The sequence below is a fragment of the Abramis brama genome (genome assembly GCF_963993115.1).
Source record: "Abramis brama genome assembly, chromosome: 1".
Lineage (NCBI taxonomy): Eukaryota > Metazoa > Chordata > Actinopteri > Cypriniformes > Leuciscidae > Abramis > Abramis brama.
This window is the reverse complement of record NC_139963.1, coordinates 59,627,073-59,767,194: the sequence shown is the minus strand read 5'-3', so window position 1 is coordinate 59,767,194 and position 140,122 is coordinate 59,627,073. Positions and strand designations below refer to the sequence as shown.

General features: G+C 38.8%; 4 protein-coding genes across 4 annotated transcripts; 2 read left to right on the top strand and 2 right to left on the bottom strand.

Moving 5' to 3' along the window:
- Nucleotides 1-39,494: 39,494 nt before the first annotated feature.
- LOC311077763 (uncharacterized protein) lies at nt 39,495-104,750 on the bottom strand. The gene is made up of 7 exons (XM_084106375.1): nt 104,636-104,750; nt 87,621-87,950; nt 87,164-87,523; nt 86,584-86,673; nt 86,117-86,179; nt 85,619-85,681; nt 39,495-39,707 (listed from the first exon to the last, which is right to left on the bottom strand). The coding sequence occupies exons 1-7, from the start codon at nt 104,694-104,696 to the stop codon at nt 39,601-39,603; spliced, it is 1,074 nt and encodes a 357-aa protein (XP_083962501.1). The 5' UTR covers nt 104,697-104,750; the 3' UTR covers nt 39,495-39,600.
- On the top strand, nt 76,646-79,921 carry LOC311077749 (uncharacterized protein). Its single transcript, XM_084106374.1, has 4 exons — nt 76,646-76,855; nt 78,062-78,256; nt 78,413-78,489; nt 78,585-79,921. The coding sequence occupies exons 1-4, from the start codon at nt 76,826-76,828 to the stop codon at nt 79,576-79,578; spliced, it is 1,296 nt and encodes a 431-aa protein (XP_083962500.1). The 5' UTR covers nt 76,646-76,825; the 3' UTR covers nt 79,579-79,921.
- Nucleotides 79,955-82,203, bottom strand: LOC311077741 (uncharacterized protein; the record flags this gene model as incomplete). Its single annotated transcript, XM_084106363.1, has 3 exons — nt 81,519-82,203; nt 81,297-81,432; nt 79,955-80,707 (listed from the first exon to the last, which is right to left on the bottom strand). The coding sequence occupies exons 1-3, from the start codon at nt 82,112-82,114 to the stop codon at nt 79,955-79,957; spliced, it is 1,485 nt and encodes a 494-aa protein (XP_083962489.1). The 5' UTR covers nt 82,115-82,203.
- Nucleotides 104,751-123,454: 18,704 nt separating the features above from the next.
- Nucleotides 123,455-124,692, top strand: LOC311081841 (E3 SUMO-protein ligase ZBED1-like; the record flags this gene model as incomplete). The annotated part of the gene is made up of 2 exons (XM_084112545.1): nt 123,455-123,754; nt 124,155-124,692. 2 exons carry the CDS (start codon nt 123,455-123,457, stop codon nt 124,569-124,571), a joined length of 717 nt encoding a protein of 238 aa, XP_083968671.1. The 3' UTR covers nt 124,572-124,692.
- Nucleotides 124,693-140,122: the final 15,430 nt, after the last annotated feature.

The following is a 140,122-nucleotide window of genomic DNA, read 5'->3' as shown; positions in this document are numbered from 1 at the left end:
CATGTTTCTGCTGAGTGGGAGAACTCAGTTAGTTTAACCACACGTTTTTAGAGAAACACATGTGGTTAATGAAGAAAGAAAGAAGAGGAACTGACATCTTAACCCACACAGAACTGGTCATCTCTGAACCCAGTTTGGACTGAACCTTATCCATTAATTAAGTTATTTTTGTTTTACCAGTACAAGTATTTGTCTGGTACCTTTTATTGGATGCTGAATAAGACAAAACGAGAAAATTAACTTCCATATATTGCAAATCCTTTATGTATTCCTTAACATGTTTTTAATGCCCTTCCAGTCTCGATCCGTCGAGACCACCCTTCTAGAGCTTCTTCTCGTCATGTCTGTCGAGCCTTTTAGCCTATGGCCATGAAAAGAAAAAGTGTCATGTAAAAGGTGTTAAAAGCTAAACTTTTTTTTAAAATAGTATTCCATTGTTGCGGGCCAAACATTGAATGGAAAGGATGTATTACTTCATTTATTAAAGTACAATAACATAGTTGCAAGGTTGTGAATGCATTTTTGTATTGTATAAGTATTTTTTGATGCATTCACCCCCAAACACGCCCCCACACCTTAACCACACCTCCCCAAACCACGCCCCGCCCATCAACCACACCTGTAACGGTCACCAGCTGGAGTGCCCTTGAGAGCCACCAGAGGGCACTCCACATAAGACTATTATCACTCACAAACTACATTTCCCATAACTCACTGCCTGGACTCATCATCACTTATCTCTGATCACATTCACCTGTACCTCATTCACTGATTGCATTCACCTGTGTCTCATCATCCTGTTAGTCTCAGTCTATTTATACCATGTTCATTCATTCACTCACCGCGAAGTCTTGTTTGTGTCACACTGCATTTCTGAACGTTTATCCTGTGTTTTGTTTATGATCTTGGACTGTTTCCTCATTTGTATGAGTGTTATCTGCCTGGCCTGACTTGGACTGTTCTTGGATTTTTGATTATTGCTGCCTGCCCCGAATTCTGCCTGTTATCTGGATTTCCTTTGCTGTTTGATCTACATTGCTCTGTCTGCCCTGTTTGACCCTGCCTGTACGACCTTCCTTATTAAAAGCTGCATTTGGATCGATCTTCGTGTCTCGGAGAAGTTCATGACAGAAGACTTCGCCGCACCCAGATCCAGCAGCAATGACCACCATGAATCCAGCGGCACAGATTATGTGTCTCCGTCAGGGAGACTGGCCCATAGAGGAGTACGGTAGAGACTTTATTGAGCTGGCACCTTTGGCATTTTTCGATGAAGTATGCCTAATGATATTTTTCCGTGGAGGACTATCCGAGCCGATCAGCTCCCTAATGCCACTTCATCACCCTGGCTGGAATCTTCAAAAGTATATAATCCAGGCTCTTTTGCTGGCTGAGTCACTTCACGTCACGTCCGCCCGTCAAGAGTCTCGTCCCGCCGAGACTGAATCTGTTCCTGAGCCTGAATCTGTTCCTCTTTCTACGCCTGTGTCTTCGGACAAGATGGCCGACTCCACGCCTGTGTCTTCGGACAAGATGGCCGACTCCACGCCTGTGTCTTCGGACAAGATGGCCGAAACCACGCCTGTGTCTTCGGACAAGATGGCCACCGCCGAGCCAGTGTCTCAGGACAAGATGGTCTCCGCCGAGCCAGTGTCTTCGGACAAGATGGCCATCGCATCCTCTGAGCCTGTTCCTGTTCCTGAGCCTGTGTCTGTTCCTGTTCCTGACCCTGACCCTGACCCTGAGCTTGAACCTGTTCATGTTCCTGTTCCTGAGCCTGTGTCTGTTCCTGTTCCTGACCCTGAGCTTGTTCCTGAGCCCGTTCCTGTTCCTGAGCCCGTTCCTGTTCCTGAGCCCGTTCCTGCTCCTGAAACCATTCCTGTTCCTGAGCCCGTTCCTGTTCCTGAACCGTCGTCTCCTCCCTGGCCACCTGAAGGGTCGTCTCCGCCCTGGCCGCCTGCACAGCCTGCTCCGCCCTGGCCGCCTGCACAGCCTGCTCCGCCCTGGCCTTCCGCCCTGCCGGAGTCTTCAGGTCCTCTTCTGCTGCACGGGCCTGGCCCTCCATCCCGCCCCCGGGTCCGCCTCCGCTCCACCTCCCTCCTGGACAGTTTTAGGAGCGTCTGCAATCCGCTCCTTAAAGGGGGGGCTATGTAACGGTCACCAGCTGGAGTGCCCTTGAGAGCCACCAGAGGGCACTCCACATAAGACTATTATCACTCACAAACTACATTTCCCATAACTCACTGCCCGGACTCATCACTGATCACATTCACCTGTACCTCATTCACTGATTGCATTCACCTGTGTCTCATCATCCTGTTAGTCTCAGTCTATTTATACCATGTTCATTCATTCACTCACCGCAAAGTCTTGTGTCACACTGCATTTCTGAGCGTTTATCCTGTGTTTCGTTTATCTGGTTTTTGATCTTGGACTGTTTCCTCATTTGTATGAGTGTTATCTGCCTGGCCTGACTTGGACTGTTCTTGGATTTTTTGATTATTGCTGCCTGCCCTGAATTCTGCCTGTTATCTGGATTTCCTTTGCTGTTTGATCTACATTGCTCTGTCTACCCTGTTTGACCCTGCCTGTACGACCTTCCTTATTAAAAGCTGCATTTGGATCGATCTTCGTGTCTCGGAGCAGTTCATGACAACACCCCCGTCCTCTTTTCTGTAAACTAAAATATGGTCACCCTACAATAAAATGTACCAGACAAATACTTGTATTTATCCACTAAATACGTTATTTTTGTTTGACCAGGTTCAGTCCAAACTGGGTTCAGAGATGACCAGTTCTGTGTGGGTTAAGATGTCAGTTCCTCTTTCTTTCTTCATTAACCACACGTGTTTCTCTAATAACATATGTGGTTAAACTAACAGAGTTCTCACACTCAGCAGAAACATGTTTCCAAACCTCAACAGTGAGTTCACTGCTCTGAAAATACGTAGTCACACTAGTTCCACATTGCTAAATTAAAACTAGACCAAAGGTTATTAAAACAGTTCTGGAAGCGCTAGAACTCAAAGCCAGAACACAAAGAGGACAAAAGACAACAATCTGTTACAGTTTGTTAACATGTAAAAGACATTGAAAGTATTAACAATGAATGAACCCATTAGGATTGAGTTATATTAGACCAGGGGTGCCCAATCCTGCTCCTGGCGATCGACTGTCCTGCACAGTTCATCTCCAACCCTAATCAAACACACCTGAAGCAACCAATTAAGGTCTTCAGAGCATGTCAGGATCACTTGAAAATTAAAGGCAGGTGTGTTTGATTAGGGTTGGAGATGAACTGTGCAGGACAGTCGATCTCCAGGAGCAGGGTTGGGCACCCCTGTATTAGACTGATATTCCTCTGCTCATGTGGGTTTTGTATAATTATTTGCCTGATTTGTTCTTGTTCACAGAGGCATAAAGTTGACTGCAGTTCTCCTGAGCTCCAGGTTTTGCTCCTCTGATGGAAGCATAAGTCACTTTATCATCACAGCGAACCTGAATGAACATCACAGTTGTTTCAACCCACAATTATTACAGCATGTTGTTTGAGCTCAATTCATGAAGAACTGCATATTATCACACAAATCAAGAAGAACTGCATATAAGAAGAAAATACAAACTATCATGTTGAGAGAAGCTGGACAGCATTGAGGAAGTGTTCGCTCACCTTGTTCTTTTTGCCTGGTTTTTTACTGAACGCAACGACTTCAGTATAAGTCACATCATCTGTCTGCTCCTAAACATCAATGGAAATATGGAAAAATCAAGCTATTAAATGCTATTAAATGCCAAAACACAAAAAGTTTTACATTTTTGGTTGAAAATGGTGTCGCATGAACAGCCCCTCAATTACAACAAACTGCCAAAACATGAGGGAAAGAAAAAGTAGGCAGTGACTTCTTGTCTCGCTGTCCTATCAGACAATGACTTTGCAGGCTTTTACTTCTGAGGCAGTGTTACGGTTTAATGATCTACAGAAAAATAGAGCAAGCTTTGGTGAAATCTAAGTGAATATTTAATGACACCAATAGTAATTTCTCACTAGAAATGGCATCATAAGTGAAAAACATTGATAAAAAAATGTACATTTACTAAGGCTGTAACGATATGCGATATGAAATCGAAATTGCGATACGCAGGTCCACGAACCTGTATCGCGATGTGAGAAGGCAGAATCGCGACACACCCCTTCCAGCTCCCAGAGTTATCCTTCCTGTCCAGATCCAATGCTACCACATCTTTAAATTACTATTAGTATTATTTGAAGTTAACATTATAAAATTCGTAGAACCTACACCACAAAACTAGTTGAGGATAAATTCTTTAATTTTATCTGTAAGCGTCCTCCAATTACGTGTGCTACCTTAAGCTTTCCAATCATGTGACGCGTCACGCGAGCTAGTTGAAGAACGTGAGGAAACATGGCAAACAATCCAGAGATCGCGGACCCTCCTAATACTTTTAAGTCAGCAGTATGGCAACATTTCGGCTACCCGGTGGAGAACAAGGATGGTAACCGTGTAGTTGACAAGACCCACACAATTTGCCGTAAGTGTTTCAAGAAGCTTCCCCAACCGGCCGGCAACACAACCAACATGCAGATGCATATCTTAAGGCACCATCCCGACATCAGTTTAGCTCGTGCACAGAAAACAACCCAACAGCAGCAGCCTACACTGCCTAGTTTATTCCAAGCAAAGTTTCCAGCCAATTCAGATCGAGCACAAAAAATTACTGATGCAATTGGAATTTTTATGTCACTGGATATGCGCCCCTTTTCGCTTGTTGAAAACGAGGGATTCAAGTATTTACTTAGTGTGCTCGAGCCCCGTTATGCATTACCAAGCCGGGCGCATTTCTCTCAAAATGTGCTACCAAAACTTCTGGAGAAAACAAAGGCTAAGATGGAGGAAGGGTTGAGTACTGCTGAATCCATCGCAATCACCACCGATGGATGGACGTCCCGTGCCACAGACAGCTATATGACCATAACCGCACACTATATTACGGCTGATTGGAAAATAGCAAACCCTGTCCTCCAAACACGCGCTGTGTATGAGAGCCATACAAGCGACCATTTATCAGAAATACTTAAAGAGGCTGTGATAGATTGGAAAATCAGCAGAACAAACATCCCCGTTCCCGTGACAACGATGCTTTGCTCACACTGTTAATCTGGCTGCGCAGAGAGGGATGGGCGTTCACCACAAGTCCCGACTCCTCGGCAGAGTGAGGAAAGTGGTCACATTTTTCCACCGCAGCACAACAGCTGCAGCTGTGTTGAAGGAGAAACAGGTGATGCTACAGCTGCCCTTACACAAGCTGGTCCAGGATGTGGCTACTAGGTGGAACTCGAGACACGACATGCTCGAACGCTACCTTGAGCAGCAGGCTGCTGTTTTCTCTGCATTAACAGACAAGAGTGTCAAGAAGAACATTAAAGACTCTGTCTGATGATGATGTGAAACTAGCTGAGGACGTGGTCCAGGTTCTTAAACCTTTGAAAACCGTGACTACCCTCATGAGCACTGAGCAGATGCCAACTATTTCAATGATCGTGCCATTGAAACACAGAATCCTGGCCTCCATGAAGCACAGTGTCTCTGACTCAACAGTAGTGAAAGACATCAAAGCTGCTATTGCACATGACTTCGAGGACAGATACCCTGATTCGGATAGGGCACTAATTCAGTTTCTTCATATGAGCACTGCACTTGACCCCCGTTTCAAATCTCTACCTTTCCTTGATGAGACCACCCATGACACAATCTTCAAGAGTCTGACTGAGAGAATTCTGGAAGATTGTTCACAGACTGTTCAGGTATTTGATTGATTAAATATTAATATATTAAATAAAGTGCTGTGTAAATCAGTTAGGGCTATTTAATTAAAGTCAGCATTTAAAGTCAGTATTTAAATATAGTCAGATAAAAATACTTAACTTTATTAAACTAACTTTATTCATGTAATTGTCCTGGATTTCATATCCTCCATTGTATCTAACATTATGTTGCAAATGCAATTGTGTAATGGATTTTGTCTGTTAGGCCCAGACTTCAATGGAAGAACAATCAGAGATAGCCTCAAGCTGCAGTAACTGTCCTCCTCCAGCCAAAAAAGCACCAATGATGGCTGAACTGTTCAGAGACTTCTTTTCAATGGAACAGGCATCGTCATCATCCAAGCCTTTGTCTGCAGTGGTGGATGAGGAGGTGCAGCATTACAGAGCAGTGCAGAGCCTCTCATTGGAGTCAAATCCACTTATGTGGTGGAAGGACAACCAGAACCAGTTCCCCGATTTAGCCAAGTTGGCTAAAATGTACCTTGGAATCCCAGCCACATCTGTCCCCAGTGAGAGAGTGTTTTCCACTGCAGGGGACATTGTCACAGCACAGAGAGCAAGCCTCTCACCAGATAATGTGGACATGATGGTGTTTCTGAAGAAGAATTTTCAACTCCCTTAAATCAAATCCACAACGAGTTTGGTTTTCTTAAGAGAAAGAAGTTGTTTATTTGTTTAATGTTTACTTACTTGATTTGTGGTTTACAGCACAGACTTACAGTAAGCCTCAGTTACCTCAGTGTGAAAAAACAGTAACCATTTAATTTTCTTTGTAAATGTAAGATTGATTGAAGAAGAATTTTCAACATGCTCGAATCATCTCCACTATGGACTTTAGTTCTGTTTGTTTTTCAACAGTATTTTATTACAAAGAAAACAGAAGTGTTATAGCTTTGGCTATATAATTTATTTTACTTAGGTATATTGTTAATAATTTGCATAGTTAATATTGTTATTTGGTGTTCAGTTTATACAGGTTTTTCAAATGTTATTTAATAAAAATATATTTTTTTTCCTCAAAATATCTTTTGAACTGTTTTGTTCAAACTCAGGAGGAATCTCAGGAGACAGAAGTGAAACTAACATTGCAGGACAAGGCAGGACAAGGAGGCAGGACAAGAGGAACACATGGCCAACACAAAGACACATGTGCTCAAACACAGCACAAACAAAGAGAGATTAAACTAAGACAAGACTGACAGAACTGTCTGCTGAGAACCCTGACATTTTATAATCTGAGTAATAAGAGTGTCATATTTCAGGATCAGTCCTTATGAATATTAATAACTCTTATACCATGGTCTGGGTGAATACTCGATTCTGATTGGCTGCAGGGTGTCCATTAAAAAGTGATAATGTACACCTAGGAAAGGCGTCCCGTCAATTTGCCTGATGACAGTTCTAAATGATTGCGCTGGCTCAAACTCACTGATCAACTGCTGCGGTCGGGTCGCTGTGGCCACGTTGCTTGGCAACGCCTGTATACGGGAGATATTAAATAGTGCGCTCGACTTAATAAATAAAAACCCTCACGATTTTTACTCTAAAACACATTAAAGTATTATTAATTGATTAAATATTTCTTTCTTTCGTAAGTGACCATGGTATAAGCGGGTTAATGCCCTTCGAGGTGTCCACTGTCAGGTATTAATGGACTTCGGCGGAGGCCTCCGCTGCGCGTCGGACGGTTCACGCCTCGCCGTCGTCCATTAATACCTGATAATGGACACCTTGTCGGGCATTAACCCTTACATGGATCAACCTGCAATACTTACCACAGAGTTACCAGTCCCTCTTCTGTTGCCTGAAACATAATGTCACGGGAAAGTTTATGATCAAACACACACACAGTCTCTAATGCAGATGACAATCAGTTTTTAAAAGAGTCTAGAAGAATCTAGTGCTGTAGAATAGAAACATTATTTTTGTTAACTCATTGATTTCTCTTCACTTTTAGAGAAATAAATTTGTCTAAATTACATTTGTTTTATCAGATGTTTTTGTCTGTTGTTACAAAATATGAAAAACTCACCCGCTCTTTTTTTACGAATCACCCAGAGAATAAGAGCCAGAACGAGAAGAGCGAATGAAGCGGCAACAACCACAATCACAACAACAATCACAGCCACAATCCCTGAGAGAGAGAGAGAGAGAGAGAGAGAGAGTATAGATGCATGTTCAGCAGGACTATATTACTGTGTTTAACCAAATACATAAAAACGGCACATTTAATACCATAATTATCTTTATTTATCATGTAAATTGATGCTTGTGATGATGATTTTATAGAAATTGATATGTATTAAAAGCCATCTGTACACTAACAGACTGTACCTCATATGTTCACTAAATGAATGTGACATGATTGTTTAGGATTGTCTGGATGAGAATGATGTGTCTGACATTTAATGACAGTTACTTTTTACATTACGGTCTTAGTTTTCATGTTTATGATTGTTGGTGATGTACAAGAGAATGGAATTAGAAAGTGATGAAGATTACAAATTAAACATGGCTTGAGTCAAAATTTGTGATCAGCTGCTCGAACAACGAGTCGGTCAAATGAGGATGATGTTCATACACACCTGGATTCAGAGAGTTTGCTGTGTTTTCTGGATTCAGTGCTGTTGCTGTAGTTGATGTTACAACTGTTAACAACAAAATGGAAATACAAATATATAATATTTGAATGCATGAACACAATATCAAGGCATTTATTTAACAAACTGCTGTAGTCCAGAGCTACAGTATCAGTGCTGAAAGCTGCTCACACTAACATGGGATGAGTTATGTTCAAAATATCAGAGAGCTACAGTCCCAGACAGCAACATAGTGTCAGCCCAGATCCGGCCCACATCTGGTACACATGAATTCCACATGGCCTAGATGACACTATGTTGCTGTCTGGGGTATCAGTGCTGAAGGCTGCTCACACTAACATGGGATGAGATCAAAATATCACAGATCGTTGTTTCCCCGCACTAATATATATATGTTGATCCACCTCCTCCTCAGACTCGATGCTCACACGGGTTGCCAGTTTGAGAACATGCAACAGAACGAGCGCAATTGACAATGAACTTACACACTGTAAGTTGATTTATCCATGTTTTAATAAGCTCTTGTTCATAGAGATGTTTAGATGGATACTGAGGCTTTTTAGGCTGTGTGGAATCTGCAATCTCTGAACCAGTTTATTTGATGACTGCGATACGCTGTGTTTTCCTGCTATCTGGCATCCCGGGGTGTGGGAATACTATTGGCTGAACTGGCAGTGGGCGGAGTCACACAGTATTACGGTATTAGTTTTCATGTTTATAATTGTTGCTGATGTACAAGAGAATGGAATTGAGTCAAAATCTGTGATCAGCTGCTCGAACAACGAGTCGGTCAAATGAGGATGATGTTCACACACACCTGGATTCAGAGAGTTTGCTGTGGTATCTGGAGTAATTGTTGTTACTGTAGTTGATGTTACAACAGTTAAAAACAAAATGGAAATAGAAATATATAATATTTTAATGCATGAACACAATATCAAGGCATTTATTTAACAAACTGCTGTAGTCCAGAGCTATCAGTATCAGTGCTGAAAGCTGCTCACACTAACATGGGATGAGTTATGTTCAAAATATCAGAGATCATAGTTTCCCCGCCTCCTCAGACTCGATGCTTACGGGCGGGTCGCCAGTTTGAGGACATGCAACAAAACGAGCGCAATTGACAATGAAAGCCGAGGAGACTTGGAGACTGTAAGTTGATGAGTTGATTTACTGTATCCGTGTTTTAATAAGCTCTTGTTCATAGAGATGTTTAGATGGATACCGAGGCTTTTTAGGTTGTGATCTGCGATCTCTGACCCAGTTTGTTTGATGGCTGCGATACGCTGTGTTTTCCAGCTATCTGGCATCCCGGGGTGTGGGAATAATATTGGCTGAACTGGCAGTGGGCGGAGTCACACAGACCAAAACAAAAACAGACTGACTATAAATAATAAGTAAATAACTGGCAGTAGAAGTGTTTTTCAGAGAAACGAGTAGAGTGAAAAAAGTTACAGCACCTTTAATACTGACGTCCTCTGAGGTAATTTTCACTACAATATTCCCCCCACCCCCTTGTTGAGGCTGCAACTTGATTGGTCCCTATCCCTAAACTCCGCCCCCTCCGCCAGCAAGTAGTCCAGAGAGTTGTTTATATCCGCACACTAACAGACTGTACCTCATATGTTCACTAACATATGTATTACTAACGATATTAGTTTTCATGTTTATGGATTGTTGGTGATGTACAAGAGAATTTAATTAGAAAGTGATGTAAATTACAAATTAAACATGGCTTGAGTCAAACTTTGTGATCAGCTGCTCGAACAACTCCAGAGAAGGTTCATGATTCTAGAAAACTCCATGAGTCGGTCAAATGAGGATGATGAACATACACACCTGGATTCGGAGAGTTTGCTGTGGTATCTGGAGAAAGTGTTATTGCTGTAGTTGATGTAACAACTGTTAAAAACAAAAATGGAAACAGAAATATGTCTTATTTTAACGCATGAACACAATGTCAAATGTCAATTTTTTTTTACAAACTGCTGCCCAGCCAACACAGCCATGTGGGGCCCAAATGGGTTTGACCTGGGCTATCTAACTGGGACCCAGCCAGTTTTGTCCTCGGTTTCCATGTAGGCCCCACATGGGTTTGCCCAGATGAAATGAACACTGCTTAGTGTGCACAGTACAGGCTGTTAAATGTAACACTGAATCAGTGTTGGAGGTAATGAGATAATTAAGTGATTGAATAATGATAGTGCATTAATGATGAACACCTGCTGTTAACAAGCAGAATCACTGAAGGAAAGAGAAACACAAGAACTACTTCCAGCCACTGCCTTGGATGAAATCAACTGAAGATAAAATACATTAAATCTCTCAAGATCTCATTAAACAACTCCACAAACAGCATTACCAGCTTCACTTATTACTAAGCAGACTGACTTTATTTATGTCAGACGTCTTCAGAAATTCTTATTGAGAATTAACAGAGGTTTAGATGTTGATTACTTATTTGAAAGTAATAGTTTGATTTGATGTTACCATTGTGGCGATCAGTGAGTGCTTTAGTCAGGATCTTGACTTTTTAACATTAGTTTTTCTCTGGCAGCTGTGTCTGTTTGTTATGGCAAGAACAGCAAGAGAAAATGTAATCAGATGTTGTATGCTGATTGATGATAAGAATATAATCATCATGTAGTGGCTTAGCTCATTGATTATGTGTGAGGTTCATACGGGTAGTATGATATTCATTTTGTTTTATTGTTGTGATTCTACAGCAAGAGAATAATAGAATTTAATCAGAACGTCAAATGATTTTTAACACCACTTACATATTTTAGACTCCTCCTAATCTTGCTCACACACAGACATCAAGAATCAGCATATGAATCTCAACAATGGTGACATGCTTCATGGTGCAATGCATTCTGGGAGCTATGGATAAGTTTCGTATGATGCACCCAGAATGCATTGCACCATGAAGCATGTCACCATTGTTGAGATTCATATGCTGATTCTTGATGTCTGTTTGCGAATACAACTTTCAGTAGTCCAACATGTGTAAATGGGGTTTTAAAAATAATTTGATGTTCTGAATAAACTGTGCTGGATCTCTTGCTGTAGAATCACAACAATAAAACAAAATGAATGACATACTACCCGTACAAACCTTACACAAAATATCAGTGAGTTAAGCCACTACATGACGATGACTATATTCTTATCATCAATCGGCTTACAGCATCTGATTACATTTTCTCTTGCTGTTCTCACCATAACAAACAGACACAGCTGCCAGAGAAAAACTAATGTTAAAAAGTCAAGAGCCTGACTAAAGCACACACTGATCGCCACAATGGTAACATCAAATCAAACTATTACTTTCAAATAAGTAATCAACATCTAAACCTCTGTTAATTCTCAATAAGAATTTCTGAAGACGTCTGACATAAATAAAGTCAGTCTGCTTAGTAATAAGTGAAGCTGGTAATGCTGTTTGTGGAGTTGTTTAATGAGATCTTGAGAGATTTAATGTATTTTATCTTCAGTTGATTTCATCCAAGGCAGTGGCTGGAAGTAGTTCTTGTGTTTTTCTTTCCTTCAGTGATTATGCTTGTTAACAGCAGGTGTTCATCATTAATGCACAATCATTATTCAATCACTTAATTATCTCATTACCTCCAACACTGATTCAGTGTTACATTAAACAGCCTGTACTGTGCACACTGAGCAGTGTTCATTTCATCTGGGCAAACCCATGTGGGGCCTACATGGAAACCGAGGACAAAACGGGCTGGGTCCCAGTTAGATAGCCCAGGTCAAACCCATTTGGGCCCCACATGGCTGTGTTGGCTGGGTGTATGTTTAATAAATCCTCACTATGGGCCCATTCACACACCCGCGCAATACAGCGCCAGGCACGACGCAAGTGTGTTTTGCTAGTTTCAGCCTGACACATTTTTATATTTTCACGTCCTGCGACACGTTGTTTAAATAGCAAATGCATTTGTGCCCATCGGTGCACCCATGGGCTGCTGGTCTATATGAACGAGCATGAGGTGTGTGTTCAGGCGCATTATCGGTGTGTTGCTATTTTGAGGAACTGAAATAGACTGAGCCATTGACCAACTGAAACCTGGTCTAAAGTCAATGGTGCAATTTTTGTTATTTAAAGAGGGTCCACAACACGCGTAAATTTATTACACACACTCTGCTTATTAAACGCACAGGGACGTGCAGCAGTCAATGCCAAAAATGTAAAAAAAAAAAGGATTACAATGTAAAAGATTATTATTGTGTACATAAAGATATGGTGAATCCGGCTTGTCCCGTAGATTGTCCCTTTAACCACATGTGGTGGGACGTACCAAGTTTCATTTTTAATTAATTTATTGCTTGTAGGTAATGTAGTGTCCAATTATATTCCGTGAGTGAGCGTATAAAAGGGATTCGAATGCACCGTTTGTGTGTGTGTGGTCACCGCCTGTGCGTCATTGCCGGGGACCGCCCATTCCAGTTTGTTTAATCCCTTCCTCTTGAGGTATGTGTCTGGCTAACTAGTTAGCACACAGATTTGTGACTTTATTGCGCTACTAGGTGAACTATCCCTTTCAGTTTAGTTTTGCATATCATATTTCTCCATTCCCATCTAGCAAACCGTCAGGAATGCTCAGAAAGCTTTCAAGTCACTTCAAAAGTACGTTCTTAATTCAAACTACTGGTGGTGGTGTTTTATGACATGAAAGTGTTTACGCTTGTAAAAATCAATCACTTTAATTCCCAATTCTACCCCATTCTGTACCTAAACAACTCTTCTAACTCCATGAGTTAAGGGTCATCACATACAGTATTAATGCACATCAGACTTACGTGACTCTCTCTAAACCTCAAAACCTCTCTTTTGTTTGTTTCGTCTACCCTGATTTCTCCTGTGACGAAGTTTTGGTGGCCAATTCTTAACCTCAGCGTGGTTTGATGCATGATTCTCTGGTTTATTAATTAAATGTTTTTCTTCTGTAACTTTAAGTTTCAGTTGTTACCATTTTGTTAATTTTGTTTCTCATTATAGGAGCCGAGGCTTCAGGGCCGGCCGCTCATAGGCCCTCGTGTGTGGTGGTGGGATTCTGTCACAGAGTGCTGTGTGTTCATGCTTGACCTTATTGGGGTGTGTGTGTGTGTGTGTGTGTGTGTGTGGTGTGTGTGTGTGTTCAGATACTGATTCTAGAAAACTCCATGAGTCAGTCAAATGAAGATGATGTTCATACACACCTGGATTCAGAGAGATTGCTGTGGTATGTGGAGTAAGTGTTGTTGCTGTAGTTGATGTTACAACTATTAAAAACAAGATGAAAATATAAATATTTTTCATATTTTGCATGAACATAATATCATGGCATTTCTTTTACAAACTACTATAGTCTAGAGAAGCTCATCAGAGTGATGCTCAGTTCTGGTGCTGGGATGACACACTAACATGGGATGAGTTGTGTTTAATAAATCCTCACTATGATTTAATTAATTTATCATAGGAGTGGCGTGAGTTACACTAGCTGTATATTATGATTATTTTGCATCAGACAACAGACTGTACAAGACCGGTCATATGTATCAAAACTCACTGACAAATCTGACTAAAGAGCTTTTTTTTGTAGATAATATGTGTGATGATAAAGCAGTCTGTGAGAGCCAGTGCAAACCACTGAAGCGAGAGACTGATGATGTGTGACAGTGATCATGTGATCATGAACCTTGTGTAGAAGCTGCTGCTGTAGTTCGGCTTGATGTCTTCTCAGAGTTTGAGCTTCTGACTGGAGTCAGTGTTGTTGAAGCGACTGGAGCTGCAGAAGATGAATGTTCAGACGCATCAGGACATTAACATCATATTTTCATATTGATCATGACATGCAGTTTGTGTTCAATCATCACAGCTTACAGTGGCAGTAGTTGAGAAGAGAGATGTTACTGTATCATTTATTCCTGGTTTATATGAGAGTGAAACACAGTGAGCTGCTTCCCATAAACCTTCAGCTTTCCTGAATCAATGACATTATTAAGCCTTAGAATTCCTAAAACTGCATACAAATCCTTATAATTCCCAATATTGACCTCCTACATGGGTCATACATGAAATATTGCATTAATCAGAAGAGTCTATTTTAGCCTTGTATGACCCATAGGAGGTCAATATTGGGAATTATAAGGATGTTTATGCAGTTTATGACTTTGACCACTAATATTTTACAATTGCCAAACGTATGAAGCCATCAGAAAGAGTAGAGCCAGTGTGTGAAAGTTTTCACAAATCTGTCTGAAAAGAGTGTTTTCTCACCTGAATACTTGACAGTGTATCTGACTGAGGTCTTGAGTTGATTTCTGTGAGTAAGCTGACATCTCCACTCTCTGTTGTCATCTTCATTCAGGAGTGTTGTAGTCAGAGTGATGATACAGCGATATTGATCTGATGATGATAATATCTGATATCTGGAGTCTGTCTTCAGATCAACACCAGCCTGATTCACCCACAACAGCTCAACTCCCTCAGAACTGACCCATTGATCACAGGAGTATCCAGTATATGAATACAACTGACAGGAGAGAGTCACAGAGCGGCCTGGACTGATCTCAGTCTGTGAGGATGAAGATGAAGATGATGATGATGATGATGAAGACACTGAAACTGAACACAAGACACAAATCACAGATTCTTCAATCATCATCTGAGTTTAAAGGGAGAATCTGCCCTTTTTAAATTGACCACATAATCATAAACTTACCATGAAGAACATGCAGAAAAACACGTGCATCAGATCCTTGTTGTCTGCTGTTCACAAATTGTTGGCAGATGTATAATCCATAATCTTCTTCTGTGACGTTCTTGATGTTCAGAGAGCAGTCAGACTCCAGACTCAGTCTCTCATGTCTCTCTGTGTCTTTCCTCTTTATCCCTCCAGTAATAAGTTCAACTGTCCCTGAATGTCTGCTGTAGATCCATGTAGTTGATTTGCAGTCAGAAAGAGCTTTATTACAGGACAGACAAGCATTTTCCCCAGAACTGATGAACTCATGATCCTCCACTCCACTGATACCTGAAACACAGTATATCTCAGTGATCATTATGATATTAATAAATGAAACATAAAACCATACCAGCATAAAAAGCAGAAGAATCAAATCATACAGTCTTTTATAATAATAGCAATAAGAAATAATGTAATATCATCATATCTTGAACTCTTGATTTCAGCTTTGTCATAAACATTACTGGACGGCACAGGATTAGTTGATCCTCCTCTTCAACCGTAGAAAATACACTAATAACTGACCTTAAAAGCTCTTTATCTGTTCTGTGTTTCTCTCTTTCCTTCAAACTCACCCTACTGTGACTTATGCACAGCTAAATACAAAATAACAATTCAAAACCCACAAAGAATATTTATGGAACAGTTCCCAAAGGAAGGAGCAAAACTCAGGGAAGGTTTGCTGGGATCAGTAGTTCACTCTCCATCCAGACACAGTCGTGATGATACTGTACTTCTGTTCTCTGACCACACAACATCACTTCACTGAGCTGAACACTCGTTGTGTGTTTGATAGTAAGTTTATGATCAATCATGAGCTGAGTTTGGGAAGTAGTTAACAGTGAATTTGATCATGATTAGGGCCCTCTCAAGTAAAGTCATGACAAAATAATGCATTAACAAATCATTTAATAAAATATGATTAAACATGCACAAGGAGAATATATATTTGTATTCCTTTACACCAACAGTACAACAAAACAAACAAAACAAAAGCTAAAAGTTATTTGTAGTTCTTTTATTATTTATTGACATCATTAAACATAGACAGAAGTTTCCACTTTGAATGCTTTAGTCTGGCTGTTTTTTCTCCAGCATCTAAAGTGAGAAAGAGAACAATAACCAAAATGTAAATGTAAAAAAACAATGGTTGTCCAAAATGTGAAGTATTTGGAGTTTTCTTGAGTTTTCCCTCTACATATTTGTGCAAGATTTCAGTCATAGATAAATTGTAAATGTTAGCTTGATTAGACATTACCTGTCTAGCGACGTATGTTTATGCTGAAATATAATATTGGTTTGTGTTTTAAAATCAGCTATCACATGTCATTTTGTAGCGAACTGTCTCGTGTGATTAAAGTTTTGAGCTTCAGAACTTCCGATAACAGTGAGTTTTTAGGGAGCGAATGTTTCAGTGTTTCACTGTAAGGATTTTGTGATAAAGACGGCCTTTAACCACTGACTACTGAGCTAGAGACCTGAGTGATATGCACCCAGAGTTATGCACCTTGATTAGCTTGTTCAGGTGTGCTGGACTAGGTTGGAGTAAACCTCTGCATGAAAGTGGACCTTGAGAGACAATGTTGAGATCTCCTGCAATATGTTCTGAACTTACAACACTGGTGTCCAGACCAAAGTCCTGCAGAGTTTCTGGTGGTCCTGGATCAGCTGCTCAGGTCTGCTTAATTGGGTTTGGAGCTAAACTCTGTGATCAGGACTAGATGGCAAACAATACTGTAAAGGGGAGAAGACAAACAATATTATTATGTTATAAATAATTTGTTCTGTGTTCATCTGTTTACCTGTACAAAGTATGCATCATGAATAAGCGGTATATTGAATTTGGTCTTTTAATAACACTGTTTTACTACATTAATACTAACTACAAACCTGATAAAATGACTGGGCGATGGAGGAAAGCCTTATTTTGCCCTCCAGGTGGGCGTAATGGTGTGACGTCACGTGATAACTATGAATTAACCATACAGTGAGTACTTTTAGGTTAAATAAATGAGCTTATTTCCATTCATCCATTGACCAATTGTCAGCAAAACCTTTACAAAACTACAAAATCTCTCATCTACACATAAGATGTGATTTAAAGCCCAAAATTACAGCTCAAGTCTATAGTTTACCTAAATTAACGTTACCTCTAACGTTAGTTAGCCTAAAGTGGGTCGCACACCGGACGCGCAGCTCAGCGCCGCGCCATGTCTAGGACAACTCTCACCTGAAAATCCGTTAGCATCAGCAATTTTCTGATTTCTGTAAATAAATATAAAACTAAATGTATATTGCAGCACGGGGTGAAGTCCGTATATACATTAACTACGATTTGAGACACATAAATGTAAATTTAATATAAAATTAAAGCTGCAAGCAGCATTTATCGGGGTTCAAGCAGTTAAGGCCTTTAAGGCCTTTAAGCACACAAGCATCAAAAGACATTAAGTTTTATTTACCAAGCATTTAACAACTGCCATCATAGATGAAAAAGTCAATTTACAGCCAATACAGGCAGTTTACCATAGGAAATATATGGTTTTAAAGCGTTTTTACAGTTATAGCACCTTTTTGCCTGAGTCTTCTTATAGTCTTGCCTGATCTCCACCACTTTTATTAGTAGTACTCAAAGTGTGCCCATATATATGTGTCAGATTTGTTGTAAATATGTCATTTTGATAAGGAGTTTAGACAATTATATTCAGTGGCGTAACGAGCCAACACCGGGCACTTAAGTAGGATTATCAAGGCGGGCCCCTTGATGACGCAATTGATGACATTGATGACGCAATGTCCGCGAGTAGGCTACCATGAACAGGGCAGGATAATGATCATACACAGCATATAAGAGATGAGATGACTAACAAAATCAGGAGGAGCCTACGCTCACCAAAAACAAAAACAAAAAAACAAAAAAAAAAACACTGGTGACAGCGCACCATAACACATTGTTAGGCCTAGGTCCAAATACATAAAAAAGATGCTCTCTTACATTATAGCGGGATTTTCCGGGCTTTCCTATGTGCAACTGCAAAGTTGTCGATTAGATCAGGATTGTGCGCACGGGCATTCTCAATTGACCCTTCGCAGGGAGTTTGATTGACAGGCGATCTGACTAATCATAATCCGCCATTTTGTCCAACAAAGCAGTCAGGAGAGTTAGTAGATTAACATTGGAGGATTTAAATTTGAAAAACAAAGTGTACTGACGTCTTAGCACTTTAAAACAACATTCCTTTTATGTTCATTCATGTTTATTTTAATGCTATAAATTAACTAGAAGGAAGAGATGATCGGTTCACGAGCAGCTTTAACTGAGCCTTGAGTCTACAGCGATCTGTCAGACACATTAAAGAGTCACAAAACGGTATTTATTGTTTAAATGTCTCTAAAAAATGAGACTTTGTTTCATATCAAAAGTACTTGTCTGTCAGCGCGCAGTCTCCTCTCTGATCCGCAATGTATTTTTCACTGCGTGAGAACTTGGTGTGGTGTGAGAGTGGCGTCGCTTGTCAGACATAGCAACAGTAACTAAAGTGGGCGGGTCTTTGCGAACGGTCATTGACAGTATGGACGGGGATTCGCCAGTCCCAATTCAAAACAAATTTCATCACAATCCATCATTGTTCGTTTGAAACATGTGAGAGCATCAAAATGATCCATGGGTGAAATTGATTGGATTTAATTTATTTTTTTGTCACTTCCTATCATAATTTTAACATTTTGGCGTTATTGTTTAGCTATTTACCTATGTTTTCAAATTTCCTTTGTTTTTTTTTTGTTGTCTCGTTCGGACTAACGGCTTTGAAGATAACCACAATTTTTTAAAGCTCTAAATGACACTTACAAAAACCATAAGTCGAAACCTGGCATGTTTGGTATTGTTGGACTCGGCAAGGATTCAGGAGTCTTAGGAGGTCACTCCTGTGAAAAAAACACTGGCTTGAAACTTCTAAGGCTCCTTCAAGGCATTGTGCCAATGACGTATACTGAGTTTTTTGAGATACACCAATGTTCTCATAGACTATCATGGCACCCTGGACAAAGACACTGCGTGCCAATTTTCAGTAGACTAACGGTTGGGTGCGCTTATAGCCTAGCTATTTTCATGATTTTTTTCACTGTTATAGCGCCACCAAGTGGCCATTGTCACGATTTTTTTCACGTGACCTCAGAATGAGGTCATGAACATGTGTCCCAAGTTTTGCGAAAATATCTCTTTCCGTTCATAAGTTATAACCGTTGTATAGTGCCACCTAGTGGCCAATTGTTGCGATTTTTTTCAAGTGAGCTCAGATTGAGCTCAGGAAGATGTATCCCAAGTTTAGCAAAAAAATCTCTTTCCGTTCACAATTTATAACCGTTTTAGTAAAAGTGGCCCTGGTGCCATCAAATATTTTGGTTCCCCTTATCAACCGTTAATTGAAATTTTGAAATTTTTGGATGATTATTGAGTGTCAGACTATTCTTGCAGTGGTTTGGTTCCGATCGGGCCAAAAATCTAGGAGAAGTTCGCAAAAATAGGTTTTTCAAAAAAATGCAATTTACTCGAAATTGGCACCTGTAGGGCGAGCAAATCGGAGATAGCCATTTTGTCCGCCTTGAGCCAAGGATTCCAACGATATAAGACACTTGATCCTGGGACAAACGGTCTAAGAGTTATGACCAATTTTGAACTTTTGGTTGCTGTAGCGCCACCTATGGGCCATTCGGGGTCATACTCTGATAGGTTGTTCCCAAATTGAGGCCTACCATCTGGCCAGGTTTCAAGTCTCTAGGCCTTACGGTTTGGCCTGCACGATGCGTTTTACAAATCCTTACAATTACAATAGGGTTTCAGCATTTCATGCTTGAACCCCTAACTATGTAAATGGCGCTTTGTGGCGCGGCAGGATTTTGAACACTGTCCTGAGCCGTTGCTGGCCGGTGTGTGTACTCTCATAGAGAATAATGTGTTCGAATTTAAAAGACGTGGCGCTGCGCCACAGTTAAGATGCTAACGGACTTTTGCGAAGACACTAAACCATTTCTATAAAGTAAATATTCAACGGAAGCGAGTCATTTACGTCAAATAAAGTCTCAGAATCATTTGTATGTACTATTTGTGTAATGTTATGGACTAAACTTACCTTAAAGTAGTTAAAACAACAGTGAGAGACGGAGTTTCGCTGATTGTCAGTTGAGCTGCTGCCTCGTTTCCATGGTAACGCCCTCCGCTCCAGTTCAAATGCGGCTTGAATGTTCAGCGCACGCGCCCATTAAAACACGTAGAAGTCACACAGCCAGGGGCGGATTAAGGTGGTCAGGGGCCCCTAGGCTGCTCTTTGTGTGAGGCCCCCCCTAAAAAATTATTTAGTAGTGCCATGCATGGTCCACACGCAACTACGGTGAACTGGCATACACACATTGGCCCTCATTTATCATTCTTGCGTAGAAACGGGCGTATATGTTGGCGTAAGAGAGAGCCAACACTACAATGTTTCCTTTACATTCCTTCAAGTTGTGGCCAATTCACATCTAGGCCAATTAGGGTCTTTTTTTTTCGCGGCGCGGTTATGGGTTTGTTTTTCTTCAAAAAAAAAAAACTTTTAATATATTTTAATTTGTCAAGAATTGTAAAAAATCGTCAATAAGCTCATAATTTGTGCTAAAATAGTCTAAATGTTTAGTTTTAAGAACAATTTTAAAAAGCTGGTTATGTCCATTTTGATGTTTCTGTGCAAGTTCAGCAGACAGTGAGGTTCGGGTTTGTTCCGATCAGAGCTCGTGAGCGGAGAGCGCATTTCTGAATATTCCGCTCCGCTCGTTCATTCCGCAGGGTCACACGCTCAACACAGAAGAATGTCCTGCTGCCTGGCTCGAAAATATGTGGAATAAGGGCTGCTTCCGACTAAATTTTTTTCTAGTCGACTAGTAGTTGTTCATTTAAGCCATTCGTGGACAAATCGCCCCTTTATATTAATTTAATTACTTAGGCTATACGGTATGATACCCTGAGAGCGTTTACATATAGCCGCATTCAAGCGCACGAACGCACGCACGCATAAAGCTTGCCACAAAGAACCGGTAAAAGTAATGATTATGAATGTGTCTAAAAAGCAAGGACACATTTAATTATTTATTGATATACTGGTGATTTCTGTGTCGCTGCAAAGATGACAATGCTGACTCGCCATGAACGCCAGAGAGAAATGCACATTTCAGATGACATATTCAGAGAGTAGCCTATTTCTTTTGGTTTTGAATATTTTCGTTTGCAAGTAGACATTTCAAGCTTTCTATAATAGATAGCCTATATTTCTCAAATCTGTGAGGCACAAGCTGAGTTTCGGCGCCCTCCAGTTCACGTGCAATGCAAGTGATCGTGTTGGCGCCTTATTACATTGTCTGCTATATATTTTCTTCTTATTTAGTAAATACAGGCAATTGGTTGATAAAACATTGATCAAAATTAAGATACAATTTATACAAAACGAAAATCTTTTAAAAAGAGACTTTCTACAAAACAAGACTCAATGAAGTGGTCAAAATCATGTTTTACCCACTCCATGTCTCCAGACATTGCGCATCTCATGATGTATAATATCTTTCTCATGCTGCATGCTCACTTTCATAATCAACATTGATTAAATTAAAAAAACATAATGACGTCAAATATGTTCTAACCAGCCCTCGGCCCTGTTGCAACAGTCGTTGTTTAGGTAGGCTACCTTAAACGCGCACGTACAGTCTCGGAGTCATCGCTGCAACCAGGAGATGAAGAGAGCTGAGATCCACATCACCTATCACATCTTCGTCTCTGCCACCCCAGGATACTAGCGCGGCTAGCGCAGCTAGCGGGACCAGCACCGTTGCTAGGAGGGCGCCAGCGCCTCTGCCTCTCAGCGTCTCTGCCTCGCGAGTGGATGATAGCTCTGAAGACGCCTAGCAATGGTATACCTTTAGTGGTAGTATACCTTTAGTTAAGTTATGCCTATGAGTCTTCGTAGCGCGCTAAGAGACAGCGTTATCGGGAAACGCAGCCCAGGTATGATGATGCGTAATGGAGATTCCAAAGCGCTCTTCTTTGGTCAGAACCATGGAGAGCGATCGCGGATAGGTCCGTCCTATGCACCGAAACTTTTTACAATGCAACAAAATATTTAAAGAGCATCAAGCTATTAAAATCTATATTATGTATACGCACATTTAATATAACAGTATAGGCCTATTAGTCAGTAATTTTTATTAGGTTAAACAGTGATTCGATAAGGTTTTTAATTTAAGGCCCACACACAATTGGTCTGGCCCATCCAAAACTGGAATCCTGGCGCCGTGCCTTTGCGCTTAAGTAAATTAAAAAAAATTAAAAAAATTGTCTGGCCAATCCGAGGCCCCTGCACACGTGGGGCCCCTAGGCTGCAGCCTAGGCAAGCCTGTGCATTAATCCGCGCCAGCACACAGCATTTACATAAATTTAGAATTGATGGAGTGAATTATTTGATAATCAGCTAAAATATCCTGAAACTTGATACATTATTAAGTGGATAGGCCTGTGGCCATCGCAAACTGTAAATTGAATGAGAATATGAAAGCATTGAAAATGTAAAACAATTTTTGAAGTCATTTATATATAGGCTACATTATAATATAATATAGGCCTACCTTTAGAAATGGTAAACGTGGTGTAGAAACAAAATATCAAAAACTACATGATATAATTATGAACATAATTTTCTCATATACACAAATTTACAGTAACACGAGGAACAATTGATAAGCTTTATGTTCTTAACTAAGTATTTTTTAAATGTATTTCAAATATACAAAATGTATTTCAATATATTTAACAGTGCTTCACATATACAGTATGTGAATATATTAATATGCAGTTATTAATAGGCGGTTTAAGACCTGCGTGAAGTTGGCCCCCCACCCAACGCAAAACGTCGTCAAAATATGCTCAATCGTTTGTGCTGGTTTGTGCTGTAAAAAGTTTTGTTTGTGCTGCTTCAGTTTTTTAGATATTAAAATAATATTTTTATGACATTCTGAGGTCACTCAGCCCCCCACATGCTCCAAATTCACCCAAAATAGTCTTGTTTGTTTGTGCTGGTTTGTGCCGGTAAAATTTTTGTTTGTGCTGCGTCAGGCTTTAAAATATTATAAAATATTATAGACATTAAATTATTGTTGATGATGCCACGTCCGTGACCGCTCTGTCACGATTAGCCACGCACTCCCTGGGTGATTACGGACTCCATTTCCCATCATGCATCTCCCTGGACTGATTACACCATACACCCGCACTGCACTGATTACACACACCTGCACCTCATGTTCAAACACTCATTTAAGCCACACTCACACAACACTATGGGCGGGAATCTTGTTTTACTGCTGTGAACATTTCCTAGTGTTTTTCCACGTTTACCTGCCTGTTGTAATCTTGTCTGTTCCTGATCTCCTGCCTGGTTCCTGTATCCTGTTTGTTTATTGACCACGATTTTGCCTGATCCTCTTTGCTGTGTTTGCTGGTGTATGACCCTTGCCTGGTGACTACTGTTTAATAAAGACAAGCTGCACTTGGATCTGAATGACTCCTATGCTTCGTAACACTTATATACATATAGGGAAGTTAGCGAGTGAAGGGCATGACAATTTTGGACTGGAACGCAGCCTAGGAAAAGATGTTGATGTCATTTTCACGCAGCTGACACGCAACAGAAATGCCACGCAGCCAGTGTGTCGCCGGCCTAACACGCCGAGAGCACCTTTACTGCGCCACTAATAAGTGTCTCACCAGAAACAAACCCTACATACTGTAGTTCCTGGAAGAAAAGTAGTTATGACTAAATATTTATGAATAATTAAAATCAGAAAATGGTTTAGATCAAATTCAATTTATTAGTGCTAGTTATTAGTCTATTTTCCACGTTAAATTAGAGTATAGATCTATTAAATTAATGGCAAAATAATCTTACACCATTCTAATTATTTGTCATGAATAGGTGCTCTCGGCATGTTAGTTGTGTTGTTTTACGGTAATGCTGGCATTTTAATCTAATATATATTGACTGCTTTGGTAAACCGAATTGATAATTATAGTCATGTTTGCATGAGTTTTAAATTGGGAATTTTCCAAGTTATGTACAGTAATTAACTGTATTGTTTTTTTTTAAATTGTATATGCTTCAATTAACTTGTGTATGTGGCATATTTGATTGTAAATGTGCCTCGTGTGTGTCTTTACAGGGATGTTTGGGCTTTATTTTGAGTCTATATGTTTAATGATGTAAATAATTAATAAAAGAACTACAAATAACCTTTCTTTTTTTTTTTTTTGTACTGGTGGTGTAAAGGAATACAAATATTCTCCTAGTGCATGTTTAATCATATTTTATTAAATTATTTGTTAATGCATTATTTTGTCATGACTTTACTTGCCCAGTCAACACTTTAATCTAACACTGATCTCACCATGTGGGCACAACGTCATCAATGTGAGTCACAGTGAGCTAAAAGTGTAACTCTAAAAGTGTAACTCACAGTGCACTCTCTGTGGCCACAATATGAGCTCATCCCAGATAGAAATGTTGTTGTTCTATCAATATTGTTATGTTCTTGTAATGGTTTCTGTAGATCATTCTATTTTTGTTACCAGAATGTTCTCCTAAAGGAAGGATAACACTCTCTAAAACATTTTAAACATGTTTAGTCCTAACACTGATAGAACATTATCCCCTAACAATCTTATAAAGTTTTAGTGGGAAGTTTCCCAGCAGACACAGGACTGGACCTCTTAAAAGAGGTTTAGATGTCGAAGTTTGTTTGAAAGTAATAGTTTGGTTTGGTCGCCGTTATGGTGATCGGTGTTTGCTTTAGTTGGGCTCTTTGGCCTTGACTATTTGATGTTAGTTTTTCTCTGGCTTGCTATAAGTGTTTATTATAGCAAGAGAAAATGTGATCAAGTATGCTGGCTACTTGTTGATCATAATGTGACGGTCTGATTTCACCCAGGGACTAAATCTTAAAGGCTGTCTTAAAGCCTCCTGTCCACTATCTAGCTGGGATCATTTAGATGCAGCCTTGGCATTTCACCAGGCGAGGTCGCTGTTACTGTGGTTCAGTGTTTCACCAAAGCTTCATTTGCCCATCACTACCACCAGAGATTTAATCAGAAAATATGGAGTATTTATTATAAAAACAAAAACTGTGCACAATAAGATTTAAACGCCTTTAACAAGACATACACAAACCTCGAGAATCAACGTGTGAATCTCAATAACGGTGACGTCCTTCATGCAGCAATGCATTCTGGGTGCATCATACAAAACTAATCAGTGGCTCCCAGAATGCATTGCAGCATGAAGCATGTCACCGTTATTGAGATTCACGCGCTGATTCTTGAGGTTTGAGTGTGTCTAAGTGAATCAGTAGATCAAAAATATTTAGTGTTTTTTATACACTTTTTTTTATTACAAAAATGTTGGATGTCATCCTATAATAAACATTACTATAATCAATTATACGAAATTAATAACACATTTGAAAGTCTAGAAGAGATCAGCTGATCAGAACACAACATCATGATTAGATTAGATTAGATTAGATTTCTTTATTTGTCATTGTACATACAACAAAATGTGTAGACTCTCCAACGTATACAGGTAAGAGTAGTTGAATACATATTGCAATCAAGGCCGTATTGCTCATAAATAAATAAAGTGCGCGTAGTGCTTCACATAAGTTATCTTGTGTGTCAAGAATGTGTTGTTGTGATGGTTTGGGATGTTTTTTCAGTTCATGGTTCATTATTGTGATAGCTTTGGGATAGAAGCTGTTCATGAGTCTCGTTGTGCGTGATTTGATAGACCTGTAGCGTTTTCCGGATGGCAGTAGTTCAAATAAGTGATAAACTGCCCAACTAAAGCAAACACTGACTATTAAACCAAACTATTATTATTAATAAATCATCAACATCTAAAGCTGTTAATCTCAATAAGGACTTTTGTACACATATGACAGAAGTAAATCTGGTTTGTAATAAGTGAAGCTGGTAATGGAGCTGTTTGTGGAGTTGTTTAATGAAGTTTCCAAAATTTGACGTCTGAGCGATGTTGGGAATCAATGTCCAATAACATTTCTATCTGGGATGAGCTCATATTGTGATCATATTCTAACACAACAAGTATGCAGCCCAGTTCAGTTGTTGTGTGACTTTTCCAGAAGTCAGAGAACAGAGGTGCAGTCAGGGTACTTCTTATTCCTTCTTAAAGAGGCAGTTTGTTAATGAAAGCATTAATTATCATACATGTACGAACATGTATACTTAAGGCTGACGTTATTCATGCGTGAATCCATAATGACTCCATCGTAGTTCAGGATAACTCTTCAGTGGTTTGTGATTAGTTCATGCTTTCAATTATCATTAGTTCATGTTGAATTAAGTATTAATCCAGGTATTAGTACATGATTATTCATATACCCTTATTGTAAAGTGTTACCATTTTTTCCTCACTTAAAGCAAACAACACACTCTCCAGAATAATTAGTCTTTATCAGTCTTTATTAGTCTTTATCAGAGAGCTGTTCAAATCACTGACACACTCTTAATATGAAGATTACAGTATAATCTGTGTGTATCAATACACATCTCTGAGATCACAACGTGAATGTGTGCAAGAATAAACTGAGCATGTTCAAATGAACTCTTTCCAGACTAATTCCACTAAATGTTTTTAGAGAAAATACAGATTTCTTTACCTGTGAGAAGTGAAGAGAGAATGATCAGTCCCAGCAGACACAGATCACACTTATCAGCCATTTTCTGTTTCTGTCAGTCTTTCTCTTCATTATATATAGTTACAGCTCTTCCTTTAAACATCATCAGCTCCTCCTCTGGTTGGTTACTTCCTCAGAGTAATTTTTATGTGTCTATTTTTTTTTTTTCATTTACACTTTTTTTTCCCATCACATCACGTACACATTGTGTTGCTATATGTGTGTGCACCATGAAGCTTTTATTAGGCTTCTAAGTTTGTGCTTGTGAAACCACAAATTCACAACCTCCAGAAGTGTTGATGCGTCAAGATCACACTTCATCTATATATACACAGCAAAAACTCCCGTGTTAAATTAACTCTCCTGGGAATTTATCTTAGACCACACTCAAAAGTGTTAAAATAAGGGTATATTAAAAAGTCAAGGGCCCAACTAAAGCAAACACTGATCACCATAACGGTGTGATTTTCTCCTTAAGTGATTCTGCATGTTAACATCAGGTGTCTTCAATAATTGTCAATCATCACTCAATTAATCACTGAATAATTAATTATAACTTAATTATATCTTAATTATAACTTTAACACTGCTTCACTGTTATTTTAACTCTCTTAGGAGCTGTTTACACAACACCGTTTTCAATGTTAGACTTTTACGTTCATTTACACGACAATGGTGTTTTGGGGCCTGATAACGCAAATGTTTGAAAACGGGTTTCAAAGTGCAACTTTTTGAAAACGGTCTCCTCGTAAATAATCAAAATGTGAATCTCTGAAGTCGATGAGGTCATGCACATGCCAGGGCTCGCAAAATTTCAAAATCGCTGGGAGCCCTTCGGGCAGGCACTCTTCAGATTTTGGTAGCCCGAAATTAATTTTACTAGCCCATATAAAAAGACTACAATTTTTAATGTAGAATATTGGTTAGGAGTCAAAACAATGAATCAAAAACTTTTTCAAAACACAAATATCAACAAATATGCATCTGGTTCTAACTGAACTGAAATGTGTGTGACCAGTGTGAACATGAATCAGTCTGTGTCTGTGGCTCAGCCCCCAATGAGGGTATGATAAAAAATAAGTAACTCTTTAGTTTAGGGTCTACTCACTATTAACTTGTTTCATTAATATGCAGATGGCAGGGTTTTTTCATCACTGAGGTCCCGAATGTGAGATATGCTAGTCAGGGGGGTTCAGGGGCACCCCGAGAAATGCTACATATGTGCATTTTAAGATGTTTTGAAGGCCAAAAAAAAAAGGATAACAATAGCTTTAAAACCATGTAAGTGGGCAGCTGATTATTTTGATCTCCTCATCAGCATCACACTCCTATTCTCTTTGTTTTTCTCTTGCTCTGTCTCTTCCCCTCCTAAAGCTGAGCTTTGACTGATATAGGCTTTTCATTTTTGTCTGTCAGTGAAGTAAACAAAGGGTCAACTGATTGATTTATGAATCATTTTCTCAGATGCATTAATTTACTGAAAGCTACCAGGAAAGCTAGGTAGCCTAACTAAGTTTATTAAATTCATTCACAGTATGTACACATTCATTATTGATCTTATTCCTAATACAGGGCCGTAGACAGGGCTTTATAATCAAAGAGGTCCTACATTTAAGGTTATTAGGGGGTTCAAATTTTTTATTTCTCTGATATGTGCATTTCAAGACGTTTGAAGGCCAAAAAAGGATAAGAAATAGCTTTAAAACCATGTTAGCAGGCAGTAGATTGTTTCAATACCTGCTCTTACTTCTTATCCATCACTCTTTCTTTTTCTCTCAGTCTCCTCATCTTGCCCTGCCTCTTCCCCACCTAAAGCTGAACTTTTTTAATTTACTGAAGGCTACAAATTGTATATTAATTCTCAAAATGTACACATTCATTATTAATCTTGTGCCTAACATGAAAACGGCTTTGTTAATGCTCTGTTAATGTCCCCTCACAATGACAGTAAACTAATTATTAGTCACGTTACATAGGCCTATTTTCAGTTCAAAATGGCGAAATTCGACAAAAGTATATTTGTTTGCCTGATTATTTTTGTCATTCGTTTCACATTTATGACCTAAAAAAGCTGTCAAATATGAAATGTTTAGTTTAGCTACTTACATCTTATCTCGCACTTGACCGTAAACTGAAGCGTCGAGTCGCTCTGATCAAATTCGCGCTCAGCAGCTTCTTGTGAACATAAAGCCCGCCTACTCTGATTTGATTGGTCATCTAAAATTTTCTGACATTGACGAGCACCACAGACCAATGAGTGACAGACCAATGAGACTCAGGTGAACACACACACACACACCCTGTCCTCTGTTTCTGACGTTCGCTCTGCTCGGCGCCGCTGCGGATTGAAGATGAAGAACGCGCTGAATCTGATTATAACAAGACTGAAGCGAACACTATTTCAGATAGCCCGTCGGGCAGGCCGGTTATGCATTTTGGTAGCCCGACTGGAAAACACAATAGCCCCGGGACGTCGGGCAGGCGATTTTGCGAGCCCTGCATGCGTGTTCAGTCTATAGTGTTTCATCGCCATCTGATGGCCTGGCAGCAGAATAGAGGGTTTTTAGTCGTTTTTCGCGGATCCGTGTAAATGGGGATTGTTTTGACAACGGTGTCGTGTCGGAGTCCTATAATTCCAAGGATTTCTTAAAGTTTTCTGATAAAAAAAGAAATCTTTCATAAAGAGTGTTTAATTGTGTTAGAGAGACTTAGAGAGTACTTTATACAGTACAGACTGATTCAGAGCAGCTTCACTGGGATAAACAGAAAAATAATGATGTAAACAGATTCTCCTGACTCCTGTAAAGACAATAGAGTCATTATTCATATTAATTCAGTTCAGTGGTGATTTGCTTCAATGACTGTGTAAGGTTCATCAATTATGAAATGATTCGGCAACTCTTCCCCTCATTCTTCAGCACCGAAACAGGGCTGAATAAACGGGACTAAGTGAGCTCACGGCGGTCTATTTCCCGCACGTCTCACTATCTCTGTAGCAGGAAAACTCCAAAAACAGTGAGAGCGAGCACAACGCTGACAACACTCAGCTGAGCACAGAGCTAGGTGTGATGTTCTCCGCTGTGATTATCAGTTGAGTCAAGCACAGTGCTTAAGGGTCTGAAACTGAAAAAGATGTCTCTCCCCTGTGGCTATCAGGGACAATTATTGAGCATATCACTCTCTAAAGAGCATCTTTAGGCAGTGGTTGTTTTACAGCCCCGCGCCAATGTGCGTGTCACTTGCCAGGGCACTCATGGCAAAGTGCAAGTCTCGCCTCGCTACACTCGCGTTCTGCAGCTCAGCAGCGACCCAGGCCCCGAAGCAAAGCCGTAAGCAGTGCCTCCGCCCAGCCAAACACTACTTCTATGAACACCAGTCCCCGACCCAGTGTGGCGAGCTGCCGTCTGAACTAATTCAGCCCTTAGCCACCCGGGCCGAGGCTTGGAAAGATATCCCCAGTGTGTCAAAATGGGTTCTGGACATGATGACATGAGGTTACTCGCTCCAATTCGCTCACAGACCACCCCGCTTCGCGGGTAAAGTCAATGCTTTAGTGAAGAGCAACATGGCTCACGTCCTCCGCACTGAAGTACTGAGCTTACTGGCGAAAATTCTGTCAGGTTTCTATGGACGTTACCTCCTCATTCCCAAGAAGGATGGCGGCATCAGGCCCATCACAGACCTCAGACATCTGAACTACACACTCACGAAATGGCTGTTCAAGATGCTAACTTTGAATCGAATCCTCATGCTAGTATGCCCAGGGGCTTGTTTTTTCTCAGTGGATCTGAAAGATGCATACTTTCATATCCAGATTGCTCCCCTTAACCATTCTTGAGGTTTGCATTCGAAGGGGTTGCATACCAGTATACAGTCCTACCATTGGACTGTCTCTGGCACCACACATGTTTAAGAAGTGCATGGGTGCAGTGTTTTTCTCCTGAGACAGAAAGGAATGCACATCCTCAACTACCTCGATGACTGGCTCATTCTGGCCCAGTGAGAGGCGGAATTAAACTCTCTCAGATCTGTGCTCAGCCATTTGGGATGCCTAGGACTCAGAATCAACGTAACCAAGAGCTCACTGCTTCCCAATCAGAGAACCTCTTCCTGGGTGCAGTAATAGACTCAGCCAAATGAAGGTTTGGCTGACACGCGAGCACGCTCAGACCATTCAACTGCTTTTGACTTGGTTCAGAGTAGGGGCCCGTTGCCCTCTCAGAACCTTCAAAGGATGCTAGGCCTCATGGCCTCGACATCGACAGTCCTTCTGCTGGGTCTGCTGCATTGCGCCCCCTGCAGTTCTGGCTGAAACCCCAACATTCTATAGTATTCCTGCTAGAAAAGTTGTTTGTCCATGATAAACCTGTGATATTACTTGCATACTAGTCATAATCTGAAGATATAGTACACATGCAAGACAAGGCTTTAGTGGTGACATGTTGATATACAAGGTACATTGCTACAGTCAGTCATGTTATGTGACATCAAATACACTTGCTGTATTACATTTTAACATTTATTCACAACACATACCATACCATGACTGTTCACAAACATCTCTATACCCTACAACAGACTCGCAACAAACTCTCAAATGACCGAAAACCTAGCGGTCTTGATGTACAAATTTGTTACATGTTACTAATTTAAACTAATAAAAGTATTGTCTACATAATGTAAGCTGAGATGGGAGAAGTGAAATCAGCAATTGATTTCTTTTTGTGTGTGATAAAAGTCATGAATTTAGAGAGCATGCTAAAATACCATGTGACAACTTTACAAAACAACAATCTCAAAACTACCATACCAGGGTATTTCCTGGGTCAGAAATGGTCTTCGGTGGAGGCATAGGCGTAATTTGCGGGTGGGACGGGTGGGATATGTCCCCACCACTTTTTGCCAGGGTCCATTTTGTCCCCACCACTTTTTAAAATTTGTATGTAACAATACAAATACAACCCCAAATCAGAAAAAGTTGGGACACTGTACAAATTGTGAATAAAAACAGAATGCAATGATGTGGAAGTTTCAAATTTCAATATTTTATTCAGAATACAACATAGATGACATATCAAATGTTTAAACTGAGAAAATGTATCATTTTAAGGGGAAAAATAAGTTGATTTTAAATTTCATGGCATCAACACATCTCAAAAAAGTTGGGACAAGGCCATGTTTACCACTGTGTGGCATCCCCTCTTCTTTTTATAACAGTCTGCAAACGTCTGGGGACTGAGGAGACAAGTTGCTCAAGTTTAGGAATAGGAATGTTGTCCCATTCTTGTCTAATACAGGCTTCTAGTTGCTCAACTGTCTTAGGTCTTCTTTGCCGCATCTTCCTCTTTATGATGCGCCAAATGTTTCTATGGGTGAAAGATCTGGACTGCAGGCTGGACATTTCAGTACCCGGATCCTTCTTCTACGCAGCCATGATATTGTAATTCATGCAACCCCATACCATCAGAGATGCAGGCTTCTGAACTGAGCGCTGATAACAACTTGGGTTGTCCTTGTCCTCTTTAGTCCGGATGACATGGTGTCCCAGTTTTCCAAAAAGAACTTCAAATTTTGATTCATCTGACCACAGAACAGTTTTCCACCAGAGAAAATGAAAATGCAGAGAAAATGCCTGCGCTTCTGGATCCTGTTTAGATATGGCTTCTTTTTTGACCCATAGAGTTTTAGCCGGCAACGGCGAATGGCACGGTGGATTGTGTTCACCGACAATGTTTTCTGGAAGTATTCCTGAGCCCATGTTGTGATTTCCATTACAGTAGCATTCCTGTATGTGATGCAGTGCCGTCTAAGGGCCCGTAGATCACGGGCATCCAGTATGGTTTTCCGGCATATTATGCACTGTAGATGATGATAACTTCAAACTCTTTGCAATTTTTCTCTGAGAAACTCCTTTCTGATATTGCTCCACTATTTTTCGGCACAGCATTGGGGGTATTGGTGATCCTCTGCCCATCTTGACTTCTGAGAGACACTGCCACTCTGAGAGGCTCTTTTTATACCCAATCATGTTGCCAATTGACCTAATAAGTTGCAAATTGGTCCTCCAGCTGTTCCTTATATGTACATTTAACTTTTCTGGCCTCTTATTGCTACCTGTCCCAACTTTTTTGGAATGTGTAGCTCTCATGAAATCCAAAATGAGCCAATATTTGGCATGACATTTCAAAATGTCTCACTTTCAACATTTGATATGTTATCTATATTCTATTGTGAATAAAATATAAGTTTATGAGATTTGTAAATTATTCCATTCCTTTTTTACTCACAATTTGTTAGGGCTGGGCGATTTAAATCGCGATATTCTTATGCGCATCTCATCAGTAAAGCCGGTTCCTTGATTAGTAGTAAATCACCATCACCTGCTTTCAGATGAAGCGGCATTTAGGGCTGATGAGATAATTAAGTGATTAATTTAGTGATGATTGAGCATTATTGAAGACACCTGATGTTAACAAGCAGAATCACTGAAGGACAAAATCGCAAATTGTAAGTTACCCTTAAGGTGATGGGTGTTTGCTTTAGTTGGGCTCTAGACCATTATATGTTTACTTTAATATTTACTGTTGTTTGTCTGCTGTTATTGATTTATAACAGTTAAATGAACAAAGTAAAATGTTATCTTATAGGGTTGGTTATGTTTTGACATAATCATGCTGTGATCTGAAAAATTAAACTTATTGAGATAGTTTGGTTTAACTTGTTAGCAGTTTAGTGATTCTTCAGCCTATGATTATCAGTACTTTACATATAATTCAAAATATTTAATCAACATTGTTCTGATCAAAAGACATTCAAATAAAATCATTTAAAACACAGACATCAATAATCAGCCTGTGAATCTCAACAATGGTGACAATAATAAAGCATGTTGCAGTGGCTGCCACCAATCACAACTCATTAATGGCTCCCATCATGCATTGCGGTATGAATAAATTATGATCTGAATTGTCTATGTAATTTACTTTTCCTAATTGAATATTCTGCTCGTCACCATTGTTGAGATGCATAGACTGAATCTTGACATCTGTGTGTGCCTAAAAGGACATTTTTTTTATTTTTTTTTAAACAACTTTTAAGAAATTCTTTATATTTTATCAAACATTCTGGGCATTTATGCAGATTCACAGTTATGCTGTAACCAACAACATAAATCGAAGTCAGAAAGAAGGATTTTAATGAGTTCAGTGATCAAGTTCAAATGATGATTGTCATAATATAACCAACACCATCAGATCACTTTTTTCTTTGTTCAACTGGTGATTATAATTCAGATACTTCAGACAAACAAAATCTAAAGTTAATAATATATGGGTCAAGAGTCCAACTAAAGCAACCATTGATCGTCATAATGGTGGCTTACAATTTGAGATTTTCTCCTTCAGTGATTCTGCTTGTTAACATCAGGTGTCTTCAATAATGTTCAATCATCACTAAATTAATCACTTAATTATCTCATTAACTTAAATACTCTTGAGTGTGGACTCATACACTCCCAGGAGTGTTAATTTAACACTGGAGTTTTTGCTGTGTACAAAGAGCCGTAGTTAACTGACAAGCTGAGCCATATCGCATTAAATATCGCTGGCGATACGTCCGCGATATTGATGTGATTTGGCTCAGCTTGTCAGTTAACTACGGCTCTTTGTAGTAAATGCCGCTCCATCTGAAAGCAGGTGATGGCGATTTACTACTAATCAAGGAACCGGCTTTACTGACGAGATGCGCATAACAATATCGCGATTTAAATCGCCCAGCCCTACAATTTGTACAGTGTCCCAACTTTTTCTGATTTGGGGTTGTAAATAAAACATCTCCAGTTAACTAGCAGAGAATTAATTTAGTTTGTCTGTTGAATAAGAGGCGATCTAGCGCTAAAATGTGTTGTTTTTTAAATCAAGTGATCAAAGTGCTTGTTGCCGCTGATATCAGTGGTGCGGATACAGTGTGTTCTCGTGTGGCTCTCGCACAGTCTTCACACGGACCCGCGCTTCAATCCATTGCTTAACGCTGTTGCGGAGACTCTCTATTCGTTCCGGTAAAATCACAAAACAAAATACACACAAACGCTTCCGTGCTTAATATACAACCACTGATGAACATATTCGGTTTTTGATGAAAAAAAAAAAAAACTATACGAATGCGGATTAGAACCCGTAACCTCTGACACGCTTGGCAAAAGTTCTACCACTGGACCATTAAAGTACACATTTAAAATAGTCGGATCTATGTATTTATTCAGGTGAAAATTCTCTGCACTGACAACATATATTAGATCAACAGACTGCAGACTACAGCGGATAGTCTGCTGAGCGAATCACTGGTACACCCTTCTGTGAGGTGCCCACACTTGAAAAAGACCAGACTTGGGATTTCACTCAGAATAATATTTATTTTGATCAGTTGATGTAGAATAGGATCAGAATCAGATGTAACAGGTGAAAAACCTTTAAATAAATAAAAGAAAAAAGAAAACATTTTAATAAACAGGTATTTTCCCAACACAGGAAAGGTCAAATGAATTTTACAGGCAACACAGCTTGGTCTTTTACTCTGCATTTTACAAGCAACACTATACCAATCTAAGCATTTGGTCTTATCAGTTATCAGTATCTCTTTAAACCATGCAGTAATAATTACTTTCAAACTTCACCTGTAACATTAACACATTTACCGCATTAAATACCAAACAGACAAAACAGACAAAGGATTCAAACGAGAGTCTGTGAAACAAGAGTCCACGTGAGCTTACCGATAGCCCGTCATAATCAAAAAGTCCCAGTTCCTCACAGTGAATGAGTTTGTGCCTCTGCCGACCTCTTTGTCCGTCGCACTCCAGTCAAATGACTAATGCGCGTATTTGAAACACTGAACTAATTTCTAATTTCCCCAATTCAGTTCACCTGGTTGAGCCTGCACCAGAGCCCATGCACAGTCAAAGATTATTTATACATATTATATTTTGTATAATTAAATCACTATCTTGTGTCACCTTACATGTGACTCAGTCAAACAAAACACCAATAAACATGTGTTGCATCACTTTTGTAGGTCTTTCTCCTTATACTCAAGTAGTATTTTCCTCAGATAACTCAATACTTTTCCCGTAAATCATACATCACAATGTAGTCTATTACAGTCTCTGTTGTCTGTGCAAATGTTTCCCACTAAATACTGTATAACTGAATAGTTGAGCGAACCATTAGTTACACAATATAACCATTTAACTGAATTACTATATACAGTACAGCGGATATACTTAATCAAAAGATCATTAAAACATATTATAAAAAACAAATATCAACAGTAGCCTATAATATAGTATGCAAAGATTATATATGTATAATATTCAACAATTACATATGTACGTATCTATATATACATATACTTCAATCTTGATACCCATGGCGATTGCTCAAAACATCGCTCTTTATGCTATAAACACAATTATAAAGCTATAAACATCACATTACTTTGAGTATTCAGTGTGTTGGAGCCTCTAACCTTGCAGATTTTATTATATTAATACCAGGCCTGACGCGGCACGTCCACGAATGAAACGTCATTTTCATAAACACAACACCGTCTCTATTAAACATCTTAACTCTACTCAGGAAATGTATATCACCCTCCTAAAACAGTGTACACACGCTATCAACATATCGTTTCATGCTTTATGTCCATGGTGATTGATTTCACCCACATGATTGGCTAATCAATGAGACAGACACAGTTGTGCTGTTATCAATAACGAGTCGCTCTTGTAATGGCAGCTTCTTCTCCGCGACTCATAGTTACACACATAGTCTCCGATCAGCACATTGTCTCCCCCTACTGTCCACTGAGGGTGTTACGCATCATAAGTCCAGCATAATAACAGTAATAGGCTCTATGCACGAACGCTGTTGACGTATTTCCGGTAGGATATCAGCCGGCGTCTTCACTTCCGCATAGCGCGTTCTATAGCGAAGTGTATAGCGGCAAAACTTTAATAAAATTCATTTTCTCAGAAACGGAGACAACGATTTTAGAAACGGATTCGCTAGTCGGATTTCGCGCGATATGAGAGAATACTCACCCTCAAAGTTGTTGATGTAGCTCGAAATTTATAATTTAAAGAACTTCTCTTTCTTACTCATATGTGTGACAGTTAACTGCCTCACAATATTGTTAACATAATTCACGTTAACCGCTGGAAGTTCTTGTAAACAGCGAGTGTAATTTGCCATTATCTCCACCTAATGCAAAAACGGCTTCTGACGCAGCACCGGATGTAACTGGGCGGGCTGAGACAAAACGCGGAAGCGATCGTGCATAGAGCCTATTGAAACAATATCATAAACACAATAAAATAAATAAAATACATGAAGAAAATAATATAATTATTCCTGTATATGTGCACTGCATTAAAGCTATTTTTTTTATATATTATTTTTATTATACAGTTTATTTTATTAAAAAACACTTTTGGATGTCATACTGTAGAAACATTACTATAATCAATTATATGAAATTAATAACACGCATGACAGTCTAGAAGAGATCAGCTGATCAGAGCACAACATGAGGATTATATAATTATCGTCATCATCAAATAGATGACATCATCTGATCACATTTTCTCTTACTGTTTTTGCCATAACACACAGTTCCAGCAGCCAGAGACAAACTAACATTAAAACATCAAGAGTCAAACTGCCCAACTAAAGCAAACACTGATCACCGTAATGACGACACCAAACCAAACTATTATTATTAATAAATCATCATCATCTAAACCTCTGTTCATCTCAATAAGAACTTTTCCACACATATGACAGAAATAAAGTAAATTTGGTTAGTAGTAAGTGAAGCTAGTAATGATGTTTGAGGAGTTGTTTAATGAAGTTGGAGCCTGACATCTAATGTTTAGGTCGGCTACACACTGGCTGCACAGCGTGGCGTTTCTGTTGTGTGAGCGTGGCGTTTTCTATGTCTTTGCACACCAGAAACGTGTCTGACGTGGCGCTGCTGCTGCTAGGTGACGATACAGCAAAGACAACGTCGCCAGTTTTGACGGCAAAATAGGCTACAGAATATTTCATTCTGTATTGACAGGTGCAATATTTGAAAATCGATAATTTTTATTTTATTTTTTTAAATTACATTTATATCTGCATTTATGTCAAAACCTAGAGACTTTTAAACATCAAAATATCATTTATTAATATGTATTCATATCAAAATGACATATAAACATATTTTCCTATTCTATTTTGCCTGGAAACGCTTCCAACACACTTGCGTGTCGCATGAAAAATAGGCGTTGGTTCATATTTCTAGTTTGCACGCTTTTTTTTCTGCACCTGAGACGTGTGTGTCACGCAGGCAGTGTGTAGCCGGCACATCAACCCAATTTTCATTTTCAACCAAAATTTGACATCTTAACGATGAAGTTCATGTCCAGTAACATTTCTAGCTGGGGTGACCTCACATTGTGGCCATAATATGAGCACACAGTGAGTGCGCTGTGAGGTTACACTTGTGTCTCAGGTGTGATCATATGGAGAGATCACTGTGAGATCAACGTGTTGACTGGGATGTTAATGGGAAAAAAAATCTGTCCAAAAAACAAACAAAAACACATTTTAATCTAAACTCAGTGACACATTTCTTCAGGGTGATCAGAGTTTTTTCTTTGTTTTCTGAGAAGAAGAAAATAAAACGATAAACAATCATCTGTAAGTTTTTGCTATTTTAAATATTGTTACAGATTTGCTCAAAACTCACCAGTATTTTATTGTAATATTGCAGGCATCTCTATTTCCTCTGGGTGCTTCGAGTCCTTCCTCCCTGCAAAATAAAAGCATTGACTGACCTCTCGTATGTGTTTTTATCATGATTGCAGATTGTTCCAGATCAGATGAGTGTGAATCATCAGATTGTGTGCGGCTCCAAACTCACCAGCTCTTCTTGCACAGATGATCTGAAGAAGAATCACAGTAGGAGCAGCAAACACTGCGATCTCAACAATAATCACAATCACTGCAGGAAACATGAGAGGAAGAAGAGAAACTGTACATGACTGAAGTCAAGGGTATTCAACTATCAACAGTTATTGATGAAGCTTTTACAGACTGACTGATAGTTTAATGTTATAAAGCTGTCAGTATAAATGAACGTGTCGTACCTCTGTATAATGATACAGCAGTCACACTGACTTCAGTTTCTCCTGGATCTGTGGATCACGTCTGTTAGTTCAGTTCAACACATAATGCCACATATACACAAAATCATCATCATCACATAATACTAGAGTTTCATATCACAGAAATGATGAATATGTGCACGAGTCTGTCATCATTATATTCTTACTTCAATCTCAAGGTGTCAGGAGGAGAATGACTATCGCCATTGACCAAAAATAAATCTATTTGATGCTTTATTCATTCATAGATATTCATGTTATAACTTATAAGTGAGTTTCTAGCACACTTGCATTTCTAAGTTTGCAGAAACATGGAAATGTTGAATATCTATTTATTGACGGCATCTAAAACATACAACGTTTCCTGTATGAAAACATTCAGATGCACAAATATTGAGGAATCCTTCGAGGTTGGTGTGTGTGACAGTGATCATGTGATCATGAACTGTGTGTAGAAGCTGCTGCTGTAGTTCGTTCACACACACCTTGATTCAGAGAGATTGGTGTGGTGTCTGGAGTCAGTATTGCTCTAGTTGATGTTACAACTTTTAAAAACAAGATGGAAATAGAAATATGATTACATAATGTCAAGGCATTTCTTTTACAAACTGCTGTAGTCTAGAGCAGCTTCGTATCAATGTGACGCTCCTGGGACGACATACTAACATGGGATGAGTTGTGTTCAATTAAATTCTCACTATGATTTTATTAATTTATCATAAGAGTGGAGTGAGTTACACTAGCTGTATATTATGATTATTTTGCATCAGACAACATACTGTACAAGACCGATCATATGTATCAAAACTCACTGACAAATCTGACTAAAGAGCTTTTTTTGATGATAATATGTGTGATGATAAAGCAGTCTGTGAGAGCCAGTGCAAACCACTGAAGCGAGAGACTGATGATGTGTGACAGTGATCATGTGATCATGAACCTTGTGTAGAAGCTGCTGCTGTAGTTCGGCTTGATGTCTTCTCAGAGTTTGAGCTTCTGACTGGAGTCAGTGTTGGTGAAGCGACTGGAGCTGCAGAAGATGAATGTTCAGACGCATCAGGACATTAACATCATATTTTCATATTGATCATGACATGCAGTTTGTGTTCAATCATCACAGCTTACAGTGGCAGTAGTTGAGGAGAGAGATGTTACTGTAGGATTATCCTTGAACAGTCCATTTCATTAAATGAACCCAACACCGCATTCCACAGTTCGGAACGATTCCCCATCGAACCATTAGTAAGTCATAAAACACAGTCATGGTGCCGAGATGGCTAAAGGAGATGTCACCCCCCTTTCCCTTTATGTATGCTTTATATTACTCAAGTTAATTTTGTGTGTTAAAGGGGGGGTGAAATGCTCATTTTCACTCAATCTCCTGTTAATCTTGAGTACCTATAGAGTAGTATTGCATCCTTCATATCTCCAAAAAGTCTTTAGTTTTATTATATTTATAAAAGAAAGATAGGCTGTACCGAGTCTTTCTGGAAAAAAACGAGCGGCTGGAGGCGGGCCGTGTGGGCGAAGCTAAAGCTGTGCTTACCCGCCGAGCTAACAACACACAGAGACATTTGAAGCAGTTTTACTCACCGCCCGGTTCCAACCATGACCGCGAACCTTTATCATTGCGACTGCTCGATCCTTAAGCATTAGACGATCTGCAAATCCGTCGATCTGGGCTTTGTTTATAAAACAATCATCGTCAAAATGCAGGGAACATCTTACACAACTCCGTTGATGCTCTGAAAAACAAACTCCATCCACTGGTCCCTTAGCGCTGGGTTCTTTGGGAATCTGTGCAGGGTTGTCTTGCCCTGGCAACCAAAAACACACTTCTTTGGTGACATTGACTTCCAAAAGCCGAGCAGAGCGCTTTGATGAGGTACTGCTTTCGCTATCTTGCTCTGGTCTACGAGTGCGCGCGCGCCCACGGTTCTTCCGGCAGAAGTGCCCTTAGGACCCGTATAAGGAAATTCCGCCCCAGCTGACGTCACACAGACCCATACTCGAAAAAAACTTTCCGAAACTTGTGACAAACCGGAAGGACAATTTTTGGCACAGAAATACTCCTTCAAACGTACAATTTAATTTTTGAAACTTTGTCCATGTTTAGCATGGGAATCCAACTCTTTAACAGTGTAAAAAACTCAGTATGCATGAAAAAGCATTTCACCCCCCCCCCCCCCCCCCCTTTAAACACTTATCACAGCTAAATCCTTATTTACTTCCACCTCAACTATGGGAAATATATGTATTTTGGTATCTACTTGATGGATAAATGATTTCTAGACTTTTGATATAAAGTAGATGTGTGTAGGATGCACCATATTTAAACTATTAAGTTTGCTTATTAAAGCGTTTAACTAAACTCTCAGGAGTTTGGGCACATGCAATCACGTGGACATTATGCTAATTACATGCAAGAACCGGAAAACGGGGCGTAGATCCCGCCCAAGACAATATCTGATTGGCTGTCGCACTCGGAAGGACGGGTCGGATGGACACGCTTATAACCCAATGACAAGCAGCTATGCGTTGCTTTTTGCCTTGCCTTTGCAGTGACTTTTGCTCTTGTATGTTTGTGCTGACCTTTCCATCGTCCAGCGTGTATGCTTGCATACTCTTCAAACCACCAAGAGCTCACACAAAACTCATCAACTCTTCCGTAAGATCCTTCGTTGAACTTCGTCAAAGAAAACTCTCTCAGAGTTGCTCCAGCAGCTCTTCCCGACTCAGAGGAAACTCCGTTGCATAGCAACCCGCAATCCAGGAAATCCCGCGAACGAAGCGCCACCCGGCAAAGCCAACCAACCACTCACCATCGAGCGCTGTCCCTCAGAACGCATCATCGACCGACTGCCAGCCAATCAGCGCCAGAGATTCCCTCTCCAGCAACTTCGCAACAGAACGCGCACACAGGAGCAACCAAACGCAAGTACACAATATCTCCTAATTCTGGCTGAACTGGTGCAAATCTTATTAAGAAAACGAACTAAGATTAACGTGCTAGTAGATTTATTCTCTCAGGTTGCGGTCAAGAAATAGTGTCTAACGCTAGACATTTGGACCCTCCGTTAAAGTCCACATGAAATCAAAATTGACCATATTTACTTTGTTTGCCTAAATTGATCGGTTTGTGGTGAACAATTCATCCATGCAAATCAATCCACACAAAAAAATTTTTTGGCTTCGTAATCTTTAATCAAAATCTGAAAATGCCCCTCCCCTCTGCATTGGAGGACCTTCCCTGATGACGTAGGTTTGAGGACTTGGGTTGGGAAACGCTAAACCACTCCCCTCAAACCGTTAGTCTGTTATGAGCGAGAGATGGAGAGGAGGAGCGCTAGAGTAAAACCCTGCCCTCTGTTCAATATTCCTTTTCACTGGGAAATACGTCACAACACTGGAGAAAAGTCGTTTGCAACTTCCGGTTCACGCGGACTTTAATAACATCACTTTTCTCTGTCACTGTTTGAATGAATGTTTGTGTGTTTTCGTTAGTTTAGTTTGTGTGTATTAGAGTAGTTCAATAAAGTCTTGGTTGATTTTACATACAAGCGTCTTGTGCTGTGTGCTTACAAGTTACTGCCTTAAACTGTAGATTTTGTTACCTTGCTCATAATCAGTTATCATAATTTTATGATATTATTACCGTAGGCCACGGGATAATATTCTGTCCAGAATTGATAAAATACCCTAATCTCAATTTATCGGTGGACGAATAGTTGATAAAGTGTTAAATATTAATTCTGAATAATTTGCATATTAATTCGGTTCTTATTCACTGTAATTCAATTCCCTTTGAGTTATATTGATCTTAATTCCCTTATTAATCTTACATACTGTATCATTTATTCCTGGTTTATATGAGAGTGAAACACAGTGAGCTGCTTCCCACAAACCTTCAGCTTTCCTGAATCAATGACATTATTAAGCCTTAGAATTCCTAAAACTGCATAAAAATACTTATAATTCCCAATATTGACCTCCCTCATGGGTTATACATGAAATATTGCATAAATCAGAAGAGTCTATTTTAGCCTAGTATGACCAATAGGAGGTCAATATTGGGGATTATAAGGATTTTTGTGCAGTTTATGACTTTGACCACTAATATTTTACAATTGCCAAACATATGAAGCCGTCAGGAAGAGTAGAGTCAGTGTGTGAAAGTTTTGACAAATCTGTCTGAAAAGAGTGTTTTCTCACCTGAATACTTGACAGTGTATCTGACTGAGGTCTTGAGTTGATTTCTGTGAGTAAGCCAACATCTCCACTCTCTGTTGTCATCTTCATTCAGGAGTGTTGTAGTCAGAGTGATGATACAGCGATATTGATCTGATGATGATGATATCTGATATCTGGAGTCTGTCTTCAGATCAACACCAGCCTGATTCACCCACAGCAGCTCAAATCCCTCAGAACGAACCCAATCATCACAGGGAGATCCAGTATATGAATACAACTGACAGGAGAGAGTCACAGAGCGGCCTGGACTGATCTCAGTCTGTGAGGATGAAGATGATGATGATGATGATGATGATGATGGAGACACTGAAACTGAACACAAGACACAAATCACAGACTCTTCAATCATCATCTGAGTTTAAAGGGAGAACCTTTTAAAATTGACCACATAATCATAAACTTACCATGAAGAACATGCAGAAAAACATGTACATCAGATTCTTGTTTCTGTCCGTTCACATATTGTTGGCAGCTGTAAGATCCATAATCTTCTTCTGTGACGTTCTTGATGTTCAGAGAGCAGTCAGACTCCAGACTCAGTCTCTCATGTCTCTCTGTGTCTTTCTTCTTTATCCCTAAAGTAATCAGTTCAACTACTGCTGAATATCTGAATCTGTTAGAGTAGATCCATGTAGTTGATTTGCAGCCAGAAAGAGCATTATTACAGGACAGACGCACATTTTCAACACATGAGCATCATCCACTCCACTGACACCTGAAACACAGTATATCTCAGTGATCATTATGATATTAATAAATGAAAATAATAAACCATACCAGCATAACAAAGCAGAAGAATCAAATCATACAGTCTTTTTCCGGTGTTTGATAGTTAATGCATTAATTAACATTTATGGATAAACCAAATCAAACGCCTCTTTACGAAAGAATTGTCATGATTCCTGTCTTGTGTTCCACTTGTTTTGTGTGTTCTTTTGTCATTTCCTGTCTTGTGCTAAGTCTTGTAGTCCTATGTAGTTTTCCTTGTTTATTAGTCTTCCCAGGTGTTTCTAATTAGCCACACCCCCTTGTTATCTTGTTTAGCTTGTTTGTCCCTGTGTATTTATAGCCCTTGTGTTTCACTTGTTACTTTGTCAGTTGTTGTACGTGTAATGGTTGCCTCTGTGATTCCCCTGGTTTTGATCTTTGAGTTCTGTGTTCCCTGTTTCTTGTTACTTTATTAAATCACCCTGCATTTAGATCCTCGTCTAGACGCCTGCCTTTTGCAGCAACGTTACAAGAATAAGAAATACCCTGACTTTGAAACAAATGTAAATAATGTAATATGATCATAGCTTGAACTTTTGATTTGAGCTTTGGGTAACACTTTAGAATAATGGTCCGTAGTTAACAAGTAGCTATGCAGGAAGTAATAGGTAGTACTGCATTAACACCGAACTTAATACTATTAACTAATATGGAAGCAATATTAACTAAGCAGTAAGTAATATCTAAATTAGTACAAAGGTAGTTCCTTGGTAGGTATTTGATTATTACTAAAGAAATGTATCCTCACTGAGAACTACTTGTGAACTAAGAAAGAATAACCAATTAATTACTAATCACAAAAGTAGCATGTCTAAAAAGTGAACAATTGTGGGGTTTTTTTTTTACTCTTAACATGGTCATAACATTTCAGAAGCTTTTCAGAAGCTCATAACATTTTGTGCCTCAAATGGGTTCTTAGTGGAAACCAGTTTATGAATATTATATTCCCCCAAATACATTAGCTACTGGTTGAGATTGTGACTACTACTCTTGCCAAAGGATGGACGCATGTTATCTGTTTATTTCAAACTTAAACATAGAATAATACTAATAATGATAATTTGTTTAAAATTTTAAACAATTAGGAAGTGATGCTGACACTCATGACTGGATTAGTTCACTATTATGAGCTCTATTGAGTGTCAGTTCAATATGTCTCAGACTCCAAAGACCTACCTTTATGTTACAGTAGCCGCCAGAGGAGGACTTCTCTTTAGGATATGAATATAAACATTGATGTTCTCGTCAAAAACAATTTGCATCCTTAATGAAGAAATTGGCTGCATTTATGTTGCGATAATCGCAAAACCACATCTTCCAGATTACAATGTTTGTTAGAATATTACTAGTGCCTGTACAGTATGTGTTAAATATAAAATTAAATAACTTGTATTACTTGTGAAAAACATGCTAACTCCTCACTAATTACTCAAGCGTTACCTTGTTATCCCGCAGGAACTACTAGTGATGTGGCCCATTATTTTAAAGTGAAAAACATGCTAACTCCTCACTAATTACTCAAGCGTTACCTTCCCAGTCAACATGTTGATCTCACAGTGATCTCTCCATATGATCATAATGTGAGTTCACAGTGAGCTAAAAGTGTAACCGCACTGTGCACTCACTGTGTGCTCATATTATGGACACAATGTGAGTCACCCCAGCTAGAAATGTAATTGGACATGGACTCCAACATCACTCAGATGTTTAATTAAGTGATTAATTTAGTGATGATTGAGCATTATTGAAGACACCTGATGTTAACAAGCAGAATCACTGAAGAAGAAAATCACAAATTGTAAGTTACCATTAAGGTGATGGGTGTTTGCTTTAGTTGGGCTCTAGACCATTATATGTTTACTTTAATATTTACTGTTGTTTGTCTGCTGTTATTGATTTATAACAGTCAAATGAACAAAGTAAAATGTTATCTTATAGTGTTGGTTATGTTTAGACATAATCATGCTGTGATCTGAAAAAGGAAAGACAGTTTGGTTTAACTTGTTAGCAGCAGTTTACTGATTCTTCAGTCTATGATTATTAGTATTTTACTTATATTTCAAAATATGTAATAAACATTGTTCTGATCAAAAGATATTCAGATAAATTCATTTAAAACACAGACATAAATAATCAGCCTGTGAATCTCAACAATGGTGACAATAATAAAGCATGTTGCAGTGGCTGCCACCAATCACAACTCATTAATGGCTCCCATCATGCATTGCGGTATGAATAAATTATGATCTGAATTGTCAATTTACTTTTCCTAATTGAATATTCTGCTCCTCACCATTGTTGAGATGCATAGACTGAATCTTGACATCTGTGTGTGCCTAAAAGAAAGATTTTTTTTTTAACAACTTTTAAGAAATCCTTTATATTATATCAAAAATTCTGGGCATTTATGCAGATTCACAGTTATGCTGTAACCAACAACATAAATCAAAGTCAGAAAAAAGGATTTTAATGAGTTCAGTGATCAAGATCATAACATAACCAGCACCATCAGTCACTTGTTTGTTCAACTGGTGATTATAATTCAGAAACAACAGACAAACAAAATCTAAAGTTAATAATATATGGGTCAAGAGTCCAACTAAAGCAACCATTGATCGTCATAACGGTAACTTACAATTTGTGATTTTCTCCTTCAGTGATTCTGCTTGCTAACATCAGGTGTCTTCAATAATGTTCAATCATCACTCAATTAATCACTTAATTATCTCATTAACTTAAAAACTCTTGATTGTGGACTCATACACTCTCAGGAGTGTTAATTTAACACTGGAGTTTTTGCTGTGTACAAAGAGCCGTAGTTACCTGACAAGCTGAGCCATATCGCATTAAATATCGCTGGCGATACGTCCGCAATATTAATGCGATATGGCTCAGCTTGTCAGTTAACTACGGTTCTTTGTAGTAAATGCCGCTCCATCTGAAAGCAGGTGAAGGCGATTTACTACTAATCAAGGAACCGGCTTTATTGATGAGATGCGCATAACAATATCGTGATTTAAATCGCCCAGCCCTAGTCAAGACCAAAGAGCCCAACTACAGCAAACACTGACCTCTACAATGGTGACCAAACCAAACTCTTCAAACAAACTTCAACATGTAAACATCTTAAACATAGTTTCTAAACATCGAAACTTCCCGCTATAACTGTCTAAGAATGTTAGGGGGGATAATGTTCTATCAATGTCATCACTAAACATGTTTGAAATGTTTATAGAGAGTGTTATCCTACCTTTTAGGAGAACATTCTGGTTACAAAAATAAAATTAGCTACAGAAAATATTACAAGAACATAACATAATGCTCTCAAAACATTCATAGAACAATAACATTTCTAGCTGGGATGAGCTCATATTGTGGTCATAGTTTGAGCACACAGTGAGAGCGCTGTGAGGTTACACTTTTAGAACACTGTGAACTCAGATTGCTGACGTTGTGACCACATGGTGACATCACTGTGAGATCATAGTGTTGACTGGGTTGGTATCCCGCAGGAACTACTACCCACATAGCAACATTGTGTCGGCCCAGATCCGGCCCACATCTGGCACACGTGGAAAGATGATCTGGCCCACATGCAGCATGGAATTACGGCACTTGAGTGGGCCGCTCCTGTTTGCCAAATCTGGGCCACAAGCAGGCCATAGCAATGCCACATCTCAGCCAAGAGCAAATAAATAAACCAGAACTGGATCTTATCTGAGCCACAAAGTCTGTGTATATTAAATATGAAGTCATCTCAGCCTTAATAAGCCTGTTAACGAGCAGAATCACTGAAAGAAAGAAGAGAACAGAAAAAGAGACGAGCAGAAACACAAGAACTACAACTGACTCCAGCCACAGTCTAAGATGAAATCAACTGAAGAGAAAAGAAGACATTAAATCTGTGAAGATCTCAGCAGAGGAGGATTAAACAACTCCACAAACAGCATTACCAGCTTCACTTATTACTAACCAGACTGACTTTATTTCTGGCAGACTTCTACACAAGTTTTATTGACAATTAACAGAGTTTAACTCTGTGTTTCATTTGAAGTCACCATAACAGTGGTTAGTGCTTCCATTAGTTGGGCTCTTAACTCTTATTAAATCTTTTGTCTTCTTTGGCTGCTGTGACAGTGTGTTTGTAAAACACATTTATAGCAGCAAAGAAAGCTAAAGTGAAATGAAATCAGTTGATGATGGTTACCTGTTGATGGTTTTATAATCATCATGAAATAGCCTGAATCACTGAGGTAATCTGAATCTAACAATTGTGTTGTACCATTAATATATTCTCATCACAAACCCTGGTCCAGCAATATTATAACAGTCAGTTAGAAGATTTTAACAAACATGAGAATGAAAAGTAAGTCCATGGTGACACACAGAGATATCAAAAATCAGCACATGAATCTCAACAAGGGTGACAATATATTTTTTTTTAGATAAACAGAATTCAGAACATCACTGAAAAGCTACTAAATGTCACAACAAAAACAACAGCAAAAAAAAATAAAAGCACATATTTAGAATTAAACAAAATAATAGGACAATTCAGCTGCATAATTTATTCATGTTGCAATGCATGCTGGGAGTTTTGTACAATGATGGTACCCAGCATGCATTGCAGCAAGGTACTTTTGATTGTCACCATTGTTGAGATTCATACGTTGATTATTGATGTCTGTGTTTGTCATCGAACAGTAATGATTCGTGCTCATGTTTGTTAAAGTATTCTAACTGATTGTTATAATATTGCTGGACATCACGCTGCAGTAACACAGGGTTTGTGGTGGGAAGATATTAATGGAATAACACAATTGTTAGACTCCAAAGACATCAGTGAAACAGGTTTTTTTAATGATGATTATAAATCCATCAACAGGTAACCATCATCACCTGATCTCATTTCACTTTAGCTTTCTTTGCTGCTGCAAATGTGTTTAACAAACACACTGTCACAACAGCCAAAGAAGACAAAAATATATAATAAGAGTTAAGAGCCCAACTAATGGAAACACTATTCACTATTATGGTGACTTCAAATGAAACACATTAGAGTTAAACCTCTGTTAATTCTCAATAAAACTTCTGTTGGCGTCTGACAGAAATAAAGTCAGTCTGGTTAGTAATAAGTGAAGCTGGTAATGCTGTTTGTGGAGTTGTTTAATCCTCCTCTGCTGAGATCTTCACAGATTTAATGTCTTCTTTTCTCTTCAGTTGATTTCATCTAAGACTGTGGCTGAAGTCAGTTGTAGTTCTTGTGTTTCTGCTCGTCTCTTTTTCTGTTCTCTTCTTTCCTTCAGTGATTCTGCTTGTTAACAGGCTTATTAAGGCTGAGATGACTCCATATTTAATATACACAGATTTTGTGGCTCAGATAAGGTCCAGTTGTGGTTTATTTCTTTGCTCTTGGCTGAGATGTGGCATTGCTATGGCCTGCTTGTGGCCCAGATCTGGCAAACAGGAGCGGCCCACTCAAGTGCCGTAATTCCATGCTGCATGTGGGCCAGATCATCTTTCCATGTGTGCCAGATGTGGGCCGGATCTGGGCCGACACAATGTTGCTATGTGGGTAGTGCAGCCTGGTCTCATTGTAATACGTAGGTATTAATACGTAATTTTCTCAAAGATAGAAAACACTTTTTTGTACGTTTCGATGCTGAAACGTATAACGTTAATATGGACGTATCTGCAACGTTTAAACGTAACATTATTACGATTTTACAGCTAAAAAATGTAAACTATTTACTAATATTTCATATCATAACGATATCTGTATAATTTCCCTTTTACCATTTTATAGATTATAAATGTAAGATCTCTTAACCCTACTCCCACACCTAAACATACCCATTTTATTGACAAAATTAAAAGTATAAAACTTAATGGACAGATATGTGTAGGGAAATGGCAGTTTTATTAACAATATAGCATTAAAACATAGTAAAACTAATCCTACCCCTACCCCTAACAATTTCTGTAAACTAAGTTACGTAGGCTAGAATTATAAAGAAAAACAACAGACAGGTATAATCACAATCATTTATTTATTGAGAAAATATCAAAACCGGTACCAAAAGTTGTTCACATGACGATGTGTCGCAGTCCTCTCTGGCAGTATTGTATGAGGTAACGTTACAGAGCAGAATATAAATTATTAATCCATGAAAATGTTAATCCGGTTTCGGTTCGCTGTTCGCTCTGTGAAGGCGCGCGCGCTTCTCCAATTCAAATATAGTACACCAATTTAAACACGGCATGTCGTAATCTGTGACGAAGCATGCGAGAGCCAATAAGCGTCTGATATCACTGCCGTAAAACAAGTCCTAACGTTTCGGGAGAAGCGGAAATGGAGATGAAGATCACTGGATAAAGGGCTGAATTTGGATCTGTTTCTTGCAAACAACGTATGGATTCTAAAGATTTGGATTACATCAAGCTAATAAAATTGATACACTGTAAAAAATTTACTGTAGAATTTACAGCAACTTACTGGCAATTTTGGTTGCCAGTAAGCCTGTAAATTTTACAAGAGTACTGTAAATCATAAACTACAATTATACTGTAAAATTATACAGCACACCTGTAAAAGCAGCAAAACAAGAGCAGCTGTGAATTTACAGTTCTTTAATGTAATCTTTACAGTATGTTACTGTTATTAATAATGCACTGAATTAAAACCTGAGATAACTCACTTCATTTGAGGAAATTGATTGGTCAATTGCCATTAAATATTTACTAGAAACATCAATTTAACTAAATCCTACTAGTGATCATCATCACACATGAATGAGTTGAAGAACATAAAAACGTTATCAATGCATCAGCAACTACACAGTCACTACCTTTAAGCAAATAAAGCAACATGCAGCATAACATCAGTGTTTCTCTGCTCATCCTGGACTGAAGCTCAGGCTCTACTCTTCAGCACAATGGTGACACACAAAACTCAACAGAAACCCTTTAAATCCTAACAGATCAATAAAACACTAACATATCTCCACTATAGCATTATGTGCAAAAACACATAAAATCACACAAAGCAAATCACATAATTGTACTTTTTTGTTTAGTAAATTTGACAGTGAGATTTTACTGTGAACAACTGACTTAAGCCACAGCTTTAGATGAAATCACCTGAAGAGAAAAGAAGACATTCAATCTGTGAAGATCTCAGCAGAGGAGGATTAAACAACTCCACAAACAGCATTACCAGCTTCACTTATTACGAACCAGACTGACTTTATTCCTGTCATAATCAGAAGGTCTTTTTGAGAATTAACAGAGGTTTAGATGTTGATGTTTTTTTTATTGTTACCATGATGGTGATCAGTGTTGGCTTTAGCTGGGCTCTTGCCCTTGACATTTGAACATTAGTTTTTCTCTGGCTGCTTTAACTGTGTGTTTATGAGGCACAACAGTTATAGCTAAAGAGCTGTGAGAAAAGTGCTATGGTGTTAATGGCTCTGTATTGATGATGTCATCAATAGAGCTTACAAGACTATACCTCATTTCATTCACACTTTAATCTATTCTTGAGCAATCATGTGGGTCATTTCATATTATTAAGCATACACATATGATATTCCATGGCATTGCTAAAATTTGAACATTTTAAAAACTATATGATGCATAGAAAGTTTTAAAATGCCATGTTATTTTCTCACACACAGACATCAACAATCGGCGTATGAATCTCAACAATGGTGACATTCAAATGAACAGCTTCATGTTGCAATGTATGCTGGGTACCACCATAGTACATAATTCCCAGAATGCATTGCTGCATGCATAAATTATGTAGCTGAATTGTATTATTTTCTTTCATTTTTACCATGTGCTTTTATTTTTGTTGTTGTTTTTGATGTGACTTTTTAGTAGCTTGATTTGTGATGTTCAGAGTTTATCTGTTTATCTGAAGATTTTGTTTGTCACCATTGTTGAGGTTCATATGCTGATTCTTGATATATGTGTGTTCCTGTAAATTGAGAAGTTTTGTGATTCAAAAATATGTAAAACACAAATTATCTGATCTCATGACATGTTGTAGTATCATATGACTCTTACAATCAATTTTTCATAATTAGAGAATAGACTCTGGTCAACATCAGCATATCATCCACTAGACATTGATACCCCATCATCAACACACAACCATCAACACCACAGTATATTTTTCCTTGGTTTTTATTGTCACAACCAGGTTGTCTTATGAAGACATGGTTATAGCAGCGAAAGAAAAACGAATGTTAAAGAAATAAAGAGTCAAGAGCCCAACTAAAGAAAGCACTAATCACGATCATGGTAACTTCAAATGAAATATTGTCAATACATCATCAACATCTAAACCTCAGTTATTTCTCATTAAGTCTGATTATGATTATCACTCTTCAGGTGATTTCATCTAAAGCTGTGGCTTAAGTCGGTTGTTTACAGTAAAATCTCACTGTCAAATTTACTAAACAAAAAGTTAAATTCTGTGATTTGCTTTGTGTGATTTTATGTTTTTGCACATAATGCTATAGTGGAGATATGTTAGTGTTTTAATGATCTGTTAGGATTTAAAGGGTTTCTGTTGAGTTTTGTGTGTCACCATTGTGCTGAAGAGTAGAGCCTGAACTTCAGTCCAGGATGAGCAGAGAAACACAGATGTTATGCTGCATGTTGCTTTATTTAAAGGCAGTGATTGTGTAGTTGCTAAAGCATTAATGACGTTTTAATGTTCTTCAACTCATTCATGTGTGATGATGATCACTAGTAGGATTTAGTTAAATTGATGTTTCTAGTAAATATTTAATGGCAATTGACCAATCAATTTCCTCAAATGAAGTGAGTTATCTCAGGTTTTAATTCAGTACATTATTAATAACAGTAACATACTGTAAAGATTACATTAAAGAACTGTAAATTCACAGCTGCTCTTGTTTCAATGCTTTTACAGGTGTGCTGTATAATTTTACAGTATAATTGTAGTTTATGATTTGCAGTACTCTTGTAAAATTTACAGGCTTACTGGCAACCAAAATTGCCAGTAAGTTGCTGTAAATTCTACAGTAAATTTTTTACAGTGTACCTTTATGTTACAGTAGCTGCCAGAGGAGGACTTCTCTTTAGGATATGAATATAAACATTGATGTTCTCTTGTCAAAAACAATTTGCATCCTTAATGAAGAAATTGGCTGCATTTATGTTGCGATAATCGCAAAACCACATCTTCCAGATTACAATGTTTGTTAGAATATTACTAGTGCCTGTACAGTATGTGTTAAATATAAAATTAAATAACTTGTATTACTTGTGAAAAACATGCTAACTCCTCACTAATTACTCAAGCGTTACCTTGTTATCCCGCAGGAACTACTAGTGATGTGGCCCATTATTTTAAAGTGAAAAACATGCCAACTCCTCACTAATTACTCAAAATTAATGTTTTGACTCTATTGCATTCAATTGTCTTATCAATTAAATTTTCAGTCACATTTATTAATACAGTTTAACGTTACTCATAAATAATAACATTTCGCTCTGTTCATGCCTTCTGCTGCAAATTCGTTTCGGATGATTAGCCTATATGGTGTTAAACAAGAATACACTTTAAAACCTTAAAAATACCTTCTTTAATCGTTTAACCATTTTGTGTTTTAGTTACTGTGAGACACAAAAGGTATTTTCTCCTATAGACCCATAATACACTAAAACACAACATAAATTCACAAAATATACACTGTTAGACCTTACCGGGTTTTTTTACAGTAAAATACTGGCAACACTGTTGCCAGTAAAATACTGTTAATTGTACAGTTCTTTACTGTAATCTAGTTTGTTTCTGTAAAAATGCACTAAATTATAGTTAACTAATTACACTTGCAGAAACCGACTGCCTTAAATTGACCAACTGTCATTTAAATGTAGTAACTAAAATTTATAATGCATTAATAATGTGAGCAAAGTATTACTGTGAACTTCTTTCATTTGAGACCACTAAAAAACTATTGTACATAAAAAGATTTTCACTGGACCAACAACTACACAGTCACCGTCTGTTAAATAAAGCAACATGCAGCGTATCATCAATGTTTGTAGATCTTCTCCTGGACTGAAGCACAGGCTCTACTCTTCTGCACAATGGTGACCCAAAAAAATAATTTTACAGTAAACTACTGGCAACAGTGTTGCCAGTATAAACCTGTTTCATAACTTACAGTTCCCTATCGTCCGGTCACTACGACGTACGTCGTGGTGAACGACGAATAGGAATCTCGCTAGAGAGGCCAATCTACTTCGAGTGAAACTAAAACAAGCCAATACACATTGGCGTGCAATCATTTGCATCAGCTGCGCAGCCTCGCAGCGCGGGTATTTAACGAGCGGCTGATGCGATTGCACTTCAGCTTTTTGCTTCGGAGCCAAGCACTTCGATGCGTCTTACAGAGAGTGATTTACTAATCAACGAGCCTTTCTGGATCTCTCCTTCCCGGTGCGGGCGTTACAGCACGGCAGCGCGAGCAGTCTTTTTCTCTCTTCTCTCTTCTCTTTCTGTCTTTTTTTTGTTTTGTGGTATTGAGCAAAAAGAAAAAGCTGTTATAACAGCTGGTAAGGTGCGCCAGCAGAGCGCTCAAAAGCTGTTTTTACAGCTGGTAAGACCTGCCAGCGAGAGAGAGAGAGACAGCGCACAGACAGGTGCACATTCCTGTCTGTGTTCGCAGTGACTGTTCCCCTGCGTGTTTCAGCACCAGTGAGAGCAGTCCCTAAAAGAGCTTACACAGATAGAGAGCGTCTTTTTCAAAAAGAGAAAAAAATGACTTTCTATCTGTGTGTTTCTGGATGCGGTCGTTACCTGGGCTCACAGGATGGTCACAAACGCTGCCTCGTGTGTCTGGGCATTAAACACGCTGAGGCAGCGTTTGTGGATGAGTCATGTACCCATTGTGGGAAGATGACCATCGCGGAGCTGCGGTCGAGACTCACGTTCCTGCAAAGGGGCGGAGTCCCCGTGCCGCTGCCTCGATCCAATCCTACTCAGAGGGTTGCTTCGGGCAGTGACATGGGTGACCTGAGGATCACGGTGAGCGCGTCTCCTTCGGGGAACCAACCCCCTAGGAGCCCTCACCCCTCTCATGCTCCGCAGCCAGTTGAGCCCCCATTGGAGAAAGCTGGACCATCCTCGCGGTGTGTACCGGTTGTCTCCTTTGGGGCTCCCTGTGAGGATCAGATGTCGATCGCGGCATCGGAGGGTGGGTCAGACGTCTCTGCGGATGACGACTCAGCGCCGTTACCTCCTTCGGGTGTGTCAACGATGCCTGAGACGGACCCGGAGATGATGGCCATGCTTTCCCGGGCCGCCAACGGGGTCGGGCTCGTGTGGAATCCTCCACCGTGTCCCGAACCCTCGAGGTTGGACGATTGGTATCTCGGGGTGGCGCGTGCTGGTTCTCAGCAACCCACCCCAGTGCCTTTCTTCCCGGAAGTGCATGAGGAGCTTACGGGGACGTGGACGGCACCTTTCACTGCCAGAAACCGTTCCGGTGGCTCCTCCTCCCTCACCACCCTTGATGGCGGGGCAGCTAAGGGATACACGCGCATCCCGCCAGTGGAACGGGCCGTTGCTATGCAACTGTGCCCTAACTCCACTTGGCGTGGAGAACCGTGTCTCCCTTCACGGGCCTGTAAGTACTCGTCGGATCTAACCGGCAAGGCTTACAAGGCCTGTGGGGAAGCTGCCTCTGCCATGCACGCCATGGCGTTGCTGCAGGTTCATCAGGCCAAGGCACTGAAGAACCTGCACGAGGGTGGTCATGATCCCCAAGTTCTTCAGGAACTTCGTATCGCGACGGACCTCGCGCTTCGTGCGACGAAGGTGACCGCGCGGTCGGTGGGTCGTGCGATGTCCACCATGGTGGTCCAGGAACGCCATCTCTGGCTGTGTCTGGCGGACATGCGGGAGACCGACAAGCTCCGGTTCCTTAACGCCCCCGTGTCCCAGACCGGCCTCTTCGGCGACGCGGTCGAGAACTTCGCCCAGCAGTTCTCGGCTGTACAAAAGCAGACTGAGGCCATCCGTCACATCCTGCCGCGGCGGCCAGCTGCTGCTCCCACCCTTCCGTCTGCGGCTCCTCAGTCTGCTCGTCGCCGAGGGCGGCCTCCTGCGTCTGCCCCTGCTCCCGCGCCGCCGCAGCAGCCTCCATCTAAACGGCGCCGTGGAGCCAGTCGCAGGCGGGCCGCCCCGCCCGTCCAGGACCCCGCTAAGAAGGGCGGCAAAGCCAGGAGCAAGCGGCCCTAGGACGGGCGACCCAGAGATGGCAGGGACTGCTCTCCAGGAGACGATGACCGCATCGCTCCATCCCCCGGAAGAGGGCCGGGTGGAAAATCCTTGTTTTCCTTTTGTTTTTGTTCCGCCGCTGGCCTCAAAACCAGCGGTACCCAAATTTTCAATAAAAGAGCAGTTTCTTACATCTCTGGGTCCGAAGAGGGCCCGGAGAGCAGTGGGGGGAGAGAATCCTCACCACTCTCATCCGCCTCTTCTATCGCCAGCAGGCAGCAGTGTGCAGTTCGAGAACGCAACCAAGCCGCCTCCTGCACCTCCGGCCTCGTGGAATCAGGTAAGTGTTGCACAGCACACTCAGACTCCGCTACGGGCTGCCTCCCAGAGAGAGCCTCCCGAGCCGAGCCCCTGTGTTCCACCTCGCTGCCCCACTCCGGGTACGCCTACGGTCCCTTTGGTCCCGCTTGTACGGTCTCTGCGAGCCTGGCTAGCGCTCCCCAGTACGTCTCGCTGGCTCATTCGGACCATCAGGCTCGGCTATGCGATTCAGTTCGCCCGGCGTCCCCCCAAGTTTCGGGCCATCCACTCCACTACAGTGAGAGCAGCCGATGCCCATGTCTTGCGCGCGGAGATCGCAGTCCTACTGGCGAAGGATGCGATAGAGCCGGTCCCTCCAGCCGATATGAGGTCAGGGCACTACAGTCCCTACTTCATTGTACCCAAGAAAGGAGGTGGGTTACGACCGATCTTGGACCTGCGAGTTTTGAATCGGAGCCTTCACAAGCTACCGTTCAAAATGCTTACGCAGAAATGCATTTTCGAATGCATCCGTCCCCAAGATTGGTTTGCAGCGATCGACCTGAAGGACGCGTACTTTCATGTCTCGATTCTTCCTCGACACAGGCCGTTTCTGCGCTTTGCATTCGAGGGTCGAGCATATCAGTACAAGGTCCTGCCCTTCGGGCTGGCCCTGTCTCCCCGTGTCTTCACGAAAGTCACGGAGGGGGCCCTTGTTCCCATGAGAGAACAGGGCGTTCGCATTCTCAACTATCTCGACGACTGGCTCATACTGGCACACTCTCGAGATCAGTTATGCGAACACAGGGACCTCGTGCTCAGGCACCTCAGCCAGCTGGGCCTTCAGGTCAACTGGGAGAAGAGCAAACTCGCCCCCGTGCAGAGGATCTCTTATCTCGGTATGGAGTTGGATTCGGTCGCACAGACAGCGCGTCTCACAGAGCAACGCGCTCAGTCGGTGCTGAACTGCTTGAACTCGTTCAAAGGCAGGACGGCGGTCCCACTGAAATGTTTTCAGAGGCTCCTGGGGCATATGGCAGCGGCAGCAGCGGTAACTCCGCTCGGGCTGCTCCATATGAGACCGCTTCAGCACTGGCTTCACGGCCGAGTCCCGAGATGGGCGTGGCATCACGGCACTCACCGGGTGGCAATCACACCGGCGTGCCGCCAGACCTTCAGCCCGTGGTCAGACCCCTCGTTCCTTCGGGCAGGAGTCCCCTTGGAACAGGTGTCCAGGCATGCTGTGGTATTCACAGATGCCTCTGCCACCGGCTGGGGTGCCACGTACAACGGGCATGCAGTGTCAGGGGTGTGGACGGGCCCCCAACTGCACTGGCACATCAACTGCCTCGAGTTGCTAGCAGTTCGTCTCGCTCTGAGCCGCCTAAAAAGGCCGCTACAGGGCAGAGACGTGCTGGTCCGTACGGACAACACTGCAACCGTTGCGTACATCAACCGTCAAGGTGGTCTACGCTCCCGTCGCATGTCGCAACTCGCCCGCCATCTCCTCCTTTGGAGTCAGAAGCGTCTGAGGTCGCTTCGAGCCATGTATGTCCCCGGTGTGCTCAACCGTGTGGCCGACGAGCTATCACGAGCTGTGCTCCCGGGAGAATGGCGACTCCACCACCAGGCGGTTCAGCTGATCTGGAGAGAGTTCGGGGAGGCTCAGGTAGACCTGTTTGCCTCCTCAGAGACCTCCCACTGCCAGCTGTTTTACTCCCTGACCGAGGGAACACTCGGCACGGACGCACTGGCTCACAGCTGGCCCCGGGGCCTCTGCAAATATGCATTTCCCCCAGTGAGCCTACTTGCACAGACCCTGTGCAAAGTCAGGGAGGACGAGGAGCAGGTCCTTCTGGTGGCTCCCTATTGGCCCACCCGGACTTGGTTCCCAGAACTCATGCTCCTCGTGACAGTCCCTCCCTGGCCAATTCCTCTGAGGAAGGATCTTCTGACTCAGAGACGGGGCACCCTATGGCACCCGCGTCCAGACCTCTGGAAACTCCATGTCTGGTCCCTGGACGGGACGCGGAGGTTCTAGGTGACTTACCCCCAGAGGTACTTAACACCATCACTTCTGCGCGAGCGCCGTCTACGAGACGTGCGTACGCCTTGAAGTGGAACCTGTTCGTCGAGTGGTGTTCCTCCCGCAGAGAGGACCCCCGAAGATGTTCGATAGGGTCAGTGCTTTCCTTCTTGCAGCAAGGGTTGGAGCGAAGGCTGTCTCCCTCCACCCTTAAAGTACATGCTGCTGCTATTTCAGCATATCATGACCACATAGATGGCAAAACAGTTGGGAAGCACGACCTGGTCGTCAGGTTCCTTAGGGGGGCGAGACGATTAAATCCCCCTCGTCCCCCCTCCATACCCTCTTGGGACCTTTCCCTGGTGCTCCGAGCACTTCAGGATGCTCCCTTTGAGCCTTTGCAGTCAGCGGACTTAAAGCTTCTCTCCTTGAAGACTTTGCTGCTGATTGCACTGGCCTCGATCAAGAGGGTAGGGGACCTGCAAGCATTTTCGGTCGACGAATCGTGCCTAGAGTTCGGACCGGGTGACAACCATGTTGTATTGAGACCCCGGCCTGGCTATGTGCCCACGGTTCCTACCACTCCCTTTAGAGATCAGGTAGTGAACCTGCAAGCGCTGCCCCTGGAGGAGGCAGACCCAGCCCTGGCTTTGCTCTGTCCCGTTCGCGCTCTGCGTATGTACGTGGACAGAACTCAAAGCGTCAGGACCTCAGACCAGCTCTTTGTCTGTTACGGAGGCCAGCAGAAGGGAAAGGCTGTCTCCAAGCAGAGGATGGCCCACTGGATAGTGGATGCCATCGCCTTGGCTTACGAAGCTCAAGGCGTGCCCTGCCCGCTCAGGTTGCATGCACACTCCACGAGAGGCGTTGCATCCTCTTGGGCGCTGGCACGTGGCTCCTCGCTAACAGATATCTGTAGAGCTGCGGGCTGGGCGACACCTAACACGTTCGCTAGATACTATAGCCTACGTGTAGAGCCCGTGTCCTCCCGTGTTCTCACCCTAAACGGGTAGAAGCACTGAGAGTACCGGCTCTGTCGGCTTGCTGCACCCTACTGTGCATCCTTATTGCTCCAGAGTCGAACCTGTTGAGTCCTCCAACACCCTCGGCACGGACATGGCGGAGCGTCCAGTGCCAGGCCTTTATCCGCTGAATCCTTGAGATCCGGGTCTAGGCTAGGGCTGGGCGATTTAAATCGCGATATTGTTATGCGCATCTCGTCAGTAAAGCCGGTTCCTTGATTAGTAGTAAATCGCCATCACCTGCTTTCAGATGGAGCGGCATTTAGGGCTGAGGAGATAATTAAGTGATTAATTTAGTGATGATTGAGCATTATTGAAGACACCTGATGTTAACAAGCAGAATCACTGAAGAAGAAAATCACAAATTGTAAGTTACCATTGTGGTGATGGGTGTTTGCTTTAGTTGGGCTCTAGACCATTATATGTTTACTTTAATATTTACTGTTGTTCGTCTGCTGTTAATGTTTTATAACAATTAACTGAACAAAGTAAAATGTTATCTTATAGTGTTGGTTATATTTTTACATAATCATGCTGTGATCTGAAAAGAGAAACATATTAAGATAGTTTGGTTTAACTTGTTAGCTGCAGTTTAGTGATTCTTTAACCTATGATTATCAGTACTTTACTTATAATTCAAAATATTTAATAAACATTGTTCTGATCAAAAAGACATTCAGACATACTTATTCAAAACAGAGATATCAATAATCAGCCTGTGCATCTCAACAATGGTGACAATAATAAAGCATGTTGCAGTGGCTGCCACCAATCACAACTCATTAATGGCTCCCATCATGCATTGCGGTATGAATAAATTATGATCTGAATTGTCTATGTAATTTACTTTTCCTCATTGAATATTCTGCTCCTCACCATTGTTGAGATGCATAGACTGAATCTTGACATCTGTGTGTGCCTTAAAGAAAGATTTTTTTTAAACAACTTTTAAGAAATCCTTTATATTATATCAAAAAATTCTGGCCATTTATTCAGATTCACAGTTATGCTGTTACCAACAACATAAATCGAAGTCAGAAAGAAGGATTTTAATGAGTTCAGTGATCAAGTTCAAATGATGATTGTCATAATATAACCAACACCATCAGATCACTTTTTATTCTTTGTTCAACTGGCAGTTTTAACTCAGATACAACCACCAAACAAAATCTAAAGCAAACTACATATAAAAGGGTCAGAGCCCAACTAATGCAACTACCCATCACAATAATGGTAACTTACAATTTGCGATTTTCTCCTTCAGCGATTCTACTTGTTAACATCAGGTGTCTTCAATAATGTTCAATCATCACTAAATTAATCACTTAGTTATCTCATTAACTTAAACACTCTTGAGTGTGGACTCATACACTCCCAGGAGTGTTAATTTAACACCGCTAATTTACTGGAGGTTTTGCTGTGTACAAAGAGCCGTAGTTAACTGACAAGCTGAGCCATATCGCATTAAATATCGCTGGCGATACGTCCGCGATATTGATGTGATTTGGCTCAGCTTGTCAGTTAACTACGGCTCTTTGTAGTAAATGCCGCTCCATCTGAAAGCAGGTGATGGTGATTTACTACTAATCAAGGAACCGGCTTTACTGACGAGATGCGCATAACAATATCGCGATTTAAATCGCCCAGCCCTAGTCTAGGCTGGGTCCCATATGTGTGACCCTACGGGGATCCCATATGTGTATATTCTCCACGGCTGCTCCTAAACGGAAGCCCGTGTCTTTCCCTTGGGCTGAGTCACCCATTATTCATATGCAGTACAACCCTCGGGTTAGTCCATATGTCTATTCCCACATAACTCTTCTTAAGAATGTGGCTCCCGCAGCGTTCCCCTCCCTCAGATCGGGCACGCTTTCCCAGTGTTATCCAATAATCTCACTGTATGGGTATCATGGAACAACAGTGACGGATACTCTCGGTGTAAGCCCTCTCCTATCGTCCTTCCAGGCAAGAAGGTGTAGAGGCTTACACAGGGCGCTGGAAGGGGTGCAGCAGCTGTGGCGCTTTGGTAGGGATTCCTATTCGTCGTTCACCACGACGTACGTCGTAGTGACCGGACGATAGGGAACGTCTCGGTTACATATGGTAACCCTCGTTCCCTGAGGGAGGGAACGGAGACGTACGTCCCGTCGCCACATCTGCTGCTACCCGCAGGGGCGTCCAGCTTTTCAGGCTTGGCTCCTCAGCAAAAAACTGAAGTGCAATCGCATCAGCCGCTCGTTAAATACCCGCGCTGCGAGGCTGCGCAGCTGATGCAAATGATTGCACGCCAATGTGTATTGGCTTGTTTTAGTTTCACTCGAAGTAGATTGGCCTCTCTAGCGAGATTCCTATTCGTCGTTCACCACGACGTACGTCTCCGTTCCCTCCCTCAGGGAACGAGGGTTACCATATGTAACCGAGACGTTTATTACTGTTAAAATACATTTTGTGGGTGTGTCTTTTTTATCTTACACAGTTAACCCTTTCAACCCCTCAGGGAAATCCACACTACGAGTAAAAAGTAGCGATGCAGTGAGATAATTAAGGGAATATGTAAGTGATTGTAAGCAGAATCACTGAAGAAAAGAGAAACACAAGAACAGAAAATAGAGGAACACAATAACTACGACTGACTTCCAGCCATTACACATTATTACACTTTTTATTAACCAGTATGACTTTATTTCTGTCATACAGAAATTGTTATTGAGATGTTTAATTGAAAATGTTTGGTTTGAAGTTACCGTTATAGAGATCAGTGCTTGCTTTAGTTGGGATGCTGATGCTAAAACATTAGTCTTTTTTTTGCTGCTTGAGCTGTGTTTTTGCAAGTCACACTTACGCACACACAGTTTATGAATGACTGCAGTTATAATGATTATGATGACAAAATCATCATGTTGCCTGTTCATTCACTAAGGAATTCATTCTCACTTATTCAGAGTTTAATCCTCAATCAAAAGTGTTACATTAGCACCACTGTGAAAACGCAGCAATAAGATACAATGACTCTTTTTTTTAACACATGATGCATAGCCAGAGAAACAGAGCTACACTGTGTTTTAGAAACACTGAGATATCACAATTTAGCACATGAATCTCAACAATGGTGGCAATATTTCTTTATTATTATTATTCATGCAGCAGTGCATGCTGGGAGTTTTATATTATCCTGGAACCCAGCATGCATTGCGACATGAAACTTTTCACCATTGTTGAGATTCATACGCTGATTGTTGATATCTGTGTGGGTCTCAGTCAAGCAGGAGTAAAATAAAATTGAATGCACTATATGATTACAATATTCTTCAGAAGACCTGATTACAGAAATATTGATTTCATTTTGTAGATTCACAGATATATGCTAAATATGAGATAACTATAATTTCAATGACTATATACAGGAAAAATCTGAAAATCAGGCATGTCCAGGATGATTGTGACATCATCACAAAAAAAAATAAAAACACCTGATCATCTTCCTCTTGACTTTTTCGTGCCATAACAAAAGTGTTTTATAAACTCACTGTTACAGCAACCAAAGAGAGAGATGAATGGTAAGAAGTCCAGGGACAAGAGACCAACTAAAGCAAATACTGATCTCCATCATGGTGACAACAAATTTTATTAATAACTAAATCTCTGTTAATTCTCAACAAGAACTTTTGTACATGTATGAAAGAAATAATTGTAAACTGGTTTGTAAACTGGTTTCACACTCAGTGTGGCTGGAAGTCAGTTGTAGTTTTTGTGTTTCTCTTTTTTCTGTTCTTGTTTCTCTGTCCTTCAGTGATTCTGCTTATCGGGTGTTCATCAGTGTCTCAATTCACTCACTTCTTTTCATTCAAGTGGACTATATTAGTGAACTAATGTAGAGAATAGTGAATGAGGGTATAGGGTGTGATTGGGAAAACAGCCTCTGAGTGTCGACTTTGAGCACTGTTAATTCACAGTATATTCCTGTAGGCTACTTTTATTTTCTACGGTATATTACTGTTTTAATGGAAAATGGTATAATATTGTCAGAATTTTACAGCAAGGGTTAACAGTGTAGGAAAGTTTTCTTTACGTTAATAATAGAACGTTCCCTATAGGTTAGGGAAACGTTCCGGGAACGTTGCCGAAAGGTTCTCGGAACGTTCCCGGAAGGTTATAAAAAATAAATAAAAAATCTTTAATATTTATATAATTTCTATATTATAATTTATACTATAAGTATAACATAAATTATAAATCTAAATTAGGTTGTAAAGTGAGTTGAAAATACGTCTTTTTCAGGCCTAATTTCAACCGTGAGTTCATGATTATATTTAATATTCATAATAAAACAATTCATAAAAGATTTGCAGACCATTTATTGACACACCAAATACATCTTTCACATAAAAAACACTTTCCTGATCACATCTTAAGCCTGTATTTGATCAAGCATACCCTAAAAACAGTTATATTGTGAAATATTACTACAATAAAAATAACTTTTCATAAATATACATGTAATTATATAGTAATGTGTAATTTATTCATGTGATGCAAGCTGAATTTTCAGCATCATTACTCCAGTCTTCAGTGTCACATGATCCTTCAGAAATCATTATAATATGATGATTTGATTCTCAAAAAAAGTGTATTATCAGTTGTATGGCTTCATATTTTTGTGGAAACTACGATACAGTTTTCAGTATTCTTTGAATAGAACTTTCAAAAGAGCATTTATTTGAAACATATTTTTTTTAAACAATTTTAAAGTTTTTACTGTGACTTATCAAATTTTTATTTTCTGTATGAACATTTTTTCAAAACAATAAATCTTAAAAATATTGAAAATGTTTATAAAACAGAACAATAACCAATTATAACCACATTAGAAAACAGTAAAGGGATAGTTCACACAAAAATGTAAATTCTGTCATTACTTCCCCTCATGTCGCTCCAAACCCATAAGACTTTTGTGGAGAACACAAATGAAGATATTTTTAACAGATGCCTTGTGTGCGCAAACAATTACGTCTTTATTCACAAATGATGTATCTCCGACGCATGTTGCGCCATGAGATGGCCGGCTGATGAACCCTGATGAATCGTGGTGTCCGTGAACACGTGTCAGAGACGTATATTTTGTGAATAAAGATGCAATGGGTTTTTTTTGCACACACAGCATTCACTTCGTTTCATAAAGTTGAGGTTAAACCACTGGAGTCATATTGATTATTGTTATAATGTCTTTCCTACATTGAAAGTTGTAGTTGCATAAACTGTGAAATGGAGGGACAGAAAGCTCTCAGATTTCATTAAAAAGATCTACATTTGTGTTTCAAAGATGAACGAAAGTCTTACAGGTTTGCAACGACATGAAGGTGAGTGATGAAAATGTTTGGTAATGTTTGACGCATTAGGTAAATCAGTTCCTCAGGGGCACGAGTAGATCTCTTCCTGATCTCTGATCTGCTCCTTCCACCGTCCCAATCCTGGATTATTGAGCCACGACACAAGTTTCCACTTTGAATGCTTTAGCCTGGCTGTGTTTTCTCCAGCATCTAAAGTGAGAAAGAAAACAATAACCAAAATGTAAATGTAAAAAAACAATGGTTGTCCAAAATGTGAAGTATTTGGAGTTTTCCCTCTACATATTTGTGCAAGATTTCAGTCATAGATAAATTGTAAATGTTAGCTTGATTAGACATTACCTGTCTAGCGACGTACACTGTAAAAAAGAATACATTGATTTTATTGATATCTAATTAATAAAAATGAGGCAACAGATTACAAGCAATATTATTAATTAAATTTAACAAATTAGAATTGAGTAATAATTAATCAAATGAATTCCTTGAAAGGTAACCATTTAAAATGAGTAAAATTTACAAAATATCTTTTATTGCCAACATTGAAGACACCTGGTGTTAACAAGCAGAATCACTGAAGGAGAAAACCATAATTAAAGTCACCATTGTGGAGATCAGTGTGTGTTTTAGTTGGGCTCTTGACCTTAAATGATTTTTTTTTTTAAATGATTGACTTTAAGTTTCATTTGGCTGCTGTACATGAGTTATAACAGCCAGATGAACAAAGAGAAAAGGTGATGTAATGGCGTTGGTTGTGTTTTAACATAATCATTATTTCACAATCATTTGACCTGAATCACTGAACTCATAGAGTGCAATTTATGAGTTAGGTTTACTTTATTAATTATAGCAGCACTGTCCTTGTACGGCATAATATTTTTTAAATTTTACAATGTAAGGCAAATAATTTCTAAAAAGTTTCTCTTACATAAAAGGGAGACACACAGACATCAATAATCAGCCTGTGAATCTCAACAATGGTGACATTTATAAAGCATGTTGCAGTGCATTCTGGGTTCCACCAATCAAAACTCATTCATGGCTCCCATCATGCATTGCTGCATGAATAAATAATGAGCTTATGTTCAGAGGTGATCTGTTTGTCACCATTGCTGAGATTCATACGTAAAATCTTGATGTGTGTTTGTGCCTAAAAAAATATATATATATATATATATATATTTTATTTTATTTTTTTTAATTATTGATTTGATCATTTGGATTTCATTGAAAAGGCTAAAAATATTATAAAACTGTAATTAATAAAGTTAACTTAACTCATAAATTGGACTCTATATGAGTTCAGTGATTCAGGTCTAATGATTGTGAAATAATGATTATGTTAAATCACAACCAACACCATCAGATCACCTTTTCTCTTTGTTCATCTGGCTGTTATAACTCATGTACAGCAGCCGAACAAAACTTAAAGTTAATAATTTAAGGGTCAAGCGCCCAACTAAAACACACACTGATCTCCACAATGGTGACTTTAATTATGGTTTTCTCCTTCAGTGATTCTGCTTGTTAACACCAGGTGTCTTCAATGTTGGCAATAAAAGATATTTTGTACATTTTACTTATTTTAAATGGTTAACTTTTAAGGAATTCATTTGATTAATTATTACTCAATTCTAATTTGTTAAATTTAATTAATAATATTGCTTGTAATCTGTTGCCTCATTTTTATTAATTAGATACTAATAAAATCAATGTATTCTTTTTTACAGTGTATGTTTATGCTGAAATATAATATTGGTTTGTGTTTTAAAATCAGCTATCACATGTCATTTTGTATCGAACTGTCTCGTGTGATTAAAGTTTTGAGCTTCAGAACTTCCGATAACATAGTGAGTTTTTAGGGAGCGAATGTTTCACCCACATAGCAACATTGTGTCGGCCCAGATCCGGCCCACATCTGGCACACGTGGAAAGATGATCTGGCCCACATGCAGCATGGATCTACGGCACTTGAGTGGCCCACTCCTGTTTGCCAGATCTGGGCCACAAGCAGGCCATAGCAATGCCACATGTCAGCCAAGAGCAAAGAAATAAACCAGAACTGGACCTTATCTGAGCCACAACATCTGTGTATATTAAATATGAAGTCATCTCAGCCTTAATAAGCCTGTTAACAAGCAGAATCACTGAAGGAAAGAAGAGAACAGAAAAAGAGACGAGCAGAAACACAAGAACTATAACTGACTTCAGACACAGCCTTAGATGAAATCAACTGAAGAGAAAAGAAGACATTAAATCTGTGAAGATCTCAGCAGAGGAGGATTAAACAACTCCACAAACAGCATTACCAGCTTCACTTATTACTAACCAGACTGACTTTATTTCTGTCAGACATCAACAGAAGTTTTTATTGAGAATTAACAGAGTTTAACTCTAATGTGTTTCATTTGAAGTCACCATAACAGTGATGAGTGCTTCCATTAGTTGGGCTCTTAACTCTTCTTATATCTTTTGTCTTCTTTGGCTGCTGTGACAGTGTGTTTATCAAACACATTTGCAGCAGCAAAGAAAGCTAAAGTGAAATGAGATCAGGTGATGATGGTTACCTGTTGATGGTTTTATAATCATCATGATATAACCTGTTTCACTGATGTCTTTGAAATCTAAAAATTATGTTGTTCAACTAATATATTCACATTACATACATACGTAACATCTGCAGCGTGAGGTCCAGCAATATTATTACAATCAGTTAGCAGACTCTAACAAACATGAGCATGAAACATCACTGTTTGATGACAAACACAGACATCAATAATCAACGTATGAATCTCAACAATGGTGACAATCAAAAGTACCTTGCTGCAATGCATGCTGGGTACCATCATAGTACAAAACTCCCAGCATGCATTGCAACATGAATAAATTATGCAGCTGAATTGTCCTATAATTTTGTTTGATTCTAAATATTTGCTTTTATTTTTTTGCTGTTGTTTTTGTTGTGACATTTAGTAGCTTTTCAGTGATGTTCTGAATTATTCTGTTTATTTAAAAAAAAAATATTGTCACCATTGTTGAGATTCATGTGCTGATTTCTCATATCGCTGCGTGTCACCATTGCTTCATTTTTCGTGCTCATGTTTGTTAAAATCTTCTAACTGATTGTTATAATATTGCTAAATCTCACGCTGCAGTAACACAGGGTTTGTGATGAGAATATATTAATGGAACAAAACAATTTTTAGATTTCAAAGACATCAGTGAAACAGGCTATTTCATGATGATTATAAAACCATCAACAGGTAACCATCATCACCTGATCTCATTTCACTTTAGCTTTCTTTGCTGCTGCAAATGTGTTTGACAAACACACTGTCACAGTGGCCAAAGAAGACAAAAGATATAATAAGAGTTAAGAGCCCAACTAATGGAAACACTAACCACTGTTATGGTGACTTCAAATGAAACACAGAGTTAAACCTCTGTTAATTCTCAATAAAAACTTCTGTTGACGTCTGACAGAAATAAAGTCAGTCTGATTAGTAATAAGTGAAGCTGGTAATGCTGTTTGTGGAGTTGTTTAATCCTCCTCTGCTGAGATCTTCACAGATTTAATGTCTTCTTTTCTCTTCAGTTGATTTCCTCTAAGGCTGTGTCTGAAGTCAGTTGTAGTTCTTGTGTTTCTGCTTGTCTCTTTTTTCTGTTCTCTTCTTTCTTTCAGTGATTCTTTTTGTTAACTTATTAAGGCTGAGATGACTTCATATTTAATATACACAGATGTTGTGGCTCAGATAAGGTCCAGTTCTGGTTTATTTCTTTGCTCTTGGCTGACATGTGGCATTGCTATGGCCTGCTTGTGGCCCAGATCTGGCAAACAGGAGTGGGCCACTCAAGTGCCGTAGATCCATGCTGCATGTGGGCCAGATCATCTTTCCACGTGTGCCAGATGTGGGCCGGATCTGGGCCGACACAATGTTGCTATGTGGGCAGTGTTTCACTGTAAGGATTTTGTGATAAAGACAGCCCTTAAAGAGCATCTTGCATGTAAAAAAAAAATCTAAATGAATATATAACCGTGTATGAAAATACCATATGAAAAGATAATGCAGGATTTAAAATGTTTTAAAATGACCTAAGGACACCAATTTAGTAGATAAAGTGAGCGTTTTTTTGCCTGCTTGTACAAACCGCTTTTTTTCAACATCGCGTCATTTTACGTCACACGAGGGAGACGTGTGCTGTGCTCTGCCGCAGCTCAGTGCAGAATAGGTTGGTATTCAGTAAGAGCGGTCGTGAGTCAGTGTGTTTTCAGTAGTTTTTGTATTTCAATTTATCATCGTCATGGTAAATTTTTGTGTTTGTGGAGCTTGCAAAAACTCCAGCCTGTCAGGACATCGAGTCCACCGGTTTCCTAACAAGAAAAAGGACGGCGCTATCTTTCGTGCCTGGGTGCGGTTTGTGCAGGTGAAGAGACGGGATCAGATCGGATCACTTCAGATCGGAGGATTATCGTCCTGGCGATATGATGGAGTTCAACATGGGATACCGAAGTAAGAACCGGGTGAGACTCAGAGCTGGTGCGGTTCCTTCAGTGCACGCATCTTCGGGTTCTCCCGCTGGATGTAGGCGCGAGCACAACATCAACTGGCAAACGCAATGTAAGCGGAACGAAACTGAGCTACTCGTTGTTGTGTTTGTGTGGACCGTTTATCAGTTTGGACCAGTGCAGCGCGAGCCTGATCAAGCAACACTGTAACTGCGAGATCCAGTAAATAAAGCATTTGAATTCGCCACATTAGTAATAACATCGCTGCGAGATCTAGTGAGAAATATTCACATTTCTCCGTTATTAACGGATCAAACAGCGCTGACGTGGAAACCAGGAATAAACATTGTGCAATGAATGAACGAACTATCCAGTGTCCACAGATCAGCAACATTCACCATGGCTTTACTGTAGTAACACTAACTGCAACCATGGAAGTTTGCATCCACTTCCCTGCAACACTGACTTTCCTCAGCTGTAAACATTGCCTCGCATTTCCCACACAAGCACCTATGGAACAAAAAATGTATCAGGAATAAATATCTCTGTCTCTCGATGAGAAACCGCTAAGTTATATCACGTAACGTTAGTCTGGGCGGATATTAATGAGCATGACAAACGCCTGATCAAAGCTTAGTTTCTGTTATTGTAAGTTCCAATATGTTCTGTCTAACATTAATCCTGGCCTGTCCCTGCTCTCTTGGCAGCTTAGCAGGCTCATAATTGTATGGCTGTGGTCCGTCAACAATTTCCTCAGCGTCCGAAATGTCATTGCAATCCATTTTTCCCTGTTGTTTGAATCGACCGCTCTCCCTCGTGCTACGTCACGACTCTCGCCCGTCACGCCCATTTTCAGATGCGGAAGTAAAATTTTCTCACAAAAACGACTCCAGAAGCCACTGTAGCGTATTTATATTTTTTTTTTAAAGAAAATCTAGTTCCTACATTATTTTTCTATACATTGACTTGTTGGGTCTTCTAACCTGCAAGATGCTCTTTAACCACTGACTACTGAGCTAGAGACCTGAGTGATATGCACCCAGAGTTTAGCACCTTGATTAGCTTGTTCAGGTGTGCTGGACTAGGTTGGAGTAAACCTCTGCATGAAAGTGGACCTTGAGAGACAATGTTGAGATCTCCTGCAATATGTTCTGAACTTACAACACTGGTGTCCAGACCAAAGTCCTGCAGAGTTTCTGGTGGTCCTCGATCAGCTGCTCAGGTCTGCTTAATTGGGTTTGGAGCTAAACTCTGTGATCAGGACTAGATGGCAAACAATACTGTAAAGGGGAGAAGACAAACAATATTATTATGTTATAAATAATTTGTTCTGTGTTCATCTGCTTACCTGTACACAGCAAAATCCCCAGAGTTAAATTAACTCTGTTCAGAGAACATTTGGTCCCTCTCTAAAGAGAGTTAAAATAACTCTGAATCAGAGTTAAAGTTAATGAGATACTTAAGTGATTAATTAAGTGATGATTGGGCATTAATGATGAACACCTGCTGTCAACAAGTTCTCAGCAGAGGAGGATTCAACAACTCCATAAACAGCATTACCAGCTTCACTTATTACTAACCAGACTGACTGTATTTCTGTCAGACGTCTACAGAAGGTCTTATTGAGAATTAACAGAGGTTTAGATGTTGACGATTTATTGAAAATGTATGATCACCATTGTGGTGATGAGTGTTTCCTTTAGTTGGGCAGTTTGACTCTTTTTGCAAGTTTGTGGTTTTTGTAACAGTTTTTACCAAGACATGTTATTTGAAAACCAAAAACAAAGTTGATCAGGAGAAGTAGTTTTTAACAACATATAGTAGAAACATGCACTTATCTCATGTGTGTCTAAAAGTGATTATTTGACGTTAATAGATTATATTCACTAACAGTACTCTCTAGCCACAGATCGGACATTCTGAATTTAGATTTTTAAAATACATTGTAGGGATTTTTTTTATTTTTAGACAAAGACATCAAGAATCAGCATATGAATCTCAACAATGGTGACATGTTTCATGCTGCAATGCATGCTGGGAGCCACAATAGTATAAAACTCATGGCTCCCAGGATGCATTGCGGCATGAAACATGTCACCATTGTTGAGATTCATATGCTGATTCTTGATGTCTGTGTCTTAGAAAAAAAAAATTCCCCTATTATGTATTTAAAAAATTCAAAATGTCCAATCTGTGCAAGAGAGTATTGTTAGTGAATATAATCTATTAACATCAAATGACCACTTTTGGGCAGTGATGATGTAAGTGCATCATTCTACTTTTTGTTGTTGAAAACTAGATCACCTGAACATCTTTGCATCTGGCATTCTTTGCAACAAATTACGTGTTTTGGTAAAAACTGTTGCAAAAAACACAAACTCACAAAAAACTACGCTAAAAGTCAAACTGCCCAACTAAAGGAAACACTCATCGCCATTATGGTGACCAAACATTTTCAATAAATCGTCAACATCTAAACCTCTGTTAATTCTCAATACGAACTTCTGTAAACGTATGACAGAAATAAAGTCAATCTGGTCAGTAATAAGTGAAGCTGGTAATGCTGTTTGTGGAGTTGTTTAATCCTCCTCTGCTGAGATCTTCACAGATTTAATGTCATATTTTGTCTTTAGTTGATTTCATCTGTGGCTGGAAGTCAGTTGTAGTTCTTGTGTTTCTCTTTTTTCTGTTCTTGTTTCTCTTTCCTTCAGTGATTCTGCTTGTTGACAGCAGGTGTTCATCATTAATGCCCAATCATCACTTAATTAATCACTTAAGTATCTCATTAACTTTAACTCTGATTCAGAGTTATTTTAACTCTCTGTAGAGAGGGACCAAATGTTCTCTGAGCAGAGTTAATTTAACTCTGGGGATTTTGCTGTGTACAAAGTATGCATCATGAATAAGCGGTATATTGAATTTGGTCTTTTAATAACACTGTTTTACTACATTAATACTAACTACAAACCTGTTAAAATGACTGGGCGATGGAGGAAAGCCTTATTTTGCCCTCCAGGTGGGCGTAATGGTGTGACGTCACGTGATAACTATGAATTAACCATACAGTGCATACTTTTAGGTTAAATAAATTAGCTTATTTCCATTCATCCATTGACCAATTGTCAGCAAAATCTTTACAAAACTACAAAATCTCTCATCTACACATAAGATGTGATTAAAAGCCCAAAATTACAGCTCAAGTCTATAGTTTACCTAAATTAACATTACCTTTAAGTTAGTTAGCCTAACAGTTGAGATGCTAACGGACTTTTGACGCTAAACCATTTCTATAAAGTAAATATTCAACGGAAGCGAGTCATTTACATCAAATAAAGTCTCAGAAACATTTGTATGTACAATTTGTGTAATTTTATGGACTAAACTTACCTTAAAGTAGTTAAAACAACAGTGAGAGACGGAGTTTCGCTGATTGTCAGCTGAGCTGCTGCCTCGTTTCCATGGTAACGCCCTCCGCTCCAGTTCAAATGCGGCTCGAATGTTCAGCGCGCGCGCCCATTAAAACACGTAGAAGTCACGCAGCATTTACATAAATTTAGAATTGATGGAGTGAATTATTTGATAATCAGCTAAAATATCCTGAAACTTGATACATTATTAAGTGGATAGGCCTGTGGCCATCGCAAACTGTAAATTGAATGAGAATATGAAAGAATTGAAAATGTAAAACAATGTTTGAAGTCATTTATATATGCTACATTATAATATAATATAGGCCTACACTCAAAAAAAAAATTGTGTCTAAAAATAAGATTTATGTATTTGAATTGCATAACAAATTCCCATGCATTTGGATTACATAGTTTTAACATAAACCAATCAATAATCTGAATGTGATTCATATGTTTAAGTCATACATAAATGAAACAGATAAGATTTATGTAATTGTATTAATAAACTGAATGTGATTTATATTTGTCAGTCATATGTAAATGAAACAGGTAAGATTTATGTAATAGTACACAGAAAAACACCCATGTTAAATTAACACTGCTCAGTGTTCATATGTGCGCACACTACAGAGTTAAAGCGGTGTTGAAGTTAATGAGATAATTAAGTGATGATTGAGCATTAATTATGAACACCTGCTGTTAACAAGCAGAATCACTGAAGGAAAGAGAAACAGAAGAACTACAACTGACTTCAGCCACAGCCTTATTGACATCAACTGAAGAGAAAAGAAGACATTAAATCTGTGAAGATCTCAGCAGAGGAGGATTAAACAACTCCACAAACAGCATTACCAGCTTCACTTATTACTAACCAGACTGACTTTATTTCATTTCCGTTTGAATTAAATCAATAGTTGTATTTTAAAGTCACCATGATGGTGGTTAGCGTTTGCTTTAGTTGGGCTCTTGACCATTGACTCTTTAATATAACATTTTCTCTGGCTGCTATAATTATGTGTTTATAAAACACATTTGTTGCAGCAAAAAAGCCAAGAGAAAAAGAGATCAGGTGATGTTGCCTGTTTATTGATGATGATGATGACGACAAAGTCATCATCATGTAATTGCCTGATTCACTGATCTTGTTCAGTGTCTAATGCTTTTTAATATTGTTTTATTCATAACAGAAGCCATTTGTTTTTACAGCATGAAATCTAACAGTGTTGTTTATCAAACAATATATATATTTTTTTAATAGTTAGTGCACAAAAAACTTTCATCTATGGCATTACTTCGACTCACACAGACATCAAGAAACAGCATATGAATCTCAACAATGGTGACAAAAGATACGAAAAATCCTGATGCATAATTTATTAATGCCGCAATGCATGCTGGGAGATATGGGTGAGTTTTGATTGGTGGTACCCAGCATGCACTGCAGCATGAAGCGTTTCATTGATTGTCACCATTGTTGAGAGTCATACACTGATTCTTGATGTCTAAGTAATAATGTAGAAGAGAAAGTTTAATGCACTAAATGTTTTTAAAATTCTTTATATTATTTGATTAACTGTTGGATCTAATGCGGTCAGGTCACACAGCTACTATAATAAATAAAACAAAATCACATAAGCCCAATAATCAAAGCATTAGACACTGAAAAAGATAAGTGATTCAGGCCACAATATGAAGATTACACCTTCATCAATAAACAGCCAATATCACTTGATCTTATTTTCTCTTGGCTTTTTCACTGCAACAAATGTGTTTTATAAACACATAATTATAGCAGCCAGAGAAAATGTTATATTAAAGAGTCAATGGTCAAGAGCCCAACTAAAGCAAACGCTAACCACCATCATGGTGACTTTAAAATACAAATATTGATTTCATTCAAACGGAAATGAAATAAAGTCAGTCTGGTTAGTAATAAGTGAAGCTGGTAATGCTGTTTGTGGAGTTGTTTAATCCTCCTCTGCTGAGATCTTCACAGATTTAATGTCTTCTTTTCTCTTCAGTTGATTTCATCTAAGGCTGTGGCTGAAGTCAGTTGTAGTTCTTGTGTTTCTCTTTCCTTCAGTGATTCTGCTTGTTAACAGCAGGTGTTCATAATTAATGCTCAATCATCACTTAATTATCTCATTAACTTCAACACAGCTTTAACTCTGTAGTGTGCACACATATGAACACTGAGCAGTGTTAATTTAACATGGGCGTTTTTCTGTGTACTATTACATAAATCTTACCTGTTTCATTTACATATGACTGACAAATATAAATCACATTCAGTTTATTAATACAATTACATAACTCTTATCTGTTTCATTTAGATATGACTTAAAAATATGAATCACATTCAGATTATTGATTGGTTTATGTTAAAACTATGTAATCCAAATGCATGGGAATTTGTTATGCAATTTAAATACATAAATCTTATTTTTAGACACAATTTTTTTTGTGAGTGTAGTTTTCATTTTAAATTCTGCATCACCAGATTTCATTTTCATTTGTGACAATTTCTCTAAACTTTATCACAATACTAGTATACAACAGTTCTATTCTTAACCTACAAACATAAAACTTTCCTAAATGTCGAAGTGATTCGTTCGCATATCACTCTAAAAAATGATTCATTGGCTTAGTAAATATCACATTAATAATTAACTTTATTAACTTGATAAAATCTCTGAATATCATTTACTTGATAGTTTGAGTTAAACATACCGATATAATTGACTAAAACTCCAACAATTAATTTTGTCTGAAATTTACAGTTGTATTTAAGTTTGAAGTTTTTCACTAAAATAATTTAGTATTTGACTAACCAATTATTTATTTAAAATACACTGAGCTAATATATTTGTGAAATTTCCATCACAATATTTGAGAATGGATAATTAAAATGATCTGTTTCAAGAACCACAAATATTAGCCTACTTAAATAAAATCAATATTATTAATACAGGGTGGTGAATGTATTGCTATGTATCTCTGTATTGTCACAATACCTCTTTGATATTGTTATCCAACAAGACAATAAAAACTGAGTACAAAAAAAAAAAAAAAAAAAAAAAAAAAAAAATATTATTAATATTTAACACACATAAGAAATTGATTAAGTTTACTCAGTTAAAACAATGCACCCCTCCCCCACCCTCTGACGTGACGACATCTCAACGGTTGAGTGAGCGCGCGCGCTGTTTGAACTCTCTTCAGTCCAGAACAATGTTCTCCTCTTCTCTCCTCAGCAGCGCAGAATTGGTGCATTTCCTCTGTGAAATTCAGGTGTGTGTATGTTTTATTTTATCTTTATAATCATTAATGTGCTTTAAATCAATTTATTTAATGCGAAAGAACATTCAGAGACGCAAACGAGTTAAACGAGTGTCGACTCGCGTCTGTGTTTTCGCGTGATTGTAACGCCTTGCATAAAAAACACACGACTATATTCCTAAAGATAATGAATATAACTAATTTGGATGATAAAATGTCCTCAGAACTGTGCACTGTTTGTTTATTGGCAGGTTCTGGAGTCAGTCGCGTCGCAGCATCTTCAGTGGCGGTTCTAGACCACAGTAACAGGCTCCTTGCACGTAACTACTTCCTTACCGGAAATGCGGCCTCGTCTTTTCCGGTCTAAACATGGCGCTATTCTACACTAGATGTTTACAAGAGTTGCCGAAACTTACAATAACGGACGTACATCGCCTTTGTAAGTCCTCCTCCAAATCACCTACCAGCAAGTTAGAGAAGGGCTTTAAAATGTATGCCTCTTCATATATCCACGGATATGAAGGTAAGTCTATATATCTCAAACTTTATGGCTTACGTTAGCTTGCTAGCTTACATTAGGCTAGGCTTATAAACAATCCCGGTCTGACAGAATATGCGTGTTATAATGTTGTACTGTTTTCTAGTCTTAGGCGGAAAAAGTCTACGTTGTGTCTGTACGCCTGCATGCATGTTCCTAACTTCTTATTGTGTTAATATGTGATTGGCATTAGTGTCAAACAAAGACAGGGCCACAAGTGAAGTCGCTGTAAAGGCTTTCTGCTTCAGATCCATGAAGAAGCACGAAAAACCTCATTGTGTAAATGTAGGGCTGCACTTGTAATTTGTGTCAGAGTTCCGAGTTCCGAGTTCAGCAGTTCCAAAAGGTTTGAGTTCAAGTTGTGTGTTGTGCTTAACATGGTCACGTTACATTTTGACCTTCTTTATCTCTTTGTATGTGCTCAACTTCCAAAAACTGCTCAAGCTGTTCAAGCTGTTCACTGTTGCTGGCTTGCATGTGCTTAACTTTTCCAAAAGCTACTCAAGTTGTTCAAGTCTCTGTTACTGTTTTCTGTGCGTTTTATTATGATGTGTTTGAATGGGATTGTGTTTACAGTGTGCAGCTTTGGATGCCAAATATCATTATTTATGACTTAATATAATGCCATACTTGCTGCACACCACTTCTCATAATTCCATTTAAAGACATCTATTTCTGTGTTAAAGGTTGTATCAAAATCCCTTTTTTCTGGCCCAAAAGAAGGGATTTTCACAAAAAAATAAATATATTATATAAATATATAATATAATATTATATTATTATTATATTATATATATATTATATATTTATAGAAAACATAAATTATCACATTCATCTAATCTTTCCTAACAATCCGCTAGCAGCCTAGGCTCCGAGATCTGTACACAAAAACACTTGTTATCAACAAGTGTTCACCACCCACTCAAAAGCAAAACTAAGTGTTCCAACCAATAACCAACGAGATGCACATTTAGGAAAGTTTCAATTGCACGGAAGGGAGGGGGAGGGAGTAGCGAGCTAGTTCTCTGTTTTATTTGAACATCAACAGAGTGACGTAGCAATTGATGAATGTGATGATTTATTTTTGGGCCAGAAATCAGTGATACAACCTTTTAAGAAGGATACATTCATGCCAACAGTTCACAAGTCCAACATGACAATATAGAGTAATTACGACTGATCTATCGACAGATGGTCCTCAGGGACACAGATCCTGTAATTATGGTGCGGTGCAGATGCTCATGTGTGGCGGGGACAGCTCTATGCAACCACACAGTTGCCCTATTATTCCAGACAGCTCACTTCTCCCAGCTGAGTGTGCCAGTGGTTCCTCCTGTACACAGCTGTACAGAATCCGAGCAACAATGGCACAAACCCCGAACAGCAGTAAGTTTCATAGCAAAGCATGGTTCATATGGGATAGTTTGCATAGATGTATGTCATGCAATAGTATGTACCAGTAGCTGCAAAATAGAACCTCTGTTTAATAAATTCTCAAAATTATGAGTGTATTTTAACATGTATTTTATCACAATTTCACAGGGTGTAAAACCAGGTCCAGTTGGGAAGATGGTGGTTGTTAAGCCTGTGCAGGGTCGGATGGGTAAAGGAGGATTACGGTAAATAAATATTAACTTAACAATTATTTTAATGAGTTGTTTCCCCCATTGTTATATCAAATTAAGTACCTCTTTATGATATTTTTTATTAAAAGGAGCACCCTCTACAGAGGAATGACTGGCCCTCTTCCTGACCTGTCGGTACTTCGTGTGGCCGAGGTGTACAGCGGCCTAGATCCACTGGATATGCCCCTGGTGACAACAATGGGGATGAGCATTGACAAGCCCCTTGTGGATTCTGAATTTGGACTGGTACAGAGGGGTAGTGTGATCTCCTATCAGCAGCCGAAACTTCAAACACAATGCACAGAGCTGCATAAGAATGCCCCGGGTCCTCCATGTCTTCCCCTTATTACTCATCAGCTGTCACCAACAGAATGTGTGTGGGTATGCACAGAGGAAGAACATTTGCATATACAAAGTTTGCAGCTATCTATTGAGATGGCTCACAAAATTGAATTGTCGACACGGGGTCAGAGCAAAGATCCAGAGTGGCACGTGCTGCGGCGAATGAGGATAACCTCCTCAAGGTTTAGGGAAGTTTCCCATGTTAGAGGTTACAGTAGTGCTGAGCATCTTGCAGAGCGAATTATCAGGGGCACCAGACAAACTGCGGAAATGAGGAGAGGTTCAGAAATGGAGTTTCAGGCAGCAAAAGAATATGCCCAGTACAACAATGTCAATTACTCCCCTTGTGGACTTGTGGTTCACCCACAGGCTCCATGGCTAGGGGCCTCACCGGATGGCCTTGTTTATGATCCCAATGCAACACCCGCTTACGGTTTGGTTGAAATTAAATGTCCAAATGCTAAAAGTTACATTGACTGCAAGTACTTGCACATGTCAAATGGTGCTTTTAAACTAAAGAAAAGCCATGCCTATTTTTGGCAAATACAAGGCCAGCTTTTAATTACTGGACTTCAGTGGTGTGACCTTTTTGTCTGGGCAGAGGAAGATTTCTTTGTGCAGCGACTGCACTCAGACAAAGAAGTTCAAGAAACAATCAGGCAGAAGTGTGATCATTTCTACTTCAGCATTTACATGCCAAAGTATCTCTCAATGAGACGATCACAACTGATTGGCAGGTAAAGAAATCATAATCTGATTCATTATGTATTTTATTAGTACTATGAATTTGACTTCTAATTTACATTACATTTCCCACTCGTACCTACAGTGTATATATATTTCGCCTGGAACTGATTGATACATGATGTGATCTGAGATAAAATGTGTCTTCAAGCTTGTTGCTTTAAAAAAAACAAAAACAAACAGTTGAATAAGTAAAGTCAGATTTATTCATGGACTTTATACAATATGGCATCATTTTACAATAAAAATCATTGTTTATAATGTTGTGTGAGATCGCATCTGTTGTCACTGTATGAGAATTTATTCAGAGATAAATAATGATTAATAATTACATTTAAAAGTTGTAGGTTTCTGTAATTTAAACTTGTCAGCACTACTTGGCCCATGCTGTGACAAGATGTTTATTTTGATAATTGCTAAGCAGGCAAGCAACGGCAAAAATTTCATTGATGCTTCCAGCTATTGACAAAGGAATAACCGAATCAAAAAGTTTATTCTCCTTTACCCTTCGGATGACTCGCTCAACGTGCACTCTTACACGAGCAATTTTCTGTGTTTGGAGGACACTGGGTGCTGGCATCTGGCTTTTTTTGTTGAGAAAAGGTGGACAGTACACTTTACATTTCACACAGTCAGTGATCAGGAAACCTTTATCAACCATCACGGCCATGTCATCAGTTAAAAGGTCAGCCAACCCTGACCGTCTAAAGAGTTCTTTATCACTTATTGACCCCTCATAGAGTGAAGAGATGAAGGTCACTGGACCATGAGGGGCGATCCCGATAAGTCCTTTCATTGTACAGTGAGATTTGTACTTAGAAAACATCTCACTTTGGAGGAGAGGCGAGGATGGCGTCTGGCACTTGAGCTCTGTACAGTCAACAATTATCTGAGTATCGGAGAAGTCTTTGAAATCATCAGGAAGGCGAGCTTTAACGTCTTCAGGCTCAATCCAGATAGCCACCGAGCCCAAGAGTGTGTACAGGTAGTTGGTCCACGAACAGATAATGCGGCTTACAGTAGAGATGTGAATGTTGAAACGGTTTGCCAAGTCCTGCTCCTTTAAACCAACGGACAAGTACATTAGGAAAAGGACTAGCTCATCGATGGGTTGCAATGATTGTCTCTGGTGAGAAAACACACACACACACACACACAAACATCATTAAACCTAATGTAACCTCTCTAGTCTAATAGATAAAAGGATGTGCAATTATCATTACTGCTGTTGGTCTATAATTAAAAATACAACAGCAATAATACTCTACATCAAATCAAGTATATTTGTATAGCGCTTTTCACAATACAGATTGTATCAAAGCAGCTTCACAGTATAATAAAATAATACAACAAAGTTTGTTTCTAGTGGAATTTATTGATTGATAGAATAAAATTAAATATCCCCAAAATATCCCCACATGTTATATCCCTACATGTTACTGGAAATTCCAAATGTGGGACTGTGACTGCAATAGGCTACTCAGGCACCTTACTTATTTATTGATTTATTGAATCTAATATCAGAATGTTGAGGTAAATGCAGTCAGATGTCATTTTCATCTCTCACATTAATTTGAAGGTTTGCTTTGAAAAACCACCATAATAAATCAAATAAACTAAAGCATATTTATATTCGCAGAAACATTAATTATTAATGATTATCATTAATGACAACTGCAACAACATTATTATTAATGACAACTGCAAAAACCAACCGTGTGTGTGGGACGGACAGATGTTACTGCTTCATTCAATTTTTCAGCAGTTTTGGCCCTCGACGCACGAACCATTTTATGCACCGATGGTTCAACCAATCTCCAAAACAGCATAAGGTTATGGTAACTGGGAAATCTATGGGAACGGAACAGAAAGAGTACACAACGTTACAATATGGTCACGTATGGTCCAAGGTCAGGGGTATCTTGTTCGCATCTTACCGTGTATAGAATCGAATGTCGTCGTCAGAGTGGGCGAATCTGTGTAATCCAAATTTACAGCTAATTTTCATCTCCTGTATCTCTTTCTTTAATGAGTCATTTTCTTCTTTTAAATTCCTGTTTTCGTCGATTACCGAGTCAATGAAAGCGGGTTCTGGGACAGATGAATAGTCATGATCAGCAGCAGGAGTGCAGTCCATATGTTGCCCATCTTCTGCTGATGCCAGCTCAGGCTGAAGTTTGCTTACTCTGTCCCAAACGCTCAGTCTTGGTGATGGGATGGAGTAATCATTCCACTGGAACAATACCGGGAAAGCTCCTTTCTTTAGTTGCCTTTTCCCCTCCGGTGTTTTCGGCTGAATGATCTGCTCCGGTGTGAAGTGCAAACTACAGACTTTGCTGTGTCCTGTGACAATGAACTCATCACGACGAATATTCACCAGCCACCGCTTTCTGAGTTCAACATCGCTGGGAAATCCGTGGTAACTTAAAACGCCGTTGAACTTAGATGATGACGTGCATGTGGGAACACAACAATGTTCATGATATTTTCTCTGTTGCCTCTGGAAAAAAACTCTATCTTTTTTAAGGCTCATTTTCCGCTGTTTACACCGCCGCCGCCGCCATATTTCGCCAAACAGGAAGAGAGCGGGCCGTATTTACCCGTTGCGGATATGACGTCAGGTTGCTATGTGCAAGGAGCCCACTGGGGGGGCCAGACAGGGGCCACTTGTGCTTTTAGGGGGCACACCTTTAACATTCATCTTAACCTATTTTCAGTATTATTTCAAGTAATTTTTCACCATGTCATGCATGACTGCAATCTCTAGAAAAAGCTAATAAATTATATTAGCTAAGCTAATAAAACAATTTCAATTCAAATGAATGTTTCATTATGTTTAATTGTAGTGTGATATAATGATCAATAATAACACATTTTTAGCATCTAAGCACATCTAGGCACTTTTTTACACCTGGGGTGGGCGATATGGCAATAATATCATATCACGATTTTTTTTTTTTTTTCAGGAAAATCACGATTTTATCACAATTCTTTTTTCATGTTGGTTTTACTATTTTGCAAGTGACTGAGCATTACAGCCAAACTAATGTCCCTATTTTAAAAACAAAGCCTTATAGGTAACAAAATATAGGTAACAAAATATAAAATAAAAAAGAATGGCAGACATTTAGGCCAAAGTGGCGAAGATAAAAATCTTTGTCATTATTTTCTTTGTTATTAAACATTAAGAACAGAGATACATCTTACACATACACAACTTAATATACAAATGAAATAAACAGTGCTTTATTTTTTCAGCTATAGGTGTATTTAACAGTAGAATTGAAGAAAGTAATTAAATGAACAAATATGAAAATAAAACACAACAGACTTAAAGTTGTCAGTCAAGAGCAGTGAATGATTTCCTCTGTGTGTTTTGTTGTTTTATTAACATTAACGGCATAGTTCTCCCCCAAAAAAGTCATAATTTACTCTCTTAAGTTGTTTTAAACCCGAATAAGTTTCTTTCTTCTGTTGAAAATAATCAGTAATATCAGGGAATATCAGTAACCAGACATTTTCTGGTCTCATTGACTTCCATAGTAGGAAAAAAATATACTATGGAAGTCAATGGGACCAGAAACTGTCTGGTTACTGATATTCTTCTAAATATCTTCCTTTCTGTTCAGCAGAAGAAAGAAATTCATAAAGGATTGAAACAACATGAGGGTGAGTATATGATGACAGAATTTTCATTTTAAAGTGGAGTATCCCTTTAAAAATTTGCAAACTGCATATAAGTGAATCAGATGTTGGTCATCAAAACATGAAATCTATATGAAACATATAAACAAATGACACAAAATGTGTATAAATTCTATATGACTTTAATTTGACTAGCATATGGTTCAATATAAGAACTTTAAATGATTTATATATGAATTTTATATGAGTTTTATATATTTCTACTAATACCATACACATTTGCATACTTTTGTCATGTAAAACTCATATAAGACTTTTTACAGTATTCATATATAACGCAAAAATCCCCTACAAGTTGTATGTGTGCTATTTAGTATGAAAGTGGCCATAATCGGTCTGATTTTGTATAGGACATGTATTGGCCTTATATGAAACACAGAAGGTAATTCTGGCCGATTTAAGTAAGGAAGATATATGGTTGCTGTATATGAACCATGCAGGTTTTTTTCTATAGAAGTTTGGTACCATTCTGGGCATTATTAGTGGGGTAATTTATGAGATACATCATAGGATAAATTAGCGTCTGCACTAAGCCATCCGGCTGATATCTCTAAATAGCTCTAAGCTCTAACTTTAATAATGTTCTAACCCTAGGTTGATTTTACTCTGAACCATCCCTTTAAGGGGTAAAAAAATATATATATTACAAATGCAAAAAGAGGGAATGTAAAAATATACATGTTAAACATTTGTATCTATACATGAAGAGTTCAGATGCAAAAGCCTCTAAGTGCCATCTGAAATTTTCCTCTAGAATGATCGTTTTTATCAAGCTTGTATGTTTATGTTCAGTTATTTCACTTTAATGGCAATGAAAATTACCTATTAATTGTCATTAAAGTGAAATATACGAGATATACCTAAATATACGAGCTTGATAAAAATGCTAATTTAAAAAAAAAAAAAATCAGATGGCACTTAGAGGCTTTTGCATCTGAAGTCTTCATATAAAGTTACTAAATAGTTGCAAAATATATACAAACAATATTATAATGAAGAAAACACAAACAACAATAACAAACAAACAACCCTTACAATTGCCTTAAATGTATGATATTAAAACTATATCAATAGACATGTCACACTAAAGCATTAAAGAACACCCTCTCACCCCCTCCCCAACCCCCCCAATCCGCCCGGCACACCTTTCATCTCATATCTGGAGCCGGGCCTCCTGTGACTCACATTGTGATCATATGGAGAGATCACTGTGAGATCAACGTGTTGACTGGGATGTAAATGAAGATAAATCTGGCCTTTTATTTGTAAACAAAACAAAACAAAACATTTTAATCTAAACTCGGTGTCACTATTTCTTCAGGGTGATCAGAGTTTTTTCTTTGTTTTCTGAGAAGAAGAAAATAAAACGATGAACAATCCTCTGTAAGTTTTTGCTATTTTAAATATTGCTGCAGATTTGCTCAAAACTCATCAGTATTTTATTGTAATATTGTCGGCATCTCTATTTCCTCTGGGTGCTTCGAGTCCTTCCTCCCTGCAAAATAAAAGCATTGACTGACCTCTCGTATGTGTTTTTATCATGATTGCAGATTGTTCCAGATCAGATGAGTGTGAATCATCAGATTGTGTGCGGCTCAAAACTCACCAGCTCTTCTTGCACAGATGATCTGAAGAAGAATCACAGTAGGAGCAGCAAACACTGCGATCTCAACAATAATCACAATCACTGCAGGAAACATGAGAGGAAGAAGAGAAACTGTACATGACTGAAGTCAAGGGTATTCAACTATCAACAGTTATTGATGAAGCTTTTACAGACTGACTGATAGTTTAATGTTATAAAGCTGTCAGTATAAATGAACGTGTCGTACCTCTGTATAATGATACAGCAGTCACACTGACTTTAGTTTCTCCTGGATCTGTGGATCACGTCTGTTAGTTCAGTTCAACACATAATGCCACATATACACAACATCATCATCACATAATACTTGAGCTTCATATCACAGAAATTATGGATATGTGCACGAGTCTGTCATCATTATCTTCTTACTTCAATCTCAAGGTGTCAGGAGGAGAATGACTATCGCCATTGACCAAAAATAAATCTATTTGATGCTTTATTCATTCATAGATATTCATGTTATAACTTATAAGTGAGTTTCTAGCACACTTGCATTTCTAAGTTTGCAGAAACATTGAAATGTTGAATATCTATTTATTGACGGCATCTAAAACATACAACGTTTCCTGAATGAAAACATTCAGATGCACAAATATTGAGGAATCCTTCGAGGTTGATGTGTGTGACAGTGATCATGTGATCATGAACTGTGTGTAAAAGCTGCTGCTGAAGTTCGTTCACACACACCTTGATTCAGAGAGATTGCTGTGGTGTCTGGAGTCAGTGTTGTTGCTGTAGTTGATGTTACAACTATTAAAAACAAGATGGAAACAGAAATATGATTACACAATGTACACAAGGCATTTCTTTTACACGCTGCTGTAGTCTAGAGCAGCTCCGTATCAGTGTGACGCTCCTGGGATGATATACTAACATGGGATGAGTTGTGTTTAATAAATCCTCACTATGATTTTATTAATTTATCATAGGAGTGGCGTGAGTTACACTAGCTGTATATTATGATTATTTTGCATCAGACAACAGACTGTACAAGACCGGTCATATGTATCAAAACTCACTGACAAATCTGACTAAAGAGCTTTTTTGATGATAATATGTGTGATGATAAAGCAGTCTGTGAGAGCCAGTGCAAACCACTGAAGCGAGAGACTGATGATGTGTGACAGTGATCATGTGATCATGAACTGTGTGTAGAAGCTGCTGCTGAAGTTCATTCACACACACCTTGATTCAGAGAGATTGGTGTGGTGTCTGGAGTCAGTGTTGTTGCTGTAGTTGATGTTGCAACTATTAAAAACAAGATGGAAACAGAAATATGATTACACAATGTCAAGGCATTTCTTTTACAACATTCTGTAGTCTCGAGCAGCTCCGTATCAGTGTGACGCTCAGTTCTGGTGCTGGGATGACACACTAACATGGGATGAGTTGTGTTTAATAAATCCTCACTATGATTTTATTAATTTATCATGTGAGTGGCGTGAGTTACACTAGCTGTATATTATGATTATTTTGCATCAGACAACAGACTGTACAAGACCGGTCATATGTATCAAAACTCACTGACAAATCTGACTAAAGAGCTTTTTTTGATGATAATATGTGTGATGATAAAGCAGTCTGTGAGAGCCAGTGCAAACCACTGAAGCGAGAGACTGATGATGTGTGACAGTGATCATGTGATCATGAACCTTGTGTAGAAGCTGCTGCTGAAGTTCGGCTTGATGTCTTCTCAGAGTTTGAGCTTCTGACTGGAGTCAGTGTTGGTGAAGCGACTGGAGCTGCAGAAGATGAATGTTCAGACGCATCAGGACATTAACATCATATTTTCATATTGATCATGACATGCAGTTTGTGTTCAATCATCACAGCTTACAGTGGCAGTAGTTGAGAAGAGAGATGTTACTGTATCATTTATTCCTGGTTTATATGAGAGTGAAACACAGTGAGCTGCTTCCCATAAACCTTCAGCTTTCCTGAATCAATGACATTATTAAGCCTTAGAATTCCTCAAACTGCATAAAATCATTATAATTCCCAATATTGACCTCCTACATGGGTCATACATGAAATATTGCATAAATCAGAAGAGTCTATTTTAGCCTAGTATGACCCATAGGAGGTCAATATTGGGAATTATAAGGATTTTTATGCAGTTTATGACTTTGACCACTAATATTTTACAATTGCCAAACGTATGAAGCCATCAGGAAGAGTAGAGCCAGTGTGTGAAAGTTTTCACAAATCTGTCAGAAAAGAGTGTTTTCTCACCTGAATACTTGACAGTGTATCTGACTGAGGTCTGGAGTTGATTTCTGTGAGTAAGCTGACATCTCCACTCTCTGTTGTTATCTTCATTCAGGAGTGTTGTAGTCAGAGTGATGATACAGTGATATTGATCTGATGATGATAATATCTGATATCTGGAGTCTGTCTTCAGATCAACACCAGCCTGATTCACCCACAACAGCTCAAATCCCTCAGAACGAACCCGATCATCACAGGAGACTCCAGTATAATATGAATACAACTGACAGGAGAGAGTCACAGAGCGGCCTGGACTGATCTCAGTCTGTGAGGATGAAGATGATGATGAAGATGAAGATGATGATGATGATGGAGACACTGAAACTGAACACAAGACACAAATCACAGACTCTTCAATCATCATCTGAGTTTAGAGGGAGAATCTGCCCTTTTTAAATTTAACACATGATCATAAACTTACCATGAAGAACATACAGATAAACAGGTGCATCAGTTTCTGGTCGGTGTTGTTGTCCGTTCACATATTGTTGGCAGACGTATAATCCATAATCTTCTTCTGTGACGTTCTTGATGTTCAGAGAGCAGTCAGACTCCAGACTCAGTCTCTCATGTCTCTCTGTGTCTTTCTTCTTTATCCCTTTAGCAATCAGCTCAACTACTACTGACTGACTGAATCTGTTAGAGTAGATCCATGTAGTTGATTTGCAGTCAGAAAGAGCTTTATTACAGGACAGACGAGCATTTTCACCAGAACTGATGAACACATGATCATCATCCACTCCACTGATACCTGAAACACAGTATATCTCAGTGATCATTATGATATTAATAAATGAAAACAATAAACCATACCAGCATAAAAACCAGAAGATTCAAATCATACAGTCTTTTTTTGGTGTTTAATTAACATTAACATTTATGGATAAACCAAATCAAACGCCTCTTTAAGAAGGAATAAGAAATACCCTGACTCTGAAACAAAATGTAAATACTATAATATCATCATATCTTGAACTCTTGATTTCAGCTTTGTCATAATCATTACTGGACGGCACAGGATTAGTTGATCCTCCTCTTCAACCGTAGAAAATACACTAATAACTGACCTTAAAAGCTCTTTATCTGTTCTGTGTTTCTCTCTTTCCTTCAAACTCACCCTACTGTGACTTATGCACAGCTAAATACAAAATAGCAATTCAAAACCCACAAAGAATATTTGTGGAACAGTTCCCAAAGGAAGGAGCAAAACTCAGGGAAGGTTTGCTGGGATCAGTAGTTCACTCTCCATCCAGACACAGTCGTGATGATACTGTACTTCTGTTCTCTGACCACACAACATCACTTCACTGAGCTGAACACTCGTTGTGTGTTTGATAGTGAGTTTATGATCAATCATGAGCTGAGTTTGGGAAGTAGTTAACAGTGAATTTGATCATGATTAGGGCCCTCTCAAGTAAAGTCATGACAAGATAATGCATTAACAAATCATTTAATACAATATGATTAGACACGCTAAGATAATATCTGTATTCCTTTACACCACCAGTACAACAAAACAAACAAAACAAAAGCTAAAAGTTATTTGTAGTTCTTTTATTATTTATTGACATCATTAAACATAGACTCAGCAGTCAACATCAGGGGTGTGAAGTAACGAATTACAAATACTCACGTTACTGTAATTAAGTAGTTTTTTTTTTTTTTTTCAGAAATTTTACTTTTTTGAGTAGTTTAAAAATTGTGTAATTTTACTTTTACTTGAGTACATTTTAAGTGATGTATCGGTACTTTTACTCCGCTACTTTCCTTCTGTTTGTGGTCGTTACTCCCCAGTTAACAATTTTTGGTTCCCAGAACGTTATTTTCAGGTTCTCAGAACAAACATTCTAACGTTCCCTGTTAGTTAGCTAGGAAAGTTTTCTTTACGTTAATAGAACGTTCCCTATAGGTTAGGGGAACGTTGCCGAAAGGTTCTCAGAAGGTTATAAAAAATAAATAAAAAATCTTTAATATTTATATAATTTCTATATTATAATCTATAATATAAGTATAACATAAATTATAAATCTAAATTAGGTTGTAAAGTGAGTTGAAAATACGTCTTTTTCAGGCCTAATTTCAACCGTGAGTTCATGATTATATTTAATATTCATAATAAAACAATTCATAAAATATTTGCAGACCATTTATTGACACATCAGATACATCTTTCACATAAAAAACACTTTCCTGATCACATCTTAAGCCTGTATTTGATCAAGCATACCCTAAAAACAGTTATATTGTGAAATATTACTACAATAAAAATAACTTTTCATAAATATACATGTAAATATATAGTAATGTGTAATTTATTCATGTGATGCAAGCTGAATTTTCAGCATCATTACTCCAGTCTTCAGTGTCACATGATCCTTCAGAAATCATTATAATATGATGACTTGATTCTCAAAAAAAATGTATTATCAGTTGTACGGCTTCATATTTTTGTGGAAACTACGATACAGTTTTCAGTATTCTTTGAATAGAACTTTCAAAAGAGCATTTATTTGAAACATTTTTTTTTTAAAACAATTTTAAAGTTTTTACTGTGACTTATCAAATTTTTATTTTCTGTATGAACATTTTTTCAAAACAATAAATCTTAAAAATATTGAAAATGTTTATAAAACAGAACAATGACCAATTATAACCACATTAGAAAACAGTAAAGGGATAGTTCACACAAAAATGTAAATTCTGTCATTAATTACTGACCCTCATGTCGCTCCAAACCCAAACGACTTTTGTGGAGAACACAAATGAAGATATTTTTAACAGATGCCTTGTGTGCGCAAACAATTACGTCTTTATTCACAAATGATGTATCTCCGACGCATGTTGCGCCATGAGATGGCCGGCTGATGAACCCTGATGAATCGTGGTGTCCGTGAACACGTGTCAGAGACGTATATTTTGTGAATAAAGATGCAATGGGTTTTTTTGCACACACAAAGCATTCACTTCGCTTCATAAAGTTGAGGTTAAACCACTGGAGTCATATTGATTATTGTTATAATGTCTTTACTACCTTGAAAGTTGTAGTTGCATAAACTGTGAAATGGAGGGACAGAAAGCTCTCAGATTTCATTAAAAAGATCTACATTTGTGTTTCAAAGATGAACGAAAGTCTTACAGGTTTGCAACGACATGAAGGTGAGTGATGAAAATGTTTGGTAATGTTTGACGCATTAGGTAAATCAGTTCCTCAGGGGCACGAGTAGATCTCTTCCTGATCTCTGATCTGCTCCTTCCACCGTCCCAATCCTGGATTATTGAGCCACGACAGAAGTTTCCACTTTGAATGCTTTAGCCTGGCTGTGTTTTCTCCAGCATCTAAAGTGAGAAAGAGAACAATAACCAAAATGTAAATGTAAAAAAACAATGGTTGTCCAAAATGTGAAGTATTTGGAGTTTTCTTGAGTTTTCCCTCTACATATTTGTGCAAGATTTCAGTCATAGATAAATTGCAAATGTTAGCTTGATTAGACATTACCTGTCTAGCGACGTATGTTTATGCTGAAATATAATATTGGTTTGTGTTTTAAAATCAGCTATCACATGTCATTTTGTATTGAACTGTCTCGTGTGATTAAAGTTTTGAGCTTCAGAACTTCCGATAACATAGTGAGCTTTTAGGGAGCGAATGTTTCAGTGTTTCACTGTAAGGATTTTGTGATAAAGACGGCCTTTAACCACTGACTACTGAGCTAGAGACCTGAGTGATATGCACCCAGAGTTTAGCACCTTGATTAGCTTGTTCAGGTGTGCTGGACTAGGTTGGAGTAAACCTCTGCATGAAAGTGGACCTTGAGAGACAATGTTGAGATCTCCTGCAATATGTTCTGAACTTACAACACTGGTGTCCAGACCAAAGTCCTGCAGAGTTTCTGGTGGTCCTGGATCAGCTGCTCAGGTCTGCTTAATTGGGTTTGGAGCTAAACTCTGCGATCAGGACTAGATGTCAAACAATACTGTAAAGGGGAGAAGACAAACAATATTATTAGCCTATGTTATAAATAATTTGTTCTGTGTTCATCTGTCTACCTGTACAAAGTATGCATCATGAATAAGCGGTAGGCTATATTGAATTTGGTCTTTTAATAACACTGTTTTACTACATTAATACTAACTACAAACCTGATAAAAATGACTGGGCAGTGGAGGAAAGCCTTATTTTGCCCTCCAGGTGGGCGTAATGGTGTGACGTCATGTGATAACTATGAATTAACCATACAGTGCATACTTTTAGGTTAAATAAATTAACTTATTTCCATTCATCCATTGACCAATTGTCAGCAAAACCTTTACAAAACTACAAAATCTCTCATATACACATAAGATGTGATTACAAGCCCACAATTACAGCTCAAGTCTATAGTTTACCTAAATTAACGTTACCTCTAGTTAGCCTAACAGTAGAGTTGAGCCGGATACTCGGCTGAAACGAGTATCCGGTACGGATAAAGCACTTGTGCCGAGTACGAGTATTATACGAGTAATACGAGTCAATATCTGTGCTCCGGTTGAAAAAAAAAAGAAAGTTATGTTGAGATTAGGGCTGGGCGAGAATATATAAAGAATATATCGATATATTTTTTAAATGCGATATGGAATTAGACCATATCGCATATATCGATATAGTTCAAATTTGCGCTGTGATCCTTGCTCCAAGCAAGCTGCTGACCCGGAGCTCTCTGCACTGCTCCTCGCGCCCCCGCCCCTCCTTTTTCACTTTGCGTGCGTGTTTAGAGCATGTTGTTATAACATGAAATAAAGTCTTTCACCTCAGAAAAACGGACTTTCTTGTCCTGTCAGCCGTTATACTGTAGTCGTAGCGCACACTCAATTGCACACGCAAATGCGGCGGCGCGCGCTGTGTATTGCCTCACTGTATATAAAGTGCAAAAGAAACTACGTGCATGCAACGCCGTTACGTTGTAAATTACACGAAATAAAAGTAATGCAGGTATGATTTTCATTCTATTCACCAGGAGCAGTTTCCATGTTTCATTAACAGTTCTTGTTAGTATTGTGTATTCACCGTAACTGTCGTTTCCATATTAACCCCAAAATGCCACTATTTTTCTTTGTGTTATTTTTTATATTTTTAAATGACTGTGGTGGCTCATACCAACATTGTATTAACAAAAACTAGTTTGGGACTGCTATTTAATAGCTTTAGCATAGGCCTAATGTTTATTTATTAGAACTAGTCTTTACTATTAGTCATATTCTTACAATTTATGTTAAGTAAAGGGGGACAGTACTTGTGTGTGTGTTAACAAATTTTGTGTAAACGTGTTATAATTTGCCTAATAATATTCTCTCTCTATATATAGGCAAATTATAAGACTGTTAAAGCCCCGCCCATTTCAAGACAACCCGACCCACTTCCAGGTTAAATCCCGTCCACTTCCGGGTTAGGCCCCGCCCAGTCCGAGTACAGATACAGATACAGATAATTCATATGGTTAACAGATACAGATACAGATACAGATAATGCTGTACTCGCTCATCCCTACCTAACAGTTGAGATGCTAACAGACTTTTGCGAAGACACTAAACCATTTCTATAGAGTAAATATTCAATGGAAGCGAGTCATTTACATCAAATAAAGTCTCAGAAACATTTGTATGTACTATTTGTGTAATTTTATGGACTAAACTTACCTTAAAGTAGTTAAAACAACAGTGAGTGATTGTCAGTTGAGCTGCTGCCTCGTTTCCATGGTAACGCCCTCCGCTCCAGTTCAAATGCGGCTCGAATGTTCAGCGCGCGCGCCCATTAAAACACGGTAGAAGTCACGCAGCATTTACATAAATTTAGAATTGATGGACTGAATTATTTGATAATCAGCTAAAATATCCTGAAACTTGATACATTAAGTGGATAGGCCTGTGGCCATCGCAAACTGTAAATTGAATGAGAATATGAAAGCATTGAAAATGTAAAACAATGTTTGAAGTTAATATAATATAGGCCTACCTTTAGAAATGGTAAACGTGGTGTAGAAACAAAATAGCAAAAACTACATGATATAATTATGAACATATTTTCTCATATACACAAATTTACAGTAACACGAGGAACAATTGATAAGCTTTACGTTCTTAACTAAGTATTTTTTAAATGTATTTCAAATATACAAAATGTATTTCAATATATTTAACAGTGCTTCACATATACAGTATGTGAATATATTAATATGCAGTTATTAATAGGCTATAAGTGCTGTTGTTTCGGTGTTTAAACTACTGTGATGTTTAATGTTTTTATGGATGCATTATAGGCATATTTAATGTAGTAATTGTTAACAAAATGTTTAGAAATAGGTGTAATTCAGCACAAGCGTTTTCAACGAGATATAAACCACTAGGGAGCGCTTTTTGCTGGATTTATGCCAAATCATGTAGGTATATGGTTTGCGAACGTATGATATTAAAATAATAACCTGCAGGAAACGTTCTGGGAAGGTTCTCTCTAGGTTATAAAAAGAAAACCTACAGAGAACGATCTTATTTGGTTCCCAAAAAAATAATCAAATGGGAACCATATGGGAACGTTAAGGGAACGTTCTGTGTTTACTGGGTCATTACATGCTTGTTTTAATTTTATTTTTATCCATCAACATGATTGGATCGAGTAATCAGTCTCGTGACTGTCATCAAATCAAATTAAGCACAGAAAACTTTGACCGCCCATACTATTCCTGCTGTTACTCGTGACTGCTGTGGAAGTGCATTCTTCAACAATTCAATCCAGATATCAGCGTCTTCCTCTAATATGCCAAGGCACATTTCACATTTCTGCTTAATATGATATAGGCTGGGCTATCTACAGTACAGGGCCTAACATTTGGTGTGAGGTTGGGGGTATTGTGTGACGAGTTCATAATGTGGTGAATTCCCGCTCCCATGTTTGCATTTCATACATTTCATACAATCCGTCTTCATTTGGCAAGTGCACTTGCGCAAAAACATTTTTCATGTTCAACTTTTGTTTGTTTTTTTGTGTGTGGATGCTGCTGATAAAACAGCTTCGCCGAGACTACAAAGAGACATGCATGTGTATGTGTGTGTGTGTGTGTGTGTTTGTTTCTTTTGTAAAAGTTTCCCAGATATAACTTCCCTATTTAATGCACAATTTTCCTTACAAATTATATGATCAGCATTACAATGTGAGTAAATGTAGCCGAGCAAATGTAAGGGATGATGTATGTGCAACAATAGCATGCTCGGGCTCAGTGGCCTTTCACCTAATTTTAAATGCTTTTTTCCCCCCAAATAATATGATTTAAATGGTGATGAGTGTACTGATTTGATGCATTTAAAAAAGATGGATGATAGATATTCTTCAATCTTTCTGACAAAGAACAAAATATAATGTGAGTTACAGTATGTGCAATTTTTTATTTATTTATTAATTGTAGTGCACATTGTTTATTATAAAGGGGTAGAATCCGCAGCTCAGTACTCAATACTCACTACTCATGAGTACTTTTAAATAAGCTACTTTTTTACTCTTACTCAAGTAGTTTTTTGGACAAGTACTTTTTACTCTACTCACACTACATTTTCTGGAATGTAATGGTACTTTTACTTGAGTATGTTTTTTCAGTACTCTTTCCACCACTGATTGTCACGATTAGCCGCACTCCCTGGGTGATTACAGACCTCTGGGCGAAGTCTTGTTTTGCTGCTGTGAACATTTCCTAGTGTTTTTCCATGCGTTTACCTGCCTGTTGTAACCTTGTCTGTTCCTGATCTCCTGCCTGGTTCCTGTATCCTGTTTGTTTGCTGCCTGCCCTGATATCCTGCCTGTTTATTGACCACGATTTTGCCTGATCTTCTCTCCTGTGTTTGCTGGTGTATGACCCTTGCCTGGTGACTATATAGAGGGTTTTCACCTACGTCACGATTTGGTCAGTTACCCGGATGCGCGGCCATATTGGAGGTACTCGGATGTAAACAACGGCATGGATTGCACTGTTTATGTACTACTGAACACATTGTTACACTAATTTCTGATGTCTAAACCACGGGAAAAACACATGGAAGCTGCGAAATCATATAGAGAAGGACTTGGTAAGCAGGAAAGAGCTCAAAATTTTGACAAACTTAAGGTAATATGTGGTAAAGATCTGAACGAGCTAGCTTCTCTAGTCCTTACTTCTTTTTCGTATCCCGACATTGGCTACGTTCAGATTGTCAGTCCAAAAAAAAGCACATGAAATCCGTTTCAAGCTACATCCATATGTGGTTTAATATCCTATTCAAATCACATATCAGGAAATCCACCAGTCTGAACGCTCTTTCTCGTGGTTTATGTGACTTTCTCACGCCACGTAAAATATAAACATCAGACGCTGTTATAGGGAACATGCTGAAAGTCGCTGCCGAAACAAGGCTGTGTTGTTGCTAAGTGCCGGACGAGCAGAAAATTATTATTTTTGAAAAGTATTTTGAAACCAGCGCGGATGAAAAAGAGTTGTGCATAAAGTAACCTACCAGCCTCCTACAGTTCTGCAGCTCGAGATGCAGTAGTCCAGCGCGGCGGCTATACATTTCCATATTGTAAAATTTAAATAAGAAAACATTTATATTGCAAATGCAAACCTCTCCATCAACGCAACATCATTGCCGTATTGTCAAAGAGCTGCGTGGACACACAAATCGGTTCTGAACAGTTGCAATACAGTGTGGACATCATTTTAGATCATATTCCAATCGGATACAAAGATAATTGGATTGACAGTGTGTATGTACCCATAGTTAACTATTTTACGTCAAAATTTTAGCCATAGTTAATGCTTCATTTACACATGTGGCTGATGCTGTGCCTCTCTCAACCACAAACGCCATCTTTCATCAGTTTTTTGCACTCTTCTCTTTAACTTTCGGCAGTCTATAGAACTAGAAATGTTTTTTCTCGGTGCGACCAATGAGTACAGACCAAAACTTGACCATTTTTCAGAAGCAATAATCAGCCAAATTTGCGAGTCCGTTCAGTTCAATGGCACTGTTTACGTTCAGTACCTCCAAAATGGCCGACTTCCGGATTGATGAAGCGTCGTGAAAACCCTCTATAAAGACAAGCTGCACTTGGATCTGAATGACTCCTATGCTTCGTAACACTTATATACGTTTATTTTCCTTATCTTAATAAAACGTTTACTTGAATTTTGTACTCTTTTGTATCTTTTGGTCTGACGACTGGGCGTGGGAGTCATGTCTAAGTATTTTTGTTACGATTTAAACTAGATGGATCGTAATAGCTGCGTTCCAGTCCACTTTTAGACACGCACTTGCGAACTTCCCAAAACACTTCCCCTCGGGGGAATCCCTGCCGCCATTTTGAAGTGCGTTCCACTTCGTGAAGTGGATGAGGAAAGTTTATATGGACAGACCCTCATTCCCTCGATTTTGACCAAGGGAGCGAGTCTACTTCATATGTACACTTCAAGCACCTATATGTCCCACAATGCAGTACGACTGTGACGTCACCACATATCTCGTCTAATCACCACCGCAACAAACAACTCTATGATGTATTAATTATATATTTTTTATTTAAAACAACCCAAACACACTTATATACATTTGGATGCTGCATTAAACAAATTCTTAAAGGGAAAAAAAAATGTAAATAATAAAACTCCACAGCTGATTCCAAGTGATCAAGGGCTTAGGACGTTCCAGTTCAGCCCACCGCAGTTTCCGCCAGTAGTGGGCAGGGTGGGAATTATGTAATTTTAGGGGCAAGGCCATTTGGCCTCCACCTTTTTTTTTTTTTTAGGGGCACCAAGGCCATATGACAGGGCACAAAGGCCATCGTACAATTCGATGGTTTTCCCATTCAGATTGATACCATAACATCCTAATTTGGAATAAGACATGGATTATGACTTTATTAATAAAAAAAAAAACATTTTTTAATGAGAGAGAGAGAGAGCGCCATTACATCCAGAAGGTATACACCCTCACACAACAATAGAAACAACATAAATGCCAATAAAAGCATTCAGAAACACCACAAATGCCAATAAAAGCATTCAGAAACAACACAAATGCCAATAAATTAATAATTGCCTGCATTGTCGAACGCTCTTCTTCATGCGTTTCAAATATGGACTATAATGTTCAGTAGAGCGCCCTCAGGCTGCTGGTATGAATTGAAACAGCACATCAGTATACAGCGCTCATAAATTCAATAAAATATTATTCCTGTCAATAGAAATCTGATGTAAACTGAGAATATATCAATATTTCTCCAAATCTGCACACTTTTGAGCTAAAAGCCGTGAGGGACGTTGTTTTGTGACTCGCTTTCATGGCGACAGCACAGGAGTTTATGAATGGGAGCGTCTGACGCTCATAATTCATATTAAAGGTATCGACTCATTTTTGCATTTCAACTCCTGACACAAATTAAGACATAACTGTCAATATAAATTTCTCAGAATACAATAGTGGTCAAATACTGAAACGTGAGTCTTATATCTTTTTAATGATGTAAGTTATAGTTTGTCAAGGTAATAACATTAAATCTTATAGTAACTTTGAACTATTAAAAAAAAAACGCTTCAGTGCGCCGACGCCGTTACCTCTGGAACCTTGCATAGGGCCCTTTTCTGAAAAGGGCACTTATCTAAGTTACTAGCAAATAGATTTTGATATTTTTAGGTCAAACCGTTCTTGTCTGTCAGTCATATAATGCAGGTCTATGGTCACGGTCTCAAAGAGCAGCCATCCACAGAGTCCAAATTAAAACAATTCCCCATCGTAAGTACACATTGATGGCCTAAGACACGAAACGAGCGGTTTGTGTGAGAAAACGAACAGTATTTATATAGTTTTTACCTCTTGTAACACAGCGACGTCCAAGTGATCTGAGGGCGCCCGCGCTTCCTGCTGTGTGACGTGTGCGCAGACTGGTGCATAGATAGACATATAGATTGCGCCTTGGCTACGACAGTTCATGAACGAATGCCGTAGCCAAGGCGAAATCTAGTGTATATATCTATGCACCAGTGTCGACAACAGAGTGTCGTTCTTCTGTTGGTGCTGACGTTACATGCTTCTTGCACTGCTGTTTTGATGTGTGAGATCATCGATGTGATTATGACACTGCACCTGCGCGAATCCACAAACTAATTGAAGTTCAGAGACTACTTGGGTGGAACTTGGACAGGGCCAGGGCACACAGGCCACTGTGGCCGTACGATGATTTTTTTTCACGGGGCATGAAGGCCAAAGTGTAGGGCAACGGCGGCCATGGCCGCGTGGCCGCGGTATAATTCCCACCCTGGTAGTGGGCACTCATGCAACGTAAGCAATGACGTACATCCGAGTGAACGAGACGGAGGGAAGTTAGCGAGTGAAGGGCATGACAATTTTGGACTGGAACGCAGCCTAGGAAAAGATGTTGATGTCATTTTCACGCAGCTGACACGCAACAGAAACGCCACGCAGCCAGTGTGTCGCCGGCCTAACACGCCGAGAGCACCTATAGTGCGCCACTAATAAGTGTCTCACCAGAAACAAACCCTACATACTGTAGTTCCAGGAAGAAAAGTAGTTATGACTAAATATTTATGAATAATTAAAATCAGAAAACGGTTTAGATCAAATTCAATTTATTAGTGGTAGTTATTAGTCTATTTTCCACGTTTAATTAGAGTATAGATCTATTCAATTAATGGCAAAATAATCTTACACCATTCTAATTATTTGTCATGAATAGGTGCTCTCGCCGTGTTAGTTGTGTTGTTATATGGTAATGCTGGCATTTTAATCTAATATATATGTTGACTTTGGTAAACCGAATTGATAATTATAGTCATGTTTGCATGAGTTTTAAATTGGGAATTTTCCAAGAAGTGATGTACAGTAATTAACTGTATTGTTTTTTTTTTTTAATTGTATATGCTTCAATTAACTTGTGTACGTGGCATATTTGATTGTAAACGTGCCTCGTGTGTGTCTTTACAGGTATGTTTGGGCTTTATTTTGAGTCTATATGTTTAATGATGTAAATAATTAATAAAAGAACTACAAATAACCTTTATCTTTTTTTTTTTGTACTGGTGGTGTAAAGGAATACAAATATCCTCCTAGTGCATGTTTAATCATATTTTATTAAATTATTTGTTAATGCATTATTTTGTCATGCCTTTACTTGCCCAGTCAACACTTTAATCTCACAGTGATCTCACCATGTGGTCACAACGTCATCAATGTGAGTCACAGTGAGCTAAAAGTGTAACTCTAAAAGTGTAACTCACAGCGCACTCTCTGTGGCCACAATATGAGCTCATCCCAGATAGAAATGTTGTTGTTCTATCAATGTTGTTATGTTCTTGTAATGGTTTCTGTAGATCATTTTATTTTGGTAACCAGAATGTTCTCCTAAAGGAAGGATAAAACATTTTAAACATGTTTAGTCCTAACATTGATAGAACATTATCCCCTAACATTCTTATAAAGTTTTAGCGGGAAGCTTCCCAGCAGACACAGGACTGAGCCTCTTAAAAGAGGTTTAGATGTCGAAGATTGTTTGAAAGTAATAGTTTGGTTTGGTCACCGTTATGGTGTAAGAATTGATAAATTAGGAAATTCCAGACAGTCTGTTTTGGGGGTGGCCAGGCCCTGAGAGGACAAAAGGACCTCTCTGGAGATTACCATTTGAACTGGCCCTCGTGCATCATTGAGACGAAAGTCTCACCTCCGAGTCATCCTAATCTACATCTCCTTCCCTCTCCCCTCACCCACCTCTCTCATACTCAGATGATCACCTGGTTTCTCCCAAGAAAATGTATAGCTTAATGTAAATGATTATCACAGAGTATTTTCATGTTTGGTATCATTTAAAATGTCACAGTGCGACTGGTACAAATGTCTCATTTCAGAATATGTAAAACACAAGGTAATAAGGTTTTTGAAGGTTTATGGATAACTAGAATACAAGGAGGGGTTGGCCTCTAGACAAATGGTCTCCCTACACCCAGAGGTGCTACCTCTGAATGCAAATTTCCTTTGTTAGCACATGTTTACATGTGAAAGAGGTCTGACTATTTAATGGAATTCAGCAGGGAGATCGGGGCCTTTTCTGTACCTCAGATCGGTCCGTGAGGTTGAGAGTGAGAGCTCTCAGCCTCACGTATTTCTTAATGTTGGGTATGCATCTCTTTTCTTTATTCCAGAGAATTTGATGTTTTGTATCGATTATCTTTGAATTGATTATGAAATTGGCATGATACATTTACCTGACATAATAAATTGTTACATTTGATTATTCTAACTGACTTTGATATTATTTTCATTGAAGAGTTAAACGGAATAGTCAAACATTCACTCACTTTTAGTGAGGCACAGATATTATTAAAACCTTTCATTTATGGAGTCAGATGAATTAACGAGAGAATACATAACTAAATGTGTTGTAAATTTAACCAACCAATACTTTGCACGAGTAAGGACAGAACACGTGATAACCTTCCCTGTGTATTGGCGGACCGGCAGATTGGACCAATTTCACGGGCCTTACAATGGTGATCAGTGTTTGCTTTGGTTGGGCTCTTTGGCCTTGACTATTTGATGTTAGTTTTTCTCTGGCTGCTATAAGTGTTTATTACAGCAAGATAAAATGTGATCAAGTATGCTGGCTACTTGTTGATCATAATGTGACGGTCTGATTTCACCCAGGGACTAAATCTTAAAGGCTGTCTTAAAGCCTCCTGTCCACTATCTAGCCGGGATCATTTAGATGCAGCCTTGGCACTTCACCAGGCGAGATCGCTGTTACTGTGGTTCAGTGCTTCACCAAAGCTTCATTTGCCCATCACTACCACCAGTGTTTTAATCAGAAAATATGGAGTATTTATTATAAAAACAAAAACTGTGCACAATAAGATTTAAACGCCTTTAACAAGACAAGCACAAACCTCGAGAATCAACGTGTGAATCTCAATAACGGTGACGTCCTTCATGCAGCAATGCATTCTGGGTGCATCATACAAAACTAATCAGTGGCTCCCAGAATGCATTGCAGCATGAAGCACGTCACCGTTATTGAGATTCACGCACTGATTCTTGAGGTTTGAGTGTGTCTAAGTGAATCAGTAGATCAAAAAATATTTAATGTTTTTTATACACATTTTATTTATTACAAAAATGTTGGATGTCATCCTATAATAAACATTACTATAATCAATTATACAAAATTAATAACACATCTGAAAGTCTAGAAGAGATCAGCTGATCAGAACACAACATCATGATTAGATTAGATTAGATTAGATTTCTTTATTTGTCATTGTACAATTTCACATACAACAAAATTTATAGACTCTCCAACGTATACAGGTAAGAGTAGTTGAATACATATTGCAATCAAGGCCGTATTGCTCATAAATAAATAAAGTGCTCGTAGTGCTTCACATAAGTTATCGTGTGTGTCAAGAATGTGTTGTTGTGATGGTTTGGGATGTATTTTCAGTTCATGGTTCATTATTGTGATAGCTTTGGGATAGAAGCTGTTCATGAGTCTCGTTGTGCGTGATTTGATAGACCTGTAGCGTTTTCCGGATGGCAGTAGTTCAAATAAGTGATAAACTGCCCAACTAAAGCAAACACTGACTATTAAACCAAACTATTATTATTAATAAATCATCAACATCTAAAGCTGTTAATCTCAATAAGGACTTTTGTACACATATGACAGAAGTAAATCTGGTTTGTAATAATTGAAGCTGGTAATGCTGTTTGTGGAGTTGTTTAAAGGGGTCATGACATGAGTAACCAAATTTGCCTTGATCTTTTGGTATATAAGAGGTCTTTGTACCATTAAAACTTCCTGCAAGTTTTATAGCTTAAGACGTCCTCCCCATTATAAACAAAGCATTTATTTAATCAAGCTCTCATTACAGCTCGTTGGGGATCCATGGTAAGAAGTGACGTCACGGTACGAAGTCGTTTGCATATGATCGCCTCCAGCGCAAGACAACTATGCCTCATTTCGCATCATCGCATCGTTGTCACCCCACAGGTGTTCAGAAGATCGCGATGACGCAGATGTGCTGTTCCTGGCTGTGGACAAACAAAATGTTTGAATACGCTACCGAACGATCCAGACGTCAGGGAAAAATGGATGCAGTTTATTTTTTGCGGATGTCCCAGTCACGGCAGTGTTAATTTAAGCGTGTGTTCTCTACATTTCAAGGATGACTGTTAGAACAAATTGCAGTATGATGCTGGCTTTGCCAGAAAACCTTTGCTTAAAGATCAGGTCGTGCCGACTATTCTGGGTCCCAACGACGCCGCAAACTGTAAGTAATGTATTTCATCTTAAAACTACTTTTAGCCAATGACGTTAGCCAATCATAACAGTGGGTGTTAACACTGAACTCTTAAAGGGGAAACACCCCCAAAACAGACTGTTTGAATCAGAGGATGAGAAACAGGGTGGGAAAAGGTCATAAATCACTACAATTTTAACGTTTTTTGTCCAAAAAACTATAATAATACTATAATTGCACTGAAGGAAACATAATAAAACAAAAACAAAAACCATGTCATGACCCCTTTAATGAAGTTTCCAAAATTTGACGTCTGAGCGATGTTGGGAGTCAGTGTCCAATAACATTTCTATCTGGGATGAGCTCATATTGTGATCATATTCTAACACAAGAAGTATTCAGCCCAGTTCAGTTGTTGTGTGACTTTTCCAGAAGTCAGAGAATGGAGGTGCAGTCAGGGTACTTCTTATTCCTTCTTAAAGAGGCAGTTTGATTTGGTTTATCTATAAATGTTAATGAATGCATTAACTATCATACATGTACTAACATGTAGTTAAGGCTGCCGTTATTCATGCGTGAATCCATAATGTCTCCATCGTAGTTCAGGATAACTCTTCAGTGGTTTGTGATTAGTTCATGCTTTCAATTATCATTAGTTCATGTAGAATTAAGTATTAATCCAGGTATTAGTACATGATTATTAATATACCCTTATTGTAAAGTGTTACCGTTTTTTCCTCACTTAATGCAAACAACACACTCTCCAGAGCAAACTATTAGTCTTTATCAGAGAGCTGTTCAAATTAGAGATGCGCGGTTGGCAGTTACAGCCGCGGACTCCGCGGATAAACCGCGGATCGGGCGGATGACGTGACGAAAAATAATATTTTAATTAAATTCGGGTGGTGGGCGGTTGAACCAATCAAATGAAAAATATATGTTTACACCAATCAGCAAAAATATTTAGTGTTTTTATACATATTTCTTATTACAAATTTTTTGGATGTCATCCTATAGAAACATTACTATAATCAATTATATGAAATTAATAACACACATGACAGTCTAGAAGAGATCAGCTGATCAGAACACAACATGATGATTACATCGTTATCATCATCAAGTAGATGACATCATCTGATCAAATTTTTCTCTTACTGTTCTTGCCATAACACACAGTTCCAGCAGCCAGAGAAAAACTAACATTAAAACATCAAGAGTCAAACTGACCAACTAAAGCAAACACTGATCACCATAATGGTGACATCGAACCAAACTATTATTTTCAATAAATCATCATCATCTAAACCTCTGTTAATCTCAATATGGTTGAGATACAACAAGTATTCAGCCCAGTTCAGTTGTTGTGTGACTTTTCCAGAAGTCAGAGAACGGAGGTGCAGTCAGGGTACTTCTTATTCCTCCTTAAAGAGGCACTTTGATTTGGTTTATCCATAAATGATGTTTTATTAACAAAGTTCGGGAGGAGCAGGTTCAGATAATTAACCAAATTATGCACAGCTGGAGATTAATCAGTAATCAAATCAATGACAGAGTATAAATTCACAGCAGACCTATCTCTGTTCATTGAAAGTTTGTCAGCATCCCTCCTCCACCCCATCTCCTCACTTCTAGTTCCATCTACACTTACCAACTGGGGGGAGTACTTTGGGTTCGGGCCTAACTCCGAGCTCGGAGCCCTCCCCCCGGACAGCACGCCAAATACGCATAAACTTATTGTATTAATTATATGTAGTTGTGAACTCGTGAAATGTTAATGAATGCATTAACTATCATACATGTACTAACATGTGAATCCAATCTACATTCATGCGTGAATCCATAATGAATCCATCGTTCATGCTTTGAATTATCATTAGTATCAAACTATTAGTCTTTATCAGAGAGCTGTTCAAATCACTGACACACTCTTAATATGAAGATAATTCTTCATCATCAGATGTTTGAGTGACACTATGTCCAGTATCAGGAATAATACAGTATGATCTGTGTGTATCTATACACAACTCTGAGATCACAACGTGAATGTGTGCAAGAATAAACTGAGAATGTTCAAATTAACTCTTTCCAGACTAATTCCACTAAATGTCTTTAGAGAAAATACAGATTTCTTTACCTGTGAGAAGTGAAGAGAGAATGATCAGTCCCAGCAGACACAGATCACACTTATCAGCCATTTTGTGTTTCTGTCAGTCTTTCTCTTCATTATATATAGTTACAGCTCTTCCTTTAAACATCATCAGCTCCTCCTCTGGTTGGTAACTTCCTCTGATCTCATCATCTGAGTGTTTAGTCCTGACTCTATGACACAGCTGAAGAAGCGATCCGAAAGATCTCTGGTGTAAAACTGTGTTGACTTTGAAAAGCTCTGGATCAGAAAGTGAGCTGAACTGTACAGTGGCGTCCAGAAACCAACCAAGTCCATAAAGAAGTATTATGTTTGACACTGAACAAAGTGCTTTGAATGAACATTTCCACACAAATAAATACAAACAATATATTTATCCTCTCATTAGCTATGTTTCCATCACCCTGTTTTTATGCATATTTTGAAGTTTTGCATCAGAAATGAGTGATGGAAAGGCAAAATGTCTAAACTTTATGTTTGGAAGGAAACCCAGCTATTGTAGCTACTGATTATTCGTCAGAGAAAACTATTTCAACATAATGAAATATAGTTATTTTTAAGTGACCCAATACAGTGTCCTCAGAGTAATTTTTACGTGTCAATTTTTTATTTATTTTTTCATTTACACTTTTTTTCCCCATCACATCACTAACACATTGTGTTGCTATTTGTGTGTGTGTGTGTGTGTGTGTGTGTGTGTGTGTGTATGATGAAGCTTTTATTAGGCTACTAAGTTTGTGCTTGTGAAACCACAAATTCACAACCTCCAGAAGTGTTGATGCGTCAAGATCACACTTCATCTATATATACACAGCAAAAACTCCAGTGTTAAATTAACTCTCCTGGGAATTTATTTGACCACACTCAAAAGTGTTAAAATAAGGGTACATAAAAAGTCAAGGGTCAAAAGTCCAACTAAAGCAAATAGGGGTGGGAATCTCTAGGCACCTCACGATTCGATTCGATTAGATTACGATTCAGAGAGTAACGATTATCAATGCATCTTTTTTGTGTGTGTGTGTCTTCTTGGCACTTTTAAAGCAAAGTATTTATGATGACCCATAAAGAATTTACTTCCTATATTAATTTTATTAATAAAACAAATGGAAGTGATTTGGCAAGTCAACTGTAAGGTTACATTTGCCAGCATATTGCATAATGCCAAATACAGCATAATGTCCCAACATTGCAAAGAACCAACAGGAAAATAAATGTGTGCCTGTACTAGCAGCAACACTCATCTGATGGCCTGGCAGCAGAATACAGCATTTTTTGTTGTTTTCGCGGATCCGTGTGAATGGGGATCGTTTTGACAACGGTGTCGTCTGTACGCCGAAAACTCAAAGGAAAGACTTCTCTGTTTTAAGCATAACTGGGTTGTAACAACCAGACAAGAGAAAAGGTGATCAGGTGGTGTTGGTTATGTTTCGACATAATCATCATTTGACCTGAATGACTGAACTAATTTATAGTCTAATCTCTGAGTTTGATTTACCTTATTGATTACAGCCGCCCTGTGATTCTACAGCATAAGATCCAGCATTTTCAATATAATTCTAAGGATTTCCCGTGCGTCTCACTATCTCTGTAGCAGGAAAACTCCAAAAACAGTGAGAGCGAGCACAACGCTGACTACGCTCAGCTGAGCACAGAGCTAAGTGTGATGTTCCTCGCTGTGATTATCAGTTGAGACTCATTAGAGCGTCTTTCGCCGCCATTTATTCTTAAAGTGGCGCGCCTCTGAGTGTGTCACTTGCTAGGGTTGCGCCCATGCAAGCCACATCCATCAAAGACTAGCCCTCTCTCTGGGAGCGCGCGAGCTCCGCCTAGCTGCATTTGCGGACCGCTAAGTGAGCCCATGCCAGCCTATGTGCCCTCGTGTCTCACTCTCCTGCTGGAGCAAGCACAGTGCCTAAGGGTCTGCAACTGAAAAAGATGTCTCTCCCCTGTGGCTATCAGTGACAATCATTGAGCATATCACTCTCTAAAGAGCATCTTTAGCCAGTGGTTGTTTTACAGCCCCGCGCCAATGTGCGTGTCACTTGCCAGGGCTGTGCCCACGCAAGCCGCATTCATCAAGGATGAACACTCATGGCAAAGCGCAAGTCTCGCATCTCTACGCTCGTGTTCTGCAGCTCAGCAGCGACCCAGGCCCCGAAGCAAAGCCGCATAAAAGATGCATACTTTCATATCCAGATTGACCCCTTCACAAACCGTTCTTGAGGTTTGCATTCAAAGGGGTTGCATACCAGTATACAGTCTTACCATTGGACTGGACCAAAATCTAGGCTGGGAGAAGTGAATCAGCAAGTGATTTCTTTTTGTGTGTGATAAAAGTCATGAATTTAGAGAGCATGCTAAAATACCATTAAAACTACCATACCAGTGTTTTTCCTCGGTCAAAAATGGTCTTCGGTGGAGGCATAGGCGTAATTTGCAGGTGGGACGGGTGGGATATGTCCCCACCACTTTTTACCAGGGTCCATTTTGTTCCCACCACTTTTTAAAATTTGTATGTACCAATACAAATAAATAAAACATCTCCAGTTAACTAGCAGAGCATTCATTTAGTTTGTCTGTTGAATAAGAGGTGATCTAGCGCTAAAATGTGTTGCTTTTGAAATCAAGTGATCAAAGTGCTTGTTGCCGCTGATATAAGTGGAGCATACAGTGTGTTCTCATGTGGCTCGCGCACAGTCTTCACACGGACCCACGCTTCAATCTATCGCTTAACGCCTTTGCGGAGACTAGGGGTGTTGAAATTAGTCGTTAATATGATGCATCGCGATGCAGACAAGGATGATTTGGTATCGGTTCAGTAATAGACCATAACCGATTATAATGTACTGACGCTTTTCTGATGTCATTTGTCACGTACGTGCTTTGTCGCGGTAGCATACAATGGCAGAGGGAGGTGAGACGCGAGTGCGAGTAATTAAAAATGATCCAACTACTTTAAAAGCCTACATCTTGGCACATTTCGGCTTTTATGAACAACCTGGTAAGCACAACCTGCAGAAGACACGCGCTGTGTGCGCTCATGTCACGCACAAATATAATATGCAGGAGGTAATACCACTAACTTGATAAACCACGTTAGCCGTTTTCACACCGAGCTGTTAACGCCTGGCAGAGTCTGACTGCTTTAGAGTAAGCGGATGAGCTCAACGCCGAATCCGCAGCCAAAATCAAATCATCCACCCGCCCCAATAATTTTCTCTGATTTAAGTATCCACACCCGATGGTCAAATTACAGTTATTCTGTGTTGTTACGCGTTATTATAAATGGATGATCGTCACCTTTAACAGCAGATTCGGCGACGGTTGATGCGCGCATCTTTAATGGTAACATAATACACTGATTCATTGTATTGATTAATTAATTGTATTAATTGAGGATGCAGTGCATCGTGATGCATCATGATATCGAATTGAACTGAATTGATGACATGATAATCGTAATCGAACCAGTGTAGGTTCACACCCCTAGCGGAGACTCTCTATTCGTTCTGGTGAAATCACAAAACAAAATCCACACAAACGCGTCCATGCTTAATATACAACCAGTGATGAACATATTCAGTTTTGATGAAAAAAAAAAAAACATACGAATGCGGATTAGAACCTGTAACCTCTGACACGCTTGGCAAAAGTTCTACCACTGGACCATTAAAGTAAACATTTAAAATAAATCGGATCTATGTATTTATTCAGGAGAAAATTCTCTACACTTACAACATATATTAGATCTCATTGAACGACAAATCAAACCCAATGTACTATTTAAATCGATTGCTGGACATCGTAATGTTATTGTACATATCTGATTTAGTATTGTATTAGCATCCCCCCCCCCCTCCCCTTACGGAACACATTCCCAATTATTTTTTTCGTTTATCTTCTGTCAGCTGCATCATGTGCGTAACGCTTGTCAGAGAAGAGTAGAGCTGCATGATTAATCGTTAAAAGATCGCGATTTCGATTCAACTCCCCACGCGATCTTAATCCTGCATTTCTACGATTCTGCCAATGATATTCAACGAGATAATGCGCCATAACTCACAGCGGCCGCGATGACGCCTTGACGTCTCATCGGGTATTGCGAGAGCCAGATGTGCTTGTGCTAGATGCATTAATCTCCTGAAATGAGATGGTTAAAAACAAAACTGCTCAATCACAAAGTACCAGTGGCCAGATGAAACAAACGTCTAGAAAAGCAACGCAATTCAGCGCAACACCACACCCATCAAACTCCCTCAGGCTCAAAGAAATTACAGATGCAATAGCATTTCACCTGGCAAAAGATATGGCTCCCGTGACCACTGTTGAAAAAGATGGCTTTAAAAAACTGATTAAAACCCTTGATAAGCACTATTGCCCTCTCGTAATTATTTTTCACACGTTGCAATACCTGCTCTGTACAACAAGTGTCGTGGAGCAATTGAAACGGAAGTGCGAGATGTACAGTATTTTGCAGCAACTTCAGAGTTATGGTCCAGCAGAGCAAAGTTATACATGAGCATAACAATTCATTTCATTACTCATGATTTTGAGTTGAAAAGTCGGTGCCAACAGACTGGGTTTCTTCCTGAGGACCACACTGGCGAAGCACTGGCACAGGGATTAAAGAATGCTCTCATAAACTGGAAATTGGAGGAGGAAAATCTTGTTTGCATAACTATAGACAATGGAGCCAACATTGTAAAGGCCACGTCCATAAATGATTGGACACGACTGCAGTGTTTTGGTCACAACTTGGGACTGCATTATATCCAACAACATCTGGACAAACCAGGGATTATGTGAGGATCCTGTTTGTGGACTTCAACTCGGCCTTCAACACCATCATACCAAACATCCTCCTGTCCAAACTAACCCAGCTCCCTGTGCCCGCCTCCATCTGTCAGTAGGGCTGGGTACCGAGTTCGATACTTTTTAGGTACCGACCGAATTGCCTCGATACTATCGAGTATCGAAAAATGACTTGTTTTTCGGTACCAATTTCGATACCTAAGGGGTTAACTCGTCAACTATCAGCGCTCAAACAAATACATATGAAATGCACAACGACACGCCTAAAGTCGCTCACGCACATACACGCAAACTCTACACACACGAGACGTGCGGAACTCTCTGCGCACATACTCATATGAGACGCGCGCACGCACACAAACTGTCCACGCACATTCTCATATGAGACGCGCGCACGCACACAAACTGTCCACGCACATTCTCATATGAGACGCGCGCACGCACACAAACTGTCCACGCACATTCTCATATGAGACGCGAGCACACACACACAAACTCGCGCACATACTCAATGAGACACGCGCACACACACTCACAATACCCTAAAGATGTGGAAAAGTCGATCAAAAGTGTGGCTACATTTCTCCAGGTTTGATGCCAACAGCGTGTGATGCAGTATTTGCGGTAAAATAATTGCTGCAAAGACGGTACCGCGACAGATATGATGAAGCCCTTGACAGTGCACGGAGTAAACATAAGAGCAGAAAGTTGCTCCGTCTTTGACTGGTAAATGAAGAGATACCTTGTTGATCACTCTGACAGTGTTTATATTGCAATAATGACCTACTGAATGTACACTGCCGTTCAAAAATGTGTTGGTCAGAATTTTTTTTTCAGTAAGGATGCATTAAAGTGATCAAAAATGACCTTAAAACATGTGTAATGTTACAAAAGATTTCTGTTTCAAATAAATGCTGTTCTTTTGAATTTTTTATTCATCAAAGAATCATGAAAATTTTTTGAAAATTCAGCTTTGACAACACAGGAATAAATGACATTTTGAAATATATTCAAATAAGATTTTAAATTGTAATACTATTCCACAATATTACAAATTTTACTGTATTTTTGATCAAACAAATTCAGCTTTGGTGAGCATGAGCTCTTTATAAAAAAATATTTTGTACCTTATGTATATGTATAAGGAATATTTTGTTCCTTTGTGCTTTTTTTGTTCCTTTGTGCACTGGCTAAGGAGCATGAGTCAAACTGAAAAAATAAAACCAAAGTTTTTCTGAGGTAATGTGTTATGTAATCTTGTTAAAATGGATTTCATAAAATTGGTATCGGAAAAAGTATCGTTCAGGAACAGGTATCGAAATCAAGGTATCGGTATCGGTATTGGTATCGAAATTTTTTGAACGATACCCAGCCCTATCTGTCAGTGGATCACCAACTTCCTGACAGACAGGCAACAGTTAGTGAGGCTGGGAAAATTCTCATCCACACCTTCATAATCAGCACTGGCGCCCCCCAGGGGTGCGTTCTCTCCCCACTGCTCTTCTCCCTGTACACCAACGACTGCACAGCAAAATACCTCTCTGTCAAACTCCTGAAGTTTGCAGACGACACCACACTTATCAGCCTCATCCAGGACGGTGATGAGTCTGTTTACAGACTGGAGGTTGAACAGCTGGCTGTCTGGTGCAGTTATAACAACCTTGAGCTTAACACACTCAAAACAGTGGAGATGATCATGGACTTTAGGAGAAACCCCCCTGCACTCCCCACTCTCACCACCAAGAACAGCACTGTGGAAGCAGTGGAGTCATTCAGGTTCCTGGGTGCTACCATCTCTCAGGACCTGAAGTGGGACAAACACATTGACTCCATTGTCAAAAAGGCCCACCTGAAGAAGTTCAACCTGTCACAGGAACTGCTGAAACAAGTATACTCTGCAGTCACTGAATCCTCTGCACTTCTAGAACTGTCTGGTTCAGCTCAGCTATCAGATCTCAGAAGAGTACAGCGGATAGTCTGCTGAGAGAATCACTGGTACACCCTTCCCCACTCTCCAAGAACTGTCCTCATCCAGAGTGAGTAAAGAGCTGGCAGAATCACTCTGGACCCCTCACACCCAGGGGTCTAATGTTTGGAATGAACTCTTTCCCTTCCATTAACATAAATTTCTATGATTTATGAGACTTATGCTGCGTCCCAATTCGCCTTCTTATTCTACGCCCTTAAAAGTATGTACTTCTTTTGTGAAGAAAAATTACATACTTTTGAGTGTGTAGCAAAAGAGTAGACAAGCGCCTCTTCCTCCTTGAACTGTTGTCGTCTGGTCGGCTCTACGGAGCTCTGAGCTCCAGAACGGCCAGGCACAGTTTCTTCCCTCAGGCAATCCACCTCATGAACATGTGCCTACACAATAAACGTGCAATAGCCTACTTAAACACTATTTATACATTTTTTTTTTTTTTTTAAAACAGCATACGTCTTGTTTACATTTCCTTGTACATACATACCCGTACATTCCATCTATTATCTACTTTTTGTACTGTGTTGTTTTTTGTTGTTTTTTTTTAATCTATTTTTAGTATATTGTGTATTTTACTAATTCTATTTTTAGCTTCTGTCACCAAAACAAATTCCTCGTATGTGCAAACATACCTGGCAATAAAGCTCTTTCTGATTCTGATTCTGACAACAAACTGTACAAGACATGTATCAAAATGTCATAAAGTGACAAATCTATTTAAAGAGCTTTTTTATTAAAAAATCAAAAAATAAATTTTTTATTAAAAAATCTCCCTCTGGGGACCAAGCTGTTTTGGGGTCCTTGAGATGTTCTGACATGCTCTGACATTTGTGCTTTTTTCAGTTATTTATAAACATGTTAATGGCAAAGGTGTAAATTCACTCTATATAGCACAAACAGGGCTACCATAATATGCGAGCAACGTGTATGTAGATGTTTGTATTTTTAAGAGAATAATGTTTATGTGTGGTTATTGAAAAAAATTAAAATGAAAGTTGCTGAATTAAGACCACAAAACACATATTAAATATGTGTCCACAAGACTTTTGAATAATGGATGTTGTCCCTTTGAGTTCTAGCTTCAAAATGATGTAAAAATAGTCTTGCTTTATCGTTCACAAAAAAAAATACATTGATTTAAATGGTGTAAAACAGGTTTTGCTTGGAAAGCCAATATGCGAGGGGGAGGAGTAGTTTACACCTTAGATTATGAATGTCCCACCCACTCTGCATAATGACTCTGCATAATGAGCCATTCATTCAGGTGTGACACTGACTGAGCCACAATGCAAGGACAAAAGATGTATTTAGACTTATATTGACCATTTAAGATTTCGCTTACATCTCTCTTGTAAATATGTTTTGCTATTTTATTAAAAATGTTACAATTACAACAATAATTACAATTTCAACAATATTTCAAGTGTACTCTTTCTTTGTAAAAAAAAAAAAAAAAAAAAAGATTATAGGCCTACATTTTATCATATGTATTCATTAGTTTGAATATAGCCAACATTGGAACATCTAACATCTTAGTCTATGAATTTATTTTTGACAAAAATAGTATTTTTTTTGCAGTTTAATACGTTGCTTATACAAATACATTTTATTTCAACATATTCCAGTCGATTTTTACTCATCTCAGTAGGCTATAGCAAAGCAGTTTATTCTTTCACACACAGACGCGCGATTCATATTTAGGCTAAACAGTCTTTACAAATATGTCCCCTTCATTCATCTCACAGAAAGGCGAGTCATATTATAGAAATGCGATTCATCTTTTTGCGGTTTACATAGGCCTACACTAACGTTATTCCATAACGTTATTCCACACGTGAGAAAAGAAAACAGCCTACACTCACTCCTCAGCGGAATCTGCTCCTCATTTCAGGAGATATTGCTCCTCATCAGCACTGTTCTGAGGAATTTTTTCTCCATAAGGTAGGCTATAATGTCTCACTCGCGAGGAGTCGCGACGCGCTGTGTTTACAGCTGATGGGCGTTTCACAGATCTTCTTCTCAGAATTTGCGTTTGAATAGCACGCGCTCTCCGGGGAGTGGTCACATTACTGTGAATGAGCTCGTAATGAGCTCGACTGGAGTCGCTCTCTTTTTATACAGATTACAGAAGCTGAGAATATTTGTTTTTTATATAAATGACTTCATTTAAAAGATGCGATCTCAAGCTTTATGCCCGTGGGTCTGTTTGCCTGTTTGACTGAATTTTCGCGGAGTTATAGATCATTTTCGAACGCGTTTCAAATGGGAGTTTACTGACAGAGAGAAGGCAGAAATCGCATCATGTTAATTTTTCTTTATTTGTCAAAAAGCAAAACACTTTATTTTTATTGTGAGTATACAGAAAAAAAATAGAAACTGAACAGGATCGATTGATGTATTACACGAAAATGAAAGATCAAAATTAACAGAGCATTTAGTGTTTATTTTCATTGCTAAAAAAAAAAAAAAACGAGCAAAACGCGCGGGCGCGTTTTTGGTCCCCAGAGGGTTAAAGACAATATTTGTGATAATAAACCAGTCTGTGTGAGCCAGTCCAGTGGATCTCGCGGTCCAGAGTTAAGGACCCCTGCTATAGGTGCATACTCACACGCGTTTAGAGCTTGTGTTAATTGCACGTAGAAAAGGAAGTTAAGGAACAACCCTGATCCATCAGGAAACGCCACATGGGTCGCTGCATTAGGTAGGCTATAGCACTGCAGTCAGACTAAATTCAGTTATATTTAGACTATAGACTTTAAGTGATGTTGATTCAATGCAGTAAACATTGACACATTAACATTGATTTAACATTGTTTTGATGGTTGCTTGCTATCTGGGACCCTCATCAAACACAGCTAATTAATGTCTTCAGGATTGCTAGAAAGATACAGGCAGGAGAGTTTATCAGGGTTGGAGATAAACTCTGCAGGACAGTGGCCCTCCAGGACTGAGTTTACCCATCCCTGGCTAAAACCTTTGCTTGATGAAAAGTTGAAAAGAGATGAAATGTGTTGAATGCATGTGATAGTGATATGCACGCTCCTGCCAGTCGGATGGATAACAGCTCCAAACCCTAAAAGCTCCACATTTCACGAATACAGAAGATCACATATGCTTTTATTTTGGCCTTATGGACAATTAAAGACATTCACATGATTGTGTATGAGACACGTCCGCCGTCCAACTGGCAGTGCTGCAGTAAGTGAATTCTGTTTGAAAAAACAATGAGACAGACACAGTTGTGCTGTTATCAATAACGAGTCGCTCTTGTAATCGCTTTAATACAATAAGTCAAAGATTATTTATACATATTATATTTGGTTTGACTCAGTCAAACAAAACACCAATAAACATGTGTTGCATCACTTTTGTAAGTCTTTCTCCTCAAGTAGTATTTTCCTCAGATAACTCAATACTTTTCCCGTAAATCACACATCACAATGTAGGCTATTACAGTCTCTGTTGTCTGTGCAAATGTATCCCACTAAACACTGTATAACTGAATAGTTGAGCGAACCATTAGTTACACAATATAACCATTTAAACTGAATTACTATATACAACACAGCGGATATACTTAATCAAAAGATCATTAAAACAAATTATAAAAACCAAATGTCAACAGTACACAGCAAAATCCCCAGAGTTAAATTAACTCTGTTCAGAGAACATTTGGTCCCTCTCTACAGAGAGTTAAAATAACTCTGAATCAGAGTTAAAGTTAATGAGATACTTAAGTGATTAATTAAGTGATGATTGGGCATTGATGATGAACACCTGCTGTTAACAAGTTCTCAGCAGAGGAGGATTCAACAACTCCATAAACAGCATTACCAGCTTCACTTATTACTAACCAGGGGTGCGTTTCCCGAAAGCATCGTTGGCCAACTATGGTCGCAAGTTCATCGCAATGTCCATTGAACTCTATTGGTAACGACGGAACTTGCGACCATAATTGTCCAACGATGCTTTCAGGAAACACACCCCAGACTGACTTTATTTCTGTCAGACGTCTACAGAAGGTCTTATTAAGAATTAACAGAGGTTTAGATGTTGATGATTTATTGAAAATGTATGATCACCATTATCGTGATGAGTGTTTCCTTCAGTTGGGCAGTTTGACTCTTCTTGCAAGTTTGTGGTTTTTGTAACAGCTTTTACCAAAACACGTAATTTGTTACAAAGAAAGCCAAAAAAAAAGATGATTGGGTGATATAGTGTTTAACAGCAGATAGTAAAAAAATGCACTTATATCATCACTGTCAAAAAGTGGTAATTTGATGTTAATATATTATATTCACTAACAATACTGTCTTGCCACAGATTGGACATTTTGAATTTTTTAAATATATAATGGGGGATTTTTTTTTTTTTTAAACAAAGACATCAATAATCAGCTTATGAATCTCAACAATGGTGACATGCTTCATGCTGCAATGCATGCTGGGAGCCGCAATAGTATAAAACTCATGGCTCCCAGGATGCATTGCGGCATGAAACATGTCACCATTGTTGAGATTCATAAGCTGATTCTTGATGTCTGTGTCTTAGAAAAAAAAATCCCTTATTATGTATTTAAAAAATTCAAAATGTCCAATTTGTGGCAAGAGAGTATTGTTAGTGAATATAATATATTAACATCAAATGACCACTTTTGGACATTGATGATATAAGCACATCATTCTACTTTTTGTTGTTGAAAACTAGATCACCTGAACATCTTTGCATCTGGCATTCTTTGCAACAAATTACATGTTTTGGTACAAGCTGTTACAAAAACCATAAACACTCAAAAAAAATAAGCTAGAGTCAAACTGCCCAACTAAAGGAAACACTCATCACGATAATGGTGATCATACATTTTCAATAAATCGTCAACATCTAAACCTCAATTCTCAATACGAACTTCTGTAAACGTATGACAGAAATAAAGTCAGTCTGGTTAGTAATAAGTGAAGCTGGTAATGCTGTTTATGGAGTTGTTTAATCCTCCTCTGCTGAGAACTTCTTAACAGCAGGTGTTCATCATTAATGCCCTATCATCACTTAATTAATCACTTAAGTATCTCATTAACTTTAACTCTGATTCAGAGTTATTTTAACTCTCTGTAGAGAGGGACCAAATGTTCTCTGAACAGAGTTAATTTTACTCTGGGGATTTTGCTGTGTAGCCTTTATAATATAGTATGCAAAGATTATATATGTATAATATTCAACAATTACATATGTACGTATCTATATATACATATACTTCAATCTTGAAACCCATGGCGATTGCTCAAAACATCGCTCTTTATGCTATAAACACAATTATACACCTCTTATTACACCTCTAACTCAGTGGTTCCCAAACCTGTCCTGCCGGCACCCCAACACTGCACATTTTCTTTGTCTCCCTAATCAAACACACCTGATTCTCCACTCAGCTCGCGCTGAAAAGCGAAGCAGTGCCAAACGCTGCTCCTCCTGCATGGACTCCACCACTGCAACGGCGTCTTGATGTGAGTGATCATATATATTTTAATCACAATTTATGGTTAGGCTAAAGTTAATCCTCTGGGGTCGACAAACGCGGCAGCGCATTTTGCTGGATTTTTTCACATAGCGGCAAAATATGAAAATGCCTATAGAGAGCGCGCGCTATTGACATCAACTCGATAAAACCAGAGAATGACGGGTTCTGATAAAACTCATCAGATGCATGTACTTTACGTCGTCTTGCGACCCTGTGAGCCACTCTCCATTTTAGAGAGTCTGACAGCAGGTCTCAGGTGCACGCCCTCCCGCTCACGGTTCGTCCCCTCTATCTCCGCTGGGGTCTGCCCACTTTTCTAGCATTTTTCAAATATTGCCAGTGGGTGGAGTCAGGCTCTCACCAGGGGTTTAGTTACCCTTTAAATCCCAGTTGTGCAGGCGGGGCATGTTGTAACACTGCGTTACAATGTGCCCCTATTAGAAATATGCTATTATATTCTATACTTTTATTAATTTTATTGAGAAAACATGAGAAATGGGTGAATAATAAGGGTGAGTGTCAATGTTCAGAAATTACTAATTATTTATTTGTTTTGAACTATGTTGTATAGCTGTGTTTTCATGTGTTCGTAGTCAAAACTCAAAAATGAGTTTATATTTAATTATTAAAAATTGCCATTATTTTATATGAAATAGTTTTTTAGTTGTATTTTATTTAGAAAGTATTTTAGTTTGTTTTGTATATTTTTTTTTATTAGATCAGATAACATTTTAAGCTGTCATATGTTATGTTACAATGTGCCCCACACATGTTACAATGGACCCCACCTATGGGGCATGTTGTCAAATTTCACTTCCATTCTTTCGGGGTATATCAAGAAAAAAGTATATACTGTATTAATAAAACAAAAACACATAATTGTACTAGACATGTGGGAAATTAATGTGGGAAAAAATAAATACTCTGAACCATAAGTAGATTTACACAAACTGAGAAAGTAAAAAAGCGTTACTTTGTGCCCCACTCTCAAGTAGTAATCCAGGTATTAGTACATGATTATTCATATACCCTTATTGTAAAGTGTTACCGTTTTTTCCTCACTTAATGCAAACAACACACTCTCCAGAATAAACTATTAGTCTTTATCAGAGAGCTGTTCAAATCACTGACACACTCTTAATATGAAGATAATTCTTCATCATCAGATGTTTGAGTGACACTATGTCCAGTATCAGGAAAAATACAGTATGATCTGTGTGTATCAATACACAACTCTGAGATCACAACGTGAATGTGTGCAAGAATAAACTGAGCATGTTCAGATGAACTCTTTCCAGACTAATTCCACTAAATGTCTTTAGAGAAAATACTACGGTGGCCGAGAGAGCTCAACGCGCTGCAAATGAAAAAAACGCATGCAAACAGAAAAAAACGCATGCAAACAGAAAAAAAAACACATGCAAATAGAAAAAAAACACCAGCGAATAAGAAAACATCTTCATCAGTTTTACAACTCACGTGCGTCCCAATACTCACAACACAACCAAATATGGAAACGCGCTGCGATTACAGAAACGCGCTGCAAAAGTTCACAACACAACCAAACAGAAACGCGCTGCAAATAGAACAGAACACAACGGAAATGTTTCCGGGGATCCCAATAAGTGACGGACGGAATCTTTGGCTGATTGTGTGTTTTTAACGCACATTTGTCAAGAAAAGCTGAAGGAAAATACAGTCAGGTGATGTTGGTCATGTGTTGATAGGGACATAATCAGCCTTAATTTTCACTGAAGGATCTACAGCAAACAAGCTAAAAAACCCAGAAATAAGTTTTTATAATCTGTCGACGCAAAAAAAACAAGCACCAAAGGTGTTGTGGCATCGTGAGAGGGTGTCATAGAGGCAAGGTATGTGCCATCTAGGTGGCTGCAGCATGGGGACTACAAACCAAGATGGCCACCTGGTCCCGGACTACAGTTACCAGGGACACAGCTGTTGCGAGTGAAGGAGAAAAGCTGTTAATGAGCTGAGAACAGAGAGACTGGCTGTTTTTTGATAGAGAGCATAAAGAGAAGCTGGGAAAGTGTTTTGGTTAAAAAGTGTTGGAGTTTTGAGTTGATTATTATAAAGAAACCAGTGACTTGATCTCTGCCTGGACTCGATTTGTGAAGCAACCCACACTTTGGTGATCCTCTACCTCTCACGATGCCACAGTGGATACAGGCAATAAGACATGAAGCATCCACTGGAAGAATGGGTTAATTGTGGGATCCTGACACTCAACATTTTGTCACTTAGTCAAATATATTATATTTCTGTAAGCTAAGCTGAGCTATACCGGTCACCGATTACGTTCCCCTCCCGCATCTCTATATCAGTTGCCTGTATCCACTTTTGTGCCCTTAAATGCTTGTTTTTTGGGGTCAACAGCTTATAAAAACTTGTTTCTAGGTTTTGTAGCTTGTTTGCTGTACACCTTGTCACGTAGCAGCTTTTAGACACTGTTTTTTGTTATAAGTCAGAAATGACAAGGAGGCTTCAGGCAATACAAAGTCAATGGAGACGGTTGGCCTAAATGCCTAAATGCCTAAATGCGCTCTGTTTCTGTTTCAATTCTTTCTGTGAACAGTGTGTTTGAAAACTCTATCAATATATAGCCTAGTAGGGAGTTAATCATTTTACTGGGAAAATGCACAAGAAAAATGGGCTCTTTGTAAAAAAATGTTTTATAACTTCTATTTATAATATATATATTTTTTTTTTTTTGGTCCATAGGGATAGAAAAACAAAAACAAAATAAAAGCTCAAAACAAACTGTAGGCCTATATATAATCATATAATATAAGTGATCAAAACAACTCGCAGTGACCCAAAAGGAGTAGGCAGAAGCTTTGCTTATTACACATACTGTACATTTCAACCTCAATTCAGTGTTTTTTTCCACCCATTAATCATATTAAACAACAGAATACGGCCTTTCAACGGCTTCTTAACAAATAATTATTTTAACAAAAATGTAAAGAATAACCTTCCTTTAAGTAACATCAATTTATTAATTCCATTATAAAAATTTTCTGTAAACCTTAGATGATTCATATACATGTGTATGCCTGATACGTTTTCATACATAACATTTTGTGCAGTTTGTCAGTTTGTCTAAAACCAGTATGAATCAAACTTACACACATGCGTTTCTGCCTAATTGTTGTCTTTTGTCCTCTTTGTGTTCTGGCTTTGAGTTCTAGCGCTTCCAGAACTGTTTTAATAGCCTTTGGTCTAGTTTTAATTTAACAATGTTGAACTAGTGTGACTACGTATTTTCAGGAGTATTTTCAGAGCGGTGAACTCACTGTTGAGGTTTGGAAACATGTTTCTGCTGAGTGTGAGAACTCAGTTAGTTTAACCACATGTTATTAGAGAAACACATGTGGTTAATGAAGAAAGAAAGAAGAGGAACTGACATCTTAACCCACACAGAACTGATCATCTCTGAACCCAGTTTGGACTGAACCTTATCCATTAATTAAGTTATTTTTGTTTTACCAGTACAAGTATTTGTCTGGTACCTTTTATTGGATGCTGAATAAGACAAAACAAGAGAAAATTAACTTCCATATATTGCAAATCCTTTATGTATTCCTTAACATGTTTTTAATGCCCTTCCAGAGTTTCGTCCCGTCGAGAGCTTCTTCTAGAGCTTCTTCTCGTCATGCCTGTCGAGTCCTCGGCAAAGATGATTATTCCACCATCATTGATGTGGGGTCGCCGCGGGTCTGCCAGTCTCCAGCTCCATCATGGTCGGTGGAGCCTACTTTGTCTTATTCAGCATCCAATAAAATGTACCAGGCAAATACTTGTTTTTATCCATTAAATAAGTTATTTTTGTTTTACCAGGTTCAGTCCAAACTGGGTTCAGAGATGACCAGTTCTGTGTGGGTTAAGATGTCAGTTCCTCTTCTTTCTTTAAATGTTTCTCTAATAACATGTGTGGTTAAACTAACTGAGTTCTCACACTCAGCAGAAACATGTTTCCAAACCTCAACAGTGAGTTCACCGCTCTGAAAATACTGCTGAAAATATGACACTAGTTCCACATTGCTAAATTAAAACTAGACCAAAGGTTATTAAAACAGTTCTGGAAGCGCTAGAACTCAAAGCCAGAACACAAAGAGGACAAAAGACAACAATCTGTTACAATTCACTACAATTAGTTTGTTAACATGTAAAAGACATTGAAAGTATTAACAATGAATGAACCCATGAGGATTGAGTTATATTAGACTGATATTCCTCTGCTCATGTGGGTTTTGTATAATTATTTGACTGATTTGTTCTTGTTCACAGAGGCATAAAGTTGACTGCAGTTCTCCTGAGCTCCAGCTTTTGCTCCTCTGATGGAAGCATAAGTCACTTTATCATCACAGCGAACCTGAATGAACATCACAGTTGTTTCAACCCACAATTATTACAAGTTGTTTGAGCTCAGTTCATGAAGAACTGCATATAATCACACAAATCAAGAAGAACTGCATATAAGAGGAAATTACAAACTATCATGTTGAGAGAAGCTGGACAACATCAAGGAAGTGTTCGCTCACCTTGTTCTTTTTGCCTCGTTTTTTACTGAACGCAACGACTTCAGTATAAGTCACATCATCTGTCTGCTCCTAAACATCAATGGAAATATGGAAAAATCAAGCTATTAAATGCCATCCATCAATGATATAAATGCCAAAACGCAAAAAGTTTTACATTTTTGGTTGAAAATGGTGTCGCGTGAACAGCCCCTCAATTACAACAAACTGGCAAAACATGAGGGAAAGAAAAAGTAGGCAGTGACTTGTTGTCTCGCTGTCCTATCAGACAATGACTTTGCAGGCGTTTACTTCTGAGGCAGTGTTACGGTTTAATGATCTACAGAAAAATAGAGCAAGCTTTGGTGAAATCTAAGTGAATATTTAATGACACCAATAGTAATTTCTCACTAGAAATGGCATCATAAGTGAAAAACATTGATAAAAAAATGTACATTTACTAAGGCTGTAACGATATGCGATATGAAATCGAAATCGCGATACGCAGGTCCACGAACCTGTATCGCGATGTGAGAAGGCAGAATCGCGACACACCCCTTCCAGCTCCCAGAGTTATCCTTCCTGTCCAGATCCAATGCTACCACATCTTTAAATTACTATTAGTATTATTTGAAGTTAACATTATAAAATTCGTAGACCTACACCACAAAACTAGTTGAGGATAAATTCTTTAATTTTATCTGTAAGCGTCCTCCAATTACGTGTGCTACCTTAAGCTTTCCAATCATGTGACGCGTCACGCGAGCTAGTTGAAGAACGTGAGGAAACATGGCAAACAATCCAGAGATCGCGGACCCTCCTAATACTTTAAAGTCAGCAGTATGGCAACATTTCGGCTACCCGGTGGAGAACAAGGATGGTAACCGTGTAGTTGACAAGACCCACACAATTTGCCGTAAGTGTTTCAAGAAGCTTCCCCAACCGGCCGGCAACACAACCAACATGCAGATGCATATCTTAAGGCACCATCCCGACATCAGTTTAGCTTGTGCACAGAAAACAACCCAACAGCAGCAGCCTACACTGCCTAGTTTATTCCAAGCAAAGTTTCCAGCCAATTCAGATCGAGCACAAAAAATTACCGATGCAATTGGAATTTTTATGTCACTGGATATGCGCCCCTTTTCGGTTGTTGAAAACGAGGGATTCAAGTATTTACTTAGTGTGCTCGAGCCCCGTTATGCATTACCAAGCCGGGCGCATTTCTCTCAAAATGTGCTACCAAAACTTCTGGAGAAAACAAAGGCTAAGGTGGAGGAAGGGTTGAGTACTGCTGAATCCATCGCAATCACCACCGATGGATGGACGTCCCGTGCCACAGACAGCTATATGACCATAACCGCACACTATATTACGGCTGATTGGAAAATAGCAAACCCCGTCCTCCAAACACGCGCTGTGTATGAGAGCCATACAAGCGACCATTTATCGGAAATACTTAAAGAGGCTGTGATAGATTGGAAAATCAGCAGAACAAACGTCCCCGTTCCCGTGACAACAGACAACGCCAGAAATATTTCCAATGCTGTCGAAGCGGCCAGATTTTCACCGCATATACGATGCTTTGCTCACACTGTTAATCTGGCTGCGCAGAGAGGGATGGGCGTTCACCACATGTCCCGACTCCTCGGCAGAGTGAGGAAAGTGGTCACATTTTTCCACCGCAGCACAACAGCTGCAGCTGAGTTGAAGGAGAAACAGGTGATGCTACAGCTGCCCTTACACAAGCTGGTCCAGGATGTGGCTACTAGGTGGAACTCGAGACACGACATGCTCGAACGCTACCTTGAGCAGCAGGCTGCTGTTTTCTCTGCATTAACAGACAAGAGTGTCAAGAAGAACATTAAAGACATCGTCACTCTGTCTGATGATGATGTGAAACTAGCTGAGCTGAGGACGTGGTCCAGGTTCTTAAACCTTTGAAAACCGTGACTACCCTCATGAGCACTGAGCAGATGCCAACTATTTCAATGATCGTGCCATTGAAACACAGAATCCTGGCCTCCATGAAGCACAGTGTCTCTGACTCAACAGTAGTGAAAGACATCAAAGCTGCTATTGCACATGACTTCGAGGACAGATACCCTGATTCGGATAGGGCACTAATTCAGTTTCTTCATATGAGCACTGCACTTGACCCCCGTTTCAGATCTCTACCTTTCCTTGATGAGACCACCCATGACACAATCTTCAAGAGTCTGACTGAGAGAATTCTGGAAGATTGTTCACAGACTGTTCAGGTATTTGATTGTTTAAATATTAATATATTAAATAAAGTGCTGTGTAAATCAGTTAGGGCTATTTAATTAAAGTCAGTATTTAAATATAGTCAGATAAAAATACTTAACTTTATTAAACTAACTTTACTCATGTAATTGTCCTGGATTTCATATCCTCCATTGTATCTAACATTATGTTGCAATTGTTCACAGATTGTTCAGGTATTTGATTGGTTTAATATTAATATATTAAATAAAGTGCTGTGTAAATCAGTTAGGCTTATTTAATTAAAGTCAGTATTTAAATATAGTCAGATAAAAATACTTAACTTTATTCGTGTAATTGTCCTGGATTTCATATCCTCCATTGTATCTAACATTATGTTGCAAATGCAATTGTGTAATGGATTTTGTCTGTTAGGCCCAGACTTCAATGGAAGAACAATCAGAGATAGCCTCAAGCTGCAGTAACTGTCCTCCTCCAGCCAAAAAAGCACCAATGATGGCTGAACTGTTCGGAGACTTCTTTTCAATGGAACAGGCATCGTCATCCTCCAAGCCTTTGTCTGCAGTGGTGGATGAGGAGGTGCAGCATTACAGAGCAGTGCAGAGCCTCTCTTTGGAGTCAAATCCACTTATGTGGTGGAAGGACAACCAGAACCAGTTCCCCGATTTAGCCAAGTTGGCTAAAATGTACCTTGGAATCCCAGCCACATCTGTCCCCAGTGAGAGAGTGTTTTCCACTGCAGGGGACATTGTCACAGCACAGAGAGCAAGCCTCTCACCAGATAATGTGGACATGATGGTGTTTCTGAAGAAGAATTTTCAACTCCCTTAAATCAAATCCACAACGAGTTTGGTTTTCTTAAGAGAAAGAAGTTGTTTATTTGTTTAATGTTTACTTACTTGATTTGTGGTTTACAGCACAGACAGTAAGCCTCAGTTACCTCAGTGTGAAAAAACAGTAACCATTTAATTTTCTTTGTAAATGTACACTGTAACAAATTGCTGTAGATTCTACAGCAAAATTCTACAGACATTTATTGTTTTATCATTTTACAAGTTATTACTGTAATTCGCAATGCATTATGGGTCAAAAAGAGTATTACAGTTGTTAACAGTATATTTCCCTGTCAACTGTAAATTGATTTACAGGTAAGAGGTGTTTTCACTGTAGTTCATACGGTTTTACAACAATTTACTGTGATGTGGCATTATGGGATTGCGCGGGCTGAATACAGGTTTGAAAACTGGTGGACTGGAGCAAGGCAAAAAGAGCTGAAGATAAAAGGCACTATTTACTCAATTTTTGGTAAGTTAACTTAAATTTACGTCCATAAATATTACAATCGAATGTATTACTTTATGCTGTTTAAGCGATTCATATTTTAAACAGAATTCATAGGCATGTCAGATGCAATTAATTTTATCGACTTGTTAACAACTGCGTGTTATCAGGACATTTAGTGGTATGTAAAAGTGTTTGATTCCAATATTTTTTTCCCCCGAAACGTTACGTTTATTTAGTAAAGTAATGTGTCTTTAATTTAAAATTTCTTGTTTCAGGCGAATCGCGACGGGGCGCGCCATAACAGTGGTGAGACGAAGCTGAACGGTTACAAGGTAAAACCATCGTAAATGTTATGGACGAATGCTGCAGTTTGTTACAGTTTTATTCACCTTTGCTCTCGAGAGAGTATTTTTTTAGAGCATTTGCAGTTTGGAAGACAAGACATAATTACTGAAGTGCTGTTGAGACAAAACCAGTGTTTAACATATCCCTGCGTCATAAAACTAAATTAAAAATGACTGGCAAAATATTTGAAAGTTCATTTTATTTTCTGTTCAAAGTTCCCATAGTTATCGTTTTCTTAATATAACTTGAACCTAAATCTAAACGAGAAATGTATCGCTGTAAATTGTGTCAGCATGAGAGCAATACCATTGTAGGTTTTACTAAGCATATGAAAAGTCACAGTAATGTTCCACACTGCTGTTTTACCTGTGGTGTACCTGACTGTTCCTGACATTTTTTTCCTTTTCTTTTTTTTCTTTTAGATGTCAGCAACAGCAGCTGATGTGGAAAAAAGTTCTACACTTCCAGACTCTCTGAGACTATTGAGGGTCAAGTGGTTATGAATCCACACCCCAATTTTATGGCTGGATTTGCTGCTTTGTTTGCAACTTACTACAACTTTAATCTGGTGTACCAGCACGAGGCATCCTGCACACTTGAATTTGTTCAAAGGTAACAGTTTACTTAAAGATAAATGTGTATATGTTAAAGGATTAGTTCACCCAAAAATTTAATTTCTGTCACTAATTAACTACTGACCGTTCATTTTCGGAACACAAATTAAGATATTTTTGATGAAATCCGAGAGGTTTCTGAACCAAACATAGGCAGCAAAATCACTGCAACTTTCAAGGTCCAGAAAGGCAGTTAAGACATTGTTAAAATAGACCATGTGACTACAGTGGATCAACCTTAATGTTATGAAGCCACGATAATACTTTTTGTGCGCAACCCCCCCCCCCCCCCCCCCCCCAAAATAACGACTTTATTCAACAATCTCTTCTCTTCTGTGTCAGTCTCTGACGCTGTTAATGTAGTAAACACAGTGCAGCGCTTCCAGGTTCTACATTAGAACAAAAAGTATTCTCATCACTTCATAACATTAAGGTTGATCCACTGGAGTTACATGGACTATTTTAATGATGTTTTTACTACCTTTCTGGGCCTTGAAAGTTGTAATGACGTTGTGGTCTATGTGTGGTTCAGAAACCTCTCTGATTTCATCAAAAACATCTTAATGTGTGTTCCTGAAAATTAATGAAGGTCAGTAGTTAATTAATGACAGATTAGTGAGTGAGTAATTAATTACAGAAATGTCATTTTGGGGTGAACTTACCCTTTATAATACATTAGTAGTGCAGCGAATGCTTATTGTAAAGTGGTATATTTTCATTAGTCTGCACATGATCCTAAAGCTTCTGCTTGTGTTTTTCTGACTGATTTTTGTGCAGATGTTTTGTTGGAATCAACCCATCCACTGGTACCAAGACAGTCAAAAAAAGTGGAAAGTCAATCCTCATGTGTCTACTCTTCTCAGAAGGCTAACGGACTTTGAGTGGTTAAGCATGTACTGTAAGTTGTCAAATGTATATAAACAAAAAAACTACAGGAGGATATGTTTTAAATGATTTTAGAGGGAATGTTGTCAATCACCAGCATTTGTGTTGTTTATCACAAACATTTATACAAAAAATAATAAAAAAAAAGCAGAAATGTGAGTTTTAACAGGAGATGTGAGTTAACCACAATGCCATTCTGTTGATTGAGCTTAAAGGGTTAGTTCACCCAAAAATGAAAATTCTGTCATCATTTACTCACCCCCATGTTGTTCCAAACCTGTATGAGATTCTTTCTTCTGCTGAACACAAAAGAAGATATTTTGAAGAGTGTTGGTAATCAAACAGTTGATGGTAGCCATTTACTTTCAATTGTCTGGTTACCAAAATTCTTTAAAATATCATCTTTTGTGTTCAACAGAAGAAAGAAACTCATACAGGTTTGGAACAAATTGAGGGTGAGTAAACAGAATGATGACAGAATTTTCATTTTTGAATGAACTGTCCCTTTAAAGGAACACTCCACCGTTTTTTTTTTCATATTAAACTATGTTATTCCCTTAACTAAGACGAGTTGATACATACCTCTCTCGTCTCAGTGCGTGCACTCAATCGCTCTGGCGCGCGGCGACACTTTGATAGCACTTAGCTTAGCCCAGTTCATTCATTAGGGACCAAACAGAGATGAAGCTAGAAGCGACCAAACACCTCCACGTTTTCCCTATTTAAATACAGTTACACGACCAAGTATGGTGACACAAAATAAAACGTGGCGCTTTTCTAAGCGGGTAAAAAGGATAACTATAATGTATGGCGGAATAGCACTGGAAGTTGGAAGCACTTCGACTCGGAGCAGTAAAAAGTCACGCTTGAAAAATCCTCTCCCTCTCACTTCTGTCATTAGAACCAACGTGACTTTTTACTGCGCCGAGTAAGTGCTTCCCCCCCCCCCAAAAAATCGTGATACGAACAAAAAACGGTCAAAAATCGTGATACGAACCGAATCGTGGGTTTGGTGTATCGTTAACATTTACACACAAACTGACGACCAGCCGCAACTTTCAGACGCCATTTTTATTTTTCTAGCTCAACTGTCACAGAATGGAAAGCAGAGGATTGTGGGATATTAAAGGCAGTGAAGGATAGATCTTCAAAACTCGATCAGATGAAGGAATCTCAGGAGACAGAAGTGAAACTAACATTGTGTGTAATTGGAAACAAGGAGGCGGGACAAGAGGAACACATGGCCAACACAAAGACACATGTGCTCAAACACAGCACAAACAAAGACAGATTAAACTAAGACAAGACTGACAGAACTGTCTGCTGAGAACCCTGACATTTTATAATCTGAGTAATAAGAGTGTCATATTTCAGGATCAGTCCTTATGAACATTAATAACTCTTATACCATGGTCTGGGTGAATACTCGATTCTGATTGGCTGCAGGGTGTCCGTTAAAAAGTGCTAATGTACACCTAGGAAAGGCGTCCCGTCAATTTGCCTGATGACAGTTCTAAATGATTGCGCTGGCTCAAACTCACTGATCAACTGCTGCGGTCGGGTCGCTGTGGCCACGTTGCTTGGCAACGCCTGTATACGGGAGATATTAAATAGTGCGCTCGACTTAATAAATAAAAACCCTCACGATTTTTACTCTAAAACACATTAAAGTATTATTAATTGATTAAATATTTCTTTCTTTCGTAAGTGACCATGGTATAAGCGGGTTAATGCCCTTCGAGGTGTCCATTGTCAGGTATTAATGGACTTCGGCGGAGGCCTCCGCTGCGCGTCGGACGGTTCACGCCTCGCCGTCGTCCATTAATACCTGATAATGGACACCTCGTCGGGCATTAACCCTTACATGGATCAACCTGCAATACTTACCACAGAGTCACCAGTCCCTCTTCTGTTGCCTGAAACATAATGTCACGGGAAAGTTTATGATCAAACACACACACAGTCTCTAATGCAGATGACAATCAGTTTTTAAAAGAGTCTGGAAGAATCTAGTGCTGTAGAATAGAAACATTATTTCTGTTAACTCATTGATTTCTCTTCACTTTTAGAGAAAGACATTTGTCTAAATTACATATTTGTTTTATCAGATGTTTTTGTCTGTTGTTATAAAATATGAAAAACTCACCCGCTCTTTTTTTACGAATCACCCAGAGAATAAGAGCCAGAAGGAGAAGAGCGAATGAAGCGGCAACAACAATCACAATCACAACCACAATCACTGAGAGAGAGAGTATAGAGAGACACCATTAGCAGGACTATATTACTGTGTTTAACCAAATACATAAAAACGGCACATTTAATACCATAATTATCCTTATTTATCATGTAATAATGCTTGTGATGATGATTTTATAGATATTAAAAGCCATCTGTACACTAACAGACTGTACCTCATATGTTCACTAAATGAATGTGACATGATTGTTTAGGATTGTCTGGATGAGAATGATGTGTCTGACATTTAATGACAGATACTTTTTACATTACGGTATTAGTTTTCATGTTTATGATTGTTGGTGATGTACAAGAGAATGGAATTGAGTCCAAATCTGTGATCAGCTGCTCGAACAACGAGTCGGTCAAATGAGGATGATGTTCACACACACCTGGATTCGAAGAGTTTGCTGTGGTATCTGGATTCAGTTCTGTTGCTGTAGTTGACGTTACACCTGTTAAAAACAAAATGGAAATAGAAATATATAATATTTTAATGCATGAACACAATATCAAGGCATTTATTTCACAAACTGCTGTAGTCCAGAGCTACAGTATCAGTGCTGAAAGCTGCTCACACTAACATGGGATGAGTTATGTTCAAAATATCAGAGATCGTTGTTTCCCCGCCTCCTCAGACTCGACGCTTACGGGCGGGTCGCCAGTTTGAGGACATGCAACAGAACGAGCGCAATTGACAATGAAAGCCGAGGAGACTTGGAGACTGTAAGTTGATGAGTTGATTTATCTGTGTTTTAATAAGCTCTTGTTCATAGAGATGTTTAAGATGGATACTGAGGCTTTTTAGGTTGTGATCTGCGATCTCTGGCCCAGTTTGTTTGATGGCTGCGATACGCTGTGTTTTCCAGCTATCTGGCATCCCGGGGTGTGGGAATACTATTGGCTGAACTGGCAGTGGGCGGAGTCACACAGACAAAAACAAAAACAGACTGACTATAAATAATAAGTAAATAACTGGCAGTAGAAGTGTTTTTCAGAGAAACGAGTAGAGTGAAAAAAGTTACAGCACCTTTTAATACTGACGTCCTCTGAGGTCATTTTCACTACAATATTCCCCCCACCCCCTTGTTGAGGCTGCAACCCGATTGGTCCCTATCCCTAAACTCCGCCCCCTCCGCCCTCCGCCAGCAAGTAGTCCAGAGAGTTGTTTATATATATCCACACACTAACAGACTGTACCTCATATGTTCACTAACATATGTATTACTAACGATATTAGTATTCATGTTTATGATTGTTGGTGATGTACAAGAGAATTTAATTAGAAAGTGATGTAGATTACAAATTAAACATGGCTTGAGTCAAACTTTGTGATCAGCTGCTCGAACAACGAGTCGGTCAAATGAGGATGATGAACATACACACCTGGATTCAGAGAGTTTGCTGTGGTATCTGGAGAAAGTGTTATTGCTGTAGTTGATGTTACAACTGTTAAAAACAAAAATGGAAACAGAAATATGTCTTATTTTAACGCATGAACACAATGTCAAATGTCATTTATTTTACAAACTGCTGTATGTTTAATAAATCCTCACTATGGGTCCATTCACACACCCGCGCAATACAGCGCCAGGCGAGACGCAAGTGTGTTTTGCTAGTTTCAGCCTGACACATTTTTATATTTTCACGTCCTGCGACACGTTGTTTAAATAGCAAATGCATTTGTTCACCCATGGGCTGCTGGTCTGTATGAACGAGCACGAGGTGTGTGTTCAAGCGCATTATCGGTGTGTTGCTATTTTGAGGAACTGAAATAGACTGAGCCATTGACCAACTGAAACCTGGTCTAAAGTCAATGGTGCAATTTTTGTTATTTAAAGAGGGTCCATAACGCGCGTACACTTATTACACACACTCTGCTTATTAAACGCACAGGGACGTGCAGCAGTCAATGCCAAAAATGTAAAAAAAAAAAAAAAAGGATTACAATGTAAAAGATTATTATTGTGTACATAAAGATATGGTGAATCCGGCTTGTCCCGTAGATTGCCGGGGACCGCCCATTCCGGTTTGTTTAATCCCTTCCTCTTGAGGTATGTGTCTGGCTAACTAATTAGCACATAGATTTGTGACTTTATTGTGCTACTAGGTGAACTATCCCTTTCAGTTTAGTTTTGCATATCATATTTCTCCATTCCCATCTATCAAACCGTCAGGAATGCTCAGAAAGCTTTCAAGTAACTTCAAAAGTATGTTTTTAATTCAAACTACTGGTGGTGTTTTATGACATGAAAGTGTTCACGCTTGTAAAAATCAATCACTTTAATTCCCAATTCTACCCCATTCTGTACCTAAACAACTCTTCTAACTCCATGAGTTAAGGGTCATCACGTACAGTATTAATGCACATCAGACTTACGTGACTCTCTCCAAACCTCAAAACTTAACCACATTACATAGTTAGCACATAGATTTGTGACTTTATGTAACAGTCATTTGGTTTATAGCATTATGGCGGATGGTTCGTTGCTGGGGGTTGTTGGCGGCGGCTGTTCATACGCCCCTCCCGCATTCCCGTGCTTCTGTTGGCATGGCGATAGTCTTATGTGTGCGTGACTTGGACTTGCGACCCGCTATGAAATGAAGGTACGTGTAACTACCGCTACTGTGCAACGTTCATTCATAGTTATGTTGGGAGTAATTTTATGTTTAAATTCTAACAGGAATAATCTGTTTCTCGTTATAGGAGCCGAGGCTTCAGGGCCGGCCGCTCATAGGCCCTCGTGGGATTCTGTCACAGAGTGCTGTGTGTTCATGCTTGACCTTATTGGTGTGTGTGTGTGTGTGTGTTCAGATACTGATTCTAGAAAACTCCATGAGTCGGTCAAATGAAGATGATGTTCATACACACCTGGATTCAGAGAGATTGCTGTGGTATGTGGAGTAAGTGTTGTTGCTGTAGTTGATGTTACAACTATTAAAACAAGATGGAAATATAAATATTTTTAAATATTTTTCATATTTTAATGCATGAACATAATATCATGGCATTTCTTTTACAAACTACTATAGTCTAGAGAAGCTCATCAGTGTGACGCTCAGTTCTGGTGCTGAGATGACACACTAACATGGGATGAGTTGTGTTTAATAAATCCTCACTATGATTTTATTCATTTATCATGTGAGTGGCGTGAGTTACACTAGCTGTATATTATGATTATTTCGCATCAGACAACAGACTGTACAAGACCGGTCATATGTATCAAAACTCACTGACAAATCTGACTAAAGAGCTTTTTTTGATGATAATATGTGTGATGATAAAGCAGTCTGTGAGAGCCAGTGCAAACCACTGAAGCGAGAGACTGATGATGTGTGACAGTGATCATGTGATCATGAACCTTGTGTAGAAGCTGCTGCTGTAGTTCGGCTTGATGTCTTCTCAGAGTTTGAGCTTCTGACTGGAGTCAGTGTTGTTGAAGCGACTGGAGCTGCAGAAGATGAATGTTCAGACGCATCAGGACATTAACATCATATTTTCATATTGATCATGACATGCAGTTTGTGTTCAATCATCACAGCTTACAGTGGCAGTAGTTGAGAAGAGAGATGTTACTGTATCATTTATTCCTGCTTTATATGAGAGTGAAACACAGTGAGCTGCTTCCCATAAACCTTCAGCTTTCCTGAATCAATGACTACTAATAGATATATGCAATATTTCATGTATGACCATGTAGGAGGTCAATATTGGGAATTATAAGGATTTTTATGCAGTTTATGACTTTGACCACTAATATTTTACAATTGCCAAATGTATGAAGCCATCAGAAAGAGTAGAGCCAGTGTGTGAAAGTTTTGACAAATCTGTCAGAAAAGAGTGTTTTCTCACCTGAATACTTGACAGTGTATCTGACTGAGGTCTTGAGTTGATTTCTGAGAGTAAGCTGACATCTCCACTCTCTGTTGTTATCTTCATTCAGGAGTGTTGTAGTCAGAGTGATGATACAGTGATATTGATCTGATGATGATAATATCTGATATCTGGAGTCTGTCTTCAGATCAACACCAGCCTGATTCACCCACAACAGCTCAATTCCCTCAGAACGAACCAGATCATCACAGGAGAATCCAGTATATGAATACAACTGACAGGAGAGAGTCACAGAGCGGCCTGGACTGATCTCAGTCTGTGAGGATGAAGATGATGATGAAGATGAAGATGATGATGATGATGATGGAGACACTGAAACTGAACACAAGACACAACTCACAGAATCTTCAATCATCATCTGAGTTTAGAGGGAGAATCTGCCCTTTTTAAATTTAACACATGATCATAAACTTACCATGAAGAACATGCAGATAAACATCAGCATCAGTTCCTTGTCGTCTGTCATTCACAAATTGTTGGCAGGTGTATAATCCATAATCCTCTTCTGTGACGTTCTTGATGTTCAGAGAGCAGTCAGACTCCAGACTCAGTCTCTCATGTCTCTCTGTGTCTTTCTTCTTTATCCCTTTAGCAATCAGCTCAACTACTACTGACTGACTGAATCTGTTAGAGTAGATCCATGCAGTTGATTTGCAGTCAGAAAGAGCATTATTACAGGACAGACGAGCATTTTCACCAGAACTGATGAACACCTGATCATCCACTCCACTGATACCTGAAACACAGTATATCTCAGTGATCATTATGATATTAATAAATGAAAACAATAAACCATACCAGCATAAAAACCAGAAGATTAAAATCATAGTCTTTTTTTGGTGTTTAATTAACATTAACATTTATGGATAAACCAAATCAAACGCCTCTTTAAGAAGGAATAAGAAATACCCTGACTCTGAAACAAAATGTAAATACTATAATATCATCATATCTTGAACTCTTGATTTCAGCTTTGTCATAAACATTACTGGACGGCACAGGATTAGTTGATCCTCCTCTTCAACTGTAGAAAATACACTAATAACTGCCCTTAAAAGCTCTTTATCTGTTCTGTGTTTCTCTCTTTCCTTCAAACTCACCCTACTGTGACTTATGCACAGCTAAATACAAAATAGCAATTCAAAACCCACAAAGAATATTTGTGGAACAGTTCCCAAAGGAAGGAGCAAAACTCAGGAAAGGTTTGCTGGGATCAGTAGTTCACTCTCCATCCAGACACAGTCGTGATGATACTGTACTTCTGTTCTCTGACCACACAACATCACTTCACTGAGCTGAACACTCGTTGTGTGTTTGATAGTAAGTTTATGATCAATCATGAGCTGAGTTTGGGAAGTAGTTAACAGTGAATCTGATCATGATTAGGGCCCTCTCAAGTAAAGTCATGACAAAATAATGCATTAACAAATCATTTAATACAATATGATTAAACATGCTAAGATAATATCTGTATTCCTTTACACCACCAGTACAACAAAACAAACAAAACAAAAGCTAAAAGTTATTTGTAGTTCTTTTATTATTTATTGACATCATTAAACATAGACTCAGCAGTCAACATCAGGGGTGTGAAGGAACGAATTACAAATACTCACGTTACTGTAATTAAGTAGTTTTTTTTTTTTCAGAAATTGTACTTTTTTGAGTAGTTTAAAAATTGTGTAATTTTACTTTTACTTGAGTACATTTTAAGTGATGTATCGGTACTTTTACTCCGCTACTTTCCTTCTGTTTGTGGTCGTTACTCCCCAGTTAACAATTTTTGGTTCCCAGAACGTTATTTTCAGGTTCTCAGAACAAACATTCTAACGTTCCCTGTTAGTTAGCTAGGAAAGTTTTCTTTACGTTAATAGAACGTTCCCTATAGGTTAGGGGGAACGTTGCCGAAAGGTTCTCGGAAGGTTATAAAAAATAAATAAAAAACTTTAATATTTATATAATTTCTATATTATAATCTATAATATAACATAAATTATAAATCTAAATTAGGTTGTAAAGTGAGTTGAAAATACGTCTTTTTCAGGCCTAATTTCAACCGTGAGTTCATGATTATATTTAATATTCATAATAAAACAATTCATAAAATATTTGCAGACCATTTATTGACACATCAGATACATCTTTCATCTTTCACATAAAAAACACTTTCCTGATCACATCTTAAGCCTGTATTTGATCAAGCATACCCTAAAAACAGTTATATTGTGAAATATTACTACAATAAAAATAACTTTTCATAAATATACATGTAAATATATAGTAATGTGTAATTTATTCATGTGATGCAAGCTGAATTTTCAGCATCATTACTCCAGTCTTCAGTGTCACATGATCCTTCAGAAATCATTATAATATGATGACTTGATTCTCAAAAAAAATGTATTATCATCAGTTGTACGGCTTCATATTTTTGTGGAAACTACGATACAGTTTTCAGTATTCTTTGAATAGAACTTTCAAAAGAGCATTTATTTGAAACATTTTTTTTTTAAAACAATTTTAAAGTTTTTACTGTGACTTATCAAATTTTTATTTTCTGTATGAACATTTTTTCAAAACAATAAATCTTAAAAATATTGAAAATGTTTATAAAACAGAACAATGACCAATTATAACCACATTAGAAAACAGTAAAGGGATAGTTCACACAAAAATGTAAATTCTGTCATTAATTACTGACCCTCATGTCGCTCCAAACCCATAAGACTTTTGTGGAGAACACAAATGAAGATATTTTTAACAGATGCCTTGTGTGCGCAAACAATTACGTCTTTATTCACAAATGATGAATCTCCAACGCATGTTGCACCATGAGATGGCCGGCTGATGAACCCTGATGAATCGTGGTGTCCGTGAACACGTGTCAGAGACGTATATTTTGTGAATAAAGATGCAATGGGTTTTTTTGCACACACAGCATTCACATCACTTCATAAAGTTGAGGTTAAACCACTGGAGTCATATTGATTATTGTTATAATGTCTTTACTACCTTGAAAGTTGTAGTTGCATAAACTGTGAAATGGAGGGACAGAAAGCTCTCAGATTTCATTAAAAAGATCTACATTTGTGTTTCAAAGATGAACGAAAGTCTTACAGGTTTGCAACGACATGAAGGTGAGTGATGAAAATGTTTGGTAATGTTTGACGCATTAGGTAAATCAGTTCCTCAGGGGCACGAATAGATCTCTGCCTGATCTCTGATCTGCTCCTTCCACCGTCCCAATCCTGGATTATTGAGCCACGACAGAAGTTTCCACTTTGAATGCTTTAGCCTGGCTGTTTTTTCTCCAGCATCTAAAGTGAGAAAGAAAACAATAACCAAAATGTAAATGTAAAAAAACAATGGTTGTCCAAAATGTGAAGTATTTGGAGTTTTCTTGAGTTTTCCCTCTACATATTTGTGCAAGATTTCAGTCATAGATAAATTGCAAATGTTAGCTTGATTAGACATTACCTGTCTAGAGACGTCTGTTTATGCTGAAATATAATATTGGTTTGTGTTTTAAAATCAGCTATCACATGTCATTTTGTATTGAACTGTCTCGTGTGATTAAAGTTTTGAGCTTCAGAACTTCCGATAACATAGTGAGCTTTTAGGGAGCGAATGTTTCAGTGTTTCACTGTAAGGATTTTGTGATAAAGACGGCCTTTAACCACTGACTACTGAGCTAGAGACCTGAGTGATATGCACCCAGAGTTTAGCACCTTGATTAGCTTGTTCAGGTGTGCTGGACTAGGTTGGAGTAAACCTCTGCATGAAAGTGGACCTTGAGAGACAATGTTGAGATCTCCTGCATTATGTTCTGAACTTACAACACTGGTGTCCAGACCAAAGTCCTGCAGAGTTTCTGGTGGTCCTGGATCAGCTGCTCAGGTCTGCTTAATTGGGTTTGGAGCGAAACTCTGCGATCAGGACTAGATGGCAAACAATACTGTAAAGGGGAGAAGACAAACAATATTATTAGCCTATGTTATAAATAATTTGTTCTGTGTTCATCTGTTTACCTGTACAAAGTATGCATCATGAATAAGCGGTATATTGAATTTGGTCTTTTAATAACACTGTTTTACTACATTAATACTAACTACAAACCTGATAAAAATGACTGGGCAGTGGAGGAAAGCCTTATTTTGCCCTCCAGGTGGGCGTAATGGTGTGACGTCATGTGATAACTATGAATTAACCATACAGTGCATACTTTTAGGTTAAATAAATTAACTTATTTCCATTCATCCATTGACCAATTGTCAGCAAAACCTTTACAAAACTACAAAATCTCTCATATACACATAAGATGTGATTACAAGCCCACAATTACAGCTCAAGTCTATAGTTTACCTAAATTAACGTTACCTCTAGTTAGCCTAACAGTAGAGTTGAGCCGGATACTCGGCTGAAACGAGTATCCGGTACGGATAAAGCACTTGTGCCGAGTACGAGTATTATACGAGTAATACGAGTCAATATCTGTGCTCCGGTTGAAAAAAAAAAAGAAAGTTATGTTGAGATTAGGGCTGGGCGAGAATATATAAAGAATATATCGATATATTTTTTAAAATTTTTATTTTTTAAATGCGATATGGAATTAGACCATATCGCATATATCGATATAGTTCAAATTTGCGCTGTGATCCTTGCTCCAAGCAAGCTGCTGACCCGGAGCTCTCTGCACTGCTCCTCGCGCCCCCGCCCCTCCTTTTTCACTTTGCGTGCGTGTTTAGAGCATGTTGTTATAACATGAAATAAAGTCTTTCACCTCAGAAAAACGGACTTTCTTGTCCTGTCAGCCGTTATACTGTAGTCGTAGCGCACACTCAATTGCACACGCAAATGCGGCGGCGCGCGCTGTGTATTGCCTCACTGTATATAAAGTGCAAAAGAAACTACGTGCATGCAACGCCGTTACGTTGTAAATTACACGAAATAAAAGTAATGCAGGTATGATTTTCATTCTATTCACCAGGAGCAGTTTCCATGTTTCATTAACAGTTCTTGTTAGTATTGTGTATTCACTGTAACTGTCGTTTCCATATTAACCCCAAAATGCCACTATTTTTCTTTGTGTTATTTTTTATATTTTTAAATGACTGTGGTGGCTCATACCAACATTGTATTAACAAAAACTAGTTTGGGACTGCTATTTAATAGCTTTAGCATAGGCCTAATGTTTATTTATTAGAACTAGTCTTTACTATTAGTCATATTCTTACAATTTATGTTAAGTAAAGGGGGACAGTACTTGTGTGTGTGTTAACAAATTTTGTGTAAACGTGTTATAATTTGCCTAATAATATTCTCTCTCTATATATAGGCAAATTATAAGACTGTTAAAGCCCCGCCCATTTCAAGACAACCCGACCCACTTCCAGGTTAAATCCCGTCCACTTCCGGGTTAGGCCCCGCCCAGTCCGAGTACAGATACAGATACAGATAATTCATATGGTTAACAGATACAGATACAGATACAGATAATGCTGTACTCGCTCATCCCTACCTAACAGTTGAGATGCTAACAGACTTTTGCGAAGACACTAAACCATTTCTATAGAGTAAATATTCAATGGAAGCGAGTCATTTACATCAAATAAAGTCTCAGAAACATTTGTATGTACTATTTGTGTAATTTTATGGACTAAACTTACCTTAAAGTAGTTAAAACAACAGTGAGTGATTGTCAGTTGAGCTGCTGCCTCGTTTCCATGGTAACGCCCTCCGCTCCAGTTCAAATGCGGCTCGAATGTTCAGCGCGCGCGCCCATTAAAACACGGTAGAAGTCACGCAGCATTTACATAAATTTAGAATTGATGGAGTGAATTATTTGATAATCAGCTAAAATATCCTGAAACTTGATACATTATTAAGTGGATAGGCCTGTGGCCATCGCAAACTGTAAATTGAATGAGAATATGAAAGCATTGAAAATGTAAAACAATGTTTGAAGTTAATATAATATAGGCCTACCTTTAGAAATGGTAAACGTGGTGTAGAAACAAAATAGCAAAAACTACATGATATAATTATGAACATTTTCTCATATACACAAATTTACAGTAACACGAGGAACAATTGATAAGCTTTACGTTCTTAACTAAGTATTTTTTAAATGTATTTCAAATATACAAAATGTATTTCAATATATTTAACAGTGCTTCACATATACAGTATGTGAATATATTAATATGCAGTTATTAATAGGCTATAAGTGCTGTTGTTTCGGTGTTTAAACTACTGTGATGTTTAATGTTTTTATTGATGCATTATAGGCATATTTAATGTAGTAATTGTTAACAAAATGTTTAGAAATAGGTGTAATTCTGCACAAGCGTTTTCAACGAGATATAAACCACTAGGGAGCGCTTTTTGCTGAATTTATGCCAAATCATGTAGGTATATGGTTTGCGAACGTATGATATTAAAATAATAACCTGCAGGAAACGTTCTGGGAAGGTTCTCTATAGGTTATAAAAAGAAAACCTACAGAGAACGATCTTATTTGGTTCCCAAAAAAATAATCAAATGGGAACCATATGGGAACGTTAAGGGAACGTTCTGTGTTTACTGGGTCATTACATGCTTGTTTTAATTTTATTTTTATCCATCAACATGATTGGATCGAGTAATCAGTCTCGTGACTGTCATCAAATCAAATTAAGCACAGAAAACTTTGACCGCCCATACTATTCCTGCTGTTACTCGTGACTGCTGTGGAAGTGCATTCTTCAACAATTCAATCCAGATATCAGCGTCTTCCTCTAATATGCCAAGGTACATTTCACATTTCTGCTTAATATGATATAGGCTGGGCTATCTACAGTACAGGGCCTAACATTTGGTGTGAGGTTGGGGGTATTGCGTGACGAGTTCATAATGTGGTGAATTCCCGCTCCCATGTTTGCATTTCATACATTTCATACAATCCGTCTTCATTTGGCAAGTGCACTTGCGCAAAAACATTTTTCATGTTCAACTTTTGTTTGTTTTTTTGTGTGTGGATGCTGCTGATAAAACAGCTTCGCCGAGACTACAAAGAGACATGCATGTGTATGTGTGTGTGTGTGTGTGTGTTTGTTTCTTTTGTAAAAGTTTCCCAGATATAACTT

Coding starts and splice junctions, on each gene's coding strand:
- LOC311077763 (XM_084106375.1), bottom strand. CDS start 104,696: ATGGCTGATAAGTGTGATCTGTGTCTGCTGGGACTGATCATTCTCTCT. Junction 87,951..104,635: donor TCTCTCTTCACTTCTCACAG/GTAAAGAAATCT, acceptor ACTGTGTTTCAG/GTATCAGTGGAGTGGATGAT. Junction 85,682..86,116: donor ACCAATCTCTCTGAATCAAG/GTGTGTGTGAAT, acceptor TGTTTTTAATAG/TTGTAACATCAACTACAGCA.
- LOC311077749 (XM_084106374.1), top strand. CDS start 76,826: ATGCCTCTTCATATATCCACGGATATGAAG. Junction 78,257..78,412: donor GGCACAAACCCCGAACAGCA/GTAAGTTTCATA, acceptor ACAATTTCACAG/GGTGTAAAACCAGGTCCAGT. Junction 78,490..78,584: donor ATGGGTAAAGGAGGATTACG/GTAAATAAATAT, acceptor TTTTATTAAAAG/GAGCACCCTCTACAGAGGAA.